Genomic DNA, 144,179 nt, shown 5'->3' on the forward strand with positions numbered 1-144,179 from the left:
AAATAGAAAAACAGATGAATATCTCTCATGAAAACAGATACAAAAATCCTCCAAAAACATTAGCAAACTGAATCCAACACAGTATAAAGCTAAGGCAGACCCTGAAGGGATTGCCAACTGAGAGCTCTCAGCTATCTGACATACCCCTTACAGGTAACCATCAAGTTCTCTCTTGACAGGAAAGCTGAGCAGTACATCTCTGTGTCTACCGCAAAGGATTCAGAAAAGATTGAGTGTAGCTTCATCTCAAAGCCATCTGGGATCCAGTGATCACTGGTGAGAAGCCACCAAATGGTTTGTCGAAGGGACAGGGGTGGGATCCATGTCTGACAGGAGGAACACATCCTCCAAGGTGCTGGAGACTCGACTGACAGAAGGCAGCTTCTTCCTTCCCTCTCTGTCTTGGCCTCCTGCTTCCATCACCCACAGCAGCCTTAACACTAAAGCCAGAAGGATCTGCTCATGTTACACGCTTACTTAAAACCTGCCAAAAACTCCCCATTGTCCAAGGGGTAAGACTCAGTCCCCCACTGTCTTAGTCTGTTCTGGCTGCTGTAAGAGAATACCAGAGATGGGAGAGGCTAATAAACAGCAGAATTTCATTGCTTACCATTCTGGAGGCTAGAAATCTGAGAGCAAGTCATTTGCAGATTCGGTGTTTGATGAAAACCCACTTCCTGATTCGTAGATGGCTGCTTTCTTCTTGTGTCCTCACCTGGTGGAGGGGACAAGCTTACTCTCTGGAGTCTCTTTATAAGGAAGCTACTCCCATCCATGAGAGCTCTACCCTCACGACCTAATCACCTTCCAAAGGCCCCACCTCCAAACACCATCACATTGGGGATTTGGTCTCAACCCATGAATTCTGGGGGGGCATACAAACATTCAATCTATAATCCCCGCTGTGGCTTCACACTGTTTTCTCTGCTTTGTTTCTCGTTACTCTCCACAAGATCATTTTTGCAAAAATCATCCACATGACATCAAACAGGCCATGGACCCTTTCACCACGGTGCTTTTCACACATGCTGTTCCTTCTCACTGGGAAACCCTTCCCCCCATCTCTGTCTGGAGAAGCCCTGCCTGGTCTTCAGGGATCTGAACCAGCCCCTATCTGTCCACCCTCCATGCTCCCTTAGCCTTTTGTCAGCTCATCTGTCAACCAGGTACTTGCTGCATGATGCATGAAATTGGGGGGTACTTGGAGGCTTGTGCACTGGTGATGAATTGTTTGAACATAGTTACTTTGATTTTTCTCCATGGCACAAAATCGGGGTTTGGTAAACGCTTGGTAAGTGTTTCATTGGGACAACAGAGAGGAAAGATGCAGACAGGACCAGCGAAGTAACATAACTCAGCAGTCCAATAACCGTTCACTGACATTTGTCGAAACATGTTTCCAGTTCACAAAGACTGGCTCCTGTGCCTTTTGCCCAGCTCTGGACACCAGAGCCTGAACTGCGAGGAGAACCCAAGACGTTCTCAGGGAGGTCCACTCCCCAGAAAGGGCTGGGAAACTGGGATTGGAGGCGATACTGGAATGAGAACCCTGGGGATGGTTGAGGACCTAGTTCATGTGGGTCTTCAAGGAAGATGGTGGCCTTATTACCAAGACCAGCAGCCCACACTCATTTATGAGGCTCTAAAGGAGAACACGCGCTTACCCCACAGATCAGAACTCGAACACATGACTTGAACTTGACAAGGGAAGAACGACCACCTTATCTGTGACTGCCTGTGGCAGGCAATGGTCAGGACCCTCTGGCCATGGATAGCTTTATGAAACTGCCTTTCTTCTACCTAATTGCGGTTCCTGCCCCAGACTTCCCCTCCAGGACCCTGTTTGAAGGAGCTTCTATAACCTAAGCTTTGGGTGCCTCTGTATAGCAGCACGCAAACTCAGCGAATGGTGTCTGCTGGTCCTACCTCCAGCCATGCAAACAGAGCAAGCCAGCCCACTGACAACCAGTCAGCGTCCATCCATAGGTCCGAGGATGGTCTGGAGGCCTCCTGACATCTCTGGGCTCCAGGAGGGCCCCACCCGCCATACCCACTCAGAGCATGAAGATGCACGCCAGCATTGGGCTCCAGGAAGAAGGCAGCCAGTTGGATTTGCTCGCCGTTTCATCACCATGCTTACAGGACACCTGCATTTAGGATAAATGATCAATACATTTTTGAAGTGAACATCCATCTGTCATTTCAAGACTGAATTCATAGATCACTGGATTTATTTACATGGCTGTTAAGTTACAACATCTTTAAGTCATTTCCCTCTTTTGCTCAACTAACTACAAAAGCACAGGCCCAGGAGTAAGTGGCTCTGCCCCCCGTGGGAAATGTCTGTTTACAGGAAGACAGAAACTGCCACCAGCTGGGAGTGCTTGCGCGGTTTGCCACCAGGAAACCATCAGGGCTCCCGATCGATCAGAGGAGTGCCCTTCTTTGGCAGGAGCCCACCGCCCTTGGCCTGCACTGAGATTGCTTTGTTTCCATCAGGAAGGACGGCTGACTGCTTCTCTGACACAAGGAATCAGCCATCACCTCACCCCAGCTGTGCGGGGACAGAGACAGTGGTGCCCTGCTCCAGGGTGGCAGGGACGACCGTGGAGAAGCCTGCGGTAGGAAGGCACGCGAGCAGCCACCACAGTGGATGGCCAGGAACAATTGGGCTGCCTGATGAATGAAGTGCAGGTGTTGGGGGTGAGGGCCCCTGGTGGCTCCCACATAGAAAAAGCAGGGTGATGGGGAGGGGGATTGGGGGATGGGGAGGAGATGTTTATTTAAGACAAAATCACTGCAGGATTACAAAGTACACCCTGAATACTTGGCTGATGTATTTACATGTGTGTGAACACCAAGGGGATAAGAAAATTAACATTTTATTATACTGTAAACAATTAAATGTGGACAAGATGCCCGAGGCATTTGGAGGCTATCCCCTCCCCTGCCCATATATTTCATGATGGCTCCGCCCTCAGGAACTGCAGCAAGCGGTGAGCACTGTGAACCCCTTGGCATCCATTTCTTTAGCATCAGACCTCCTTCCCCACCTCCCAGGAGAAACACAGTGAAGAGAACATGTTAACCTGGTTGCAGGAGGAAATGTATTCTGTCAGTCAAAGCTTCACTTGACGTTTTTAAAGCTCAGGAAGACTGTTAAGAGTCCGTTTGAGAAGACAATGGCATCTTTCTGGAAAGATGGCCTCTTAGCTGCTGGCCCCCTGTTTGAAAGCTGTCTCGCGCCGTCGGGAGCCATTCATGTATGATTGAAGCCTCGTTTCTTTCTGTAAACATTGGTTTGACTTGGGGAAGCCTCACAGCTAGCTGGAGACCCCTCCTCACTGGGCTCTGGCCAGCCCCCAGACCTCTGACCCTGTCCGCCAACATGAGGCTGGGCACAAAGCCTCCGTCAGCCCCCTGGCTCCTGTCCCAGCTCTGCCACCTCCTGCTGCCTTCGGCAAAGTGCTGATCCTCCCTGTCGCCGTTTCCTCAGCCGTGAGCTGGGGATAATCGTCACAGCCCCCATGCAAGGTTCCTGTGGGGACTGAATGACTGAACATGAATGCAGGGAGCAGGATAGCTCCTGGCACATAGTACCTGCTCCGTGAATGTCAGCTGTCATCACCCCACACCACCGGTGTCCTCGGCGTTACGAGGATGCGACTGAAGTGCCATGTGTTGTGCTATGGGTTGAATCCAGAGGTCACTGGCCCCTCCTGAAATCACAGCCATCACTAATGCCAGCCTCTAAAAGAAGACATCCTGTTTCCAACACTTGGCCACCTGCCTCTTCTAGAATCTTCCAGAGACCAGGAGCTCATTGCTCTGTGAAACAGCTATCCCATTACTGGACACCTCTGTTAAAAGATCCTCCCTATATATGACCGCCGTATACTCAAACAGTTGAGTCAGTCCACCCAATGGTCCACAATCATAGCTGTAATAGGTCCAAGGTAACCACAGGGCAGGCAGCCTGAGCCACCAGTACAAAACCCAGCTCATCTGGGGCTTCTGGGAGCTGGCTCGAACAGCTGTCAGCTACCTAGGTAAAGAAGGAGAGCCCAAAGAGAAGGAAAGAAAAGGGAAATCTCCCATTCAAGAGAGCCTGCAAATCAGCATCCGAAACTACATGAACTAAAGCAATAGTTAGAAAAGTTATACAATCTGCATACTGTCTGGTGACCCCACCCCAAGTCCTCATCCCATATAATGTCCTGAACCTGGCCTTCCTAACTTATATGCTCCAAGCATTTCTTCTCTGAGGAAACTGACCAACCCAAGAAAAATGACCCATCGGTACAATCTACAGGCAGCATTGCAGTGACAGGACCAGAACCCAATTGGACCACCTCTAGGAATCCCTCGCCACAGACACACACACACACACACACACACACACACACAGTTTGCGAGTGCATCTTGCTTTTAAAAACATCTCCAGATTCTTTGGTACTCCTCCCTTCCTAAGGTGGAGCCTGGTTCCCATCGCCTGAAGTGGGAGCTGTACTCAGTGACTCTCCTCGAACAAACAGAACATGACAGAAATCACAGTGTGTGATGTTCAAGATTAAAACTCTTCCTCCTATAAACAGGTAATGGGGTGCACTGGGACCAGGAAGCTCCTACAGAAAGGGGGGACAAGGGGATACCCAGGAGGATGGTAATAGGACAAATTTGCAGAACAGCTGCCCAGCAAGGAGGATGGACCCAGCCTTGGAAGGAGGCATGTCATAGGAAAACATAAAATGAGACCAAGGACTCAGTTACCCGATACAGGTGACTTCACGTGGCTATTTTAATGACACTGAGGAGTTTGCAGGACTATTTGGTGAAAGCTGTGTTGAAACAAAGTAAATGCTAATTTCATGAAGAAAGAGGATACCCTAAATATCATATTAATCCCAGTATACTAAATGCAGTATTTGCAGGGTGTTAACAACATAAATGTGAAATACTGATGGTGCATTAGATGGCGCGTTCAGACACCTCATGCCATTCCATCTCCAGCCCCCTTTCCTGTCTCCCAGTTTTAAGGAGGAGGTAGCAAATTCTTCCTTTCTCTCGGTAATGTTTAGTAGAGTTTTGTGGAGTCTTGCATATCTTTTATTCGGTACATTTCTAGGTATTGACAGGTGTATTTTCATGATGTGCTCATGGTACCAATTTTTTAAAGTTCAATTTCTAATTGTTTCTAGCACATAGACATATACATAGGAGTATACTACGTGAAATCATGCTGTGTGTTCTTTGTGGACATGTACAAATCCAAAAATATAGTTGTGAGGTGTTAGCACCATCACCAGGATAGCATTTGCTTCTGGAAACAGAAGAAAGGCATGGAATTAGACCAAAACAAAGACATTTTCAGTAATCCTTTATTCTATGTAAGTTTCAAAGAATATACGTTGAAATGTTGGCGTTTGTTAAATTCCAGGGGAAAGAAACCATTCATGTCACTATTTTTTTAAAAAACGGTGGTGTGCCTGGGGGGCACAGTCAGCTGAGCGTCCAACTCTTGGTTTCAGCTCAGGTCGTGATCTCAGGGTCGTGAGATGGAGCCCCGCATTGGGCTCTGCGCTCAGTGCAGTCTGCTTGAGATTCTCTCTCTCCCTCCTGCTCATGTTCTCTCTCTCAAATTAAAAAATAAATCTTTAAAAAAAAAAAAAATCTTTGCCTAACTCAGGGTCTCAAAGATTTTCTCCTGTTTTCTTCTAGAAGTTTTATGGTTTTAACTCTTAACAGAAGTTGCTGTTGCAAAATGAGCCCCATTCTCCAAGGAGGACGGAAGGAACACATGGTGGTTGACCAAGCTCTGTGGCATCAGTTTCCCCTGGAGCCCCACCAACAAGGAAGATGACCCTTCCTCCTACTGTGCTTTCTCTACTCCCTTTCCAAGGGGCCTTGCCTGTGGTAGGGACCCTGCCTCTCCAGTCATCCTTATCACCCTAACACTGGTATGGGCAGAGGTTGCAAACTTTTCTGTTTAGCATGCAGTATTTAAAAAAAAAAAAAAAAAGAAAGAAAGAAAGAAAAAGCATTTATCAGTGCCAACATTTAAAAATCAAGAAAGTCACATCAAAATCTGTCCAACTTTTCTCAAGAAGCCTGTGATCATCACAGGGGATTGAGTTGCAGCACTCCCTTTGGACAAGCTGGCTGTCCAGGTCACTCCACACCCGCCCCTCTGACTGTCCCCCAGACCCTGAGGCCAGGGTCAGCTGCCAGAGTGCCTGCTTTCCTACAGCTGCCCTCTTTGATGCTACCTGTAAGGCCTCACCTCCAGCTTTTCCATCCCCTCCTTTTCAGTAGCTCACCTGGCCTCCTGACAGCCCCACTGATCCAGGATCAGAGTCCACACTCTGCAGAGGAGGAAACTGCCCAAGGGCGTACAGCTGCTAAGTGGCCCTCTGGCTTTGAGGCCCTCCCCCTCTGTTCTCAGAGTCCCTCCACAGGGCCCCATAGCCCTGGGCATTAGTGGGGGCTGTCTTGAAGCACTGGTGATGCAAATTGCTAAGGGCTCAAGTGTGTTACTAGGCTGCCTTGTGCACCTGTCAGAGGTTCTAGGAGCAGGAAGGGAGCTCGGGTCCGTGTCACCTACGCTGGCATCTGCAGGGAGTAGCCGGAGCTCGGGCCTCTAAGATGAGGGATTTGCTTGATTAAATGTTTGATGAATGAACTAATAAATGGATGAGCTGTCATCAGAGTAGCCCACATATGTTTAACCATTAATCAAAATAGATTTCAACTGCAGAAATATTTGAGCTGAGGCAAATAAAGAGGAGGAAGGGCGGGCCTACGACGTGCCAGAACCCATGCCAGGCCCCGCCACGAGGTCTCATCTCATAGCGGAACATTTCACAGAGGACTTCACATGAGCAGTGATATTTGTACAACCCTCTGGGGTAAAAGGAGAGGATTTAAAGGTGTCTATATGGGACAAAATTCATTACATTTTCTCTGCAATATGTAACTATAATGATAAAACAAATGCTAGTATCAGAAGAGACATTGACTTTATATAAAACTTCCAATATGATCTTTAAAAAAAAAAGTAATGAAAACCTGAGCTTTCTTTTGTGACTTGAACTTTTTATATAAGGATTTATACTTAAAACTGCTACACACAACTCCTGATCAAGGTGTTTTTAATTAACAGTGTCTTTAAATTCTTCATAGTCCACCTTGATGAGAAACTTTGCAAAGTAGTGATAATGTTCTTTACAACATTAATTTGGAAATTATAATCCAGATCGTATTTAAAGACTAATTGTAATTTCTCTTCTTTCATTGACAAATCTATTGTTGAGGTTTCTAGTAATATTATGGATAGACTTTTAATCCAATCAAACACTTTTAGATCTAGTATTAATGTGAAACACTAATTTGAAAAACTTCTGAATCTTGGAGTGGTCAACCTGTAGCTAGCTTGTAGTAAGGGGTGGCAGGGTACATCAGCAGACAGCTATGACTATCTGACCTCAGAAGGACAATAATTTTTGCCTTGTTTACAGTATTTAAACATTTATGTCATGAGATTCCAGAAATATTGAGACTGTTGGAGTGTTTTTGCGAAGACAGATTTGAGTCTGCCGTCTAGAGTTACATCCAGAAGAATATCACCTGGTCACCCCCTACATCAACCACCCTCAACCTGTCCCTTGCCCCACAGCCTCCAGACAGCTGCACTTGGGCTGCAAATTCTCCTTGGGTGCACAGAGCACCAGCTCCTCCAGTGGGCCATGGGGCCCTTGTCTGCTGTGGACAGCAGCACCTTCTGCAGCTGTCGAAGATGTCCGAGTGGTCCAGCTTCTCCCTGGTCACACACCCATCCCTGGCTTGATCTGGCTGTCCCAAATGCTGAGAGCTTCTAGGACCCCAAGGACCCCAATGACCCAGGTGGGATGCTCTGGCCCACTAATGCACAACACTAGTTCTCCAAGATGCTCAAAGGTATGCCATGAATAAAAAAATTAAAAAAAAAAAAGTTCCGTTGTGTAAGTTGATGACACTAGGCACAAATACTATCCCCTTGGGGCACCTGGGTGGCTCAGTCCGTTAAGTGTCTGCCTTCAGGTCAAGATCCAGGGTCCTGGGATCAAGCTCCCTGCTGAGCAGGGAGCCTGCTTCTCCCTCTCCAACTTGTGCGCTCTCTCTCTCTCTCTCTCTCTCGCACGCGCGCTAGCTCTCCCTCTCTCTCAAAATAAAACAAAAAAGAAATACTACCCCCTCTATAATAATGAATGTTCGCAGAGAACCAGACTGACCAGGTATAAATAAACCATAAGAAAGCTCTAAAAAAGACTCCAGATTTCTTTTATTTAAAAAATTTTTTTAAAGATTTTATTCATTTATTTGACAGACAAAGATCACAAGTAGGTAGAGAGGCAGGCAGAGAGAGAGAGGGAAGCAGGCTTCCCGCTGAGCAGAGAGCCAGATGCAATGCGGGGCTCGATCCCAGGACCCCAAGACCTTGACACAAACCGAAGGCAGAGGCTTAACCCACTGAGCCACCCAGGTGCCCCAAGGTTCTGGATTTCTTAAACTGGAGTTCACAGACCTCCTACAAATGGGGCCAAGGAGAGAATGCAGGGCTCCATGAACTTGGATGGAGAAAACCAACACCCTAATTCCCAACAAGCTCTAACTGAAATTTGGTTTTTATTTCATTAGGAATATAAGCCATAAACCACAGCAACTACCAGTACCTGGGGCTTTATTCAAAAAGAAATCACAGATGTTTTCATATCTCATTACACCTGTTGTAGACATCTCAAAATATTATTTTCATGCACTCCTGCTTTGAAAGCATCGTCTGCAACAGACCTGCCACTTGGTCTTGTTATTTAATGTTAATAAAGAAACATATATAATACCATATCACAAGTTTGTTTCCTCTTAGGTTTTGATAACAGAACATTAAAATAACTGGTTTTCCTTTTAGCACTATGTATTTTATGCAAGTAGTCATGATTTTGAGGGGTCCATAGGCTTCCCCACTCTGCACAGAAGTCCCTGGCACACAAAAGGTTAAGAAGGCTAAGGGTCTAAGGCCATCACTTCCAGTGATTTGGAAAACAATATGGGAGGCTGGGGGAGGGTGCAGGAGTGGAGGGATCTTGGCCAGGGAAAGGAAGAGATGCAGTTCTGCCACTTCTGTTCTGGCCCTAGGAGATAAGATATGCAGCATTTCCCATTCTGCTTTGGCATATTTCTAAGGAATACATATTAACACTGAAAAATTTCAGATCTCTGGAAAGTGGTTTTTGAAAAATATGGATTTAGGGAATGACTTCACCTGAGAAGATTGGAATTGCCTGGTGTTGTTTAAAAATGTTTTCATATTAAGACTTTTTGGAGCAAAATAAAAAGATCAGGTGATGCCTTCTTAGTCTACAAATGAGGGCTCACTCAGGAGGTCACAGGCTGAATGTACAAGCCACCTAGAAACTTTCCCATCCTTTGCTCATGGTCCAGGACTTGTTAATATGAATAGGTTAGGATTCCATGCTGGGCTGAGGGCTTGTCAGCCAGGAGGGAGATCACTGGGGAAACCACTGGGCTCCTGCACAGCCACAGCTCTGTTGGGTTATAGAGGGAACTGTGCACAGAGTATACGCTCCTGCTGGGATCAGGCTTATATTCCACCATGGTTGAAGAAACTAACTGGGCTGCGCCTGGGTGGCTCAGTTGGTTAAGCATCGGACTCTTGATTTCCACTCAGGTGATGAAATGAGTCATGGTATCAAGCCCTGTGTCAGGTTCTATGCTCAGTGGGGAGAATGTTTGTGTTTCTCTCTGCCCCCCCTCTCATTCTCTCTCTCACGCTCTCAAATATTTTTTTAAAAAATAAATTCATTAATTAAAAAAAAGAAAAGAAACTAACTGGTAGAAAACACTTCTTATCTTGTTTATGGGATTGAATTTGGAGCTGAGGACCTAAAACATGCATTCTAGTTTCCAGAAAGATTCAGGGACTGATGAGTTGTTTTAGTTCATGCTATCCATCAGGGGCAAGGCAAATCCAAGAGGTGGTCTACCGAGAGGCCCTCATTGCTTCCCGAAGCCAATGTTGTGGGAATTAGAACAGCTTTGGGAACCAACAACTAGCTCAGCCACACTAGATGCCTCCCAAAGGAGTGGCTGTTCCATGAAAGCATTGGGCAAACTAGTGTCAAATGGTCTTAGCTCATCTGGGTTCCATAGCGGAAGAAATGAGCTGGTTTATGTAATGGATCTGGCTTTTCTTTCTCTGTTTTTCCCAGTCATGCTTGGAGAGATATTGGAGGATTTGCCAAGCAGTGTTAGGGCACAAGTCCCATATTCACACACTCCCCCATCATTGGTCTGTAACGCTCTCCGAAACGTTCTGTACGCAGCCCTCCTCACCACTGAGGTTAGTGCCAAGCATTCCTGAAGCCCCTCCATACGAGATACTGAGCCAAGAAACTCTGCCTGGCTGGTTATTACGGACTTCGACTTCGCTGCCAGGACCCTCAGGAATGCTGGAAACTGCTCCCCTCGCAGGCAGCACAGGAGCACACTCTGCAGGAGGAAGGGCGGGAGCCTCGCAGTGCACCCAGCTCCCAGCAAAGCCCTTGCCCACATTATCTTGCAGCGAGGAACTGCTCCTCTCACAGGCAATTCCGCTCATGGAGCTTGGCCACCCCTTCTCTACAGAGGGCCACCACGGTTACTCCTGAGTGTGAGCACGGAGTGGAAACGACGAAACTTTGGCATGCGTGTGCTGAACGTGCGGTGATGTAGTTTGAATATAAACTTGAATTTTTCTAGGCATTGCTACACATCAGGGAGGCTTTTTTGGGTAACAGCTTTAGAAAGATACAATTCAGAAACCATGTAATTCACCCATTTAAAGTGTGTAATTCAATAGATTCGGGTGGTGTTATATTCGGGGTTGGGTAACTGTCATAAACCTATTGTAGAACATTTCAGAATCCCCCCAAAAGAAACCCCTTACCCTTTAGTCTTCAGCACCCCCCAAACCCTCCCTCTCCCTGCCCCTAGCAACCACCAATGTACTATCTGTCTCTGCAGATTTGCCCATCATAGCCGCTTCATATAAATGGAATCATACATATGTGGTCTTTCGTGACTGGCTTCTGTCACATAGTAGAAAGTTCTCAAAGTGGTTCGGTGTTGGGACAGCAGTACTTCATCCCTGTTTATTCCCAAAACATATTCCACTGTCTGGATACGCCACGTTTTGTTTATGGGCTCACAGATTGATGGACATTTACACTGTTTCTACTTGTGACTACCAGGAGTAACGCTATGAACATTCATGTGCTCCACTTTGAGTGGACATGTGTTTTTGGAGCCTGGACATACACCTAGGGTTGGTACAGCTGCGTAATGGTAACTCTAACTTTTGGAGGAACTGTCCAGTTGTTTTCCAGAGTGGCTGCACCATTTTACTTTGCCATCAGCAATGTTTAAGGGTTCCCATTTCTCTGAGTAAGGAAAGGGTTCTGGGAGAGATGGGGGCCCTTGACTAGGCTCTGAAACAGTGAACAAGCAATCAGGGAATAGACTAGACCACCAGGCCTCGGATGTTAGGGAGCATTTTTCTTTGGAGGCGTCAGTGTAATCACAGAAAATGACCAAACCTCAAAGAAGCAGCCATTAAGGGTGTTATCAATTGTCCTTGCTCAGACCAAGAGGGAGCAAGGATCTCAAGGCCACAAGCTTGCTGGTCTAGTCTTCAATAAAAGACTGGCCTAAAACCCCTCAGTGGCAACCCATTCAGAACCACTCTCGCTCTAGAGAGCTTGCTCTCTCCTTTCTGTTCTCACCTTCACTTCATAAACTTCCACTTCACCCTTTTGTGTCTGCGAGATTCACTCTTCAACTCGGTGAGACGAGAACCCCACAAGCCTGTGACATTTCCACATCCTCATCAACACTTGTTATTGTCCATCGTACTATTACGGTGGCTGCAAAGTAATAGCGCACGTGGTTTTGAGCTGCATTTTCCTGAAGACTAGTGAGGCAAGAGCATCTTGTCATGTGATTTGGGGCCATTTATAGATCTTCTTTAGAGAAATGTCTATTCAGATCCTTAACCAACTTTAAAATTGGGTTATTTGCCTTTTTATTATTGAACAGCTTGAGGTTCCAGTGACTATTCAACTACACTTTAAAACTTAGCCCTAATACGAATTAGTTGGACTCCTACAATTTTGCATCTCTCCCCAGAAAACAGAACACAGTTCTGGGAAAATTCCCGTCCCTAAAGTGGTGGTTCTTCTAAACTGGTGGATACTCTCCAACAAAAAAAATGGACATATGCAAATTTATCTGTTACATTTAATATCAGGGAGTCCCTGGGCCTTCCACCATTCAAGCACGGCCTTGATAAGGCTCTTTCTTTTTGTAAGAAGAGTATCTACTTACTTCTGATTGTACTGTCCAGTCATTTGAACCTAGCCTTAATGGGCAACATAAAATGCCCAAACTCTCGGTTCCCACAGAAGAAAGAAGAGTGAACTTGTTGTTAGATTATGGAAATCACACTGTGGAGAAATAGCTTTTATAGAAGATTGCTTTGACGGCCCACAGCCCCTCATTTCTCTAAATTTTCTCCTGGGTCAGGCCGGACTGAGAGAGCTTTACACCATCCCATCTGGGACCGCCGTAGAACTGGTCTGATTGCTCTCCAGCCTCTGCCATCAGCCCTTACTGAGGCCTGCTGCAAGGAAGCTGTACAGATGCTCTCATTCTTATCAGTTGTAGGAGCTCTCCTAACGCTCAGACAAGTAACCAAATGCTCATATACACTCTCAGAGAAGTTGTGCTTCTCCTGAACCCATGGTCTGTTTTGATCTTGTGGGCACCATCAAGCTTTTAAGTAATGTCTCCTTTTCTGCTTTTGTCCTTAAGCAGCTCAGAGTTGAATCTGCTGTCTGCCCTAGCAGCTGAACTAGAGGTTAGTTTGCGAATGGACATTTACGGCTCTCGTTTTCCCTCTGCCCTGATTCCACTCTTCATCTCTTTTTAGTACATTTTGTATCCTATCTCAAACGGTTCCTAGAACAAGTCAAACGAATCTCTTCCTAACCTTGCCTTTCTGTACTTGACTGCCATTCATGACAACTGATTGCTGATGTGTGTTCTTAATGACAGAACTTATTTCACAGTTATTTTTCTCACATGTTACTTTTAGTTTCCAGACTCAGGGGTGTTTTGCAAACAGATTACCATCACCCATAGTTACTAGGTGTCATGTGTCTATGTATGAGAGGGAAGGTAGAATTTTTTTAAGTTGAATAGACATAATAGAAACTGTATTTTGGCTCAGTCAACTAAGTGTCTGCCTTCGGCTCAGGTCATGATCCTGGAGTCCTAGGATCCAGCCCCGCACTGGGGTCCTTGCTCAGTGGGACGCCCGCTTCTCCCTCTCCCTGTGCCAGCCCCAACTCGTGCTTGCTCTCAAAATCTTAAAAGGAACAGTGTATTTCTTTGTCTATTCAACAAAATATTTTCATAGTGCTTACTGGGCCAAATACTGTGCCATGTACTTTACAAATACTCATCTTCACAAAAACCCTAAAAGGGAGGTATGATTTTCATTTCCCCTGTTTTACAGGTGAGAAAGTTGAGGTATGGGGAGGTTAATTAACTTGCCCAAGATCACACAACTAGTAAGCAGTAGAGCTAGGATTAGGAATGGGGTCGCCTGCTTGCAGAGTCCACACTCTCTACCTCTACCTACCTCTACCGGGGATCTCAGGTCCTGGCCAAGCCACTTAAATCCTCACCATTGTTTTGGAACAGTGACACCCACTGCCTCCTAGACTTACTGAGATCAAAGGATGCTTCATGCAAACGCAGCATCCCACTCATAGTAAGAACTCAACTTTGTCCTCTTGAGCTAAAACCTGCATAGAAATCCAGACCAAACTTCACAGAGAATGCTGACCAAGAGGAACAAGGCAACTGACCCTACACAACATCATCTGTAAACACCAGAAGTAGATGAGAGCCCCCTTACCGTTCCATCACATGGGAGTATCCTGATTACAGAGATTCTGTAAAATGTAAAATGTGTATTAAGAAACTAACTCAAATTTAGTCTGACGCATTTTAGTATTTGGCATATCTTTATGAAAATCGAAGTTGGGAGATTAAATTACAGTCAAACATTCTGACAAATCTAGGTTGTTTCCCTCAACTTTAACAACATGGTGTAAGTTTCAGAAGTACATAGTACCTCAGGATTCCTTAAGTATCTCCAGCGACTCGAGTCTGTCCTTGTTCCTCCTAGTCAGCATGAGCCATGGAAATTTGGGGCTGTACCCTACATATTTTAGGTGGAAGCTTGGGACAGTCTGAAACTCAGAAATCCCTGCATACCGATCCAATCCAATCCCTCAATCTCAGGGCTGTGAGTTTAAGGTCAGTGCTGGTGCTGGGTTCCACGGTGGTCATGGAGCCTACTAAAAACAAAACAAAATGAACAGAAAACCTAAATCAAATAACAGAATGATTTCAGAGAGGGGAGCACCATAGATATATCAGATGGGTACAATCCTTTTAGAGTCTGCAAAGCCCTTTCACAAATGTATTTTCAATAAATCCTCTCCACCCTGTGAGGTATCATCCCCATTTTGCAGGTAAGTGCAATGAAGCCAAGAACAGTAGCGACTGTTATCTACTGAGAAGTCACTCAGTACCTGCTATGTGCGAGGCAGCACCCTGGATGTGGGCAGGACCTTGCCCCTGCTTTTAAGGAGTCTTTGGGAGAGACAGAAATTAGCATGGTGTGGTCAGTGCTTTGAGAGGGGCACATACAGGACATGCCAAGAAATGAGAAGCTCTCTTAAAGGTCAGGCGCTGTCTCTGGTCAGGAGCTGGGGGAAGGCCTTGCCGACAAGATAGCAGGGCCATGTGAAAGTATGGGAAGAGGAGGCTGACCCCGGGGGCAGCACATACATAGGCAAGAAGGGACAGCGTGGTGCATCTGGGGAAGAACATTTATCCATCAGAGCACTTGCACAGGGCCAGGCTTGTGCTGGGTCATGAGGTCCCCACCACAACCAGACAGGCAACGCCCTTGCCCTCAAGGAGCTTACGGGTAAAAACAGATGATAAAATCATAAATCAAAGGGCCCCTGTATGCTCAGTGAAGCATCTAACTCTTGATTTCAGTTTAGGTCTCAGTCTCAGGGCTGTGAGTTGAAGGTCCGTGCTGGGTTCCATGGTGGTCATGGAGCCTACTTAAAACAAAACAAAACGAACAGAAAACCTAAATCAAGTAACAGAATGATTTCAGAGTTGGGGAGTACCACAGAGGGAATAACTCAAGGCGGTGAGCTAGAGAAACTGGGAGAAGCTGGTCAGAGGTCTCCTCAAGGTGAGACCTTAAGAGTGCACACCTGATGGCAAGAAACCCCAACCATGGGTGAGGTGAGAGAGGGATTCCAGGCACACGGCAAGGACAAGGCCCCTAACAGGCTGAAGCTGGCTGCACTGGAAACATAAAGGAGGGAGCATGGCTGGAGCACTGTGGACGAAAGACGATGCACTGCACGAGGCAGGCAGGCCCCATAACCGAAGGCTCTGTAGGCTCTGGGAGGTAATTCAGAGTCCTTCTGAGTGCAACAAGAAGCCTCTGAAGAATCTCAAGGGAGGCAGCGGTGACACCGTTCCGCTTACTGGGGTCAGGAGAGGAAGGGATGCCAGGTAGGAGGCTCCTGCCGGCATCTAAGCGAGAGACTGGGTTAGTCTGGACAGGGTGGAGGCACTGGAGAGAAATGGCTGCATCTGAGAGAGGTTCTGGAAGCAGAACTGAAAGGACCTCCTGATAGCTTGCACACAGATGCACTGCCTGTGTCCCTCAGATGTTGGTGTCCTTCAGCACCCCTGGCCCTGCCTTCTGCTCTTCTCTCCCTACACACTCTCCCTGGGGACCTCATCAGGTGGACTTCATCAACTCTCCCTGGTTTCGAACACCTTCTGCACACTGAGACCTTCGTCTCCCCTTTAAAGATCTCAGAAAGGCAGAGGCTGAGCATTTCCATCTGACGTTCCACAGGCATCCCACACCTAAAACCAGCCCGTCCCCTCCCCCCGCCTCTCTCTTATACTTATGTTCGGAGCAAAAGGGAACTTCCTGGAAAAATTCTTTTGCCTCTGTACATGCTAGCAGCCTGGCTGGCTAGTAAGCAGCAAGGTCAGGCCATTGCCCTGGATTTGGATCAGTCTGCCTCTGAAATCCAGGCTTCTACTACATACTTCTTATTTTATCTTCAACTTGTATCATAAAATCTTTATTTTAATTAGTCTATAGCTAGTCACATTTAAGTCATCAAGAGAAAATATCACTTTAAAAGAAATGTTAATGTGAGAAAAAAAAAGGCTAGCAAAGTGGTTTATTCTTACAAGTTATTGCTGGAAAAAGTTCTTCCAACAAACCAGTACAGTGAAAATGCCTCAGAAAAGTGTCGGTTTTTCAGGTTTCTTCACAACAGTGTTAGGATGTCTCGTCTTCAGATTTTCTGTATGTTCGTGCTGTGAAGAGCTGCTACTTCCGGGTGACAGTAACTCTTCAGGGTCTATTTTTATTTCCAAGTTTGTGATTTTTTTTTAGAGGCTACTTTAGGGTCGTGAATTGTTTCACTGTCTTTTCACTCTCTCTTTTAAGTTCTTCAATATGGGCATCTAGACGCTCTAGAATATGATGTGACCTCAGCTCCTCCTCTTCCAAAAATCTGGTAGCTATTGAGCCAAGAGGCGATACAGGCAAGGGACACTGCAGGAGAAACCAATTTTGACATACATAAGTTGAACAGTATACGTCTCACATATATTTTCATGCTATTTTCTAACCAGAAATGTTAAGAGGTGACTTTCCGAAAACTATTTTCTTCTGAAGAGATATTTGTTTTTATCCGAATGGTAAAACTAGTAAAGAGGAAGGAAGGGAGGGAGAGAGAGGAGGAGGGAGGGAGGGAGGGAGATGTCCTGGAAAAATTACTATAGACCTCTTCCTTTCTGACCCAAATTGTATAAATGTAAAGTGTTAAATAAATAAACTAGTCGTGGATCTGAAGAATATCTGCTTAGGCTTTGTAAAAAGTACACATATAGCCTTTAATAGCCTTTAATACCCCAGAAGAGAGCATACTTACTGTCTGTTACTGCAAATTCACTTTTAAAATCTGAATATGTTACTTCGATTTTAAAGTACAACAAACTACTGATAACATATTAGATACCAAGTGAAATCAGTACTTTCCCACCTCCAAAACCTCAGTCCATAATCCCTCATCTGAAACTCCTGGGCCATGGTGTTTCAGAATCCAGAGCTCATAAAGGGAATAGAGGACATGCACCGCACACAGTCCTTCCTCGCACACCGTCATTATTTCTAGAGTCACCTCAAACAATGAGTTACTGAAAAAAGCATCACACACACACACACAATCATCCTAAAACAATTCATCCTGGTAGAGTCAATTTTCTTTATTTTACAAAAAGAAAACGAGGTTCAGAAGTGTGAAGTGACTTGCCTGAGGCCATTCCACTAGTGGGTGCCAGAGCTGGGATTCCAACCCTGTTCACCAGGCCCCAGAGCCCACGCCCCTGATGCTACACTGTGCTGTCCCCACTTCCTCCCCAGTCTGGTCACCTCTGTGTGACAGCTGGACAGAAGGGCAGAGTGCCACCTCGGCCAATCTCACCTGGGAATGCACAGGTCTGGGGATTCAGATTTCTCACAGCTCTGCGCACAACCACAAATGACCGTAGGAGTCCCTCAAGTATTGACAGGGGGTTACAAATAGTTTAGTAAGTAGGCAATTCACAAACACAGAATCCATGATTAACAAGGATCTACTATATTACCTTCTCGGAGTCTGAGGTAACGTCCCATAATCAAACATATTGATATTTCTGAAGTAAAATGCTAAGTAGAAATGCTAGTAGAAATGTTAAGTAGAAAAATAAATTCTACACATATTGCCACATCTGTTCAGGTAAGGTCAGGTTTTAGTGCCAATTAAGTTTTGTGCCAAATGGAGGACGTTTTTGGATTTCAGAATACATGTAAGTGAAGCGGAGACTTACTTTAAAAAGGAAAACAGAACCTCTCCATGGACTTGTTGGTACACTGAAAAGTCACAAATACTGAACCTCCACAGGTGTGGGACCACTAACTGGGGAGGGCAATGAATGGCCGGAGGCAAGAGTTTCCAGTCTGCACGGCAGCTGCAGGAACATGAGGTCAGCGCAGCGTCGCCTTGTGTGGTACTGAATCCGTGGTCTGGACGCATCAGACCACTTCCTTCCTCCGCCTCCACCCACCCTTCTCCCTTTCCCACAGCTCCTCCCTTCCTTCTTCACTGTCCAGACCTCACGACTATCCTGGCATCCAGAGACACTCCTTGAACCAATCACTCCAATTACAAAATTGATCTTCTCTTTTTGAAAAAGGCAGGAAAAGAATTTACAATTAGGGTTAAAAACAAAGGCATGGCTATCAACTTTCAGAACTAAGATGTACTTCAAAAAGTAATCACAGCTGAATGTGTCTTCGCAAGCAAAATCCTAAGACAGAAATACATGAGAAAAATACAGAGTACCTGAGATAGAAAACTAGTAAGAAAGGAACCAACACACCCCCTCACCCTCCTTTATCCTTCAAATAAAAACTAAAACCAAACTAAACAGACTTAATAAATAATAAGATGAGAAAGTTTCCATACCGAAGACATAAACTCCTCTTGGTCATTTATACTCTCAGAGACAGTGTCAGAATAATTGGCTTCGTTTGTATCTAGCACTGAAGGCAGAGAGTTAGTTTTGTAGAGAAAGTGAGAAGGCAGAGAGACAGAACTGCACGGGGTGATCTGAGAACTCAGGGGGCTGAGGACCCCAGACTTGGGCTCTATACTATCCAACGCTTGTCGTCTCGGAGAATGAAGACCTGTTTTGTAGTGCTCAGTCTTCATTCCATCATGTCTGTACGGGCCATGGGTTGGCCTGGATAGCAGATTAGAAAACAGAACAAATATAAATTGTAGTGACTTCTCCCTTTTAATACAGAAAGTATTAAAAGTATTAACTGTTACAGGAAGTTAAAATAAAGGAACTTAAAAATAAAGGAACAAGCTAACCAGTTTAAGGCTGTAACTTCTAAAATGAGCAGCCCACTCAGACCCCCTGTTCTTCCCATCCATTCAGGCCCACATCCAATCCCCGTTGCCAGGCCCCGGCCCTCACACATGGACAATACAGTGAGAAAGACAAGCTGCCGGAGTCATCTAGTGTGTTTGGTGCTAAAGCAGAGGGAAGTACTGTGCACAGGGGACCTGGTGTCAAGCTGGCAGTGGAGGTGAGGCATCTGCACAGGCTTTGGTAGGTTGGTAGGAAAACACTTGAGCCATATAGTAAGAGCTGAAGCCAGGTGGGTTTTCCTGGAATGCTCACTTCTTATGGTAACAGCTTATAATTAATTGACCAAAAATACAAAGGAAGCTTTCTTAATATAAAAAAGCCAATTCTGACTTCTTATGGTACCAGTGGGGGTTCAAGCGGTGGGAGGCAGCATGGAAAGGCTCGGGGCAGGGAGGACACTGTTTATATATATGTCCAGAGTGCGTGAGACTCAAATCTGAATAAAAGTGCTTTATAACCCTCCTCCGCCACTTTGTGACCTCATAGTAGCTTTGCTTGTATACACTGTACTTAAGAGTCAAACATAGAGCTGTTTGAGGAAGATTTAATTTCTGTGAGTCTAAAATTACTCTCAAAGAAAGGAGAATTATAATGGTACACATCTTAAGTAAACTGTGAAGAAATTTTACTTGAACTCTGTGTTCTTGAACTCAGGTGCTCTGCCGTGTATCGGTTTAAAGATCCTGTCATGGTTTTTTTTGCACATCTGAGTAGAAATTTCCAGCTTAGACTTAGTATCCATCAAATCTTTCTGTAGTTGTTGATTTTCAGACACTAATTTATTTAATGCCTCAATATAATTCTCCTGGAGGTCTGCTAGTGAAATCTCTTTTGCCTAATGAAAAAGAATACTAGAGTTACTTAATTTGTATAAGAATACTTGTGATCTGTGATACAGCTGGTAGGAAATTACTTTTTTTTAAATTTTTTTTAGTTGTATCTAGTTCATCTATGGCTTTGCTTTAGTTAAAGTGACTATTTGTGGTTGGGCCCCTCCCTTATGAGAAAACAAGTGTTGTTTCTTATAGTGAGTGGGGGTGGAAAATGAGGAGCATGATGGGCTTCCCTGATGTGCCAAGGAAGATCTAAGGAGCTAGAGGAAGGCTGGAACTCAGAGGGCGGAGAGCTACAAGAGAGAATCAGAAACAGAAAAAAGAAAGAAAATAGCAGTATGGGTTCTTCCAGAGCATCTATGGAAGAAAACTGAGAGACCTATTTCAAAGAAAGACATCTGAACAGAAGCTTCAGAAAAGGAATTCCAACTGGCAGGGACAACTTTTAAATAAGTACTCTCTGGTCTTAAGGACTTTTACTTAACATCAGCACCTGTTTGTGGTACCAGAAATCAATTTGAAGTACACAGCGAGACAGCATTCAGGTGTAAGGTAGGTGATCCTATTCTGATCTGGTCTGGGTTCTGTGATCCTGAATTTTACTTTTCTAGGTGTTTCCTGGTAATACTACCTGAAAACACAGTAGTCTAGACCATTTGTTTTTTCTCTAATGACAAAATATTTTGTTAGCATTCTGAAAAATTATGATAATTTTCTCTGGAATTTAATATGATATTTAACTTGATCTTTTCTATAAAGAATTTTCTGATAATAAGTTGGTCGAAGTAGTTTAACAGAATTACAACATAAACTTTAAAATGTAGCCTTTGACTATCTGTATACCAATAGTGAGAGTAAGTCACAGAATTTTTTAGTAAGTTGTCAATGCCAGTTAAAATCTCAAAAAAAAAAAAAAAAGGCAGGACATAAGAGTAAATGAAAAACTACTGTCAACTTTTTAAAGGTGGCAAATAATTTTATCAGAGCTACTATTTTCATTATTAAAATAATTAGATTATTTCATTAAAAAAAATAGTTATTTAATCCAAACATCCATTTGTAAAAGTAATTCTACCTTCCTACGTGGTAAAATGAAAAAAGGAACTTTCTAAAAATTATTCTTCATACATACAACATGTTCACACTGTGTGTAATTTCAAAACCAGAGGAAGTTTAAACTGCTTGATGGGATTTTGACCAGTTAGAGTCTGATGTTTGATGCCACTGAATATACATTTTTTATAAAAAAAACAGTGCTTTGCTTTTGGCAGTCATCTTTTAAAGTTTTCTCAAATTAATTATTTTATTAACAATTTTAAAAAATTAATGTGAGAGGTAATATAAAAATTGTGTGCCAAGCACATGCTGGGCTGTGTGAACAAAGGACAGGACTATCACTGTTAGATGGGAATTTCAGGAGAAATTAAGCTCAACAGAATCTCTGGTCATAGTCTGGTTTCAGCACCCCTAAGGGTTCCCAACTCTTAAATATGAACAGGTAATCACTGTATAAGATAAGATTCTCTCAATCAGGTATTGCCAGCCAAATCCTGAGCCTTTTGAAGTTTCTGTGATATAAATCAGGTTGGTCCTTGGCTTTCTCCATACTAGCTTCATATAGGCTTTATAGGGGTAAATAAAATCTCCTCCCTTCCTTCCTTCCTTCCTCTCTCCCTCCAACGACCCCTTAAAAAGGGTTTAGCTGCTCTTTCCTCTCCTCTTTTTCCCTTCCCTTGCTGGTTTGCACTTAAAAAAAAATCCTTTCATTACAGTGTTAGAGGGATTTGGGAAGGAGCAAGATCAGATGCGTATTTTCATCTGCCACCTTAAATGACATAATATTTCATAGTATAGACAGCCACAAATCAATCATCCTTCTACAGATTAACATTTAGTTTACTTCAAAATTTTGTACATTGCAAATAACACCAAAATGGCTATTTCAGCACATTTGCTCCTGTAGGATGGATTCTTTGGGAATGCAAACTGATATGACCTTTCTGGAAAACTACTCTGCAATAATTATCAAAATCAGAAATGCACATGACCCAGAAGTTTATAGGCTATATATATTTACAAGTTTAATGGATATTGCTAAATTGTCCCCTAGAATGGCTATACCAATTCACTTTCCCATTAACAGAGCACAAGAGCCTGTTGCCTTGTATCCTCTCCAATACTGGCTATATTCATTTTTAAAAATCATTGTCAAGCCAGTTGGCAAAAAAAGTATTTACCTATTTAGTTTTGATTATTAGGGATGCTGAACAGCTTTTCTTGTTTACTGGATTTTTGCATTACTTTTATGAATTATCTCTGTTCTTTGTCCATTTTTCTACTGAATTCTAATCTTTTTATTATCTTTCCAGGAAATCCTTATATTAATATATTAACTTTTGTCTATTTATAGACTGTTTCCCCCAGTCTATTAGTCTTTTTTTATGGAGTCTTTTGCCATCCACAAATTTTACATTTTAATGTTGCAAAATTATTTATGTTGTAAAATTCTTTACGGTTTATAATGCTAAGATAATCTTATTGTCCCAAAAGATTATAAAAACAGTCCCCGATATTTTCTTTTACTTGAAATAAAGTGTTCATTTAACGTTTTGCACTTTCTTCCACTGCAGCCTCCAGAATCCATGATTGTGAAATTAAAACTACTTAGTAGTGAATAGGGATGTTGTATAGCCATACGGCTCTGGGGCACAGAGTCTCTGAAATGCAGAGAGAAAAAATTTCTACAATCTCTGAGCATTTGACCTACATTAAGAAGAAATGGGTCAGAATAGATGGGTCATTTTGCAAATTATAAGGATTTTATAACAAAATAGCTGAAAGGACATCCATACCGCTTATGAACTCACTGTAACTAAGCACAGTCTCCCCGTTTCACAGGAGCTGGTACACACTACTCGTGCTCCCCTACTACTTCACTCTCAATCTCTTACAGCCAAGAATTCTATCTGACTCATCACTGCATCCGTCTCATTACCTATGAAAATACTTTGAACACAAAAGATTTCAGAATATTTGACTAAATGAATTATATCTTATAGAAATATAATAAAAGGCAAATTATATAAAAGATGATATACTTTATAAGAAAAAGATATTATGAACATCATTGTAACAATAATAATAATAGCACCTAACATTAATTGTGCACTTACTAAATGCCAGGCACAATGCTAAGCACTTTATGTACATGCTCCCTACTAAGATCACAGACTGTACATGTATTTTGTCGTATATATAATATATAAAGATCTGCCAGTTGCTGAAGTGGGGAGTGGTATTTTGCCCACTGCCATCAACTGTCTTGACTTCTTTTTATTTGAGCAAGTTTCTGCAGAAGGATCATTCTACAGTTTGATCCTTACTCTCTCTTTAAAATATCAGTATTTACAAAGTGATTTTTTTAAAAGACTTGGATAACAGATAAACTTAAGTTTCTATTATGTACCTCGTGTAAACCCAATTCCAATTTCATCACCATTTCAGAGAGATGACGATTTTCTAACTTGAGTGACTCCATCTGTCCTAAAATCTCCTGAGAAGGGAAAAGCAGAAAAACAAACAAATACATCAAATGCATCTACAAAATGTTTCCATATATCATTTTCCTTAGGCAAAGATGCATTATTCATTCATAGAAATATATTAATATGTTAATAAACATATAACATATCTATATATATAAATATCTTTCTAAAAAGATTTTTTAATGGCACCTGAGTGGCTCAGTTGGTTAAGGTCCTGGGATAGAGCTCTGAATCAAGCTCCCTGCCCAGCAGGGAGTCTGCTTCTCCCTCTCTCCCTCCCTGCCACTCATGCATGCATGGTCTCTCTCTCAAAGAAATAAAATCATCAAAAAAATTAAAAAATAAAAAGATTTTTTAAAAAGATGTGTCAAGATGTATTAACACACATGTATTTAAAATATAAGATGAATGAGTTCGGGGCACTCGGGTGGCTCAGCCGGTTAAGCGGCTGACTCTTGATTTGGCTAAGGTCACAAACTCAGGGTCCTGAGATCAAGCCCCACATCTGGGCTCTGTGTCCAGCGGGCTGTCTGCTTGAGATTATCTCCCTCTCCCTTTCCTTTGCCCCTCTCCCTGCTCGTGCTCGCTCTTTCAAACCAATCAATCAACCAATCAATCTTTAAAAAAAAAAAAAAAGATGACCATGTTCCCTGGTCAATCCCTCCCACTCTCCAGTATTAGCCTCCTCTCATGCAGCTTCCACCTCCGACATCATAGGGACTGCACTCCTTTCACAAGAGACTACAGACAACCTTGGAGATGTTGCAGGTTCAATCCCAGAGCGCCGCAATATAGCAAGTATCACAATAAAATGAGTCAAATAAATACTTTGGTTTCCCCGTGGTTATAAAAGTTATGTTTACACTATACTGTAGTCTATTAAGTGTCCAATAGCATTATGTCTAAAAAAAAATGTATGCACTTTAATTTTAAAATACTTTTTGGCTAAAAAATGCTAACCCCCCCGCCGAGCTTTCAGCAGGTTATAATTACTGATCATGGACTGCCATACAAATATAGTAATAATGAAAATGTTTGAAATCTGTGAGAATTACCAAAATGTGATAGAGAGACATGAAGTGAGCAAATGCTGTTGGAAAAATGGTGCTGACTGACTTGCTCATCATAGGGTTGCCACAAACCTTCAGTCTGTGAAAAATGTAACATCCGCAATGTGTAATAAAGCAAAGTACAGTAAGAGCAGGTGTGCCTGTGACTTACTCTCCCTCCTCACTCTCCTCAGCTGGTCTGCTCCACCATTGCCACTTGAAACAGGCTCTGGCCTCCCCACCAATCCTCACAGAATGCTTGTGAACCAGCACACCTCAGCCCACTGCAGGAGTCTAATAAAAATTTGCTGAATGAAATACTGTGGAAATTATATTTATACTGAATTCAATCTTCAAAAATACTTGAAATGAAGAGTTTTTATTCAAGCTTCACCTTGTGTTCTACGGCTTTTGCTTCTGCCTTTTGTATCTCTGCTTTGAGTCGCTTTTCCATGTCAGAGGATGAGCTTTTGGTGGAAGCAATAGTGATGTCTCGCTGGTGTAACTCTCGAGTTAGCTGTGAGATTTCCATCTTCATTCCTTCTAAAGCCGAACTGTAACTTTGTTCAGCCTGTAAAATCTGTTCTTTCAACTACAAAGAAACAGAAAGGAAAGCATAAAGAATAAAAAGAAAGCACACAGACAAATATGTCAATAGTTAAAATAGTAGGGCAATTTTTACCTTACCCCGAGACATGAATTCTTTTCCTTAATTCAGTCTGCAGAAAATTAGTAATTTACCAAGCTGTATGTCTACACTGAAGGTCAGATGGCTACACCCACAATAACTTATTAATCTCAAAACGGGGAGAGATGGTTTATTCAAATGCTGAGAACCTGTGTCTAAGTCCATGCGCGCATTATTTAGAAGACAGCTCCTGTGCACTTCATTATTTTTTTTCCAGCGGCAAAGGTAAAAATTTTGTTTATATGGCTTCCTTGTCCACAAAAGACAACAGAAAGGCAAGAGGAAGAAGGAAGCTAGAAGTAATCTCAAATAAGTGATAAAAATTACGAGTCAACAAACACACTAGCCGGGGCCCATGAATGCAGACAGACAACTCGGCACACCTCAGCAGCCAACGAGGATACTGAGTACACCACGGCGCAGAATACATACCCTTAACAACCATCTTCAGTCTGTGAAAATATTAAGTGCTCGTTCATATGAAACCGTTTTGAAAGCAAAAGAGTGTAAATCTTTTAGAAAGTTTTTCATCAAAACATGTTTAAAATAAAGCTTAGAGTTCAGAGAGGAGAGGCTTCAACTACCTCAAGAATGCTTCTATGTCATCCCTGAGGATGACAAAAACTTTCCCTAAGCACGCTGAAGGTGTGTGTCTACTTCCGAATACCAAGTGGCTCCTTGAACCCCATTTTTCTATCATTAAACATAACTCCTGTGACCTTCCAACCCACAGCTCAGTCCACTAATACATACAACTTGGCGACTGCAGACAGGCAGATTTTTACCTTCTTAATCTCTGCCCTGTACTCATTGTTATGTACTTCCATCTTCTTCAATTCTTCATATTTTTCCATCAGTTCTTGGCTCAGTTGTTTACATGTTGCACTCACAGACTCTAAGCTGTGTATGAGACAAAAATATGATCACATACTTCAAAAACCCTGAAGCCCACAGATTCAATTATCTAACTTACCTTTTGTTGTCCAAGAATTATCTTAAATAGCACCTCCCACCCCCAATTTAAAACTCATTTCCAATTTCCTCATCAACAGAGGCAACTAAATCCAATTCAAACTTTTGGGGATATTTTTGATTTCTGTGTTTATCTACACCCTTTGCCTCTGCTTAAAATTTAACTGGTTATAAAATTCTGAAGATTACAGCAACTTTACCACTTTTCTCTCCTAAACTGGATAGGAGTTACCATTGTAATTCTAATCTCTACCGTACTTGATTACAATTCCAGCCTACACAAAGCTTCCACTTGTCACCCTTACTTAGCAATCAATCCCTCACCAGATATGAGAACCAGGGGCAGCATAACTCTCAGATCTCACCACTCACTTTTGCTAATAAAATCCTTTTGCTCCTTTCTCAGGGAATATTTTGTTTAAACTAAACAATACAAATAAACTATTTAATTTGGGTTCCTTTTTCTTTTGATAAAAAAAACTTTTAAAGTCATTTTTATTACTGAACACTGATTATTACTGAACACTGGTGTTTATTTCCATTTATCTCAATTTTACCTATTTCTCAATATCCTAGAATGCTCGCTTATTTGGTACTAAGTACATCAGTACAGTGTGTCAAACACTGAGGTAGAGAGAGAAAAAAATCACAAGATACTCTTGTCCTAGCTACTGATGGGAAAACTGAGGCTTAAAGAGGCTAAGGGTGTAAGGTCACACTGCAAGTCAGAAATAAGAAGTAGGTCCTTAGAGTCTGATGGGAGCACAGTAAAATATACTCACATGTAAGATACTAAAAAGTCAATCAATGGAAAATCTATGCTAGAAAATATAAATTTTGCAAAATGCAAAATTAAAATTGGTATAGTCAGTATAGAAAGCTCTTTTGAAGAATCTGATTTTGAAGGAGAGCAGAGAAATGTGGGAAGAACTTGCCAGGGATATAGGATTCAAGGAGGGTTTTAATCTTTTCCCAATATGGGAAATATTAAAGCCTACTTTATACCAGCGAGAATGATTCAGCAGAAAGGAAGAACTTGATGATGTAAAAAGAAAATTAAAAACTGTGCAAACAGGACGATAGTGAAATCTTAGGGGAACAGACATGTCATCTATCAGCTCATGTGTTCTAACAGACTACAGGCACAAATGCAGGCAGACTGGTAGATTTGGTGGTAGAAAAATTAGGAAACTCTCCTTTCACTGCTTCTGTTTTTGCAATGAAATAAAAAGTTAGGCTATCTGTGGATGCTAAAGAAAAAAACACTAATTTTTTTCACTAAGACTACTTATTTAAAGATTTTATTTATTTCTTTAAGACAGAGCGAGCACAAGCAGGGAGAGGAGCAGAGGGACAGGAAACTGCCACCAAGCATAGAGCCTGGCATGGGACTCCATCTCACAACCCTGCTATCAAGACCTGCACCAAAATCAGGAGTCAGTTGCTTAAGTGACTGAACCATGCAGGTGCCCCTTCACTAAGACTATGACATTAGTTTACTTTATCAATATGATGATCAAGAATCATTTTTAGCTACTTGAACATTCTTGAAATGTGTACGTAATTATCTACCTGCCTTCCAAACGAGTCACCTCTGCCTGCAGAAGTTCTTCACTACTGTGGGTGAAATCCAGATGGGACAGCATGTTGCCTAAGTCCCCCTGCTCTTGCAAGGTGTACCTCCTTTCGGCCTGTGACTCCTCCAGTGACCTAAAGACAGAGGAGGGCTGTTAAAGATCTCTGATCTTCGCAGATAAAACAATGCACAATCAGTTCATGTTTCCCACTTGTTTTTGGTAATAAAACTCTTCGGAACTCTTCAGCTTGTCTCCTGCTTCAGGAAAAGAACACTTGGGAGAATAAAGAGGCATCAGATGATGCTTCCCAAAAAAGTCAGGAGCAGTTAACTCCTTTTTCAACTGAGATTTGACCTGTTTTTCAAGGATAAAGGCAAAATGACAAAACTTTTTGTTTCCACTTGATACCTTGAGCCAAAAAAGCTGAAAAAGTTACAGGAAAGTTCTGGCAAGTACAGAAATGTATACCAGACTTAAATCAAGCGAAAGGAGCATAGTTCCTTCTATTACTCTCCACTACAAGCCTCACGGAAATAATTCCTACATAGAAATACAATGAGGTGAAGGATTTTTTTTTAATGAGCTATCTCGATAGTTGCCTTATTGATGATGTTGATGACAAGCAGCCACTTGTCATGACCTAGTCTACCAAGAAAGGGAGGCATTCCAGGAGACATGGACCACAATTCCTTCCACATTTGGAGTTTTACCAAGAGTATAGATTGACCAAGTGGTTTCTACTTTCTAACATTACAGTCTTTTCATTAGGGACCCAAACTGGAGGCAGAAAAAAATTATAACGCTATAAAAATCTAACTCAGAAATTAAAGGTGAATAAGAAAACGCATAATGTGATCAAACACAAAATTATGAATATATAATAATATTAAAACTGGTTCTCAATTTCAAAACTCCAAGTGGATGTAATTAATATTAAAGATTAATTATACCTTACGGTCTCTAGTGTGTGTTGAGTGTCAGTTGGCTTTAACTTTGCCTGTAGCTTCTCCTTTTGCATTCTTTCCTCATGCATGGAATTTTCTTGAGACTGAAGTGTTGCTTTCAATTCTCTCTTTTCTTCCTGGAGAATCTGAAAAATAGAAAAAAGTCAGATGTTATTACAATTTTTCTATTTCATGAGAAAAGAAAGCCAGAGAGTCAGACTATAACAGGTACAATATTAATAAGGCTATCAATGTCTGATCCATTAGCTAGGGAATATGGAAGAATCCACAGATTCTCGAACCAAGTTCAAGGTTAATTTTCTTTAAGTTCTTATTAAAATTCCAATTAGTCAACAAATGATGTTGGGAAAATTGGACAGCCAAATGCAGAAGCATGAACTGGACTACTTTTTTACACCATATACAAAAATAAACAAGAAATGAATGAAAGTCCTAAATGTGAGACAGGAATCCACCAAAATCCTAGAGAACACAGGCAGCAACCTCTTTGACCTTGGCTGCAGCAACTTCTCACTAGACATATTGCCAAAAGCAAGGGGAAAAAGGGCAAAAATGAACTACTGGGACTTCATCAAGATAAAAAGCTCTTGCCCAGCAAAGGAAACAAGTCAGCAAAACTAAAAGGCAACCCACAGAATGGGAGAAGATATTTGCCCCAATGCCTTACCAAATAAGGGGCTACTGACCAAAATCCATAAAGAACTCATCAAACTTAACACCCAAAAAATAAAAAATCCAGCCAAGAAATGGGCAGAAGACATGAAGAGACATTTTCTCCAAAGAAGACATACAAAAGGCCAACAGACACATGAAAAAATGTTCAACATCACTCAGCATCAGAGAAATACAAATCAAAACCACAACCAGATACTACCACACACTGGTAAGAATAACTAAAATGAACAACTCAGGAAAGAACAGATGTTGGCGAGGATGCAGAGAAAGGGGAACCCTCCTACACTGCTGGTGGGAATGCAAGCTGGTGCAGCCACTCTGGAAAACAGTATGGATGTTCCTCAAAAAGTTGAAAATAGAGCCAACCTATGACCCAGTAATTAGAGTACTAGGTATTTATCAAAAGGATACAAACATAGTGATTTAAAGGGGCACATGAACCCCAATGTTTATAGCAGCAATGTCCACAATAGCCAAAATATGAAAGCTCAGATGTCCATCAACAGATAAACAGATAAAGAAGATGTGGTGCGTGAGCACATACACACACACACACCCTGGAATATTACTCAGCCATCAAAAAAAAATGAAATCTTGCAATTTGCAATGATGTGGATGGAGTTAGAGGGTATTATGCTAAGCAAAATAAATCAGTCAGAGAAAGACAAATACCATATGATTTCAGCCATATGTGCAATTTAAGAAACAAAACAGATGAACATAGGGGAAAGGAAGGAAAAATAAATAAGATGAAAATTGAGAGGGAGGCAAACCATAGAGACTGTGAACTCTAGGAAGCAAACTCAGGGTTAGCTGGAGGGGAGAAGGGTTGGAGGGGAAGGGATAGTTGGGTGATGGGCATTAAGAAAAGCACGTGATGTAATGACCACTGGGTGTTATATGTAACTGATGAATCACTAAATTCTACCTCTGAAACTAATAAAAAGATAAATATAAAAAATGCTAGTTAGTTAACATATAATGTAATATTGGTTTCAGGAGGAGAATTCAGTGATTCATCACTTACATGTAACACCCAGGGCTCATCACAAGTGCCCGTCACCCAATTATCCCCTTCCCCCAACCCACCTCCATTCCAGCAACCCTTAGTTGTTCTCTATCTATAAGAGTTTCTTATGGTTTGCCTCCCTCTTTTTTCCCCTTTGCCTATGCTCATCTGTTTTGTTTCTTAAATTCCACATATGAGTGAAATCATGGTATTTGTCTTTCTCAAACTTATTTCACTTCGCATAATACACTCTAGTTCCATCTGTGTCATTGCAAATGGCAGGATTTCATTCTTTTTGATGGCTGAGTAATATTCCTCTCTCTCTCTCTCTCTCTCTCTCTCTCTGTGTGTGTGTGTGTGTGTACACACTCCACATCTTCTTTATTCATTCAGTTAATGGACTTGTGGGTTATTTTCTCTTAAAAACATGCATACACACATTTCACTAACTATAGTAATTTAAAAACAAACCTCTAATAGTTTTTCAGATTCCCTCAATTTTTCTTCTTTTTGCCGCTGCTCTTGCATAACAGTCATATTGGTTCCAACCAAGTCATTGACCCTCATGGTGAGGCGCTCTATTTCCAACTCATTGGCACAGATAGTATCATTGGCCCGCTCCAGCTTACTGCTCAGGTGTTGAATTTCCGACTGGCTGGACAGCTCCACAGACTCTAATTTCTGTTTCCGATTGACAAGCTGAGCCTAGAAACACAGATTACCAATAGACAGAAGTGAAATAATAAAAGAAGAATTGATGAATAAGGAAGACTAAAATAAAGTGAGTTTTACTGCCAAAAAATGTAAAGCATTAGCTTATTTATAATAACCTACTCATGACCCAAAAAACCCATTCATGATAAAAACTGGGACTAGAAGGGAACTTTCTCAACTTGCTAAAGATGATCTAAGAAAAAAAAAACTGTACAGCTAACATCATACTTAATAATGAGAAACTCAAAGCTTTCCCACTAAGATCAGGTACAAGTCAAGGATACACTTCTCACTACTCCTTTTTAATATCAACTGGATGACCTTGCTAACGCAATAAGGCAAGAAAAGGAAATAAAAGGTATACAGATTGGAAAGGAAGACACAAAAGCTGCCTTTGCTCAAGGATAACATGATAGTCCATGTAGAAAATCTGAATCAACAACAACAAATAACTCTCCTAGAAGAATCCTCAAAAATTAAAAATAGAACCCTACCATCTAGCAATCCCACTATTGGGTATTTACCCAACAAATAAAAAACACTAATTCAAAGAGACATATGCACCCCTATGTTTATAGCAGCATTATTTACAATAGCCATGCTATGGAAGCAGTCCAAGTGTCCATCAACTGATGAATGGATAAAGAAGAGGTAGTATATATACACAATGGACTATTACCTATGAAAAGGAATGAAATCATGTCATTTACAATGACAAGGATGGAGCTAAAGAATGTAATGCTAAGAGAAGTAAGTCAGAGAAAGATTAATACCATATGATTTCACTCATGAGTAGAATTTAAGAAACACAATAAAGAAGCAAAGGGAAAAAGAGAAAGAAACAGACTCTTAATGACAGAGAACAAACTGATAGTTACCAGAGGGAGAGGTGGGTAGGGAGATGGGTTAAATAGATGATGGGGATTAAGGAGTATACATATTGTGATGAGCACTGGCTGATATATGGAATTGCTGAATCACTATGTTGTACACCTGAAACTAGTATTACACTGTATATTAACTAACTGGAATTAAAATAAAAACTTAAAAAGAAAAAAAAACCCTCCTGGAATTAATAAGAAATTATAGCAAAGTTGCAGGATATAAGGTTAATATACAAAACTCAATCACTTTTCTATATACCAATAATGAAAATGTGGAATTTAAATTAAAAACATGGTATCATCTATATTAACATCTAAGTATGAATATAACTAAATAAATACAAGATCTATTTAAAGGAAACTATAAAACTGATGAATTAGATCAAAGAACTAAGAAAATGAGGAGAAATTCCATGTTCATGGATAGGAGAACTCAACACTGTCAAAATGTCAGTTCCTACCCCTGTGATCTATGGATTCAACACAATCCCCATCAAAATCCCAGCAAATTATTTTATGGATATTGGCCAACTGATTGTAAAGTTTACACAGAAAGGCAAAAGACTCAGATTAGCCAACACAATATTGAAGAAGAAGAAAGAGTTGGAGGAGGAGTGCCTGGGTGACTTAGTGGGTTAAGCCTCTGCCTTCGGCTCCGGTCATGATCCCAGAGTCCTGGAATTGAGCCCCACATCAGGCTCTCTGTTCAGCAGGGTCTGTTCAGCAGGGAGCTTGCTTCCTCCACCCCTCTCTGCCTGCCTCTCTGCCTACTTGGGATCGATCTCTCTCTCTCTCTGTCAAATAAATAAATAAAATCTTAAAAAAAAAAAAGAAGAAGAAGTTGGAAGACTCATGCTACCTGACTTCATGATTTACTATAAAGCAATGATTATTAAGACATCAAAATACCAGTAAAAGAAAAGAGAAACGGTTTAATAGAACAGAATAGTGAGCCCAGCAATGGACCCCTATAAACAGAGTCAACTAATCTTTGACAAAGGAGCAAAGGCAATACAATAGAACAAAGACAGTCTCTTCAACAAATGGTCCTGTAACAACTGGACAACCTTAAGCAAAAAAATAAATTTAGACAGAGACCTTCTAACCTTCATAAAAATTAACTCAAAATGGATCATAGACCTAAATGTAAAATGCAAAACTATAAACTTCTAGGAGATAGCATAGAAGAAAACCTAGATAACTTTGGGTATAGGAATGCTTTTTTAGATACGACACAAAAGACATAAGCCCTGAAATAAATAACTGAGCTTGATTAAAATTAAAAACTTCCACTCCCTGAAAGACAGTATCGAGAACAGCAAGACAAGCCAGGGGCTGGGAGAAAATATTTGCAAAAGACATACCTGATAAAGGACCATTATACAAAATATATCAAGATTAAAACCCAAGAATAAGGAAACAAACGACTCCATTAAAAAATGGGCCAAAGACCTGAAAAGACATCTCACCAAAAAAGATATACAGATGGCAAATAGACATATGAAAAGATGATCTACATCATATGTCACCAGGGAAATGCAAATTAATGCAATAATTACACATCTATCGGAATGACCAAAATCTGGAACAGTGATGATACCAAATGCTGGTGAGGATGTGGAGCAGCAAGAACTCTCATACATGGCTGGTATGAATACAAAATGTTGTAGGCATTTTGGAAGACAATGTGGTGTTCTCTTATAAAATTTAATATATTCTTACCATATGATCCAGCAATTGTGTTCTTTGCCATTTACCCTAAGGAGTTGAAAATATGTTCTCACAAAAACCTGCACATGTATGTTCACAGCAGTTTTATTCATAATTGCCCAAACTTGGAAGCAACCAAGATGTCCTTCGATAAGTGAGTGGATAAATAAATTGTGGTACATCCAAACAATGGAATATCATTCAGTGCTAAAAACATGAGCTATCAAGACATGAAAAGACACGGAGGAACTTTAAATGCACATTAATAAGGGAAAGAAGCCCATCTGTAAAGACTATATAGTGTATGATTCCAACTATATGACATTCTAGAAGAGGCAAAACTAGAGAGACAATAAAAATATCAGTGATTATGGGGATGCAGGGCAGGAGAAAGATGAACAGGGAAAGCACAGAGGAATTTTATGGCCGTGAAAATACTCGGTATGCTATTACAATGATGGGTATTGTCATTACACATTTGTACAAACTCATACAGAGCAAAAAATACCAAGAGGAAGCCCTAAAGTAAACTATCATGTGTCAGTGTAGGGTCATCCCTAGTAACAAAGGTAGCATTCTGGTGAGTGATGTTGAGAATGGAGGAGGCCATGCATGTATGGGAGCACACAGGAAATCTCTGTACCTCCCTCTCCATGTTGTCACAAACAGAAAACTGCTCTCAAATAATGAAACCTTAAGAAATCATATAATAACTACCTTGAGAAGCGGTAAAAAAGAACTGAGAAGGGAAAGGGATTCCTCAGGAGAAGAGATGCTACCCACCTACTACAGGAACAGCTGCATTATTCTCCCACTAGTGCAGAAGTCTAACTGCATCTGAGTCATCACATAAGAAAACTGGATTCCTCTCCTCTTTATATCACAGAAAATACAGGAACTATAATATATTATTTTATTTCTTATGGAAGCTCATAAATTGGGTTTTTTTCTTAAACACTAAACTTCTTAACTTTCCAGGTCAAATTTTCCTTTCCCAGAACATGTTACATGTAGTTAATTATTCTGTATTTTCAGATACATTACAAACATGCATATTCAGACGATTCAAAATGACCACAAAATGTTTAAATCTGGGGTGGAGGGAACTGAGGAATTTTGTTCCTTGAGAAAAAAGGTGCATGGAGGAGAGGAAAGATTGGTTCTATCATCAATATTTAGACAATTCCTGAGCTAAAAGACTTAACCAAATACGGTGTATCTCAAATTAGTTTCTTTAAAAAAAATTAAAATTAAAAAAATTAGTTTCTTTCAATGATTTATCTACTGAGGTACATTGATTAAAACTGGTTAGTGACTATCTCACAGACCTATAGTATAAAGTTCCAGCAGACTTCGATAATTCCTAGGTTGTGTATCCCAGCTATCCTAGTTTTTAGTTTCCAACTTTCTAGTGTTCACAAGTTTTTTTTTTAATTAATTTTTTATTTTTATAAACATATATTTTTATCCCCAGGGGTACAGGTGTGTGAATCACCAGGTTTACACACTTCACAGCACTCACCAAAGCACATACCCTCCCCAATGTCCATAATCCCACCCCTGTCTCCCAAATCCCCTCCCCCCACCAACCCTCAGTTTGTTTTGTGAGATTAAGAGTCACTTATGGTTTGTCTCCCTCCCAATCCCATCTTGTTTCATTTATTCTTCTCCTACCCACTTAAGCCTCCATGTTGCATCACCACTTCCTCATATCAGGGAGATCATATGATAGTTGTCTTTCTCTGCTTGACTTATTTCGCTAAGCATGATACGCTCTAGTTCCATCCATGTTGTTAGCGTTCACAAGTTTTAATCCTGCATCCAGATAGGTACTTCATCTAAATACTGAAGACAGACATGAACTGTCTGTGTAAGTAAAACTGTCTTATCGTATATATTTTTAAAAGGTAAAGGTATCCAGTTTTATTTTTAGCAATTTAAATGGAAATGTCTTTAGGAAATCAATCTGCCATGGATTAAAGATTTTACTGTATACTGTACAGGACCCAAATCTTATACTATGATCACATAAAGTAGATGCTCAATAGTGCCCATAAGGCAGAGGAGGAATACTGGAAGGAGAAAGGTGAAGAAACAGACAAATAGTGTTTGTAGAAATTACAGATCAAGATTCCGGTGTAAAGAACCAAAAACTTCTTACCAGATTCCTATAACAGTCTGAAAAAAAGAAATCAAATAGGTTTAGGTCCACAAGAATAACTGCCGAGCATGCAACTGTGTCCAAACTTTTAAAATGCAATATATACATTTTCTGCCTCAAGGGAAACTCTTATAAAGAACCCTGTACAGAAAAAAATAACTGAAGAGACTGGGTGAGGGTGCGGAGGAGAGACTGGAGTCCAACTTGCTGAACCTTCCCGACCCCATCTTAAACTGCACAGCCGCCCTGGGCCTTGGCAGAACAAAGCTAGAAAGCCTCTGCCCAAATGGACACTTGAGATGAAAGACAACACGTAATTACAAAACACTAGCATTATGTGTTTAACACCGCAGTAGCAGGCGCCTGGGTGGCTTAGTCGGTTAGGCATCTGCCTTCAGCTCAAGTCATGGTCCTAGGATTCTGGGTTTGAGCCCCACTGGGAAATCTGCTTTCCTCTCTTCCTCTGCACCTAACTCTGCTCTTGCTATCTCTCTCTTTCTCTCTCAAATAAACAAAATCTTTACCTCTTTCTTTTTTACTTTTTAAATGTGACTTCTAGAAAGTTTTAAGTTACATATTATTCTCATTTTATTTCTATTGAACAGAACCACACTAGAATATCTCCAAAATACCTCTTCTAAGACTAACAGAAACAACCATATAAACTACTTACAAAGTAACAATTATTTCTCTTAAATATCTGGCATTAGAGGAATCTTAAGGCTAATCTATTTTTGAGCTTTTTTGGCAATAACCACTGCCAATAATTTTTTGAACTCAAAACCAGAACAACTTCTTATTTTTTCTTGGGTTTTAAAAAATGTATTTTTTAAAAGTTAACACATGCATAAGAGGAAACTGAAAAACACAAGAAGCAAAGAACAAAGTCATCCATAATCACAAGCAGTTTACAGTTTGACTTCTGGGTCCCATGTGTGTATCTACGCAAGTAAGTATTTTAATGTAATTAAGATCATACAGCTATGTATCATGCTTTTTTACACACTGTGAATATTTATCATTTAAAAATCCTCAAACTATGAGAATTTGGATAACCAAGAATATATTACACCAACTCCATCTGAAAGAAAAAAAATGTAATCCTCCCTTTCTTGGACAAAAAAATTTCATAAAAGACAAAAATGGCAACAGGCCTCTAGATAAAGATATTGCCAAAGTTACAATTATAATACTGCATTCCTTTAATGTTCAATTAAAACTGAGACATAAAGTAACAGAGTACACAACGTATAATGCTTCTAAAAGAATTCATTATCCAATTTATAATTGGATAATGCTAATTCAAATATTAGCAGGGAGGTATGCTTCCATTGAAACGCTTCAAGTATTCCTATAGTACAGCCAAAGAGATGCACACACAGTAACAGTTATCATTAAAATGTAAATATGAACCCATCCCCATACATCTCTCCCTCTATACTTTCTTCCGCCCCTCTGCAGAACTTCCTCTTATTAATCTAACATGTTGCATTCTAACTACTCTGTTGGAATGGGTGGAATTATCTCAACAATACAACTCACAGAAGAGGTATGAAAAGTAAAGAAATAATTAAAGAGGCAATTTATGTCAAGGAGATGGGAATAAAATACAAGGTGGGCAATGGAAGTGTGAGAGTAGGGGAAGTGGGGGGGGTGGCTGCAACTGAGGTCAAATCCTTCTCTGGCTTTACTGTAATCCTGATGCTTCAATGGAATGGCTTTCCCAGATAGTGAGATTCCTGAGAACAATGTGATATGAAAAAACAAGGGCTTTTTATTTTCCAATGGATCCCAGAATGAAGCTATGACTGTGGCAGGATCCATCTTTATCAATCTCCCCATCAGTGTCAACTCCAAATATGTCAGTGCAGGCTACAGCCTTGCAGCATTTCCAACAGGGAGCAGCTTGAAGAGCCCATTAAGAGACTGGCTCCCAGTAACACCCTCTTATCACTGTTGTGTCTATGTCACTATAAACTTTCAACAGTAGGTCTGACCCAATTCAATTAACTCTGATATTTCTACCAAGACAACAGATTAACATTTGAGTTAGGATCATCTTTTCTTCATAGGTTGTAACATGAAAAGGATGCTTTAAAAATTATATATATATATATATATATATACACACATATGTATATATATACATATAAAATTGAGAAGTAGATTTAAAGCTAACTTGAATGATATACAGTCATCTAAATATTTCAAAAGGAAAACATGTATATTTAATGGAACCTCTATTTTTCTCACATAACATTTATCAGCTAAATATTTTATACTCTCTGCTGGCTTAATACTTTAATTTTTTAAATGTTTTAATGTTCTCAAAGATTTCCCTTAATATCTCCTTTCAACATTTCTATATGGACAAGAGGGAAAGTAGCACGTGATTTCTTGCCTTCTAAACAGAAATAACCTTGTGTTTTAGTGACTAAATGGATCCTTTTCTATGCATATATAACCATCATTCTATCATTGCAACTAATAATGTCACGTTGTTTAAGAACTGTTCTTTTTAATATAATACATTTTAATATTTGATAGAACATCACCCTCGCTCTTTTAGAAAATGCTGCTTAGTACCATTCATTTATTCTTCCATAAAAATTTTAGAATCACTCTGTCAAGTTCTCAAAATCTAACAGTCAATAAAATATGTGGATAACCATTTAGAAAAAAAAATTTAGCTTATCAAATACCATATAATAATAATGATCAGATCAAATATATAAAAAAGAAATTATAAAGCAGAAGAAATCTTGGCTTAGATAAAGCTTTACACTATGACATCAAGATAGAAACCCTACAGAAAAAATTAGAAGAGAATTAAGCAATTCTAAATAATTGTTTATAAAACAACCATATTTCCATTGAAACTAACAGGCAAAAATTAAGGTAAACTAGGAAACACCCAGAACTGCAACAAAACAACAAAGTGTTAATAATATAGTCAATGTAGGAAGAGCTATTTCAAAATAGTAAAATATAAATCTCCTAAAAGAAAAATGAGCAAAGGACACAAACAATTTACAAAAAATGGAGATGTCTGCAAGTAGATGAAAAAATGCACAAACTTATTCATAATTAAAGAAATGCACATTAAAAGAAATAATCATGTATCATATTCTTCACCTGTCAGACTGGCAAGGACAAGCTTAAAAGTAGGTGAAATTTTAAAAAATATTAGTGTCCAATATTGGTAAAGTGAGAGAAAATGGACAATCCCAAATACTGCTGGTGAAGTCTGGATCAATGTAATTTTGGAATGTACTTTGCCAATATATATTAAAATCTTTAAGAATGTACAAGTACACTGATACAGCAATTTCACTTCTAGGGCCATTTCCTAAGAATATAAATGGACATATACTCCCAGATGTTTAGACAAAGACATTCACCCAAGCACTATTTACAAGAGTAAAAAAGTAAAAAACTAAATGTTCTACCACAATAAGGGATTCAATATGTTAATTATGGCATATTTAATGGTAGACTGGACTTCTATGCAATCATTATGACTACACATTTGTTGATCTGTCATATTTAAAAAGGAAAAATTTAAGCATGATAATTGAATAAAATACTGTATTATAAAGTGTTTAGTGTAGCTAAATAATAATTTAAAAAAACCTAAGTGGGATAAAACGAGAAACTGACAGTAATATATTAAAGAGTAGGGGACTTTAACATGCTATTTACATCAATGATAGATCATCCAGACAGAAAATCAATAAGGAAACACTGGCCTTAAATGACACATTAGACCAGATGGATTTAACAGATAGAAACAAAACATGTCATCCAAAAACTGCAAAACACACACTCTTCTCAAGTATAAATGGAATTCTCCAGGACAGATCACATGTTAGACCACAAAACCAACCACAATAAATTCAGTAACACTGAAATCATATCAAGCATCTTTTCTGACCACAACAATATGAAAGAGAAATTGATTATAAGTATCAAACTGGAAAAAACACAAACATATGGAGACTACTCAACATGCTATAAACAACTAAGTGGTCAACAAAAAAATCGAAAAGAAAAAATACCTTTAGATAAATGAAAATGGAAACACTATGCAGCAAAAGTAGTTCTAAGAGGGAAGTTCATAAAGATAGAGGCCTATATCAAGAAACAAGAAAAATCTCAAATGAACAGTCTAAATTTACACATAAAGGAAACAGGAAAAGAGAAACAAAGCCTGAAGTTAGTAGAAGGAAGAAATAATAAAGGTTAGAGGAAATAAATGAAATAGAGGCTTAAAGAATAAAAAAGATCAATGAAACTAAAAACTAGTCCTTGGAAAAGATAAGCAAAACTGATAAATCTCTAGCCAGATAGATAAGATCAAAAGAGAGAAGAAACAAATAAATAAAAAAAGAGAAGTTAAAACTGACACCACAGAAATACAAAGGACCATAAAAGGCTACCACAAACAATTACATGCCAACAAACTGGAAAACCTTCAGAATAGAAAAATTCTTAGAAACACACAACCTTCCAAGATTAAATCACACAGAAATAGAAAATATGAATCAACCAATTACAAGTAATGAACTGAAACAGTAATTTTCAAACTCCCAAAATACAAAAGTCCAGAACCAGACAGCTTTACAGGTGAATTCTACAAAACATTTAAAGAAGAGTTAGTACCAGAGCACCTGGGTAATTGTCAGTTAAGCTTCTGCCTTCAGCTCAGGTCATGATCCCAGGGTCCTGGGATTGAGCCCCACGTCAGGCTCCCTGTTCAGCAGAGAGCCTGCTTCTCCCTTTTCCTCTGCCTGCTGCTCTGCCTACCTGTGCTCTCCATCTTTCTGTCAAATAAATAAATAAAATCTTTTTTTTTTTAAAGTTAGTACCTATCCTTCTCAAATTATTTTAAAATACTAAGAGTAAGGAAAGCTTCCAAACTTATGAGGCGGCCAGCATTATCCAAGTATCAAAACCAAAGACACCACAAAAAGAGAAAATTATAAGCTAATATCCCCGAACACAGGTGTAAAAAATCCTCAACAGAATATGAGCAAACTGAATTCAACAATACATTAAAAGGGTCATTATCAAGTAGGATTTATTCCAGTAGTATAAGGATGGTTCAACATCTGCAAATCAATGTGATACACCACAAAATGAAAGATAAAAATCATATGATCACCTCCACACTAGCAGAAAAAGCACCTGACAATTCATCATCCATTATGATTAAAAACTCTTAACAAAGTGGATATAGAGGCCATAAATGACAAATCCACAGCTAACTTCATACTCAAAAAGCTGAAAGCTTTTCCTCAAGATCAGAAATAAAAGGATGCCCACGCTCACCACTTTTAAACAACATAGTACTGGAAGTCCTGGCCACAGCAATTAGGCTAGGAAAAGAAATAAAATGGCATCAATATTGGCAAAGAAAAAATAAAACTATCAAAATTTGCAGATGGCATAACACTATATATAGAAAGCCTTGAAGACTACAGAAAAAGCTGTTAGAATAAATGAATTCTGTAAAGCTGTACAATACAAAATTAACATACTAACATATTAGTGTATTTTTCTACACTAATAATGAGCTATCAGAAAAATGCAATTATAAAATAATTGCCATTATATTTCAATCAAAAAGAATAAAACACCTAGGAATAAATTTAATCAAGGAGGTGAAATATCTGTACACTGAAAACCGTAAGACACTGACAAAAGAAACTGAAGACAACACAAATAAATAGAAAGATATTCCATGCTCATGAACTGGAAGAATAGTTAAAATGCCTATGCTACCCAAAGCAATCTACAAATTCAGTGCAATCCCCATCAAAATATCAATGGTATTTTCCACAGAACTGTAACAAAGAATCCTAATGTTTGTGCGGAACTACAAAAGATCCTAAGTAGCCAAAGCAGTACTGAGAAAGAACAAAGCTGGAGATATCATGCCCCCTAATTTCAAACTATCCCACAAAGCTATAGTAATTAACACAGTATGGTACTGGTATGAAAACAGACATATATATTAATAGACTAGAATAGAGACCAGAAGTAAGTCCACACTTGTATCGTCAATTAGCCCATAACAAAGGAGGAAAGAACAAACAAAGGGGAGAGTCTCTTCAATAAATGATGGGAAAACTAGACAGCTACATGCAAAAGAATGATATGAGGTCACTATCTTATACTACATACAAAATTCAAAATGGATTAAAGAATTGAACATAAGAACTGTAACCCTGGGGCGCCTGGGTGGCTCAGTGGGTGGGGTCCTGGGATTGAGCCCTGCGGGCTCTCTGCTTGGTGGGGAGCCTGCTTCCTCCTGCCTCTCTGCCTACTTGTGATCTCTGTCAAATAAATTTTTTAAAAAAGGGGGGGGCGCCTTGGTGGCTCAGTGGGTTGAGCGGCTCAGGTCATGATCTCAGGGTCCTGACATCGAGTCCCGCATCGGGCTCTCTGCTCAGCAGGGAGCCTGTTTCCTCCTCTCTCTCTCTGCCTGCCTCTCTGCCTACTTGTGATCTCTCTCTGTCAAATATATAAATAAAATCTTTAAAAAAAAAAAAAAAAAGGAACTGAAACCCTAAGACTCCTAGAAGAAAACACAGGCAGTAAGCTCTCTGACAACAGTCACAGCAATATTTTTTTGGACCAGTATCCTGTGGCAAGGGCAACAAAAGCTAAAATAAACAAACGGAATTACATCAAACTAAAAAGGTTTTGCATGATAAAAGAAACTGTAAACAAAACAAAAAGGCAATCTACACAGAATGGGAAAAGATACTTTCAAGTCATACATCTGATAAGGGGTTAAAATTCAAGATATATAAAGAACTTACACAACTTAATATCAAAAAACCAAACCTTATGTAAAATTGGGAAGAAGACATAAAGAGACATTTTTCCAGAGACATCCTGATGACCAACAGACACATGAAAAGATGCTCAGCATCACTCATCATCAGGGAAATGAAAATCAGAACCACAGTGACATATCACCTCACACCTGTCAAAATGGCCAGTTATCAAAAAGACAAAATAGCCAGTATTGGTGAGGATGTGGAGAAAAGGCAGATCTTATACAGTGTTGGTGGGATTGTGAATTGGTGCAGCCACTATAGAAAACAGTCTGGCACCTCCTCAAAAAAATCAAAATTAGAAATACCATATGATGCAGTAACCCCACTTCTGGGTATTTATCTGAAGAACACAAAAATACCAACTCAAAGAGATAACCACATCGCTATGTTCACTACCTCACTGCTTAAACTAGCCAAGTTATGGAAACAACCCAAGTGTCCATTAATAGACAAATGGCTAAAGAAGATATGGGGAATGGGTGTTAGTGTGTATTTGTATTCTATTAGAATGGAATATCACTGGCATTAAGAAAAAATGAAATCTTGCCACTTGTGACAACACTGATGGACCAGAAGGCATTACACTCAGTGAAACGGGTCAGACAGAGAAAGACAAACACTGTATGATTTCATCTATCATGGAATCTAAAAACCAAACATACATATTACCTCCCTAACACACAACTGTGTTTTTTTGGTAAATGTACATGACTGGAATGTGCACTGCACAGAAACATTAAAAAAAAGTTGGACAAGATTTACACCAAAATGTTCATCATGAGAGATCTCTAAATTATGGAATTATGGGTGATTTTATTTAATTCTTGTCTCACTGACATTTTCTCATTTTTTCCAAAATGAATATGTATTTAATAACTTTAATAGCTGATGAAAAGAACTTGAGCAAACATAGGACTCAAAGATTGAGAAGTTATTGGGAACTCCACTTCCAGATGTTAAAAAATATGTAAGAAGAAAGTTTATATCAAATTTTTAAAAACTGGGGGAAGTGTGGATACTGATCTCCACTTATCCATCCTCCCAGATTTTCTCGCTTGACTGTTCAACGGTGACTCACATATCACTAAAATGTAACATGTCAACCTTGACTGGATTCCAATTTGAATATCAAACTGTACAAAGATATAATTTCAGACAACTGGGGAAGTCTGAACAGACTGAATATTAAATTATGTTAATAAAGTACTCTGTTAATGTAATACAGGTATATTATAATTTTTAAGGTCTTTATCTGTTGGGAAACATGACAATTTCTGTGATTTGCTTTGTAATATTCCATCCAAAGGTAAAAAGTGGGGAAGCATGAAACAAGACTGGCAAAATGAGCTGTTGTCAATCGGTACAGTCTTACTTACTTTTATAAGTAAAACAAGTCCTGGAGATCTGTTACACAACAACATGCACAGAGTTAACATTACTATACTAAATGGTTAAGATAGGGGTGCATGGGTGGCTCAGTGGGTTAAGCCTCTGCCTTCAGCTCAGGTCATAATCTCAGGGTCCCAGGATCGAGTCCCACATAGGGCTCTCTGCTCAGCAGAGAACCTGTTTGCCCCTCTCTCTCTGACTGCTTCTCTGCCTACTTGTGATCTCTGTCAAATAAATAAATTAAATCATTAAAAAAAATTTTTTTTAATAAAATGGTTAAGATGGTAAATTTTTTTTAAAAGATTTTATTTATTTATTTGACAGACAGAGATCACAAGTAGGCAGAGAAGCAGGCAGAGAGAGGAGGAAGCAGGCTCCCTGCTTCCCCCCAATGTGGGGCTCGATCCCAAGACTCTGGGATCATGACCTGAGCCGAAGGCAGAGGCTATAACCCACTGAGCCACCCAGGCACCCCAAGATGGTAAATTTTAATGTTTTCTACCACAATTAAAAAAAAAAAAACTAGCAAAATGATAGTAACTATTAATGCTGGGTAACAACTATCCAGAAATTTAAAAGTTCTGTTTTTTTTTTTTTTAATCATTTTTAAATGATGGTCATACAGCATTGCCACATACTGAATCACAAAAAGATTTAATTTTGTTCAGTTTGCTGAGGGGGGAAGAGAAATATATTACAGTAATATTTTTCCAGTTAAGCAGGGAAAGTAGTTTTAAACAAACTACCAGGAGAATGATTCAAATACCCTTAGCAGGGAAAACAAATGTTGGCTTTTTAAAGGCTTCTTATTCTGGCCTCCCTGAATTATGGTAAATAAAAATCTCACTTTTACTAACAATGAAGTTTAATTATGCAGAGGAATCACAATAGTAATTTGAAAAAAGGATTTGCAATCAATAATAAGCATACTCCACAGATGAGTAATTGAGAACTAAAAAGCAGGACTTGATTTTCTTTTTTTTCCAAACTGAAAGCTACAATTAGAATATAACAGTGCCTTATAGCTATTTATGTTTGCATAGTGCTTTAGCATTCAGGTCAAAAAAAACTGTGGTCTAGACAGCCAGGATTTTATTGGCCCACTCTGACTGCTTAGCTTGCAGCAGCCTAGTGAATAATTTTCTTCCTTGAGGTTGCTGTGGGCCCCTCCTCCCATCCTGAGTGGAGTCACAGAGCCATTCACGGGAATTAATTGGCCAGCTGATATTTCAGGGGAATGATTACAAGCCAAAACATTACTGAGAGTTAAAGCAGCAAATAATGCAGATTGTTTTTAAAAAAAAATTTTTTTAAGCTTCTCTTCAGTTCTTTTAACTTATCCAGTAATTCCCTCATTCTATAAAACTGAGATAAACTTAACAGATTATCATATTAAACAGACAACACAGAACCACATATTCTAGGTAACTGCAATCTAAAAGAGGCATTAAGACTGTGTCTAGCACACAACAGATGGTCACAAATATTTATTCCCCTCTATATTCACTTCCTTTTGTGTTCTTGGTTTTTAATTGAAAAAAACAGTGTATGTTCTAAGAAGAAATATCCCTAAATTAGATAGCTATTCTTTGGTTCTGCTTAAGTCACTAGTTCTTTATTTAAAAAAAGAGTCTTACTAGAGTTCTAGAACATGTTTCCGTTGTCACAAAGATACTGCTTTTGGTTAGGACGCAGATCAATGCGGTGTCAGTCTCCTGGTACCTGTAGGCCCAAGCAACCGGGCTGAAGCTCCTCAACTGAGGCATTTCGGCCAAGGCCCCCCAGTTAGCAGAGATGGAGCACAACGTGGAAATGGAGCTAAGGCAAAAGCCAGAAACACCCAGACTAGTAAGCCAGAGACCCAAAGAAGTAGAAAGAGAGAGAAAGAACGGAGGTAGAAAGAGAGAGAAAGAACCGAGGTAGAAAGAGAGAGATGGGGAGGGACAGAAAGGGAGAAAAAGGGAAGACCAAGATCAGGAGAAAATGACATGAGTGCGAGCGTGGAGTGAGCAGGAAAATGCAAGACGGAGAGGGCAAGAGGGAGCATGAGGGAGGAGCGAGAAAACAAAAGAGTGTGTGGCATGAAGACATGCGTGGACACAAGTGTGGACACGAGTGAGCAAACACGGACCACATTAAGCTAGTGCCAACGCCATCAAGACTTCTCGGCCTCTCATTATTTTAAAATGGCTTAAACCTACCTGAATTATCTCTGATTGTTCAGCCAAAGCCTTCCTCTGTGCCTCCAGAGAAGACACCTGTTGCTGATAAATTAAGCGTTGCTTCTCCCAGTCCAGTGATTTCTGACGAAATTCCTGAAGAGGCGATTAAGGTACTTAACTTGTAAGTGCTTCCCCTTGCTGTCCTTGCTTCCCTGATTCACTTTTACTTTAATTTTCCCCTTCCTCCCTGGGCACACATGTACCTTTCTCCCCAGCAGGAGCCCCATTACTCACTTAACTGATAGAACTGTGGAGCAATACTGAATTCTGACATTCTGTGCCTCTAGATTATCTGTCTTTCTAAATTTAACACCCTAATCGTGAAGAGTATGAAACACAGATGCTAAATCCTAGGTTGTGATGATTTTCATAGATTTGCTGCCACCTAAAGGTTGTTATCATTTTTAGTGATTTTACAGAAAACTCATCTTAGGAGAACTAAAATCTCAAAATATGATTATGGGGAGATCCCACTACCCAAATTCTTGATATCCAAACCCAGAAACTGAACAGATCAAATAAATTTTCACATGGGTAGCCCAATTCTTGCTTCTAGTATCTGAAATTCAGGAACAAAATAGACTCAGATAATGTAATACCCTTTGATTCCAAATTTTTACTAACTCAACAGAAGAACTGCAAAAACTTCAATAACAAGGGGGATATCTGTACTGAATTTTAAGAGATATACAGATATTTGTAACCCAAAGCCAAATAGTCAAAATTAATCATGGATCACTTCCTGCTGATAAGAAAATGAGTCCAATATTTATGAAAATGGGACAAATCAAAGGGATTTCTATATCACTGTCCTCCAGGATTCTCAACTCCAGCAGTCGGAAGTGAGTTTGGGATAATCGCTGTTAACCAGCTTTCTGAGAGTCACTCACTCATCCATTCTCCTGTATATGCCAGGAACTATTCTAAGTGGTAGGGCTACAATAGTTAACAAAACAAACAAAAAGTCAAGCCCAACTCAACTGACAATAGACAACAAATTTCAGTGTATAAGACATTAGATGATCATACCTGTTTTGCAGAAAATGGAGCAGAGAGTGCTCAGAGTTGGAGGTTGCAATTTTAAAAAGGGATGGCATTTAAGTAAACTTCCAGGGAGATGGGGATGAGATTACACTATTCTGGGAAGGGAAAGGCAAGTACAAAGTGAAGTGGAAGCATCCTGGTATGTTTAAGGGTAAGCAAGGAGGCTGGTGTGGTTCAAATGGAGTAAGGGAAAAGCAGGTAAAGAAAGGTCAGTTAACAAGGAGCGAGACTATATAGGTCATTAGGATAAATTTGGCTTTTAAGAGATAGTACTGGAAGGTTTTTGTAAAGGAGAGGACATGCTTTGACTTACAACAGAATCATGGTGGCTGCTGTGTGGAGAAAAGAGAAGTCAAGGGTCACTCTAAGGCTTTCGGCTTGAGAAATTGAGGAATGGAGTTGCCCTTAAACAGGAATGGTGTTGGGGGATGGGGAAGAGGAAACCAGGATTTTTATTTTGGATGTGTCAAGTCTGACATGGCTTTAGACATCAAGATGGAGCTGTGGAACAGCTGAACCAGGCAGTTGGAAATTACTCTGTAGCAAAAAGGACAAGTTAAGACTGGATACATAAATGTGCGGATTATCAATATACATACAGTGCTAAAAATATGAGAGTGAATGATATCACTACAGGAGTGAGCACAGATACAGAAAAGAAAAAATCCAATGATATAACCCCTAGGGTATTCCAATGTTAAAAGGGTGGGTAGCAAAAGAGATTGAGAAGTAGCTAACGAGGTAGGAGAAAAAGCCCAGGAAAACGTGATTGTTCTCTAAGTCAAATCAAGAAAGTGTTTTAGGTGGAACTCATTGGTGACCTCCGTATAAATAGCTTCCAGAGAGTGACAGGGCAAAACCCTTACTGAGTGGATGCAAAAAAATGGGCAAAAACGAACTGGAGACAGGTATACGTGCATAAAGTAGTTTAGTTATAAAACGAAAGGGAAAAATGGGGCAGCATCCAGAGGAAGAGAGAGGTAAAGAGAGGATATTTAACAGGGGAGAAAGCTGGATGGTGGCGGAAAACATTCAGTAGAAAGGAAGGGAGGAGATACAAAAGAAAAGAATGTCTGGAGCCATGTCTCGGGTAGGGGCCGAGGAAGAGTGTGGACAGTTCCACTAGCAGGAAGGCAGAGCATATGGACACAGATGCAAACAGGGGGGCAGATGTTGGAAGTTTGTGAAAATTCTCTTCTTATTGCTTCCATTTTCTCAAGTAAATGAAAAGCAAGATCATCACCCAATGGTGAGAATGTGGGAACAAGTACTAAAAGTTTGAGAAAAGAGAAAGTATAAAATAGTCATTATGGAAAGCAGCAGAGTGAGGGGAAATGGAATATGATTCTGGGAAGCATTAGGAACTCCTTTGAGGTAGATGAACATGAATTTAAAATGAGGCCAGTCAGCATGATTATGTTTTTCTCCAGCCATGTTCTGTCAAACACAGCAAGTAGAGAGCAGGCACAAAGCTGGACTTAAGTAGATTAATGGTTTTGCCAAGCAAATATCATGAAGGAAGAAATGGACACAAGAGCTGAAGGGGAATGTAAGGAATGCAGCCACGGAATTTAAGCTGTGTGAGGACTGACACGTGAGGACATGGGGTAGCTACCGAGCAGTGAAAGGCAGCAGAATTCAATCACTTGGGGGTCAAGTGATTATTGACAGCCAAGAGGTTATTGAGAATAGAGGGCATGAACTGCAATGAGAAGGACGGCATTTAAAGAATGAGATGATTAAAAATGTGATTCCAGGAAGTTTGTACGTTTGATAATGACTGACACCCATGGAATGGCAGTGGGAATGGATGGATGAGACAAGAAGGAGATCAAGATGTGGATGGAGGAAAGAACACCAAGAAATTCAAAGAGCCAAGTATTATAAGCATCATCCCTATACATACTGAAATCCTCAAGAATTATGATAAGTGTAACACTGAAGAGAGTGACAATGCCCTGGGCACTGAAACCTCTGGGCCAGGAAGTAACTCAGGGATCAGAAGATGCCTACTTTGGTTGTATGTATACTGGTTGGGGGTACTGGCCTGTGACATGAAAATCAAAGATGTGGTTTTGAGGTAGAAATAAAGGAGAATGGTAATGAGCGGCAAGAGGAAGATAAGGTGTTTGGGAGAAAAAAAAACCCGGTGTCACTGAAGATGGCTGGAGAGGAAGCAGTGTCTGCACAGCCCTCTGAGTCTAAGCTCTTCAAATGTATAAAAATATTAAGATGTAGGGGCACCTGGGTGGCTCAGTGGGTTAAGCCTCTCCCTTCAGCTCAGGTCATGATCCCAAAATCCTGGGATCGAGCCCCACATCAGGCTCTCTGCTCAGCAGGGAGCCTGCTTCCCCCTCTCTCTCTGCCTGCCTCTCTGCCTACTCGTGATCTCTGTCAAATAAATAAATAAAATCTTTTAAAAAAGATTAAAAAAAAATTAAGATGTAAAAGAATATTAAACAAAGAAATTACAATTCTAAGTAGCATTTTTGTGGGTGAAAGGTCACTCTGACAAATTGTAAGCAATCACAGAGAGATGCTGAGCAATGGTTCTCAAATTACAATCAGCCAGGGGAGGTGGATAAAATGCAGATTCCTAGGTCTCACGTAATAACACTGGAGCAGAATCCCTGAGAGCCTAAAGAGGACCTCGGGGATTCTTAAGGACACTGGAGAACCAATGGCACGGATAGAGGAGGAGAGTGACAGATGAAAGGGTAAAGTGTGACAGTCCTGCGCTGTTGCTTCATCTACCTCTGGCAGTGTTAACTCACCACCTCCCTTACGTTGTTAATAAAAAAGTCAGCAAAGAGGGGGTAAAGGGCGTACTACATCTAAATGGGAACTGAGGATAAACAATCTGATAGGCACAGTACTCTGTACAAAAAGCCATGTACTTTCAACATTTACTCAGCCCCAACTCTGTTGGGCGATAAATAAGACAAGGACACTGCCCACGGAAGACTGCTAGGAAATGGTGGTCAGTACTTCTCAATATTGGTATTCTGGGTACGATAATTCTTCCTGTATGCAATGGTCCTCAGCATTCCCTGGTTTAGTGCCCCTAGTTCCTGTCCCCTCAACACCAGTTTCACTCTCAGTCATCTGAACAACCAAAGCAATGTCTCCATACATTTCCAAATGCTCTCAAAGGGTGGTACTGCCCTAGTGAGAACTACTGATAGCAAGTAACCCCATCAGCCCCAAGTGACCAGATGATGACAGGATGTACCTCTGAAATAGCTCCACGGCAGTCCTGGAGATGGTAGAAAATCGGTTTCAGAACTAGGACTATTAGAAACAGCACCTTCCTAGAGGAAGGCTGACAACCACTACGAAGAAATTATTACTATGAACATACCTCTATTTTTCCAGTTAACCTCTCAATTTCGGAACGATCTTCCCTGTGATTTTTGGCATTTCCTCTGAAGTCCCTTATATGCTTTTTCTGTAGTTTTTCATAGCTTCTCTTCAGTCTGCCTAACTGTAGACACAGTTATTTCTAGACTTAAAATTTAAGAATTTGTAAACAGTGGTGGTGGAACAAATTGGTATCATGAAAGCAAGAGCAGTGCTAAACATTACTATTGAAAATAGACTGAGCGTGTTAGATTTGCAAATTAAATACAAAACAATTCAAATCTGCATATAAAAAATAAACACTAGAAGAGAAAGATACTGCATCGAAGAAAAAAACTGAGGGAAAAATACTCTTTAAACAAAACTTTGGCTTTTATTACAATTTGCACTTAAGGACCCCATAAACCACACCCAGGATAAAGGCAGCAAATAAAAATTCCTCCCCTGTGGTTCTTGAGCCATTCTCCTGTGGAGCACTGATATTCAATAAGCAGGACAGGAGTATTGTGAAATTAAATAAAAATAAAAGCAGTGTTTTTTTCCCAATCTGAGGAATAATATTAAATTGCTAGAATTTTCTTACTTTCCTTATTTATCCCAAAATGCTTCTGAATATATTGGATTCTCCATTACTTAAAATCTAGTAACTGATTTAACTCAAAAATTAAAATATCGGGGCTCCTGGGTGGCTCAGTGGGTTAAAGCCTCTGCCTCCAGCGCATGTCATGGTCCCAGGGTCCTGGGATCAAGCCCCGCATCAGGCTCTCTGCTCGGGAGGGAGCTTCTTTTCACTGCCCGCCCCCGCACCCCCTGCCTGCATCTCTGCCTACTTGTGATCTCTGTCAAGTAAATTTTAAAAATCTTAAAAAAAAACTAAAATATCATTATTTCAATATTGATATCAATAATGGTAACAGTATTTCATAGTATTATATAAAAACAGCTTTATTTCCCAGGTACTCAACTGAGAAACACATTTTAGAATCCCTGTACCAAACATATAATTTGACAAGACTCTTTTGCCTGGATTCACAGAACAGAGAAATAGATTTCTACCCCTGTGTCTCCCATGGATTATATACTTCCTACTTTATCAAGTAGAAACGGGCACATTGACAAAATTCTAGTGGTTAAAGAGAAAGAATTATACAATACATAATAGAATTAAAATCTCACTTCTTCATGTAGTTTCTTTAACTCCTGCTTATAGTCCATGGCCATCTCTTGTTTGACTTTTTCATGTTCTTCTAACTGTTGACGCAACATTCCAACCTAGAAGCAAAAAGGTAGTAGCATTTTTTATTACTGGCATTGAAACAATACCCTTGAAACATAAAAAATGGAAATAACCTTTGTACTTATCCATAAAAACAAGTTCTCAGTGGTATATGGTAATACCCCACTCCTTAGGAAGTCAAACATCTAATTATGTAATAATCTTTCTAAAATCTCAAAATCAAAAGACAACTGACAGAATGGGAGAAGATATTTGCAAACGACATATCAGATAAAAGACTAGTGTCCAGAACCTATAAAGAACTTAGCAAACTCAACACCCAAAGAACAAATAATCCAATCAAGAAATGGGCAGAGGACATGAACAGACATTTCTGCAAAGAAGACATCCAGATGGCCAACAGACACATGAAAAAGTGCTCCATATCACTCGGCATCAGGGAAATACAAATCAAAACCACAATGAGATATCACCTCACACCAGTCAGAATGGCTAAAATCAACAAGTCAGGAAATGACAGATGCTGGCGAGGATGCGGAGAAAGGGGAACCCTCCTCCACTGTTGGTGGGAATGCAAGCTGGTGCAGCCACTCTGGAAAACAGCATGGAGGTTCCTCAAAATGTTGAAAATAGAACTGCCCTATGACCCAGCAATTGCACTATTGGGTATTTACCCTAAAGATACAAACGTAGTGATCCAAAGGGGCACGTGCACCCGAATGTTTATAGCAGCAATGTCCACAATAGCCAAACTATGAAAAGAACCTAGATGTCCATCAACAGATGAATGGATCAAGAAGATGTGGTATATATACACAATGGAATACTATGCAGCCATCAAAAGCAATGAAATCTTGCCATTTGCGACAACATGGATGGAACTAGAGCATATCATGCTTAGCGAAATAAGTCAAGCAGAGAAAGACAACTATCATATGATCTCCCTGATATGAGGAAGTGGCGATGCAACATGGGCGCTTAAGTGGGTAGGAGAAGAATAAATGAAACAAGATGGGATTGGGAGGGAGACAAACTATAAGTGACTCTTAATCTCACAAAACAAACTGAGGGTTGCTCGGGGGAGGGGGTTTGGGAGAAGGGGGTGGGATTATGGACATTGGGGAGGGTATGTGTTTTGGTGAGTGCTGTGAAGTGTGTAAACCTGGTGATTCACAGACCTGTACCCCTGGGGATAAAAATATATGTTTATAAAAAATAAAAAATTAATAAAAAAAATATCACAAGTAAAAAATAAATAAATAAATAAATAAATAAAATCTCTAGATTTAAATGGAAACTTGCTATTTGATTTATTCTCCCTAACAATTTTTATTTTTAAAAAACTCATTAAAAATTAGATACACAAAGTTATAACAACATTGGAAACTAAGAATACTGAACAAAGATCAGTGAGTCTTCAAGAAAAAAAATATATAAATTAAAGAACAGAATAATAATGTCAGGTGGAAAGATACCAGGAGCCTAGAAACTTTATCATTTACCTCACTTCAGAGAAATCAGTTCCACCAACCAGAGTAAGGACACTATCCTAAACCATTCTTCAATAGTTTAATACCAGCCACAGCTGGTTCATGACCAGCCCTCACCTCCATCAATACCCATCAGTCTCTCTCTAAGTCTCTCCATAACTGGTTAGAATTTCATCTATTAGTAAGTGAGGAGGGAGAGGGAAAATGGGGAATACTAGGTAATAATCACAATATAGAATGGCAATTTCAAAAACAAAACAAACAAGAAACAGATCTTAAAACTTCTCATCATTCCCCTATATGTGTAATCTAAAAAACAAAACAAGTGAACAAAACAAAACAGGAATAGATTCATAAATACAGAGAGCTGGTAGTTGCCAGAAGCAAGGAAGGCAGGGGGATGGGCAAAACAGATGAAGGGAATTAAGAGCTACTAACTTTCAATTATAAAATAAATAACTCTCAAGGATAAAAAGTACTACATAGAGAATAGTCAATAATACTATAATAACTTTAATATTATATTTTATATAATATATTATATAATACTATAATAACTTTTTTTTGGTGACAGATGATAACTATAGTTTTGGTGAGCATTTCATCAAGTATATAAATATCAAATCACTATGTTGTACACCTGAAACTAATATAATATTGTATGTATTAATTTAAAATAAAATAAAATAAAAATATCAATCACCAAATGCCTTAGCACTCATATTCTAATAAATAATATCAATAAAGGAGAAAATAGAGGCATCTAAATCTTTGGAGCAATAAAAGTTCTCACCACACCCACAAAAATTTTGTAAGTACATAGGGTGACAGAGGGTAACTAGACTTACTGTGGTGATCACTTCACAATATATACAAATGCTGAATCATTACATTGTACACCTGAAACTAATATGTTTTATCTCAGTTTAAAAAACCAGAAACAAAATTCTTACAAGAACAATTTTGCTGTATCTTTATAAACACCAAATGGTTGACTTTATTTTTACCCAGTTGGACAATTTTCATCTTTAATTAGGCCACTGTATGCAATTACATTTAAAGGACCTACAAGGTTTCCCCCATTATCTGAAAATAGAGTGTTCCTGTGAAACCTTCTGCAAGTCAAAATGGCTACAGCAAAGAACAGTGATCATTTCATGAAAGTAGAAATTCTCTTCAGGTTTCTGTCAGCTAGCGAAAACAGGTAATGATACAAGTCTTTCCTAAGAGCAAAGTGGTATCAGGCGCACTTTCAGAGCGCAGGGAACCTCCCATCTGGATTTAAATCTCTCATCTTATTAGGTGCAATGTGTACCTACTGAGCTCTATGATCGTTTTCTGGCCTTTCTGGCCTCTTTGGAAATTTTAACTTATCATTTCATTTTTCTCCCTTTATTAGATTATAAAATATGTACTCTACTAATGTATCAATATATACTCTAAACAGTTCTCTTGAGATTAAAACATGGGTTTGCAACTTATTATATCTAACATTAGTCGTTTTTACCAATTCCCAAGCAACCCAAGGACTAAAGAAATACTTCTATTCTATTTATACCCCAACCAGACTTAAATGCCATTATAATTCTACATATATGTTAAACTGAAAATGCTACTATTGTTATATCCAGTCAATATTCACTCAGATTTACCCAAATATTTACTGTTGCCTTTCATTTCTTCCTTTATCTCTTGAGCTTCGATCTGAGATCACTTTCCTTCTGCCTGAAGAATATTTAGTATTTCCTTGGTGTGGGTCTGTCAATGACAGATTCTCAATTTTTATTAATCTGAAAATGTCATTGTTTTATCTTTACTCTGGGTATAGATTTTTGGTTTGGCAAGGGGGAAAAGTCATTTCTTTGTAAGGATCATTCTATTGTCTTCTGGCTTTCACTGTTTTAGTAGACAAGTCAGCTGTTCGGAGCTGTTTGTAGATAATCTTTTTTTCTTCTTAAATAATGTTGTTTTTTTTCCTTGATTGTTTTTCAGATTTCCTCTTTGTTTTTTAGTTTTCAACCTAGGTAAATATTTCTTTTTATTTATCTTGCTTGAGATTCTCAGACTTCTTAAATACATGACCTTCTTCACTTTTGGCAAAATCTTAATTTATCTTCAAATATTGCTTCTGTCCAGAAGAGAAATAAACAAAGATGACAGAGTCCATTTTTTTTTTCTCCTTCAGGGATTCCAAAAATACTCATATTATACCTTCTCACTGAATTTTCTTTCTCTTATCTTTCTTCTATATTTTCCATCATTTGTCCATGCTTTATACTAAACATTTTCTTCTGACCTATCTTCAAGTTCATTAATTATCTTTTAATCTTTAAAGGCCTTAATTTCAGTTACTTTATTTTTCAATATTATAATTTCCATTCATTTCACTTTTTTTTTAAATTTTCCACTCTTTAAGTGCTCAATCTTATCTTTTATCTCCTAGACCACAGTGAACATAGCTATTGCAAAGTCAGAGCATGGTAATGCCAGTATCCAGATTTGCCATGGGCCTGTTTCTATCTTCTGTTGCTTCTGCCTTTTTGCATTTTTGTCGCTTGTCTTTCTGTGTCAGGGGTTACTTTCTGAGTGGGTACCAAGTGTTGTATTTGCAAAATTATTTGAGGAAACAATTTAAGCCCCAGAATGGTGTTTTCCCCCCTTTGGAGAAAATTTAAGCTTACTTTTTCCAGGTTCCCAGAAGCCTTAGCACTTAGGACATGCTTAGAGACAGTGGCACTCTAAGATCCCCTTAAACTAATTTGAGAAATTTAAATGTCTATGGCTGAGTGGTGATTTCAAGAGGGCTTGTTCTATATCTAGCCCATCCTCCCTCCTAGGGTGCTGCCTTTTGGGGTCCCAATCCAAAGTAAGAAGGGGTCAGAGTTGCCTTGGACACCAAATCATTTATTCTCTTAGCACCTTGAAGTTATCAAAAACTCATTTAGTCTCTATCCTCTGAGCTACCTTCTCTAGTTTCAACTGTCCCAAGCCCTAGGCTCCTCCCTCAACCTCTAGCCAGCAGAGATCTTGGCCTGGTTCTTCACTAGCTTGTTTAGTACTCTACTTCAAGCAGACTTTTTTCTTTAATTTAGTTTATGTAGTTGGCCTCAGCGGATGGGCTGGCCCAAAATAACTAGCCTGTCCTTACCAGATATTAAAGTCTGAAAGATTCATATTTAACTGAAAACATCCTGAATAAATTTACTTTGAAAGCAGAATTCTATATCCAATCAAACTTTCAATCAGATGTAAAAAGAGAAAAATGATATTTTATACATGTAAGATCTCAAAAGTATGCTCTACCAAAAATGGAGAAATAAACAAAGATGACAGAGTCCAAAGAGACAAAAAGGAGAAAAGCAGGAAAAACTTCAGAATAATGGTGAAGGGAGTTGCCAAAATAACAGCTATCCAGCTAACCTAGATAATAGTTTATCCTTATTTGAGAATGGCAAGCTCCAAAAAAGAGAAAGAAGAAGAAATCATAGATAGGTTACCTGATATATTTGAAGATACATAGAAGACTTACACTTGTGTCAGAGAGTTTGGGAAGAATCAGTGGTAGGTACATTTTTAAAAGCAAATGAAAATTCCCAGGAAGACAAAAAATTATTTAAGAAATAAGTTTATCATTACACTCTCTGACTCAGATGTGAATAATATTTGCCATTTTAATGATGTAAATACTAAATGCTAATTTAACCAAAAATTAAGATCTATAATCCTGGCAGGATAAGGGGATGTGAATTTTATATAAAAGAGCAAAACTCATCTCTTATAGCAGCAAGTCATTAGATAAATAGCTAAAACTGAAAATTCAGAAAAATCAGTATTGAATGCCACTTAGAAACATGGGGAAAATACCAAAAGAAAGAATTAAAGGCATCGAAATGACTGCTTCAGAGAAGCCAGAATCCCACTTTCTGAGGGGCGGGCAGGTGATTACTGGTTTTTCTTACGCGCCTTCCAGAACCATTTATCTTTTTATTTACTACAAGTGGCAAGCATAAATATTAAATGAGAAGATAAGATTGCTTAATTTTATTTCTGTACCAAGATCCAGTCAATAATGGGCACTCACCAATACTGAAATTTCTTTAAAAAAAAAAAGGAGAAAAAGAGGATGAATGCTGAGAGTGAGGAATGGCATTGGGCAGAAAAATAGGAGCTAAGGTTTGAAACTGCCAGTATGGATGATAGAAGAAAGAGTTGAAATAACAGATTGTTTGAGATACAACTGAGTTTTCAGAAAGCTTTCTTAAATAGTAACTCACTCTTCATAACCACCCTGGGACAAAAACATTATATCCCAATTTTACACATGATGAAACAGGCTCAGATATATTAAGATTATTTGTCCAAGGCCAATCAGCAGAAAAGAGACAGAGTTAGGACTCCAAGTTCCTCACTCATTTCATCAGGTCAGCCTGCTCTGCATGGCATTAGGAGTTATCTATCACCAGCAGAAACAGCCAAGCCCAACAATGTAATCAGAAAACAGCTAAAGCATTCACTTACAAAATGAACTGTTTATGCTAGTGCTCCCACAAGCATGATCTGCACATAGGCTGGAGCTGATCACTACAGCAATCCAGCGCAAGATAAGGAGCTTGAGGCAGAATGTGAAGCAATGACATCACCAAACACACTGTTTAGTGCAGCTGGCATTTTTTTACGCAGCAAAACTTTCCATGAAGTGGAGGATGCAATATACTGATTCACAATCTCGTGAAAGCTTTCCATCTCAGTGTCGTTTGAGTAGCACTGGTTCATACCGTAGCACTGGTTCATACCATAGCACAGCTTCTAGGCCTAGAACTTTCAAACAAATAAGAATGACAAAAACTTAAAGCTCTATTTTCTAACTCCTATATCAAAGTAGATTATGAACGTGTTAAAAACCACACAATTTCACAGAAGAACTCTATGGGATAGAGTCCCATTACTAGCATTTGGTAAAAGCATTTTACTTCTAGAAACTTAATCAACTTTCAGCAACCCAATCAATGAAGCAGTAAATTGACCAGACAGCTACAATTCTAAATTTCTTTTATGTCCCCAGGCCAAAACTGTAATCTTCACATCCTTACCATGGAACCTATCCATTCAATCCCTTTAATTTCTTTTTAAGGTATTAAGTAATGGTAGTAATGCCCCTGAGATTAAAACCAAGCTACAGGAATAAGTTTAAACAGTCTCAGAGTGACTAAATATTCTCATAATCACAGCACGTGGGAATTTCTTTAATGGGTTTCTAACAAAATAAACAACTTAGATAGATATATATAGATATATATATAGATATATAGATAGATAGATATAGTGTTTTTCTTAGCTAGGAAACCGAATCACTTTGACTTACTAAACAAAACTACTTTTTTTCACCCCAGGAAAAATAAAGAAGTGGTAGCTAAAGTAGCTTACCAGACAAGGAGCATTGACCCTACCTAAATTACAATGTTTAAAAAATCAAGTATGATTATCATTCCATGTATTTTTTTTGCCATCTTCTACATCTTTACATGAGGTATAATTTTAAAATACATTCTTTAAGGTCTACTCAAGTTTTAAAATAAATTCCAGTTTAGCAAATGGCATTCACAGAAAACTGAATTTGATGTGGCCAATTGTATTCTGTACTGCTTTGATCCAAAGTGCAAATGGCCAGCCACTGAGAGATTCCCCTGACAAGCATAAAACACTTTTTATGATGACTAATCCTCTCCTTGTTACATGAAACGTTTTTAAAATGACACTCTTGCTATGTGTCATCAAAAGAATCATAATGTCAGTGTGTAGACTCACAGAAGTGTCCCCGAGTAAGCTGAGTCAACAGTACTCATGTGTGGTGATTCTACTTGTAGGAGCCCAGCAAAGTGGGGCGTGGGACCAGGGCCTCCCTACAACTTTTCCAACCCTCACATAGACATTGATGCCAGGCATTTAGAAGCAATTCTTGGGCTTAGAAGTGTTTTCTACTTTCCTTCCAATATTCTATGTTCTTCTTTTTACTGTATCAGCTAAACTGTGAGAAATCGATCAGCATATTAGTAAATTTTTCCCCCAAATCACCAATAACTAGTGGTGGTGGGATTGCAAGTAAGTTTTATTTTTCTCTTTTCTTTCTTTTCTCCCAATTTTCAACAAGGGCAAATAAAAAAATTTTTAAGGGTTTTATGAATTTCGTTTTAAATCGAACCCAAAGAGGCAAGTTACTAAATTTTGGGCTTAACTTTTTTACCCTAGCCATAAAATGAAGCCAAAAGCAATGTTCACTAAACTCAAGTCAATGTTAATAAAGGCATGTAATAGGATAACGGCTATACACCCTCTACATTTTCTTAAAGAAGTTAGGTATTATATGTGAGCAAGGTAATATGAAATAAATATTGATATACAAATATAACTTGAAATAAATATTAATATTCTTATGTGTTTTCACAACAAATTCTTCTCCTAAAAGAAACCATGAGAATTAAAATATAATATAGAAACTAAGTCGACATACAAATGCTTTTTTCAGCAAATATTTAAGAAACATACTTAGGAATGCAAACTGGTATAGCCACTCTGGAAAACAGTATGAAGGTGCCTCAAAAAGTTCAAAATAGAGCTACCCTATGACCCAGTAATTGCACTACTAGGTATTTATCCAAAGGATACAAAAAGTGATTCAAAGGGGCACATGTACCCCATTTAGAGCAACAATGTCCACAACAGCCAAACTATGGAAAGAGCCCAGATGTCCATTGACAGATGAATGGATAAAGAAGAGGCGGGGTGTGTGTGTGTGTGTATAGACACACATATACAATGGAATATTATGCAGCCATCGAAAAGAACAAAATCCTGCCATTTGCAACAATGTGGATGGAGCTAGAGGGTATTATGCTGAGCAAAATAAGTCAGTCAGAGAAAGACAAATACCGTATGATTTCACTCCTATGTGGAATTTAAGAAACAAAACATAAACATAGGGGTAAGGAAGGGAAAAAAATAAGATGAAAATTGAGAGGGAGGCAAGCCATAAGCAACTCTTAACTCTAGGAAACAAACTGAGGGCTGCTGGAGGGAGGGGGGTGAGGGATAACGTAACTGGGTGATGGGCTTGAAGGCAGGCACGTGACGTAACGAGCACTGGGTATTACATGCAACTTATGAATCACTAAATTCTATTCCTGAAATTAGTAATACAGTACACGTTAACTAAGTTGAACTTAAACAAAGAATTTTTTTAAAAAGAAACATATTTAATATAAAAGCCAAGGTCAAATACCAAAAAGAGGAGTGAATCAACAGCTTTACCTCTTTGTGTTTCATATCCAACTGACCCCTAAGGGCCTTAAGTTCTCGTTCACGGATGTCCAGGCAAGTTTCAAGAGCATGTGTCTGCCCTTCCCATTCAGATTTTTTATGAGCCACCATTATGTCAATCTGTTTCATGAGCTCTTGTAGTTCTGCTTCACAGGATGTCAAAAATCCCCTGTAAATAAGAACACATGCCCATGATTTTTTTCCTCTTTCCTGTATAAAAATATAGCAGATGTAAACCCTGCTGAGGTAGAATGATGTCAATAAAGAACTTATTAGAGACAAAGAAAAGGATTTCTGAGCTTTTCCCTTCCATGTTCATATTAAGGTGATTTCTTATTCCCCTATGTACCTTGCTTTCTTCTAATACCCAACTCTGAAGCCTAAGTCATTCCATCAAACACAAGACTGATGTCTAAGTCAGGCTTGTGAGCAATGCTTCCATAACCAACAACTAGCCCTTTTGTAATGTTTTAGAAACACTGTCAGGAAGAATCCAGGCAAGCTTGTCACATTTTTAGCTAACCAAAATAAAAAGCCGTTGAAGTGAGGAAGCTATTGGGAAAATGACAATACAATTTTAAGAACTGTTTCAAGAAACGCATCCTTGAGGCAGATGTATTTCAACTATTTCTTCCCACCTTATTACTAGAAACTTACTGCAACCGACCTTATGGTAAACTGACCTTTGTCCTTCACAGTTACAGGAGATGCCAGATATCTCAGAGGCAGAAAAAGAAGTAGACAAAGAAGTACTGGATTCAAACAGGTTTCCAGAAATAGCCACAGAAAGCTGTAGCTTAGAAAGCTTAAATACTTCTTTATAAAAGCATTTGTTCTTAATGTACAAAACTTCTGAACTTCAACTTTTCACTTTTGAAGAGAAAATTGAGAGTGGGTTGAAAGCAAGCAGCTAGCTCCACATTGCTGAGATAAGGCAAACACCCCAGAGAGAGATGCTGTCCACAGACAGGACATGGATCGGCTGAGCTTCCACTCAGCATTTTTGCTTCTATACCCAAGGCACAAAATGATCAGAGGCATAACTTGGAAATGCTTTTTAAACTTAGCGAGAGGGGCGCCTGGGTGTCTCAGTTGCTTAAGTGACTGCCTTTGGCTCAGGTCATCATCCTGGAATCCTGGGATCCAGCCCAGCATCGGGGCTCCCTGCTCAGTGGGAGGTCTGCTTCTCCCTCTGATCCTCCCCTGTCTCATGCTGTCTCTCTCATTCTCTCTCTTTCAAATAAATAAATAAAATATTTAATAAATAAATAAAATATTTAATAAATAAATAAACTAACTAAATAATTTAGTGAGAAGTTTAAGGTCAATAACAAACTTACCCTTCCTGTCCCCGATTCTGTATTCCTTCCAACAAAGCCTCCATCGCCAAATCCCCTTTGGTTTGGCAACTGGGAAAGAAAAAAAAAAATTATTCAGGAGAAAATACCTTTTTTAAGTTCTAACAGTCCTACTTAAAATGTGAAAGCACACAATAACAAGTAACTGAGAAAACACAGCACTTCTTAGGATGACTATTGAAGCAGTCAAGGAACACCACTTCAAGAAATATTCAAACCAAATACACTTCAGGCTGAAAGAAAGTAACTTACAATGATCTGAATTGTGCTGATACTCTCCCCACATGATAGTAATTGTACCTCATTCTTGTACCCCTATGAACCAGGGGGGCTAGAAGCAGAGGGACAGTGATACAAAGCCTCTCACAAAATGAGTGGAATTAGGGATTACACACGTCAGAGGAAAAGTAGATTTTTTTATTTTAAGAGACATTATAAAAAGATTGAATGCCCTGAGCTTGAACTCCTTGGTCCATCATGGGAGATCTTACCCACACCCTTCAGATGACAGGCCGGTGAAGCTTCCTAGAACATTCTCCCTCCCTTCAAAGGCAACTCTATAGGCCGTCCCTCCTCTCTACTTCCCCACTGCTAGTCCTTAACAGGTGCCTTCACAGGAGTTACATCGATCCAGAATGAGGTTTTTGCACACACGTATTCCTTACTATTCAGCCCTCAAGGGCAAAAATTTAATTGTATTCCAGCTCGAGAGCCTAGTGTTTCAGTATGGCACGCACATGTTCGATGTTTTGGCTGAACTTATCACAATTCCCCTCCCTCTTCCCAACCCCCTTGTACAAGCTGGTCATAGAGAAGGGCATAGTACAGAAAGAAAGAAAGGAGAGAGAACAGGCTGCCATAGAAAGGTAAAGTCACACCATTAAGAAAGGAAGGTGAGGAAGAGAGGTGAAAGATCACCCTTCAATTGAGAAATGACAATAGAAGTACCCTTTGCTTAAAAAAAAAAGAGAAGAAGTACCCTTTGCTGGTTTCTCAATTCTACAAAACATCAACCAATGTCAAACTACTTCTCACTCCTGAGACACTGCTCTTTTCCTTAAGCCTTCAAAGGTTCAGCCCTGAATTAGTCTTTAGGTAATTCTCAAAAGCTGTGGTGGAAGGTTCCACCCATTCGTCCTAATGCCTCATCCAAAAATTACAATGCTCTGGAAGGGGATTTCTTCATTTAACAGAGAATTCAGTGTCATACTAACCTCCAGATACACAAGGATGAAAGACATGCTCCTTTTCAAGGAATTAATAGTCAAGTATGTGAAAGAAAAAATTAACCAAGAATGTTCCCTCAGTATGATAAATGTAGTGACAAAGGTGAGGACAGTGTGTCCTGGAGACAGAGAAGAGAATGGAAGATTGGAAAATACAACTACTGCATGCTATTTGCATCCATTTCTAAAGTTACTAATGGAAGTACTTAACTATTTGTGCACAAATATGGCAGAGAGGCTTTTTCTCCAGCTGGCTGATCCTTCACCTTACACCAATGTTAAATAAAATAAACACTTAAAGATAGAGGTTTTCATGTTCTAATCCACCTTCTTTCAAACCCTGATATAGTCAATTACAGCACAATCCTGATTCCATGTCTTATTCTACTCTGGGGAGCTGCGAGGCAGTGCCCAGTCTACACAGTACATGTGGATAAAAAACCCAGGAGAGAGTCCTATTGTGCAACTAAGTAGTTTTGTGTCCTTGGACTGCAGTTTTTGCATCTGTAAAATGAGCAGTATGAACTATAGTCCCCAAGGTACCATGACATTCTAGTAGCCAATGTCCACTGTAAGTAGCATGCTCTTGTCTACTGTATATGGATATTTATTAAATCCATTAAAAAGTGCTATTCCTAAGGACAGCGCTACTACAGACATTAAAAACTATCATCAGTAAAATTATACTTCTTTAGGTCATTTCATTCTTAAACATTAATATATTTAGCAATATAAATTAGTAACACACAGTAATATATAGTAATAATTTTCTAGATGATATTATTTATAATTAGCAATGTTTACGACAGAAGGTAATAGTCACTGAGTGCACAACTGTTCTGCCTCCTACACACTGTTTAATTCATTCTTCACAACACTCATAAAAGACAGACACAATTACTTTGAGGAAACTGAGGCTTAGAGGGTTAAATAGGTTGACTACAGTAAACTATACATTAGAGTCATAGGATCAAACTTAAGCAGTAACTTCTAAGTCCCAACCAATATGCAATCTTCATAAATTTTACAGGATTCCAGATCTTAAAATACCTTAATCTTTCCTTTTGGCTTAATAGTGTCTTCTTGGCAATAAATGAAACCAAACGAAAAAGTCTGGGTACAGGAAAAAATGCAAACTCACCACCGTGGACACCAGATGGCAGTAACACAATAGTGAAAATAACCCACACCTTTGGAAATTGCCATTTCAGAAGTAAAACTAATGGTCCAAGACTAAAACAGAGATCTCTGTTTTTAAAAATTGGGGATGGAGGACCAGCAACATTCTCTCTAGAAAATGATTTAATGTGTAATGTGTTTCTTTACCAATTCCTTCACCATCTATTTGAACAGCTGCCAAACACCATCAGTTCTCATTGTTTAGGATCAGGTAAATAGCAAGGGCTCAGATTTTCTGTGGACTCTTCTCATCTGAGTTTCTCACCGCTTCCTTCCTAACCACACCGAGCCTCACTCACCTCTATATACTATGTCACTCTGCTTTCTTCTTTTGCCTGTGCCATGTAATAGCGATGTAAAGTTAGATACTCTTTGTTCATAAAAATAAATGCAAATTACTCACCATTTGTAATCTACTACTCCTTGCCACTAACGTAAAATGCTAACGTGGTTACATAAAAACTGTATAGCTCTACAACTGTCACTTCTGCAGTTAAACCAAGACCTCAACAAATATAACTTATTAATTATAACTCTTTTAAGTTATTTATTGTAACTCTCCTTTGGAATGAAGGCTATTTTAAATCAGTGAAATCTAGAATAGAAGAATTAAAGGGAACACAGGGTAGGAAGCAGGAAAAACACACTTTAAATCTTAGGGGAAAAAGAATCCAGATAGGATATCTAATAAAAGGCAAAGCTTTGAAATTCATTAGCATACTGGAATTTAAGAGCTAGAAAGGATCTGAAGGACTCCTCTTTAAACTCTTCATTTACAGATCAGGAAAAATATTCCAAGTATAAACCCATGATCAAATTACTCACAAAATGGGACACAGGAAGAAAATAAAATCTCTGGATAGAATTGTGAATTAGTGTGTACTAACAGAAGGGATATGCTACTTAACAAGTCTCATTTAAAGGAGGCTAACAATGCTCTGTCCCTTTCCTGTCTTGGCATTACCATGATTACAAAGATCTATGGCTCTGTCAGAATTACTATGGTTGATAAACTGGCTGCTCCAATAAATAATAATTTACCATTGCCCAGAAAGGTTCCTACTTAAACTTAAGGTGGAAAAAAAAAATCACAGATACAGTAACAAAGAAATTTTCCAAAATAAAAGTGGAATTTTTAAAACACTGATCAAACTATGGCTCAAAATCCAGAAAGAATAAGGAGGAAGCTAAGAAATCAGAGTAGGTAAAAATACACTTTTACGTAGGAAAATTGCATAAGTGAAGTCTAAAGACCACAATATTTGAAAGTTTCATCAGAGAGTATTATTTATCCAAATATATAAAAAGCATCTAAAAATTGAGGAGAAGGGATGCCTGGGTCGCACAGTCAGTTAAGCATCCAGCTCTGGTTTCGGCTTAAGTCATGATCTCATGGGTATTGAGGTCAAGGTCCTGTCTGGCTCTGTGTTCAATGTGGAATTTGCTTGAGTTTTTCTCTCCCTTTCCCTCTGCTCCTCCCCCAAGCTCGCTCACTCTCTCTCTCTAAAATAAATAAATCTTGAAAAATAATAATAAAATAAAAATAAAAATTGAGGGGGGAAAAGGGAATCTATAAAAAATGCACACAAGTTATGAACAAGTAGTTCACAAAAAAAGAAATGCAAATGACCTTAAACATATAAGATCAGCATTACTTACAATAGTCAAGATATGGAAGCAGCCCAAGTGTCCAAAAATTGACGAATGGATAAAGAAGAGGTGAGACAAATATACAGATAAATATACATAGACATAATGGATTGATATACATATCTCCATGGATATATACATATGACAGAATATAACTCAGCCATAAAAAATTAAATCTTTCTATTTGCAATGACATGGATGAAGATAGAGAGTATAATGAGTATAATGCTAAGTAAAATAAGTCAGAAAAAGATAAATACCATATGATTTTACACATATATTTAAAAAACAAAACAAATGAGCAAAGGGAAGAAAGAGACAGAGAGAGAGCCACAAACCAAGAAACATACTCTTAACTATAGAGAATAAACTGATAGTTCCCAGAGGGGAGGTAGGTGGAGAGATGGGTGAAATAGGTTTGGGGATTAGGGAGTGTACTTGTCCTGATGAACACTTGGTGAGGTATGGAATTGTTGAATCACTATTTTGTACACCTGAAATTAATAAAACACTGTATGTTAATTAATGGAAATTAAAATAAACACTTAAAATTAATTAACTAAAACACATGAAAAGATGCTCTATCTTGTTCACAAGAAGAGAAATACAAATTTAAAATACAAGTTACCTTTTCTTCTGTATTTAGATTAGCCAAAACTCAAAATATGGACAATGCACTCTTATGACAAATTATATTTATGGGAAAAAGGGCCCTCACATACATTATAGACAGGAATGGAAAATGATACAATTTCTATTGAGATTTTGGCAATACTTCGCACCTAAAAAATATGCCTTTACCCTTTGATCCAACAACGCCACTTCTAGGAAGCTTTCCCAAAGCCACAATGGCAAAAATACAAAATCACATATGTACAAGGCCACACAGTACAGCACTATATGCAATAGTTGCACACAACACAAATGCCTATCAACAGGGACTAACTGAATATTCATCTACCAGTGGAATATTATGAAGCTGTAAAAACAGATAACATACTTCTTAGGAGGATCTACAAGGCATATATTACTAGGGGGGAAAAGCAAGCAGATAATGCATTTGTTTTTATGGAGGGATAAACCCAAGCTACTAAATATGATACCTATAAGAAAGGGAACTAGGGAGTACCTAAGTGGCTCAGTCAGTTAAGTATCTGCCTTCTGCTCAGGTCATGATCCCGGGGTCCTGGGATCAAGTCCTACACTGGGCTCCTTGATCAGTTGGGAGTTGACTTCTCCCTCTGCTCCGCTCTTCTGCTTGTCCTTTCTCTTCTCTCAAAATAAATATTTTCTTTTAAAAAAGTAAAAGAAAGAAAGAAAGGAAGGAAGAAAGAAAAAGAAAGAGAACTAGGGTAGAGAAAAGAGGAATGAACACTAAACTTTTCCGGATATCTGTGTTTTATAGTACTAGTTTTATATTAACGTTTTAATATAATAAATCAAATCCAAATGGGGGGAAAAAAGCAGTTTGGAAAAATTGGGAAACAAAATTAAACAAATCAACTATCAATTAGATATCAAGGTGGAAAAATAACCATATAATAAAATGTTTCACATACCTTTAAAATGCAAAAATTCTATTGTACTTGTAATCCCAAGTGGAATATAACTAAAGATAAAAAATAACTGCAAAGAAATCCTAAAAACTATTCAGGAATCATATTGTTAATAATAAAATTGGTATAATCTGAAATCAATATATGTAATATAGGATAGGAAAAAAAGTAATTATATTAATGATATTAGGTTCCAAGATTTTCAGCAAACTAAAAGACCCAAACATAAAAACAAATATAAAAAATTAAATTATAATTATATAAATATAATTTAATATAAAAATTAAATTAAAATATGAAAATTAAATTAAAATATATATTTATATACTATAAATTAAATTAAAATATATGAATTCTGTATATTTAAAAATATATGTATTTCCTAACTCTGGCCACTGTAAATCCTAGAACCACTGACCAACCTGGCACCATGAGCACCTCTAGCACCCAGACTAGGGTCTCTAAATACCATCTCCCACCCAAAGGAACCAGGGCTTTTTGGTAGCCATTAATGTATAAATGATGAAAGAACATGTTTTACCAGAAAACATGGAAATGAATTATCAAAGACTACTGATCATATGAAGATGGACAGGAGCCAACATAAAGAGGTGCCACTGACCAAAGGCAGAGCAATTTGAGTATTAAAAAAAAAAAAAAAAAAAGACTGCAACAAATTGAAACAGTTTAAATACAGTCAAGTCCATGAAGATTAAAAAAAAAAAAAAAAAAGGCAAAACCCCTCATGGTTACCTTTGGAGATTGGTAGGCCACCACCTCATTACTGTAGTCTAAAAACAGGGAAAGAATTAAGCATTCTTCTTGCTTTTCCTGTACAAACTATATTTCATATAGCTGATGGCAGTCAAATAGCTGGTGGGGTAGAGTTCTTCTTCATAGAAGATTTTTAGGTAATACTGAAGGAATGATAGGATTAGAAAATCACCATTCTGCAATCCCTAATGCAATAATGGATATAGGCTATCTAAATCCATAAAAAGATTTCACCATTAGGTGAAAAGCTCATGGGGAATTTCAGGATGGATGGATTGGGCTAACAATACCTGAACGCATTACACTCCTCAATCTTAACACAAGAGAGCTCAGACACCTCATGCCTCTCTGACAATTAATGCAACAGATTATCTACTGCATCACCTAGGAATCATCTTTACCCCCACAAAAAAATAAATAAATTTGAGGTTAAGTCTGATCTTCCAGAGCAGAGCTATTCAACAGAACTTTCTGCAATTATTGAAATATTTTATGTCTGCACCATTTAGAGGGTAGCCATGAGGCACCTTTGACTATTGGGCACTTGAAATATGGCTAACAAAACTAGGAAACTGAATTTTTAATTTTATTTAATTTTAGTTAATTTAAATAGCCAGAGCTGGCTGGTGGTTACCATAGTGGACAGTGCAATTCTAGATCTAACTACTGGTTTAAAGGGAAAGATGTACTTGTTAAAAGGATGCCATGCGGTTGCATTAAGCTAAATCTAGAATACTGCGGGGGCGGGGGGGGGGGACACAAGCGAACTGCCCTATTAAAAAAGATTTAAACAATGTATCAACCAAATACAACATGTGGACCTCTATGGGATTTTTGATCTAAAGGAGCTAACTGTAAAAGGTCAGTTCAAAGGGACAGATGGGGAAATCTGAACCCAGACTGAATACTAACATGGAATTCTTACAAATTTTCACAGGTGTGATGACAGTAATCCACTTTTATAAAATCAAAAAAGCAAATTTAGCTTTCAGAAGAAAAAAAAGAAACAACCTAAAAATAAATTAAATCCCTGCAACCTCTGTTCATGTTAGCTTCAGATGAATTTCAAATCAAGCTGACTTTTTTTTCAAGTAGGTAACTCTAGAGGCACCTGGGTGGCTTAAACTGTTAAGGAGGCAACTCTGATATATCAGAGTGGATTACAGATGCTGTCCCAGCGGGCTACCACTAGTACATAAATGAGAAAGGGAAGGACAAAGCAAAGGTCTTCTACCTTCTAATGGGAGGAAAATGGCACAGTACCACTAACATGCAATTATTAGAAATAGTTTTTAAAGACCTGAATCTACATACATTTTTAAGGGCAGTGTGAATGTCTAATAGATGTTTATGAATCTCTAACCCATTTTAATTTCATTTTTACTATACTGATCACGGATAGTGACATAGTCAAAGGGCAAGAAGCTGCACAAATCTAAAGGCGGCACTGCATTTCAAGTAAGAAAATACATGTATTTTGTTATACCATTAAGCTACAGCATTAAGTATATGTAAATATGTGAAAGTAATATGTAGTATGATCCTTATTATGACTTCCTCTTCACATCTACAAAATGGAACGCAAGCACGAGGGGAACTCTGTAACAGCAGTGTACCTACCCTGCAATACTGTTTTATTAAAGGAATGAAATTGAAGGAATTGCATGTAAGGCTCAATGAAAACTATCTCGTGCACATAAGGGTACCCTAGATGTAAATGAAGACCAGTCATTGACAGCAGACTCATTTTTACTCTGATGTTGTAAGGAATGTAAGAAAAACACTGAGCCTAGATTTACTGCCCTCAAATATCTTCGCGATTACAGTGCCCCTAAGGAACTGTCCCTTTTAAACTCTCAGCCTGTCATTGATCTCCCACCCCTGATTTTTATGGACCAATCCGCAAACTCAGGGCTTCTCAACTTCTTCAATCCTTCAAGACTTCTGCCACTTTTCCATGCCTCTTGTACTAACATCAACTCACTTTTTAAGACTTGCTAAAATTCCCCCCTCAATGAACCGGCATCACGTGCGGTCAATGGCCTAAGTCACAACAATGCTGGGAAGCTAACCAGATAAGGCAGCCTAGGCGGGAGGACTGTGCCGGGGGTCCCTCCTCTGCAAAGGAAGAGCGGCCCGCAGCTGGCTCCGCCGCGGTAGACGTGGACTCGGCGGCAGCTGCTTGCACCCCCCGCCGCCCTCCCGCCGGCCCGGCCTCTGGGGAGGGGCTGACCACCTGGCTGGCCGGGACGGCGCGCCGGGCAAGGCCATATCCGCCTTCGCGGGTCCGCAGGGCGTACGCGGGAAGGCCGACGGGCCCGGCGCCGCAGCGGACCCGGGCCGGCGAGGGCGGGCCTGGTGGCCAGCGGGCTGCTGCGGAGGCCGGCCCCGGGCCATACGGCCGCGCAGCCCGCGGCGCCACCGCAGCCAGAGCTGCCTCCGGACCAGGACACGCCCGCCCCTCGTCAGTCCACCGGGCGCCCATGCGGTTACTGGGACCGCGCGAGCGCGCCCCCGAGGCTTCCCGCCGTTACCTCCGGCAGGGGGCGCGCACGCGCGTCACCGCCGACCCGACGTCCAGCCTCCGGCGTCGCCACGTTCGTTCCGCCCACCGCCCCCTCACTTTGAATTTGAAGTGTCCTCCCAGGCCTCCCCTCCGTGCAAGCATATGGGCTCACCCACATCCGGGGATCGGTGAGAGTGGCGCGTGGGTCACGTGAGGCTGAGGGGGTGGGGCTGTGTGGAAGCGGGTGCAGCGCTGGGTCCGGCGGGGGTAAGATTTTCCCGCGCCCAGAGTCTTGGTTTTGGAGGGACGGGGACCCGTAGGTTCCTTAGCGTCGCCCTTTCCAACCTTCCGTCAGTTGAGGTCGATGTCTCACTTCATCTTCACAATTGCTTTCCTTTCCGCACGCCATGGAAGGTGGAAGGGCTCTGGCGGGGCAGTTCTGGACCTCCCCCGCTTCCACATTTGGTAGATCCAACCGGAAGCCGGGACGGGGGCGGGCCCACACTTGTGCACGGATGGTGGTGGCCTGCGAGGGTCAATTCTAGCTACGTAGAAGGTCGTCTCGTTTAATTCATGTGACTATACGTTTGTAGAATTGCAGAGCACAGGAGTGGGGTCACACGTGCCGCGGGTTTGGGAAAACCTTGTAATGGACAGTGTGACAAGCTCCCAGTTGGGACCATTCGCTGCGCCCAGGGAGCTAAGGGACTCCGGGAAGGACGGGTACCATGCTCCCCCTGGGTCTAGGAGCAGACCTCCTGCAGGAGACGACCTGGGAGCCAAATTTTTTAGACTGGAGTTTAGCTGGAAACAAAGGAATTGTAACGAGCGTTCTAGGCATCGGAACTGTTACATGTGTAAGGCAAGTTTGCTCAGGAAGGTGGTAGTGTTTCATTCTGTCGAGTGTGGCAGGTGCTTTGGACAGTGGCGGTGTCCTGGACTTTGGCTGTCTTGATGCTTTCCACGCTGCCAGCCCCTGAAGAGTGAAGGCACCATGGGCCCTGACTCTGGAAATGAGATGTTGACCAGATGAGCTGACACCAGTGTTGAGTTTGAAAGGAAAATAAGCGTTACGGAGGAGGAAAGGGGCTTTTAAGTGCAAAGGCTGGAAAATATGGCAGGGTTAGTGGTGTTTGGAAAAGGGACGGTGAGAAAAGATTGAGGCCAAATTTGGGAAAGATGTGCTGCAAAAGCACATCTTTGGGAAAGAGTCTGCAATATTTACACGTAATAATTGTAGACACTGATACCTGAGAAATCTGTTACAAAGACTACCAGACTTGTTAGGTGGATCATAAAGACAAGAAGGAGACATTCAAGGGCCAAATGCTCAGTGAGGCTTGAAAAAACTTGACAGAAAGGTGGAATCTGTGTATGACTTGGAGAATTAGCTAGTTCTGATCAACTGGAAAAATGAAGGTATCGCAGGGGACCGGGCAACAGGGACACAGGACTGGCAGCAGGAAAAAGGGCTCTTGTGGGACAGGAATTCCAAAAATATAACTGGAACTGTGTGTACATTTTCTAAAGACAATATCCTTATACTTGTTTTGCGTTATCCATGGGGTAGTGCTGGATTAATTCTTGAGTGAAACATCAAGGCTTCAACTGTTTCACTGGTAGCCAAAATTGCTGGGCACCTTCCGCTTCAGTTTTGCCTGACTCTTTACCATGGGGTTAAAAACTCTTATCCAACCCCAACCTGTAATAATTATTACCCAGGCATTAGGGCTATTATGCAATCATGCTACTGGGGCCAAGCATAGGTCTGTATGAAGGAGTTGGGAGTCCATCCCTAAAGAATGTTCCTTTTATGAATGTTCCTAGCCTCAGAAACTAGGAGTGACTGGGAGTGCCTTTGGTGCCACTGGCTTCCAGGCCATCAGGATGACTGCTTTGTGGCAGGGAACACAGTAAATTGAACCTATGATGGAGCAGCAGAGCCCACACTAGGAAACAGGGAATCCAGAGGTAGGCTGCAGATGTTTAGGAGAAAAAATAGTCAGTCATGGCCAAGGAGCTAAGTAACATCTTGATCACTTGGTCCAGGCATTGAAGGGAGTACAGCATTAAAAGAGGAAAGAACCCCAAAGGGAAGCAGAAATGAGCAGCAGGGGGTCCTGCTGCTGTTGTTCACCTGCAGGTGCTCCTTTCAGAACTTGGATTGGGCACTATTTTAAGAAAGACAGTTTCCTTTAAAAGTTCAGCTGAGGATTTCTGTCAGCTCTGTAGTTGGTCACTTCACATAGCTCAGTTCAGTATCTCAATACGTTCATTTAGCTCCTGTGCCTAGGAATGCTAATATTAAAGCTGAGGCAGGTGGAGACTTTCTTGTAAAACATAGTGCAGAAAAAGCCTAACGGGGACAGAGAGGAGACTTGGTTATTAATTAGGGATTCATTGAAGGCATTCTGAACAGGGAAAGGTGAATATGCAAATTAGGAGAGAAAACCTATGTTCTAGATATGCTGTGGTCTTGTACACAAGGCTTCTGTCACACTGTGACATTGGTCTGTCAACTAGGCTATGTCTGCTGTCTGTCCTGTATGTGCTATAAAGCATCCATGGGTTGGGGGAAGGGAATGGGCAGTAGGGAGAGACTGGGATCTTAGAACTAGATTGTCACCTGACTCAGATGAGAAGATGAGTCTTTCCCATTTCCCAGGGTGATGTTATATCAAAAGATACATGCAGGCTAAAAAGCCCGGGGAAGCCTAATGCTCGATTACATCACCTCCTCAGTCTTCATGCTTAAGAAATAATCTCTCTGACTTACAGATCTGACAAGATCAAAGCTGCAGAAGAATGGACAGTGAGGTACAGAGAGATGGAAGGATCTTGGATTTGATTGACGATGCTTGGCGAGAAGACAAGCTGCCATATGAGGATGTTGCAATACCACTGGTAGGCTATAGTTTGTGCCAAGGATGGTGGGTTAAAGATATGATCTGGTGAACCCTACTAGAAGTAGGATGTCAATGGACAAACTAGTAGGGCAAAGAAATCCACAAAGATGTGGATTCCTTTAACTCTAGGAGACACTGGATAGTTTGACTTTTTATTTGAAGAGAACTGTAGTTCAGAGAGTTGATTTGAGGAGCTCAGTTAGGGGTCATGCCAGGAGTGGACTCAAGACTTCTGAGCCATGTTCTGTCTGCCACACCAAAGTTAGTAAAACAGAAGATGAGAGTTCAGTGTACAAAAGAAAGAGAGGAACAAGAAGCAACGGCATTTATACTATATTTCTTATTTGTCTACCTGTGATTGATCATTTGCTATTTTTAGAGACATTCTCGAAACACACACCTATCCTAGTTTCCCTGGAATATCTTTGGAAGACAGCTGGGTTTTCTCTTGGATTTAGACCAAACAGGTCTTGGGACACACTCTTCTTTCCCAATCTCTAGAGAACGCTTCTGCAGGGAGTTTCTTTACACTCCCATAATAAATCATCTAAAAATTGTGCATTAATTTTTATTTTCAATCCTATTTATGTCATAGAGGCCTAACAAAAAACACAGAGAACAGACTCCAGGGATTGTTTATCTTCAGATCATGCCAAGCGCCCTGAGAAGAGCTATTAATAAAATGCACCTTCCAAGTAGACTGCTGCTGCCTACTGAGAAGTAAAATTCCACTCACCCACATTTTCATTTAAGACTAAGAGATGATACTATGCTCAGTGAATAATACACATATCAGATAATAGGTCACAGCTTAGTTCAAGTTCAGAAAAACAGTGAAAAGGGAGTGCACAATGAGAATTCTAGCTGCCACTTAACTCAATACCAGTTTGATGCCACATACTAAGGTTGAAATTTGACATACGTTATTTCTAACTTTAAATACTCTTACAGGGGCACCTGGGTGGCAGGTGGGTTAAAGCCTCTGCCTTCGGCTCCAGTCATGATCCCAGGGTCCTAGGATCAAGCCCCACCTAGGGCTCTCTGCTCAGCGGGGAGCCTGCTTCCTCCTTTCTCTCTCTCTCTGCCTGCCTCTCTGCCTACTTGTGATCTCTATCTGTCAAATAAATAAATAAAATCTTAAAATCAAAATAAATAAATAAATAAATAGTTACTCTTACAAAGGTAGTGGTGTTATCTCCATTTTACAGCAAGGGAGTAGAATCAGAGAGGGAACTTGTGCAAAGCTGGGTAGCTGGTAAATTAGACTTCACACTTAGGTCTGTGTGAAGGCTCCAGATCCTGTCTTGCAAACTTTTGTTTTTTCACTTGGCAGGCACAATTCCTGCCCTTGGGATCTAGAGAGACAACACACAGAAATAAGTAATTGCAGTAATAAATGTTATAAGCCAGGTTGTGAATAGTGATGTAGGATAGGAAGTGAGTGATGCTTGTTGAGCATCAGGAAAGGCTTCGGAGAGAATGTAATATTTAAGCTGGCCATAAGGGAGGGCCAGAAATGTAGTGGGGGTAGACAAGGGCACTCTCAACAGAGGGGACAGATGTGCACAGGCTCAGAGTTTTGAAAGGCTTTGGGAGATGGTGAGACATTCATTGTGGACAGAGACTATATTTATCATCTAAGGTAGGCAGAAAAGATGGGCTTGGACCAGATTTTGAGACGCGTATATGACGCCATGCTTAGACTTCATTCTGAGGATAACCAGGAATGAGTGGTTTTCAAAATAGAAATCTGCCACACTCAAATTTGAGTTTTAGAATGTTAGTTCAGAAGGGAATTGTTAGGGAATGTGTGCCATGGAGAAAGGGGCGAGTGATAGGGCAGAGGGACCAGTGAGGAAGCGATCGCAGTAGTATGAGGAGGAGAACCTGACCAAAGGCACGTAGGTGGAGGGGAACTGCTGAATTTTGCAGGCATATGGCAGGATTTGGGGACCACTTCTGTGGAAGGGGTTGAGAGAGAAGGACGTTTCCAGGGTGTAGCCTGGCCTTCTTGTTATTCTGTGTCTTTTCCTGTCTCATGACTCTCAGGGAATGTGGACTGGTTAGCTTTTGTTGCTGCCTAACAGATCTCCCCCAGAGTGACTTCAAACAATAGCTGTTTATCTCGTGATTTGTGTCTCAGCTGAGAGGGTCTTCCAGTCTCCAGCTCTGCTGATCCCGGCTAGACTTGCTGGTGTTCTGCAGTCAGTCAGCAGGCCGGCTGGAGGCTGGGGAATGAGGAGACTTTTCACACATCTGGTAGGTAGCAGGTCAGCTGGGATGATGAGGTCAAAGCCTCATTATCCAGCGGACTAGCCTAGACTGCACCTGGCCATCTCAGGGTTCCAAGAATAGCAAGAGAAGGACTGTGAGGCTTCATGGAGCTTAGCCAAGAATGGGCCCAAGGACACTGTGGCTGCTCTCTGCTAGCCAAGGCAAGTCACTCAGTCAGTCCCAATCTGAAATTGGGGAAATAAGACTCTGCCTTTTCATGGGAGTAGCTGCCAAGAATTGAGGCCAGTTTGCAATAAGCCATAATTGATAGTTGTGTTTATGATAGTTTATGATACTTTGTGTTGGTTTCAAAGCACGTTCACGTTTTTTCATCTTGGCATTCAGTGTAAGAGACAGTAGTGTCCAAATGAAAAATACTGTTTTAGAAGTTATACCACAGAGGAGCGCCTGGGTGGTTCAGTTGGTTGAGTATCTAACCCTTGGTTTTAGCTTAGGTCATTATCTTTTGGTCCTGGGATCGAGTCCAGAATTGGGCTCTGGGCTTAGTGCACTCAGAGTCTGCTTGGGCGCACACACACACACATATGCTCTCTCTCTCTCTCTTTCTCTCTCTAACCTTAACCCTAGCCTTAACTCTCTCTCAAAATAAATAAAATCTTAAATATATATATATATATATACCACAGATGAGATGAAATTAAGTTACTTGTCTGTCAGTTAAATAATTCACTAACCAAGGACTTGTTTGTGCTTTGTGAGCTATAAATAATTATTAGAACCAAATTTACTCTTTAGGTTTGAATGTATGATTGCTCTACAGTAAATGATAGTTCTTTGTAATTCATACAACTATGTTAGAGTCTCAATATTGTGTTTATAAAACAACATGTGTGCTCAGAACAACATGTGTTCAGATACATTTGTACATATTGTAAGTCAATTTATATATATTGAGCGTATTTTTGAAAGAAAAACATTCATATGCTGCAAATTGGAATCAGTGGGAAATTGAAAGTCTCAATATTGAATAACAGTTTTTGCCCCCCAAAAAAGTATAAATTGAAATAATTGAAAAGAAATATATTGGTGTCAGTAAACTCCAGTACAAAGCAGACTCCTGGTAATAAGAAATTTAAATTTAAAATATTAGGAAACTACCAAAAGTTCTTAACCACACACATAAAAACATAGTTAACTATATGAGGTGACGGGTGTGTTAACTAGCCCTATTGTGATAATCACTTCATAGTATGTATGTATCAGATCATCATTTGGTACACCTTAAACTCACACAGTGTTCTATGTAAATTAAAGCTCAAGCTGAAAAAATATGTCACATTCCCTAGTAAGTGTGGTCCATGGCTTAAGATTCTAAGACAGATGCTAGCAGGGGAGGAACCGGTCATTTGCCAAGGTTTGTGTTGCTGTGCTCCAGCACTAGGGTGACACCTCACCTAGTATGTTACATTTTCAGCCCTCACCACTCACCTCCGTAAGAACATTGGCAGGATGGGCACGGGATAGTTTGTTAAAATACATTTCTTATACTTAAGGAATATTCCAGCAAATGTGGTATTCAATGAAAGCAGCCTCCCAAAAAAGGACTGAGTATTGGGTTCTTGTCAGTGAGCCCAGCCACTAGTAATAAGAGCAGCCGTTCCTTGAGCATCAGATGGCTGCCCGCAGGAGTGAGCACTCCATCTCAGTTACCCCATTTAGTTTCACAGATGTCCTCTGAGGTGATGGCTACTCTTTCCTCTGATTACCCAAGAGGAGATAAAAAGTCCATCTTTTCATCCTAGTTCTTTCTTTAGGATAGATTTCTGTCAGTTATGCTGCCTGTTTCTAAGAACTCAGAGGTTTGATTTCTAAGTGCTCTTGAGGTTTTTTTGTTTTTGTTTTTGTTTTTTTTAGATTATTTATTTATTTATTTGACAGAGAGAGAGATCACAAGTAGATAGAGAGGCAGGCAGAGAGAGAGAGAGAGAGGGAAGCAGGCTCCCTGCTGAGCAGAGAGCCCGATGTGGGACTTGATCCCAGGACCCTGAGATCATGACCTGAGCTGAAGGCAGCGGCTTAACCTACTGAGCCACCCAGGCACCCAAAGTGCTCTTGAGTTTTAAGGGGTTTCTTAATGCAGAGTGTACCAGCATTCTGAATGTCTGTTGTACCTTTGCAGAATGAGCTTCCTGAACCTGAACAGGACAACGGTGGCACCACGGAATCTGTTAAGGAACAAGAAATGAAGTGGACCGACTTGGCCTTACAGTATCTCCATGAGAATGTTCCCCCTGTAGGAAACTAACACCTGGCTCCTTTCTCATGGACAGATTTTTGAAAAATACATAGATACAAAATGTTTTCTTTCTGTCTCCTCATTCAGATCTTGACATGATAAATCTACACTAAAAAATATACACCCAACTAGTTTTTGTGACGACAAAATGCAGTGTGAAAACACCAGAATGAAAAACCGGTTGAGATTTCTCAGGAATGCAGAATATTTGGCCCTTTGAACCAAAAGTTCTTCATTCACTAGCTTGTGTTTGAACATGACTGGTTCAACATTTGCCTTTCACTCTGATTTAGCTTTACTGTCAGAGTTGTGTCCCGTGACATGGGTGACTGAAGAGATGAGAGGGCCGGGCAAAGACAGAGGAGCCAGGTGTGAGGGGACTGTTAACTTCCCACATGCCTCCCTCTGAACAGCGGTGTAGAGCCCCTGACTGCAGGATGGTTATCTGGGATTGTTGCGATTCCTCAGATCCCCTGTGGCATTTTCAAAATTTGGATAAATTCATAGATTAAAGGTTATCTGACAGGTACTTCTGCTCTGTACAAGTTAATTAGGTGCCATTGGAAAGGACCTTTGGCTACCTGGACCACTAGTTTTATTCAGTAACAAGATTTTGTGTTTTCACAGCCCTTTCAGATATGACGGAAACACCATGAAGCCCATGTTCAGTTATACATGTATATAAAAACTTGTATTTTGAGGGGCACCTGGGTGGCTCAGTTGGTTCAGCATCCGACTCTTGATTTCAGCTCAGGTTATGATCTCAGTGTCCTGGGATGGAGCCCCAGGTTGGGCTCCATGCTCAGCAGGGAACCTGCTTGAGATTTCTCTTGCCCTCTGCCCTTCCCCCCACTCGCTCGCTCTTCCTCTCTCTCTCAAAAATAAATCTTTAAAAAAAAAAAAAAAACTCCTATTTTGAAAACATGGACATTTATCTCCTGAAATCATTTGCCTCTGTTAAGTGACATCTCAACGTTTTCTTGCCTAGGTTGTGAACTGTGGGAAGAGGCCCTGTCTTCTATTTCTGTATCCCTCATTCAAAAACTAGAAAGACTGAATCACTGAAGTGTGTCTTCTGCATTTTGTTTTGTTTTGTTTTTTAGGATTTTATTTGAGAGAGCATGTGCACATGAAGGGGATTGGGCAGAGGAAGAGGGAGAAGTGGGCTCCCTGCTGAGCAGGAAGTCTAACACAGGTCTCCATCCCAGGACCCTGGCATCGTGACAGGAGTAGAAGGCAGATGCCCAACTGACTGAACCCAGGCACCCCTCTTCTTTTTTAGGGGTCTTTTTATTTGCCTAGCTTTTAGGAAGAAGTATATCACAAATGGGCTGATTTTAGGTTTTCAATCGGAAATGGAGTTGTAGCAACTCCTGTAATCCAGACACATGCAGGCTGATCTCCCTGTGCATCATGTCTTGGCTACAAGTCAGTCATCTCAGAATAAAGACCCCAAGTCACCAGTCCCTCAATAACAAAAGACAGACAACCCAGTAGAAAAGAGGGGTCTAATGTTCAGGAAAAATATATATTACGAGAAAAGTTTTTCAAAAACTGAAAGTACCTAGAATGCCATGGTTCCTACACATTCTAATTAAATAAGGGTTTTACTATAACTAGTCTATAACTATGTAACAGCTAAGACGCTGACATCAAGGAATCTAGGGCATGTTCATATGAATCCAGCCTTTCCTAGGGATATAGGTAGACCAGTAAAATGTGAAAGCTGTCTTGATTTTCACTGAATCACAGTATGATGCTTGTAAAGATAGAGAACTGTTGATGTATCTGCTTGGCTTACACCCTCATCAAAGAATGGTCCCCCCACGCCAAGTTTGACCTGTGATGTGGTGCCCAAACCACAGCTCACTGTGTTAGGAATGAGGTGACCAAACCTGGGCCACACTGTCCACTGCGGCTTGGGAATGAATCTAGGGCTGGCTTGACGATGATGGCCCCAAGAGATGCTAGGCAGCTTTTCAAGCAAATGTCGCACAGCACCCAAGAGGGAAGTCTGCAGAGCGAGGTTTGAGAGGCTGTGTTCGTGCAGTGTCCAGTTCAATGCATCGCCTTTCATAAAAGCCATCTCCCTTGGTGTTGGGAGTACAGCAGTGAACAGAAGTACATCTGCCTTTGTTTAGTGGGGGAAACAAACATCAAGCCAATAATTGTTCACATCTATGATTTTAAGTTGTGACGTGTGGGGAAGGGAAATAATAGGCTGTCATTTAGGTTGGGTACCTGAAAGCAAAGCCTGAGGCAGTCTCGTGTGTAAGGAATTTATTGAGGTGCTCTCAGGAGGAGCCTGTGAAGGAAACAGACTAGAGCAGAGGAGAAGGCTGAGCAAAGAGCGCCAAGCTGATGTCAAGAGCCAGTTCCATGGGTGCTAGGAATGTGAGGTCACCCCATTTCCCCAGCTGCAGGCAAGTGGCTAGGCCTTTATATCCAGTGTGCAATGCCCAGCCATTGGTTCTGCCCATCCTGCTGTTCCTGGGAAGACATACTGCAGGCATTCCCAGGGTTCAAGGCTACCTGGAGAACAGTGTGACCATACTCTTGGTAGCCAACACAGAGCCAGGAGTCAGAGGATGGGTGTGTGGTCAGACACACTGAGCCCCAGCAGTGCGGCCCTATAGCACAGGGTATAGAGAGTCGGTCTGGGAGACCTGACTTAGACTGGATGATCATAGTGAGATGTTATAACAAGACTTCTAGCACGTAACTTCAAATAGTAATTTTGTTTATGAAATTTTTCCTCCTCCAAGTAAGTGGTTAATAGGGAACAGATGAATTAAAAAACAACCCTAGCCCTTGCTTGGGAAGCAGGGGAGAAAAGGAGAGAGGAGCTTCAAAGGTAGTGGAAAACTGTGCCTCAGTTGCTGGTGGTACCCAGTGAGATGAGCTTCAGAGACTCGTGTTTTGGGGGTGTTTTCCAGCCTAGGCAAGGACTCCCAAGCATTGGAGCTCCCTCCTTCCAGAGCCCCTCAGAGCTGGCCTTGAGGATAGCAGCCGTGACTCAGATGAGCTGAAGAATAGAAGTCCTCACCCACTTTTGAGGTCACTCATGAACAACCCAAACAACTGTGACACCCTAAAAGGAAGAAACACCCCAGTGGCCACCACAGATTTAATTGCTGCAGCACAACAGAATGAGGCCAAAAAAATTCAATTTGCTTTGAAGAAAATAAGAAAGTGTGCTATTTCTCATACCCACCTTGATGTCTGAGCCAAAACCTGGAGGATGGGAAGGAGTAGCCAGGGGAGGAATCTGTGGGCTGAGGATCGATGGCAGGGAGAGCAAATTGCATAAAGCCCAAGGGTGAGACTGGAATTACAAGCAAGGCAGGCAGGTAAGCTGGGGGATCTAGGGGAGTGGCCCCAACTGGATCTCATTTTATCAAACAGAAGTTACTCTGGGTTTGAGCAGCTAAGAGCAGAGGTGGAACGACAGAAGAGCTTTTGCACTGGCTCAAGAGAGAGATGAAGTTGGCTTGAGCTGACAAGACAGATGAGGAATTAGAGGGACGGGAGGGATCTCTTACAGGGAGAATTGTCCAGATGGGCCCAGTGAGAGGTATGTATCACAAAGCCAGCACCCAGAGTGTGGTTGTGGGGTTCAAAAGAAAGTGGCGTGCCCAGTGTGAGCACTCCCCTTGTGACCCAGGGGCAAATTCTCTGAGCCAGATGGAGCCCCTGCCCCCTGGGAAGGTAGGCTCTGTGTCTGGAAGCGGCAGATCCTTTGAAACCCAATTAGACCCACTTCATAATAATAGAGTAACAGTAACAATGACCCACAGTTAACTGAGCGCTTCTGAGCACTTCAGGCACAGGATCTCTAGCCCTCACAACCACTTTTGAAGGTGGATATTATTGTCCTTGTGATCACAAGATGGTAACTCAAAATCGAACAATTTGTTCCAAGCTGAAACCACTCTAGCAACCTAGTCTGGCTGATCTCCAAACCCATGTCCTCTCCTTGGACCATGCAGCCTCCTCCCCTGTGAGATCTTCTGAGACCACTCTTCTCTGAAATGAGTGGGAAATCCTACTGGAACATTGAGTACTTCAAAATGTTTTCCTCGTTTCCATAATTGAGATAAAGATCTAAAAAAAAAAAAAATTGTTAGGAACTCAGGAGTCATAAAACATGTAAAAAATCAACTTGTCACCAAATCCATATATAATTCCTATAACTGACAACTTTATCACTATGAGTCATACTGTTGATTCTGGGTCTTCTACGATGTTAATTCAGTAACAGTGTATTTTCAGATTTTGGTGCATTGGTAATGGACAGCTTAACGGCGATGCCATTTACCCAGCAGGGGGCGCTCTATTCCTTTGAGAAAGTCTGAATCACACGCAGCCCTTTTGATAAACTAAACTGAGGATGCTGAATAAATGTGGTGTTTGGCTTGGAAGTGATTCTGCAGATCTGCGTTGCCCAAAGTGCTGGGTAGAGGTTCGTGTGAATCCCTGGGATTCTGGCTGGCTGCCTTTCGTGGGCTCACTTAGTGGGCTCCTTGCTTGTGCTTTGTGAGGGGCCCAAGTGAGGGCACATGTAAGGTGAGGGCAGTTCAGAACTTTGATTACAGAGAAAGAGAGCCAGAAACAGCAATTGTGACAGACTCTGGCCCTAACCTATATTCATGATCACGCCTAGGGACTTTCTCATTAAGCTATTTCCCAGCGGTCTGTGTTAAGTTATTTGGAGAATTTAGGCATTATCCTGGAACGATCTATTAGGCTCTACAAAGACTGTTTCTCCTGTCCTGATCTGGCCCTGTTTTACCCACAGTTATATTTGTTCCCCACTTCCTTGCCATGCTGCACCCCGTCTGTGACCTCGTATGGAAAGTAGTGGTCAAGGGGAAGCGGCTGCCATAGAAAGATATCTGGATGGTCTCTCTCTTTTTTAAAAGATTTTATTTATTTATTTGATAGAGATTACAAGTAGGCAGAGAGGCAAGCTGGGGAGGGTGGGGCAGACTCCCTACTGAACAGAGAACCTGATGTAGGGCTCAGTCTCAGGACCCTGAGATCATGACCCGAGCCGAAGGCAGAAGCTTTAACCCACTGAGCCACCCAGGCCCACCTGGATGGTCTCTTGAGTAGACTTCACATCTTGTGACCTTCCGGGCCTTTGTCCTTGAGCCACCTGGGACCCATTCCATGGACATGCAGCCTGTGTAGCCACATAGGACTTCGACTCAGAAGAACCTGCTGAGGCTGTCTTGAAATTCTTAACAATCTTTGAACAAGGGACCCCATAAATTATATAGCTGGTCCTTAGAACTATGGCAACCATCTGTAGGAGTTCCATGTCGGACGGTGACCACATGGATCCAGCAAACGCCTTCAACTGGGAATGAGAATTCAAGCCACCAAGTGTATAGCTTTGGGATATCCAAAAAGCAGGCACATCCAGGAGAAGGGGCAGGAAAAAAGCTGGGCAGACCAGCAGGCATCCTGAAAGCTCTTCCTGTTCCTCATGAAATCCTACAGACCCATTAGTGAAATTGTTTCCTGAGCTTGACCCAGTCCTCTGTCATCGTCACCACCTGAAAGCTAGCCCATCCTACCCACAGAGTGAGAGGGGAGATAGAGAAACACTAGAAGTGCAACAAGACAGGATTTGTGGACAGTTGAGAGAACTGAAACAAGGTTATCACCCAATCCCAGGGCAGGCCTGCGCCTAAATTTCATCTGTCTTTTAGGCAAGTGCTATATGAACTCACTCTCTTGCGCTAACACTACAGCAACGTGACTGTCTCAGAATAGAGCCTCTGATTGAAATAAGATACGAGAGCACAATTACAGAGCTGAGAACCATGGTCAACACATTAGCTCATGAAGAGTTTCAGCCTGGATTTTTATTTCCATTTACTCAATGTTCTGAACCATATGAAAAGCTGTTTTTATAGGTCAAAAATGGCACAATTTCCTGTTTTTAGCTAATTTTCTTCTTACCTAGAGCCAGCTGCTCATGTCCACGAATACACACACACTCAACACACACACTGGATGTGATGAGGGGAGGCGGGGGCCAGCAAAGGGTGGAGAATTTGAAAATAACCAAGTGACTCCAAAGGAAGTGAGGGAGGTTGATGTATAAACCCATCCTAGTTACTGCCTGCCTTCCCTGGTGACTCAGATCCCGTTTATCGTGGGGCCACCACCCAAGGGCAGAGGGGGTTTTCCTCCACCCACACCATGATCATGCCTCCACTCTCCCGGCATCATTGCCCATGCTTCCTCCCATGTGTCGTCTGCATCTCAGTGTCCCTGCACCCACCGCCCTGGGCAGAGACCAGTGCTCACTCTGGCACATGGTCTAACTGCGGGACTTCTTGAGGAAGAGAAAACACTTGTGCCAAGGGCAATAATCTAAGAAGAAAGTGCTCAGGGTGCCTGGTGCACTGTAAGTGCTCACTAAGTACTTACTGGATAGATGGACAAATGGATGGATGGACAGGTAGATGGATGGCTAAACAGATGGAGAGAGAAATAATGCCATGGAAGAGGGGAATCAGAAGAGGAATCATCTGGGTGCCTGGCTGGCTCAGTTGGTAGAACCTGTGACTCTTGATCTCAGGGTCATGAGTTTGAGCCCCACATTGGGAGCAGACAGTACATCGAAAAAAGTAAACAGTAAATAAATAAATAAAAAGAAGAGGAATAATCTACAGCCGAGGGGATTTAGGAAAGCTTTATGGAAAAAGACAACCTTTGAAAGGCTAGATTTATACATCTAGAGATGAGAAGCAGCATTGGCAAAGGGACTTTTGGTGATGATATCCTGTCATTTCCCATTTAATCCTAATGTTTCCCTCCCTCTCTCCCTTACTTCCAACTAAGAGTAGAACTGGTATATTTGGAAACAGGTGGGAATTTTTTTGGTGGTCACAGTGACTAGGCTGATGGAAAATAGGGCATCAGAGAACACTGCAGCTTTTAGTGGTCTGTTGTATAAGTCAAAAATTTTTGAAGAACATTTTGAAGAACATTTTGACAGAATCTACCCAAATATTAACTATATTGCAAAAAAGAATTGTTCTGTCCAAATTACCCATAGTGACCACATTGAGAAATACCAGTAGGTGAGAGAAGAATAGTGAATAGATTATTACAATGTTACAAAGAAAGTGCTGACAAAGATATTTACACATCTTTTCTGCTTTTGTCCCCCAATTCAAATCATGTGATCTCCTTTCTAGGGAAGAAGCAGGGAAGTCATATTAGAACGGCCCATGGGGGTTGCTGAACAGAGAACTACTCAACAGAGATTAGATCTTGGTCTCAAGGAAAAGGGAACACAGTCAGGGTCTTTGACTAGAGGAATGATCTTGTCATATCTGTGCTTTAGGAGATGCCAAATCCCTATTTTAAAAAGAACCAAAATGTGAAGTGATAAGTTAATTTTGTTTAAAGCTTTACCCTTGTCCTGCACCACAGAAAGCTGTCATTCTATATTTTTAAAAGCATCCAAATGTAAGGGATTCAAAAAAATAAATTCATTCAACAAATTATGCAGGACAATTGGCTTTCTTTCTGGATAAACAAACAAACAAAAATTACATTCGATCCATCTACCTACCTCAAACCACATAGTCAAGATGGTTTAAAGAATTAAACCTAAAAAAATTTTAAAGATGTTAGGAGGAAAACATAGTTGAATACTTTAGGAACCTTAAGGTAGGGGAGGCCTTCCTAAGTAAGCTGCAAAACTGAAGAACCATGAAGTACAAAAATAGATAAGATTTTTTATATAACAAAATAAGTTAAAAGAATAGAAGCTGGGGGCACTTGGGTGGCTCAGTGGGTTAAGAGTCTGCCTTCAGCTCAGATAGCGATCCCAGGGTCCTGGGATCAAGTCTGTGGAGCAGGAGCCTGCTCTTCCCCTTCTCTCTCTGCCTGCTGTTCCCCTGTTGTGCATGCTCTCTCTTCCTCTCTCTGTCAAATAAGTCAATTAAAAAAAAAATAGATGCTGTTTGTAACATATATAAGAGACAAAAGATTGTTTTCCAGATAAACTACAAAGCTTCTATAAATTAATAAGAAAAAAGAGCCACCCCAAATGAAAAATGGGCAATAGTTCTAATCAGGCAATTCATAGAAAGAAGGATATAAAACATGAAAATTGGATTATGGCAGATATTTCAGATTGATTCACTCAACTCCATGCCTACGACATTGTAGCTTGTCTTGTGGCATGTTGGAGCCTAAAAAGCTAATGCCTAACAATTCCCAGCCTTCCTTAGAGCTGAGCTTTGGCATGTATCCTGGCTTCCCCTGGGAGATGTACCCTCAAGAGATCTACTGACTCTGGTAGCAGAAGGTGGGGGGGTGGGGGTAGGGGAATCCTTATTTTTTTGTTGTTTTTTTCCCTGCATCAACATTAACAGCAATCTCACTGTCTAGATTCAGTCTCTCCAGCTTTGCAGGTGCTGTAGACAAGATGTAGGATATCTAGAATGCAGTTGAGGTGGTGTGCTAGGCGGATGCTAGGTGTGTCGGAGGTTTCCTGGTTCCCCAATTCCTAAGTCAGCAGTTGGGCACAGGCTCCCAAATCTCCAGTTTCATTGTCATGGAAGGAGTTGCAGTTCCTTTGGCAGGCTGGTTCTGAGCTGGAGTTCTGGGAGTCAGTCCTACTTTTTTCACCTGACCTAACAAAATTTTCAGCACCCAATTCCCTATTTTAAACAAGCCATTCCCCTACTCTCTTTCTACCTATCTTTCTACACAAACTAAGCAGAGTGGCTTCTGTCATCTGTAGCTGAACTCTGACACAATGGTCAGCCTTATTAAAAATTTTTAAAAAGGCAAATTAAACCAACAAGGAAATGATTTCTTTCATCAGAATGTGAACACAAAAGATGGCTCAGTGTTGCTGAGAGTAAGGGAAAATGGGCCCCCTTTTGGAGCGTGTATAAGTCAATGCAACCATTTTGAAGAACATTTTGACAGAATCTACCCAAATATAAAATGTGTATCATATCAAACCCAACATTCTGCCTCCAAGCATCAGTCAAAGAGAAAAACTGCTCCGGGTCCTGAAAAAAACATTTTCCACAGATACTAACTGCATCATTGTGAGTAATGGAAAAATAACAATACATAGCTGAATTGTCCATCAAGAGGGAATAGTTAAGAAAATTATGGTACAACCATTCTTTGGAATACTCAGCAGTCGTTAAGGAATGAGGCAGAGCTCCCAGCACTAATATGGAAAGATCTCAGACGTATTTCCAAGTGAAAAATAAATGACAAAACAGCATGTATAATGTGATCTCCTTTATGCTTAAAAACATGTGTAACAAAACACATTTCTATTGACATGCTCATGTATCTGGGTAAACAAAGACAAAGGTCAGGAGGGACATAAGCCAAACTACCCTTTGTGGAGTTGGGGGTGGGGGGGTGGTGGGCAGAGGAGTGCCTTGGGCAGGACTGTTGCTTTTACCCTCTCATCTGTATTCTCTGAAGGTTTGAACATTTTACAATAAGAATGTATTATATTAGGGGCGCCTGGGGGGCTCAGTCTGTTAAAGCCTCTGCCTTCTGCTCAGATCATGATCCCGGGATCCTGGGATCGAGCCCCGCATCAGGCTTTCTGCTCGGTGGGGAGCCTGCTTCCCCCTCTCTCTCTGCCTGCCTTTCTGCCTGCTTGTGATCTCTTCTGTCAAATAAATAAAAAAAATTTAAAAAAGAATATATTATATTAGAATGTTGTATATTATGTAATTATATTAATGCATAAATTAAAAGTTATAAAATACTGTAGGGGCAAGATTCTAATTTTCAAATGCCTCAGCAAAAGAGATATAGAGACTGATTGATCTGTCTGTCATCTGTCTATCTATTTGTCTAGAAAGGGGGAAAGCAAATATGACAAAATTAACGCATATTGAATCTAGGTGGAAAGATATATAGGAGTATTCATTGCACTGTGCTTTCAACTTTTCCGTAAAACTCTTTTCATAGTAAAAAGTTGGGAATAAAAACACACCAAATACACATCCTCGGAGACACACGCTTTCCCTGTGCATGCAGATTTTTTCAGAGGTGGGGGCAAAACCTGTGGCTTGCAAAGCTGCTAAAAAAGCAAAACAGCATCAGCAGTCCTTCCCACTGACTTCTTAGGGCAAGTGCGCCCCTCTCTGGAAGCCAGAGTCCTGAGGAATTTTGGAGGCCTCTGTGCACTAACTGGGATTCACAGCACGCTCCTGCCCCATCCCTCTGCAGGCACGGTCAGGGCCAGGGACCCAGCTGGCCCTCTGCCCCTCTTCCTATAGAGAGTTCATGGCCAAGGGCACCTTGACTATCAAATATGCCCCCCCCACAAGTGCATATCTCTGAAACCCCAAGAACGTGTGGTGGCCATTGGTAAGAAGGAGACCTAGGGGCTCCTTCACAGGGACGCCAGGGGGCTCTGTAAGGATTCCATTCACTTGAGCTGCTATCCCCAAGACCCTTCATTCAGTCCTCATCCTGATGTTTATTTTTGACATAACAGTGTAAGGAGAATGGAGAAAAAAAAGAATTGCAAAAAAAGGAACTGGAATTTTAATGAGAACCATCTGGAGTGTTTGTCAAGGGTATTATGTTTGGTACAAGAAAGTAATTCCTCAGCTTAAATGAGGTAAAGAGAAATGGAGGAAATCATTATGTTGTACTTGCCCCCCCAAACTGACGCTGAGCAGAACCACGTAGAACATGCCCATTGCACAGGAATGGGGCTGGGACAGGCCGTGGAGAGATGGAGTGCGCCTTTCTCAGCTCCGGAGTTCACAGTGTGGAGGAATGTTTCTACTCTGCCAAGGAAAGTTTGAGAGATGGGTTGTGGTGGGCCCTGGGCCAGGGCCTGGAATCTGGGTAACCATGACAACAGGCCCGCGGGTGACAACAAACACGGGATGGAATTTCAGCATTCGCAGCCAGGCCACGGAGGAATGGGAAAGTTCGGGGAAGTTTTTTTGTTTTTAACCCAAGGATGGGGAAGGCACAGGAGGGAGTCACAGTGTTCCGAATAAATCCTCCCAGCAGGACCCCAGTGGAGTCAAAGAGAGCCAGCCTCTCTCTGGGGCTCTAGTTCCACTTTCTTCTTTTCATTTATTACCTCCCCTTCCACTGAAGATTCCGTGGGGTAACAGCCTCTCTGAGGGGTCTCAGTGCCCAGACAGATCCCTGTCCTCATACCAGCGTGATCACATACCTTGAGGACAGCTACTCTCTGCGGGCATTTCAGTGCATCCTCTCAACACAGCCTCTAAAACAGCCCTGCAGCCAGGGTGGCCAGACCCCTACCTTCCAGATGGGGAAACGAAATTCAGAGAGCCAAGATCACCCAGAAACAGAAGGTTTTTTTTGCCCCAGCCCAAGCCCATCATCCTTGCACCATGCCACTGTACCTGTAATCTTCATTCTGGAAACATATGAATAACTGCGGTAGTCAGAGTTTAAGAAGAAGAGAAGGAACGAGCCCTAAGACCTCTCTGTGGGCAGATAAGAGCCACTCATCCGTGTAGCTGCAGAGGTGGGCCTTGACTGAGTGGGAAAAGATTTATAGGATGGTAGGAAGAAGTTTTTACAGTTACTGGGCTGAAGAATTAAAGAACCACAACCTCTAGAATTTTCTTCTCTGAGGTCTTTAGAAATAGAGGGGCTGGCATCATGCCTGGACAGATCAGGGCCTGAGAGTAAGGGAACTATAAAACATCCCATGCAGACTTCTTGCTTTGCAGATGGGGAAACCAAGGCAGATTTGGGGACTGAGCCCCATGTCCAGTACAAGGTTCTCTTCCTGACAGCACATCCCAGGAGCTCCCAGACAAGCCAGCAGTGGTTAGGTGAAACATTGGGGAGATTAGGTGAAACAGTGTCAATCAGGAGGATTGAAACAGGAAGTAATAACAATTGGTACAGGACAGAGGATTGTTACTTCTGGGATCAGCCTGGGGTGGGTGGGGAGGAGGAATATACATATAATGGATTGGCATTCCGCAAAACTGAGAGCCCACTTTAGCGTTGCTGTTAAGACCGTCATTAGGTAAGAAGGAGCCTCTGCTCTGAAGGAGAAAGAGACCCAACAGTTAAGAACTTAGCAAAGATAGTTTTAAATCAGCAAAGTTATATAACTTTTTAACGATTTCAAGAAACCATCCTGAAACTTCATGAGCAAAAAATGCCTCTGAATAAGCCAACAGGAAATAAACAGTGCAAGGAATTTCTGGAAATAGGAGAGTGTTTTTTTGTTTGTTTTTAAAGTGAAAAAAAAAAAAAGTTTTAAGGAAAAAGGAAGCCCTGACCCACATAAAGATAGGGTTTCAGTAAAAGGAATTTGAGAGCAAGAGAGAAAGTGTAAGCCCCAGCACTGGATCTGGGCTGCTGAGCACAACTGCAGTCCCCGAAAAATGAGCTCAAGAAACAGAGCCAGTTTCACACTTTTTAAAAAAAGAAGTGTCATTCCCTGGAAAATAACAAATCCGCTCCAGGCTGTCCACAGCCCTGTTGAAGTTTACCTAGTAATTTACAAACGGTTTCAGTACTTAATCCAGGAATATCTGCTGTGAGTCCGGAAGTCGCCGATTCTCCCTAAAGCTCTGCTTTGTAACTTTTTACTGGGAAAAGCCTCTATTTCTCTTATTCGGTCATTAAAAATGGGGGAGAAGCTGTCCTTTTTTCTCAGCAAATGTTTTTGACAACTGGTCTATGCTAGCCCCTGAGCGCAGTGCTGCCATCATATCGGATTCTTCCTGCCTCTTGCTTGGACTTCCTGCCATTTCTGAGTTTTTACTATTCAAATGCAAGGTCCATTGTGAATCTGTGAGCCTTCTAGAAAATGTTGAGCGTCGTCCACCTTCGAATGCTATAAGCACTAGGCAAGCTTCAAGAGGCCACTGCTCATTCCTAATGAGAATCTTCTGTTTATGATTCATGGATTAAACCCTTATAAATGGCTTTATGTACATGCCCAAAGTATGCGGATCCACAGGACGTCTGAGCGTACTCATGCTAAGTATGTATCTGCTCGTGAGAAAGTGTGTGTGGGAGGGAAGGAAGGAGTAGAAATTGTTTTCATTTTAAAAAGCTAGAGGGATAAGCAACAACTATTCATACGCATCTTTAAAGAAATGAGTGTAGTTCTTTCCTCCAGCCATCCACCATGCAGAAAGGCAAGAAGGCAAAGGGGAAGAAGGTGGCGCGGGGTGCCCTGTCGTGAAGAAGCGGGAAGCCAAGAAGGCAATCGATCCCCCCATTTGAGAAAAGTCCAAGAATTTTGGCAGCGGACAGGACATCCAACCAAAAGGGACCTCACCTGCTTTGTCAAATGGCCCCGTCACATGGGGCTGTGGCAGCAAAGGGCTATTCTCTATAAACCTTTCAAAATGTCTCCTTCCATTAACCAGTTCACCCAGGCCTTGGGCCACCAGCCACTCAGCTGCTTACATGGCCCACAAATACAGATCAGAGACACAGCAAGAGAAGAAGCAGAGATTGTTGCAGCAGGCAGAGAAGAAAGCTGCTGGCAAAGGGGATGTGCTCACTAAGGCCTCCTGTCCTTCAAGCAGGGTTAACACTGTCATCACCTTGGCAGAAAACAAGAAGCCTCAGCTGGTGGTGACTACACACAACGTGGATCCCACTGAGCTGGTTGTCCTCCCGACTGTTCTGCTTTGTAAGATGGGGGTTCCCTACGGCATCATCACAGGGAAGGCCAGGCTGGAGCATCTGGTCGCTGGGAAGACCTGCACCACTGTCGCCTTCACACAGGTTAACTCGGAAAACAAAGGAGTTCTGGTTAAGCAGGAACTGTCAACACTTCCTGGAAGGAAGTTTTCTTCCTTGACTACAGGAGGATGTCTGGACCAATGACAGTGACAGATATGAGATCCCCCATCACCGGGGGAGGCAATATCTGGGTCTAAAGTGGGTGGTTCACTTCGCCAAGCTGAAAAAGGCAGACTAAAGAATTGGCCACAAAACCGGGCTAAGTGTACACTGTTGAGTTTTCTGTACATAAAAGTGATTGAAATTTGTTTTTCAAAAAAGAAGAAGAAGAGAAGGAGGAGAAGGAGAAGAGGAAGAGGAAGAGGAAGAAGAAGGAGAAGAAGAAGAAGAAGAAGAAGAAGAAGAAGAAGAAGAAGAAGAAGAAGAAGAAGGGAGTGTGTATAGGGCATAATGATGGGCGGAGCCAATGCATTTCCAAATTGCCATTCCTTTAGCTCTTTAAAACATTACTCTTTAATGGGAAACGATGGGCTGCTGTTTGTTCTCTCAATAATTACATCATTTTTTTTTTAATTTCAGTGACTTAGAAAAACTATTTTAAACCTTTTTAAAAATCACTTTTATCCTTTTATTTAAAAAAAACCCTTTATACTTTAATAAAAATCTTTATTTAAAAACCTTTTTTATTGAAGTGTTCATTCCTTCAGGGATTTGTACACTGAGAGAAAGGACCCTTTGCTGTTGGCATGGGAGTCTCCACACTACTACATCACACACTGCTAGCCTGAGTTGAAAGGCCTTTGAGGAGATCATCTCAGCCCGGGTGCCCAAATATTTGTCATGAGAAAGTGTTCTCCAGGCAAAGGGTCCCTTTCTGACCAACAGCAGACTATGCCCTCTTGATGAGTATAAGCCCATGTACTACCTTTGTTAAGTGAGGAGTACCCTGGTCCCTTCCTGCCCCCTCCCTGGCCTGTCCCATGGCTTGCTTCTTGCCTTCATGGGAAGAAGTTAAACCAGAAACATGGGAGCTATTACTCGAATACTTTACAGTGTGTAAAATTGACAAGGATCACTTCTGTTTTTGCCAAAATGCCTCAGTGAAGCTGGATTTTCCAACAGTAATTCTAATGAAAACTATCAGCCAAAAAGCACTGAAGTCCAATTTGTATTGTGCTGTCAAATAGCGAAGCCCAACAAGCAAACTTATATCCAGGTAATATCCTATATCTAACAAGGAAATCTGCAATTTCATTGTATCATTTAGCATGCTTTGGGTGGCAAGAAAAGTGGAACTCAACTAGCAGAACCTTAAGCAACCAGGAAATTGATTGCCCCATCAACCAACCCAAATCCAGGGCTGATTAATTCCACAAGTAAATTATATCATCCAGAACCCAGGTTCTAATTCCATCTTTAAGGCTCTCATGTCTTCAGCTGTCAGCTTGCTCCCTTCATGGTGACAAGATGGTGGCCACAATTCTGGGCAACACGTCCTCACATCAGAAGCAGAAAGTGATTATCTTTTCCCACCGGTTCTGGGATGGGCAGATGGTAGAACCAGAGATGGTAGAATCAGCTTCGGAGAGCTTAGTTGTGAACGTGGAGGAGAGGTGAGTATCACAGACACAGACACAGACACACACGCACACTGGGTGAAATAACCATGTGGGCTGCTGCTGAAACCCATCTTGTAATTAAGTCTGTGGTGAGTGCATATCTGAAAACGACCTGAATATTCAGAGGAGAGAAGAACCAAGCCAAGAGACAGGTGGAATTGGATACAAAATGGCATTCTGAAGCTACAAATCCCTTGGCCTTTTTAGTTATATGAGCCAATAAATTTCCTGTTTGACAGGACAATTCAGGGTGAGTTTTCTGTCATTCACAACACACAGACCCCATTCATACACCTTACTTGTGTAATTTTTCTAATCCTAATCTTCTAATCTTGTTCTACTTTTTAAAAACATTACTAGTTGAGACAGTCTACAATATACGTGGCCAGTATTGTTTAAAGGTGACAAGGTCATCAGGGCACCTGGGTGGCTCAGTGGGTTAAAGCCTCTGGCTTCCGCTCAGGTCATGATCCCAGAGTCCTGGGATCAAGCCCCGAATCGGACTCTCTGCTCAGCAGGGAGCCTCTTCCCCACCTCTCTCTGCCTACTTGTGATCTCTATCTGTCAAATAAATAAATAAAATCTTTAAAAAAATAAAAAGAAATTAAAGTGACAAGGTCATGATCAGCAAAGACTGAGAAATGATCACAAACTGGAGGAGTCTAAGGAGACATGAAAACTAAATGCAATGTCGTGTCCTGGATTGGATATCTGGAAAAGAAAGAAGAGATCAGTGGAAAAACTAGGGAAAACCAAAGGAAGTCTGTAGCTTAGTGCAGGGTATTACACTAATGTCCATTTCTTAGTTTGGACAATGTGCTGTGGTTATGTAAGGGGTTAACATCAGAGCCGGGTAAAAGGTATATGGCAACTCTCTACTCTCTTTGCAACTTCTGCGTGGATCTAAAATCACTCCAAAATAAAAACTTCAAATAAATATAGAAGTGGTCACTAACATTCCAAGGCCTAGTAAACACTGAACTAGGTTGACTTTTTCAAGTCACCAATGAGAAGGTTAAGTAACAAAGAGATTGGAACTTGCCCTTGGCACCTGGAGATTCATGTCAGGGCTGAGCCTGAGATTCCAGTTGCATCATCTGGACACACAACCACCCTGCAGCCTGGGACCCTGGATATCACTCAAAGGAATTAGTTTCCATGGAAACAGCTCTTCCCTAAGCACACTAAATTCCCTTGCAGCTCTCCGTATTAGCTCTGGACTATTACATTTCAAAGTCCACTTTTTCACATTAATAAATTACACAATTATAGCAGTCCAGGAATGAGCTATAACACAATACAAAAGGAATTTGTACCAGAAATTTAAACTACCATATGGTCAATGGATTAACATTAACCATAAATAGAAACCATCACATCCTGTGGGGCCTGCTAATCGCATTTGTATGAATTGAGTATTTTCTGAAAAGCAATACATGAAAAATGTTAACCCACGCCACAACATTTCCAAAGACAGATTTTGAAGGGGCTGTATCTCAAATAACTTAGGTTAGAATGAACATGGCATTCTGGAAGAATCCATATTACATGAGCCAAAAGCGATTCTTTGGAAGGCCGGCCCCGATATCAAAGATGCATTTGTAAAGACTGGATAGAATGGGTCTCATAAAACGTAAAGGAAAAAGTCGAGTAAGCCCCAGCCCTCCAAGAGTGACCTCCTCTACCACAGTGAATTCCTCCATGTAGAATTTAATGACACATCCTCAGGATAAGATACTGAGTAAAAAGGGAAATACTCTAGTCCACCTGCTTTCATCCAAAACTGTAGCATCTCATCCTCCAGGCTCCCCCTCCCACAATGTTTCTGTCATCCACACCCCAGGACTCAGAGCTGGGTCCAGAGTTGGTCATCAATGTTAGTTCTCTTCTCTCCTTGCTTTCCCCACCCAATAATTATCCCTATTCCATCCTGTGAGCACTGGCGCTTGGGCAGAGCCCAGGCATCTGCTGGAATGCTGATCCCAGAATGTCAGAACCCAAGGGATCCCTGAGAAACATGGACCAGAGTATGCTAATTAGCACCCTTCCCTATAATTGCTGGTGACTATTGGAATTATCTGATAAAAGCTATGACATTATTTCCCCTTTATGGGCACCAACATGACTTAGGAGGCCCATCATGATAGAGGAAAGCCACAATTTCTGATGTTGGCTACAGGGTCCCCCATTAGCTAATGGTTATATGACAGAAGATAAAAAATGATCTCGACAGGCAGGAATAATGGGCCCCAAATTGCAAAATGTAATTTAGAAAGAATGTAGGCAGTGCCCTACAGTTAGTTTCCAAAAAATGCCTTACAGAAGCCCAGGAGGCAGTGTGACGCCAGCAAGAGTGGAGGTCAGGGTCTGGGAGTGCCCTGTCCCAGCCGAGGCTTTGACCAGCTGGCCACACTAGAACAAATTCCTAGCTTCAGGGAATGTGGCTTTCTCAGCTGGAAAACGAGAAACTCAAACTAAACGATCTTTCGTGGACTTCCCAAATTTGAAGCAAGATGACTCAGTGAATTGTGGTGCATCCCCATGATAGAGTGTCACGCAGCTGTTAGAGGTCCGTGGATCCCGAGAATATTTGGGAACATGAGAAAGTGCTTGTGACAGGAGGAAAAACAAATAAATGTGGGTTGTGGTTCTTATTTTGTAAAAAGAGACAGAGGTGCCTTGGAGTGGGGAGACTCAAAGGGAGTAGAAAAAATATTAAAAGTGCTAGCCATGTGTGATTGAGTTTTTGTTACTCAGAGCTCTTAAAACTGTATATTTCACCACAAAGGTCCTAGATGCTTGATAACAAAATACTCCAACAATATACAAGTGTATATAGGAAAAATTTAAGTTTCTGCTTTTTTTCCCCTCCTGCTGCCACTCCCGTGTGCAACCTATATTAACATTGTGAAATAAATCAGACTTCACTGTGTTTAAGCTAAATTTGCTAGAAGCATCCTTTGTTTCAAGCAGTCTACAAAGAGAAAGCTAGGAACATTGGTGGCTTTTATGTTCTTAGGAAGAGAGCTTCCATGAAATATTAGAATAAAAGTAAGAATGAGGATAAGAATAGAAATAATAAATAAATCCAGATACTAGCACTTTATAAATGGTTTTAATAAAAGTTTAATAACCAGTTATAAAATGACTACATTCCATTTTTATTTCTTCAAGTATTGGAAGCATTTAAGAAAGTCTGATATATGGATTTGTTTTAGAATATGACAAATGTTTAGAAACTTAAGTCATCAAGGGCAAAATAACTGGATAAATTTAATTTGTGAGTCAATTAGTTTTGATGTATAATTGTGTAAGTCTTGTCTGGCTATGCAGAGAAATACAAAACATTTAAAGTTGATGGAATGTTAGTCATTTTAGAAATTTGGAACTTTGATAAATGAACCATTAAATGAAACATAGGAGTACTGATTCTTCTCCATCTTCAAAAGTCCTCAAACATTAAAAATTGTTTATGTACATGCTTGGAACCCAGGCCATACTTTGTTGAGGACACTGTTGGCTGAGCCTATGGCCCAGAGCATAGGAAGGGAGTGGCGTAGGAAGTCGGCCTCCTTCTCAACCTGAGAGCACCCTGCCCTTTGCCAGAGCAACACTTGAATGGGAGACTCAGTCCCAGCGGTCCCAGATTCCACCTGAGACCAGTAGGGTGACACCCTGTGCAGTAAGGGGGACAGCAGCAGCAGAGCAGAAGTCTCTAGGATCCTCAGAGGCATCAGCTGTGATATCTGATTTCTGATGGTCTGAGTTCCACTCCCACCATGAGGCAGGATAACAAGTAAACACAAATTAATAACTGGGACCCTTCTCTGTTTATCCTGGAAGGGAAGACCTCGGTAGGAGGGAAAAGATGAGTTGAGATTGGAGGCTTAAGGTCTTTAACTTGAATACTGCATAAAGAGATGTGACCTTAATTGAATCCCAAGCGGATAAAGTGGGACATACTGGTTACTTTCAAATCCGTGGTTCAGGGGGAGGAGACAAGATGGCAGAGAAGTAGGAGGTGTTGTTTCAACCAGTCCCCTAAAGTGAGCTGATTACCTACCAAAGAACTCTGATCACCCATGAAATCAGCCTGAGATTAGAATTCTACACTTCTGGATCTCTCTGGGGGCAGAAGACGCCAGTGGACAAATCCGTGGTTCAATGGGAATACTATTGTTCTGCCCCCAGGCATCTATTCTCTTTTCTTCTCTAGGGAGTTACACTGCACTTCCCTTCTAGGGGAACACATCTCCTCATTCTCAGCACATTTGTTCTGTGCCTCTGACTCACATCCCCTGTCTTACCAGTGGGAATGCAACCAGAACCAGCCAACCAGGGCATCACTTGTGAACTGCTGTGAACCTGGAGTTCCGAGGGCTACTCCATGGAGTGCTAGAATGACCCCAGCACAAAGGGAAGCTAAGCCTGTGGTCTAGACAGGGGTAAAACAGATGCTGGACCAAGACAGTCCTGGAGCTTTTCTTGGATTTTTCAGTTACATGAGCCAACGAATTATCTTTTTGGCTTAAATCAATTTGATGTGAATTTGCAGCCATTTGTTACGAAAGAAGTCCTAATGATATGAGTAGATCTGAGGGCTTAGAACAATCTAGAGACTTCATCAGAAAGAAAGATGAGGAATTGGTTATGTAATTCTGAGACAAGAAGACTCTAAGACTACAAGGTAACTCTTCCAATATCCCTACATAAATGCTACCAGAAGGTAAATTTCCACTCAATAGGTAGAGGGACTTTCAAATAACTAAAGTTGCCCAACAAAGGAACCAACTGCTAGAGATGGAGGTGAACCCTCCGTTAGAGGAACAATCCAGTTAAGGAAGGATGACTGCCCAACAAGAATGTTGGTGTTGAGATTCCTTCACTGGGAGGAAAGTGTGAATCTCAAGGACTCTTGTGACTCTAAAAGTCAACAAAAATTAGGAGAACAATCACTAGGGAACATGAAAGGAGGTGCTGTAAAACTCTGCAGAGCCCTGGCTTGATCAGTGAGAAGCTCTGGTGCTAATACTCCGAATTGGATTTGGTCTGTAGCCCAATGCTGCAAAGCAACAGAATTAATGCAGAAGTCATAGAAAGCACTGAGAACTGAACACTTCCCTCTCATAAAACACAAATTGTCTAAATAGGAATTCTGCCATTGGTTGGGAATGCTGAGTTTGCAAAGCCACTTCTGTTGATTTTGCTAAGATAAGAGCAAAACATGGAAGAGGTCATCTAGAAGTTTGGTGAGAATGAGGGACTCTGGATACACCTGGGTGTATGTGTGTGATGGTGGAAGTGACTGAAGTCAGCTCAGGGCCCACATCCTATGACCAGTCCATGATCCCTATACCAACACATACCTAGTGTCAGGTGCCCAGAGACTGAAATGGGCACAGACTGCTAAAGTTTGCATTAGTAGGGCAGGTTGGTTATTTTCACCACATAGCCTACCCCTCTGACCTCTACCTCTTCCTCCAGTATATTACACTTCAGCCACGTGGACTTTCTTTTGATTCCTCCAACACACCTAGTTCATCCCATCTTAGAACCTTGGCTCTTGTTCTTCCATCTACCCAGAAAGCTCTACCTTTAGGGCTAACTTCAAGGGGGTTGGTCAAGTATTAGCAAAAATGGCAAATCCTTGGAGAGTTCTTTCATGACCACTAATCCAAATGAGCAAACCTATCCCCAGCACATAGCCCTACCCAAAGAGAACCCATCCTCTATATCTCATCATCCCTTTCATTATCCTCCTGGAACTCAATACTATTGGAAATTGTATTTCTTATTGATTTGCTTGTTTATAGTCTTTCCTCTCCATTAAAGCATAAGCTCTATGAGAACAGGGACCTTCTTGGTTTTGTTCATTGACACCTCCTCAGCTCTTAAAACAATTGCGAACACATAGTTCATATGTCATGAAAGTTTGATGAATGAATAAATGGTTGAGTAAACCTACTCTTTGCCAACTTGATCTTGGAGAGATTTCCTTCTATATAATATGTTTTCTGAAAGACAGAGCAAGTGAGTGACTGAGGTAGAAGGAGACTCTTTTGTTGAAAGGACTTGTCTCTGGTATGGCAACTTGCTCTTTAATTGGCTTAGTGTCCTGAGGTGACCAAGGAGGAAGGGAACACAGGACTTTATTCAGAGCATGGCCTCCTCAGTGAGCACATCTAATATACTCTATAAGAGTTAGCTGACCTTATTTTTTAAAGGAACCACTGTTCAGCAGCAATCAGCCATTGAGACTTGCTGTCTTTTCAACCCACTGTCTCTCTTTTGGTCCTTGGTGAAGATGAGCATAGAGCCCTCCCTGCTCTACTCTGTGAAAGCCAGTAAATCTTGAGTCAAACTCAACTCTTGAGCGTTGCTATTGTTTTTCCACTTGGTAGAGACAAATAATTACTTGCTAGTGTGTCCAGTGCCTGAGATACTTGATAGAGGATGGCTCTTAAAGTCTGAGTGCACCTTAGCAGAGCCAGGCTTGGATTATCTTCCGAAGGACTTTGCCCCATGGGGAACTTCTTTCAGGAGGAAGAGACCTGTAATTATTTAAATGAAAGAAGATGGGAGGAGTACCCTTTGGAATGTCATCTCACAGGCTTTCCTGAGTTGTGAGCAATTGCAGGGCACCCTAAACGTACTGGCCAACACAGATAGAGGCTTTAGAATACTGGGCAACTCTGGGTACAGGGGGTGGGGAAATAGGCCTCCCAAAAGGAATTTTTTAAAAAGCATCTGGAATATAGAAGTGGCATCTCCAGCACTGGGGCCACTATCTGGGAAAGAGGGATTGCTCAGTGATGGAGTGAGGGAGTGTGTAGATACATCCCAGGGACACTGTATCCATTAGAATGGTGGCCATGGGCGGTCTAATTTTTGGCTAGAATACTAAATGTTGAGCAACCTTTTATTTCTTGCTTTGTTCTTTTAGCTGCTAGAAGCACAACAATATGGTCTACCTCTACTCTTCACTCATGTATTCATCAACCAGTATTATTGAATAGTTATTATGTTTCAGATACTATTTTTGGTTTTAGGAAATCAATACTGAAAATGACAGGGTCCCTTTGCTCCTAAGACTTATATTCTAAAGAGGAAGACAGGCATTTAAGAGATATTTGCACAAGTAATTAAGAACAGATATAAATTTATATGTAAGGAAGTTGGCCAAAAGAAAAGAGGGCCTCAGTAACAGTTTCTTTCCTGTTCCAGCCTACCTGTTGACAGCCCCTGCAAGTGGTGGGGAGGATGGCAAAGGAAGGAGGTGAGTACCAGACCTGGATTCCAAACTTCCTATACTCTGCACAGAAAAGAGGCTAGATCCAAGGAAGTGCAGAAACCAAGAGGTCCATACCTTTCTTCCCTTTCATTTTTGGTTCAAACCACGCTCTTTTAGGCAAGTGGCTCTAGAAGGCCACCGTTGGCTCACTCTAACCCAAACCATTTTTTACCCTCTCTGCCAACAGCTGAAAAGCCACACATAATTTTTATTAACACAGACTTTCTTTTTTTAATATTTTATTTATTTATTTGACAGAGAGAGAGATCACAAGCAGGCAGAGAGGCAGGCAGAGAGAGAGGGGAGGAAGCAGTTTCCCCGCTGAGCAGAGAGCCTGACACGGGGCTCGATCCCAGGACCCTGGGATCATGACCTGAGCCAAAGGCAGAGGCTTAACACCTTAACACACATAGCCACCCAGGTGCCCCAACACAGACTTTCTTACAGGTTGCATCAGTTCAGGTCCTCCAAGAAGCAGACAACAAGATGGAGTTAGCAGTGCAAGAGATTACATGGGGAGATGATTACAAAGGAGGACAGGGAGGAATGAGTGGGAGTTGGTAGGGAGACCCTTCAGACCATGGTGCACTTCTGAAAGAAAAGTAGAAGGAGAATTAAACAGGAAGATCCTCGGAACTGTTCAGCACCAAGAAAATCTTGGCCAACCCAACTGGGAGCTCTAGAACAAAGATTGGCTATTAAAGGAGTCCTGCACTGGGCAGAAATTGTCAGACCCTATGGCCCCTATTGAACACAGTCATTGGTTGTTGCTGCCTGGGACAGAGTGGGCAGGGCTCAAACACAGACACTGATTCTGAAGTCACTGCTCCTGGAAGCTCCTATCTACTGGCTTCCTCCTGAAGGGATGGTGAGCGGCACACCCCCATAGCTGTCACCCCAGTCCAGTTTGTGGAAGTGCTCTCACTCACAGGGACATTCTCCACTACTGCAATTGACAGCCACAGGAGAGTTTCTGCAAACAGAGCCTTGGCATGTAGGAAAGAGAGTAGGGGTGAGACTGGGGAGATGGGCACACAGGGCACAGGCAGGGTCCTAGGGAAATTGAGGAGACATCAGAGGCCTTGTCAAGGCTCAAATGGTGCCAGCTACAATGGCCGAATGGATAGCTGGGGCCAGGAAATACAGAGCTTGGAAGGCCTGCACTTGCTGGCCGGGGAGACAAGAAGAGGCTGACTGCCAGGAGAGCCACAGTGGATAAGCTAGTGATGGGGAAGCAGGACAGGACGCACCACATGCTTCTCACATAGAGGCAGCCCAACCCATGGGTCCAGCACCTTTTCCTTGGTTCCCTATATTCTCACCTGGGGACTTAGACACCTGCCTCTATACAAACACTTATCTACATTCAACGGCATTGAGCCTTTTGATCCTCAATCACATCCTGTCTGATATTAAAGACAAAAACCCTAAAACTTGTTTTGATTAAAAAAAAAAATCCAAGAGTTAAACTGAATCTATCTTAAACTAATTTAAAGTTGGATTTCTCTAAATAGATGCAAACCATCATATAGTTTACTTTGATAGTTCTCTGAAAAACTAACCCTGAAGTTCACATTCAATGTTAAGAGGTCCTTGGATACACCAAAGTTTAGGCTGTATTGTGAAATGGGCAGTTTGCTGAACAAAATCTCTGTATCAAAAGTCCAAAATCAAATTAAACTAAATAATGCTGACCCAACAAAGGGACCCCATGCTTGCAAGCACCCCACACATTATAAACACAAAACCTAAATATCCACTTTCTTGATGATCACCCTTAAAACCAGAGCCCAATAAAACCAATTCCAAACCTTTTGTTTGGTAGCCTGAAACAAAGGTGATTGCTGATGGCTATAAATGTGAGGCACAGTAGGCAGTGTGCTTAGATCAAGACTACGGATTTACCCAATCCTTCCTTTCAGAGAGCACGAATACAATAGATTCTTGCATAACAGAATATAATTCCCTGGTAGTGCTGAGCAGCCACTTTCTTGCTTCTCTTTGTGTTCCAGTATGTTCTTCCAGGTGCTGTCACTAATTAGCATTGCATTACAACTCACAGTAGTTGTAGATGTATGGTGGCTAAGGAGCATTTTGCAATACTAAACAATTCACACGGTTATGACATTTGGTTTTTAGCTGAATTTATAATGGTTAAGTAGGTAGGCCTCCTTTTGCACTCTTGGCCTGGGTCCCATAAACGTAAAGGAACAGGCCTGGGCAATGGTACCCTAGATACCAAGCAGAAGTCAACAAAAGGATCCATGTAAGCTGGGCCACAGCTCTTGAAAACATTCCCATGACTGATCAGTAGCAATGATGATAATCACAGCAGCAGTTCTGTGAATACACCAGAGGCACTGGTCCTGTACGTAATCAGCACTTTGTCCTGTTCTGTGAATTATCTCTGTGTGCCCCAGAGCACATGCTGTGAGGAGCAGCCCTCTAGTTGCAAAGGGCCACTTCTTGTTCTCCCCCAGCCCTTGCCCTCTCAATGCAGAGAATCTGTTCTCTCTGAAGGTCTGCTCCCTAGAAACATCCAGGTGCCATCTTTCATGGGCTCTGGAACCAGGCCTGAGACAAGCTTCCAGACAGGCTCCTCACTCATCCTCGGCCACAGCAGTGCTGCCCCTTCTGCCCAGTGCACTTGTGAGGACATCTCTGCTAGTGGCTGTGCTGAGCCCTGCCAGAGCCCTACTGCAGAGCCCCCCGCCCGAAGACCTGGCTCTCCCACTGGCCTCTTACTCCATGAGCAGAAGGTCTCCTCCACTCCCGCTCCATGCTTCTCCTTGGAGGTCTCCCAGGTTCAGCCTTCCTAAAGAGTCCATAGTGATACTGGCTTCTCCAGGTTCCCAGGTATCCTCCAAGGACAGGGTCCTCTTGTGGCATCCTCCATCTGGCTGTCGACCCTCACCTGACCCAATCCCCAGGTTTCTCCATGGCACACAACACCCTCAGCCTAGAGAGAGCAGGCCTTTCTCTTCCCACAACACCAGTGGGAGTGCCAAGTGGTCTCTTTCAAAACAGACATTTAGGCTGCCCCTAATATAACTCTTTCAAAATAGCCATTTTTTTCTCAGTTTAAAAGGAAAAAAAAAGAAAAGACCATGCTAATGTCTAATTCCACTGCATACTTTGTTACACATCTAACAAGCTACCTGACATCTTTTTAGCACCAAAGTTCTCCATTTCCAACTCTGTCCCTCAAAGTTGGGCACACTCAATAGGGGAGGTCAGAAGCAACATCTACCAGACATCACCTATCTCTGAGGGAAAGCCTTAGAGCCTGGTTCTAGAACCTTCTCAAAGGAATGCAAGGCTGCCTTCACTTGTCCAGACTGTCAGAAATAGAGGACTATTCAGCCTAGAGAGAGCAGGCGAAGAAATTGGGTGCATACAAGAGAAGTAACTAACCCAAGTCACTTTGAGAGTTGGTGGCAAGGCAAGAACTCTGGCCCATGGCACTTTTCATCACAGATAGTCTGTGGATTCTATTCCCAGGAGACAAGCCCATGCTTCCTCCATAAAGAGGAAGGGACTTCCACAATCTTTTTCATCACCTAGAAGGAGGATTGTGGACAGGAAGTTTAAGCAGAAGACCTTGAATAGTCACCAGCTGAGATTCTGAGCAGAACAAGGATAAGGTGAGAAGATGCTCTGAAAAATAAAAGAAGGCTTTGATAAGCAGGTGAGATACACATCTGATACAGTGATAGGGTGAAAACACTTGATACAGCTCCCCAAGGAGAAAGATCTTCAGGCCCAGGTTGGCTGTGTGGCACATTGGAGCACTGGTTTTCAACCTTGGCAACACACTGGAATTACCTAAGGAGCTTTAAAAAATATAGATGCCTGTCCCACTCCAGAGACTGGCTGATTTTTTCAGTACAGCCTAAGCATCAGGATTTGTAAAATCTCTCTTGATATTCTAATAGCTAACCAAGACCGAGATCCAGTACTTAGAAGAAAAGGTCCTGGTTCAATTCATATCGGGTTCCATGCTTTGAAAAGAAACAAACAACGTTAAATAGAAAATACTCAAATTCTTTTCCCATCCTATTCTCAGCCTATATAGAGAAAGACAAATGAATCTGAAGATATAAGAATTTAAATTCTCGGGCGCCTGGGTGGCTCAGTGGGTTAAGCCGCTGCCTTCGGCTCAGGTCATGATCTCAGGGTCCTGGGATCGAGTCCCACGTGGGGCTCTCTGCTCAGCAGGGAGCCTGCTTCCTCCTCTCTCTCTCTCTGCCTGCCTCTCCGACTACTTGTGATTTCCCTCTGTCAAATAAATAAATAAAATCTTTAAAAAAAAATAATTTAAATTCTCTAAATTGACACATACTGTTCTAGCCTGAACAGTCAGATTTTCTGCTGAGATCTCTTTCCTGGTGTCCTGTTTTAACTTCTACAACCACTGCCAGATCGCCATACCTCAGATTCTACAAAGTCCTTTCCAGTTCCCAAAGTCCCTCAGATTGTGGCTGTATGAAAAATATTTAGAGTCACTACTGTTGAGAATGTAATCTTTAAAGGAAGGAAACTCTTTCTCTTCTAGTCATGATAGAGTAACCAGCACCAGACTTATCTTCCCACTATAAAAAAAAAAAGAGAGAAAATTGGACAAAATATATGAAACAGCTGTTTCCAAATACTGGACAACAACCAAGTCAGGACTATGATCAAAATATACAGTTGTCCTGGCTTTCTGCCAGGAGCCACTTTTCCAGACAGTGGTGTGGAAGAAAAAAAAACACAAGCATAGCATGAAAATTTTGCCAAGTGAAGCCAAGATCAGACTTCAGAGAGGCAGATGAAGCTGGAATCTGTGGGATGAAATATTGGATAGGAAAGAATGATGCAGAGAGCTCCAGAAATCCACATAGAGGTCTCCTTGAATCTATTGCTGTCAACTTCTGTGGATGCTCAGGGTAAAACTCCAAGAGGCTATGCAAGGAACCACTGGGAATCTGTGCAGAACAACCTCCAAAGCCTACACATGGATGTGAGATAGCAGATCCAGTGATCCAGCCAGAGAGGAGGGGTTTCATTGGGCAACTGAGGCACTTAGTAATCTGAAAGGGTTACATCTTAGTAGTAGGGCTAAAATATACAGGAGGGCTGCCTTAACAAGATGTGCCTTAACAAAATTTAAAAACAAACCTTCCAAAAAACTGAGTTGATCCTAAGTTCCTTAAGTGATCCTAAGTTCCAAAACAAAGTACAATATTCTTTGAAGAGAAAAACAAAAATCATCCACTCAAAAAGGTAACTGTGACAATGCCTAGAATCCAATTAAAAAATCACTAGACATACAAAGATGCAGGAAAACATAATCTATAACCAGGTGGGGGAAAAAAACATACCCAGGAATGACAGGGATTTTGAAATAAGCAAATAAGTGTCTTAAAGCAGTATTATAAATATGTTAATAGAAATACAGAGAAAAGAAATAGAAGACAGAAAAAGAAAACAGAAACTCTAGGGATAAAAAACACAATATCTGAAAGGAAAAGTTTAGTGGATGGAATTACCAGCAGCATAAACATGGGAGAAAGGCAAATGAATCTGAAGGTAATAAATTCTCCAAATTGACACATAGAGGAAAAAAAAAACTGAAAAAAAAATTAATAGAACCTGGAATCATGGAAACCAGGAATGAACCATGGAAACGTGTCAAATAGCTGAGCATATGCATAAGGGCATGGGGAGCAAAAAAAATACTTGGAGAAACAATGTCTGAAATGTTTCCAAATTTGGTAATATTTTCAAACCACATATCTAATAAACTCAACTAATCCCAAGAAGGCTATACATAAATAAAACTACATGAGGGCACATTGCTGAAAACAAAGGATAAGGAGAATAACTTAAAGGCAAATAGAAAAAAAGAGACACACAATATAAAGGAAAGAAAATTAGAATTACCATAGATTAATCATCAAGAAAAATGCAAGCAAGAACACAGTGCAGTGGCATCTTTCAAATGCTGAAAGAAGGTACTCCTGTGTGGCTCAGCTGGTTAAGCCTCTGACTCTTGATTTTGGCTTAAGTCATGATCTCAGGGTCATGAGACTGAACTCCATGTAGGGCTCCACACTCCGCAGGGAGTCTGCTTCTCTCTTTCTTTCTCTCCACACTCAGCAGGGAGTCTCTCTCTCTTTCAAATAAAAAAAAAAAAATCTTTAAAAATAAAATAAAATGCTGATAGGAAATACATATCAATCTAGAATTCTATAAGAAGGGAATATGCTTCAAAACTGGAAATGAAGTAAAGATATTTTCAGACAACAAAAACTGAAAGAATTCATTATAAACAGACATATTCTACAAAATAATATCTCTTACAAATACAAATGGAAAATTTTTATAAATATAAATAGAAGTTTTTCAGGCTGAAGAAAAAAGACTCTGATGAAATCTTGCACTTACATAAGGGAATTTACTATATAAGTGGATAAAAATGTAAGATTTTTTTCCTTTAAAAACGTATTTAAAAGGGCACCTGGGTGGCTCAGTGGGTAAGCCTCTGCCCTCAGCTCAGGTCTTGATCCCAGGGTCCTGGGATGGAGCCCTGCATAGGGCTCTTGGCTCAGCAGGGAGTCTGCTTTCTCCTCTCCCTCTACCTGCCTCTCTGCCTACTTATGATCTTGTCTGTCAAATAAATAAATAAAATATTCAAAAAAATGTATTTAAAAGATAACGGTTGAAAGAAAAAAATAATATATTAGGGGATTTATAACAGAAGTAAAATGTATGATAATAATAGAATGAAGGATTGGTTGTTGTTGTAAAGTTCTATATTATATTTGAAGTGATATTATTTAAGTGCTTACATACATTTTAAACCTATTTTTACTTTATTAAAAGAAATAAAACAAAAGCATATAGCTGAAAACTAAAAGTAGATATAAATCAGAGTACAGCTCAATTAAAACCACAAACAGACCCAACTATATGCTGTTTTAAAAGACCCCACTTTAATCATAAAGACACAGAAAAGTAGGGGTACCTGAGTGGCTCAGTCAGTTAAGAATCTGCCTTCTGCTCAAATCATAATCTCAGGGTTCTGGGATCAAGCCTCACATCAGGTTCTCTGCTCTGTGAGAAGCCTGTTTCTCCCTCTCCCTTTGCCTGCCCCTCCCACTGCTCATACTTGCTCTCTCTCTCTCCCTCTTTCTCTCTCTCTCTCTGTCAAATAAATAAATAAAATTTAAAAAAAAAGATACAGAAAAGTTAAAAGTAAAAATATCTTTTATAGAAAATTATATACTACATGAACACTAATTATAAGAAGGTTAACACAGTTATACTAATATTAGATGAAGTAGACTTTCATTAAGAGTATTACTAAAGATCAAGAAGAATATTTCATAGTGATAAAAGAATCAATTCATCAATTGTTATGACAATCCTAGACATTTATATACCTAACAACAAAACTTCAAAATGCATGAAACATAAAACAACAAAAGTAGAAAGAGAAATAGACCTTATCCACAATTATAGTTGGATATATCAATACTCCTCTCATTAATTTATAGTAGACAGAAAACCAGCTAGTATATAGATTTGAACAATAATCAACCAACATGATCTTATGAACATTTATAGAACATTCCACCAAAAACTACAGAACACATATTCTTTTCAAATTCATATGGAACAGTGATCAAGATAGACCATATTCTGAGCCATAAAACAAGTATCAGTATATAAAAATATTGAATTATATATTCTCTGCCCACTCAAAATTAAATTAGAAGGCAACAACAAAAAGATAGCTAGGGAAAAAAATCCCCAAATATTTGAAAATTCAAGAAAAAACTTCTTAATAATCTATGGATCAAAGAAGAAATCGTGGGGCGCCTGGGTGGCTCAGTGGGTTAAGCCGCTGCCTTCGGCTCAGGTCATGATCTCAGGGTCCTGGGATCGAGTCCCACATCGGGCTCTCTGCTCAGCAGGGAGCCTGCTTCCTCCTCTCTCTCTCTGCCTGCTTCTCTGCCTACTTGTAATCTCTCTCTGTCAAATAAATAAATTAAATCTTAAAAAAAAAAGAAGAAATCGTGACAATATTTTGAAGTAGATGAAAATGAGTACAGAACATATCAAAATTTGTACAATGCACCTAGAGCAGTACTTAATACCTTAACATGTTTATATTAAAGATTTTATTTGTTTATTTGACAGACAGAGATCACAAGTAGGCAGAGAGGCAGGCAGAGAGAGAGGAGGAAGCAGGCTCCCTGCTGAGTAGAGAGCCCGATGCAGGGCTAGATCCCAGTACCCCGCGATCATGACCTGAGCTGAAGGCAGAGGCTTTAATCTCTAATATGTTTATATTAGAAATAAAAAAGGTCTAGAGGCATCTGGGAGGCCCAGTCAGCTAAGTCCGTTAAGTGTCTGAATCTTGATTTCAGCTCAGGTCTTGATCTCAGGGTCATGAGTTCAAGCCCCACATTGGTCTCCATGGCATAGAGCCTACTTAAAAAAAGAAAGAAAGAAAGAAACACCTAAAATCAATTATCCAAGCTTCTCCTTTAAAAAACTAAAAATAAAGATCAAATTAAACCCAAAATAAAAAGAGTAAAAATCAGTAAAAATGGACAACAATAAGAGCATAAATTAAAAAAAAAAAAACCTCTAGGTTTTTAAGAGATTAATAAAATTGATGAACTGTTAGCTAGACTGATCAGCTCGAATGATCAAGAAGAAAAGAAAGAAGACACAAATTGCCAGTATCAGGAGTACAAGAGGGCACATGATTACAGACACTATAGATAATCAAAGGATAAAAGGGAATACCATGAACAACTCTATACCAATACATTTGAGAACTTAAATGAAATGGACAAATTATTTGAAAAACGCAGTTTACCAAAACCAAAAAAGAAGAAATAAAACATCTGAATAACCATATGCTTACTAAAGAGATTGGATTTGTAAATGAACTTCTCCCATAAGGAAAAATCCAGTCGTCAATGGCATCACTGATGAATTCTTTTAAACATCTTAGAGATAATACTAGTACTACATATATTCTTTCATAAAAGAGGCAAAAGAACGTTTCCCAACTTGCTTTATGAGGACAGTGTAACCTTGTTACCAAAACCCGGCAAAGGTACAAGATTATAAGAGAAGAAAACTACAGACCAATATCTGTCATAAAGAGAGACACAAAACATCTCCAACAAAATGGTAGCAAAGAGTTCAGCAATATTTAAAAGGGATAATGAACTATGAGTAAGTAGTGTTTCTCCCAAGAATGGAAAGTTGGTGTTTGAAAATCAACCAGGGATCTTGGGTGGCTCAGTCGGTTAGGCGCCTGCCTTTGGCTCAGGGCATGATCTTGGGGTCCTGGGCCCACACCCGGGAGCAGGGAGCCCACTTCTTCCTCTCCCTCTATCTGCCTCTCCCCCTGCTTGTGCCCTCTCTCTGTCAGGTAAATAAATAAAATATTTTAAAAAATTTTTTTAAATAGGGCACCTGGGTGGCTCAGTGGGTTGAACCTCTGCCTTTGGCTCAGGTTGTGATCTCAGGGTCCTGGGATTGAGACCCATGTCTGGCTCTCTGCTCCGTGGGGAGCCTGCTTCCTCTCTCTCTCTGCCTGCCTCTCTGCCTATTTGTGATCTGTCTGTCAAATAAATGAATTAAAAAACATTTTTTTTTAATAAAAAGAAAAAAGAAAAAAAAGAAAATCAACAGGGGCACCTGGGTGGCACCATTAGTTGAACATCTGACTAGGTTTCAGCTCAGGTCATGGTCATAGGGTCCTGAGACTGAGCCCTTTGTTGGGCTCTATGCTCACCAGGGAGTCTGCTTGAGATTCTTTCTCCCTACCCCTGCTCCCTCTTCCTCCACCCCTCCCCGCAAAATCAACCAATACAATTAGCCATTCCAACAGCATAAAAGAGAAAAACTATATGATCATCTCAGGAAATGAGGAAATGGACAAAAAAGCAAACAAAAACATATGACAAAATTCCACATATATTTGTGGTAGAAACACTCAATGAACTAGGAACAGAGAGGAACCCCACCCCCCATGTAAATGACATTGATGAAAAACCTACAGCTAACTCCATATCTAGTGGTAAAAGATGGACTGCTTTCTACCTTAGAATAGGGACAAGGCAAAAATGTCAGCTCTTACCATTTCTGTCCAGCATTGTATAGGAGGACCTAGCCAGTGACAACACAAATAAAAGGCAGACAGATTGAAAAGTAAGTAAAGCTATATTGTTTAATGCATATATAGTTTCAGTTGAGTTATATAGAAAAGTTCTGGAGATGGATGGTGGTTACATTGCACAACAATGTGAATGTACTTAATGCCACAGAAATGCACACTTAAAAATAAATAAAATGGTAAATTTTATGTTATATGTTATATATGTTTTACCACAATACAAAATTCATAAAAAAATTTTTTAAGTAAAACTGAATTTATTCTCTGATGACACGATTGTGAGTCTACAAAATGCTCCTAGAAGTAATAAGTTCTACATCATACAATTCAAAGTCAATATACAAAAATCAAATGTATTTCTGTATAGCAGCAATAAATAATTAGAAAAAAATGTATCATACCATTTACAATAGCATCAAAAAAGCATTATCTATTTAAAGATAAATTTAGTCCCCAAAATGTACAAGACTTGTGCACTGAGAACTACATAACATTACTGACAAAAATTAAAGAAGATAAATAAATGGAAAGGGAGCACATGAGTTGGAAGACCTGAGTCTTCTTAAGAAATCAATTCTCCCCAGATTGATCTATAGAGTCAATGTGATTCTATAATTTATATGGGACTGCAAAGGACCTGAAATAGTTAAGATAATTTTTATAAACAACAAATTTTGCTACCTGATTTCCAAAACTTACTAAATACTATAATTTATCAAGGCAAGGTAATAGTAGCATAAGGACAGAACATATAATCTGTGGGACAAAGCAGAATCCAGAAATGAATGCATGCACATGTGGCCATTGTTTTTTGACAGAAGTGAAAAGGTATTCAATGGTGGAAGAGAAATTTTTTTGGGAAAATGGTGCTGGAACAACTGGGTTTGATAAGGAAAGAGAGAGAGTGGAAGGAAGAAAGGAAGGAAGGGAGGAAAGGAGTGTGGGAGGGCGGGCAAAAGACTCTCTCCTCTTATCTCATTGGATACACAAAAACTAATGCATCACTGACCTCAAGATAAAGAATAACTACAAAACTTCTAAAAGAAAACTTAAGAGTAAATTTTTGTAAACTTGGGGCAGGTGAAATTTCTGAGACGGGATACCGAAAGCACAAACTATAAAAGATAAAGATATTAAATTAGACTTCATCAAAGTTAAAAATACTTCTATATTTTAAAGACACTATCAAGAAAATGGCAAGCCAATCCACAGAATGGGAGAAAATGGGTCTGATTAATGTACACATCTGACCAAGGACCTATATCCAGAATCTATTTTAGCACTCAATAATAAGGAAACAAACAAATATGGGCAAACGTTTGGACAGAAACCACAAAAGAAGGTATATAAATGGTTAAAAGCCATGAAATGAGGCTCAGCATCATTATGCCCAGGAAATGCAGAGTAAAATCATAATAAGCCTACTCTATAGCCTACCCCTTTGAATGGCTCAAATTATGAAGATGGACTATACAAGGCACTAACAAAATTGTGGCGCGTCTGGGATCATACATTGCTGGTAGGCATGTTTAGTAGCACAAGCAGTCTAGGAAACAATTTGAGAGTTTCTGAAAGTTAGTCATGCACTTATCCTACAACCCAGCCGTCCCATCCCCAGGTATTCCCCCAAGAGAAATGAAAATCTATATCCACACAATGAACTTGCACACACAAGTTTATAACATCTTTGTTCACAGTAGACAAATAGTGTAAACAACCTGTCCATCAACAAATGAATAGATAAATTTGTGTGGTATAGCCACACAAATTGAATATTACTCAATAATAAAAAAGGGGCAAACTACTACTAACCACACACACACACACACATACAATCTCAAGAGCATCATTCTAAAAGAAATCACACTTGAAGGGGTACCTACTTTACAAGTCCATTTTGTAGGAAACTCTGAGAAAAACGAATCTGGCCTACCTCAACAAAACAGATCAGTGGTTGCCTGGGGTTGGGATGGTCAAAGGGTGTACTGGCAGAACAGGCTACAGGATTTTCAGGGCCCAGTGCAAAATGGAAACAGGGAGCCCCTTGTTCAAAAAGTTAAGAATTTTAAGGCAGGGGCGCCTGGGTGGCTCAGTGGGTTAGGCTGCTGCCTTCGGCTCGGGTCATGATCTCAGGGTCCTGGGATCGAGCCCCGCATCGGGCTCCCTGCTCCGCAGGGAGCCTGCTTCCCTCTCTCTCTCTCTTCTGCCTGCCTCTCTGCCTACTTGTGATCTCTGTCTGTCAAATAAATAAATAAAATCTTTAAAAAAAAAAAAGAATTTTAAGGCAGTGGCCCCAGAGCCATCAAGCAAGTGCGGGGCCCCACTGAGCACGAGCCCCCATGTGAGCACACTGCTTGCACATCCATGAAACCAACCCCAGGTACAGAGGGGCTTTCTGTGGTGATGAAAATCTTCTGTATCTTGAATTTGGTGGTGGTTACACATTTGTGCACATTCGTCAAAAGGCATTGAACTGGGGTTAAAATGGCAGGAATTCCCAAGGCCACTGAGGAGAACAAAACTGCAGACTGAACCAGCCAACCATCCCCTGTGATTTTCTGTCTTCATCAAGCTACTAAAAAGAATCCTTTCACATTCAGATTTCAGCCACACCCTCTCTAGAAACTTCCTTGAACTTCTGTACCTTCCCCCGTTGCTTATTCATGGAATCTCTGCTTGTGGGCATTACACAAGGAGCTGGAGATACAAAGATTTTTTTTAAATACAGTTAGAGCTCTCAAAGAATAGTCTAGTACCTGCTGGACAATATAGTGGACTTTAGCTACATGTGGCTATATAACATCAGCAAAAATTAAATAAAATAAAGAATTCATTTCCTTATTCACACTGGTCACACGGCAAATGGCTCATGGCTCATGGCTCATGGCTATTGTACGGGACCACGGAGAACATTTCCATCATGGCAGAAAGTTCTGCTGGGTTGTATTGGGCCTGGCCACAGGTGGGCAGAGATAGACATAAATGAGATAGTTCCACATTTCTCCTCGTTTTGAATACTTGCTGACACCATGGTCTTTTGTATTCTATCACCTACAGATCAGAAGTAGCCCCATAACCAGGTAAGGTGGTCTCAGGAGGTTTGGGGGTCCACCTTGGAAAGTCCTCTTTTTGTGAACGTGAGCTCAGCTTGCGTTTCCAGGTTGAAACCCTTGTAGAAAGCTCTGGCTCAGTATTTCTCTAGTCCATGACAGTTACCCCAGGATTTGTTGCTCCCAGTACCCCATGTGGCAGCATCAATCCTCAACCTGGAGGTTGAGGGGAGGCAAAGCTGGAGGCACAGGCTTGCCCACTGGCTTCAGCTACACTGGGTCTGAGATTTGGATGAGGGACAAGGCACAATTTTCTGCCCCCTCCACCCTCTGATTTGGAATCTCCCCCCTCCTTTCCTGAGGAGAATCACTTGTCTGTTTTGCCCCCCCCCCCATCTGTTGCATGAGCCCCCTTTCAGCATGCCTGTCAAGGCATGGCCAGCCTCAGCTGAAGCCTCTCCAGGGATGAGAGAAACCACCCCCTCCCCTGCCTCTTCCCCCATAGCCCATTCTAGAATTGGGTGGCATTATTTCTTCAATGGAGTCAGACAAAAGGTGACTATGGGGACTCCATCCATTGCTCCCAGTTCTGATTCCTTCTCCTTTTGGACGTTCTTTGCATCAGTGAAGAGGACTCCCAGTCCCCCACCTGGTCTTAGCCTCGCCTCCCTAACAGGCGCTGCCCAATGTGGTGTGGCCAGCTCCTGCATTTTTTGTTAGAGGGAGTGCTTGTAAATGAATGTTCACGGTGGCCCCCACAGAATTCCCGATCAGAGCCTCACTGAAAGTCTTCTATTGTCCATAACATCAACAAAAATCACTAAAAATCCACCTCTGTATCCGTGGCAAAGCCATTATTAAAGACACAAGTCACATAGGGTTCTCTGCATTTCTTTTTTTTTTTTTTTTAAGATTTTATTTATTCATTTGACAGAGAGAAATCACAAGTAGATGGAGAGGCAGGCAGAGAGAGAGAGAGAGGGAAGCAGGCTCCCTGCCGAGCAGAGAGCCCGATGCGGGACTCGATCCCAGGACCCTGAGATCATGACCCGAGCCGAAGGCAGCAGCCTAACCCACTGAGCCACCCAGGTGCCCCTCTCTGCATTTCTTTTTAAATACACTTGTAGAATTGTATTCCCTTCTGTGCCATCTTTTTCTTCCCCTTTTTTAAAATATATATATACCATGATAAGCTTCAGAGTAGTGGCTTCGGGAGCAGGGTAACTTACAGTGAAGAGACATTTACGTGGAGAAGTTTGCATGTATGAGATAGGAAGTTTTTTTTTATTATTATTATTTAAGGTATGTTACAGGCTTACTTTAAATAATGCTCCAGTTTTTTTTAAAATTGCCCTAGAAATGTTTGCTCCTTTATTACTCGGTGGGCGTGTGTCTGTGTATTGGCTCACTTAGCCTAGCCCATCAGCTGCTCTGAGGCTCTGAGCCAGCAGGGCTCCTGACTTTGCCCCTCCTTGGCAACCATCCCTTCTCTTACCTGATACTGCGTCCAACACTTCCAGGTGCCACAGCTGCAGCCTGTCTAGGGAAGCTCCCAGTGCCTCAGGGAGAATGGGCACCGAAGAACCTCCTTCCTCCTTCCTCTGTCCTCCAACCTCCCGACTCCGTTTCCTCCCACCTCAGCCCTCCTCTTCATTGGTCCCCTTCAAGAAACCCTGCAAGAGCTACAGGACAGGGACCTGCCTGATGGGGACCAGAAAAGTGAGTCAACTGACAGCAAAATCACACCCCAGGTTTCTGAAATGTTTTGAAAAGAGGGGGTGTGGCTTTGCAGGTGGGCCTAATTGAATGGGTCCTTTACAAAGCTTGCCATCAAAAATGTTTTCATTATTGGCTCTATTTTAAAGTATCATTTCATCCAGGAGAATGGTTTTCCTAAGGGTTTCTCTTCCTCTTCATTCAGTTCACATCCTAAGTCTAGTGCAACCAACCTGGACATACACTCCCTGCACTCCCTCCCCAGGCATAGCCCAGCTTCTTCCTCCCCAGGTGTACCCCAGTCTCCTCCTGCCCAGCATACCCTTCCCCCACCAGGCTTACCGAAGTTCCCCCCTTCCCAGGCATACCCCAGCTCCTCCCCTGCCCAGGCATACCCTTTAGTTCCCCCCCTCCCCAGACGTACCCCGGTTCCCTCCACCCTAGTTGTATCCATAAAAAGAGCTGGAGCTTTCCTTTGGAGCCTCTCAGGCTCTCTCACTTACAACCATGCAGCCCAGGCAGAGACACCCCCCGGGGCAGCCTTCCGAACAGAACGTTCGTTCTCAGTTGTCCCTGGAGGTGGGCAGGACCCATCTATAAACCCTGGTGACCCAGTGGGTTCCAGAATCCAAAATTTTTTGGATTTTAGATCATCTAAATTTAGGTAATCTAGTGCACATTATCCACATTGTGTAAAACCCAGTGGAATCTGGAGGTAATACTCAAGAGTCAATTACCTCAATATTTCTCCATCAAAAATTTCCACTCCATGGGATAAAGATGACAAAGAGCTTCAGGTCAACTCAAGCCAGGTTGTGCTGCCACGTGAGTTTTTTTAAAAAACGTAAAGCTTCCAGGGCTGACTGGTTGGATCAATTGGTAGAACATGCAACTATCAATCTCAGGGTTTTAAGTTCAAGCCCCACACTTGGTGTAGAGATTACTTAAAAAATAAGATCATAAAAAAAATTAGAAAAAAATAATTAGAATTATCAGAGCTCTTTTACTTTTTGGAATTGCAGGTAAGGGATGACAGATCTGCCTGGCCTCTCTTTTCTCTTCTTTTTTGCTTGAGATATATTCCAAGCTAATCTGCCACAAAGAGATTCCAACTGTGTTTGTGGGCAAAGTTTGAAAGGCAGTTAATAAATAGCGATGAAATCCTTCTGCTTGGGTCAAATTTAAATAGAACAAAAAATCTGTTTCACCTGGGCAAAACCCTTTCACAATGACTCAGCATCTGCCCATCTGTCATCATGTGGGTTCCCTAATTTGTCTTCAGAGGACCAAACCATCTGCCACCTTGCAGCCTGGCTTCCTTGCACCTGCACACATCCAGATGGCCACCTTTTCTTCAAAAGCAATCGATCTCCTCCTTAAATTCCACTGCCATCCAGAGTCCTTGTGTGTCAATCACGGAGTGAAGGGGTAGCTTTCTCCTTGAAAGAAAGATGATAGGGACTAATACTGAGGGCTGCTCAGAGACTCCTCTTAAATATAATCACTGTGCAGGGGTGCCTGGGTGGTGCAGTGGGTTAAGCCTCTGCCTTTGGCCCGGGTCGCGATCTCAAGGTTCTGGGATCAAGCCCTGCATTGGGCTCTCTGCTCAGCAGGGAGACTGCTTCCTCTCTCTCTGCCTGCCTCTCTGCCTACTTGTGATCTCTCTCTCTCTGTGTCAAATAAATAAATAAAATTTTAAAAATAGATAATCAGTGTGCAGTCATAGGAAATGTCTTGGTGAATTGCAGAGAAAGTTCCTAGAGGACTTCCCTCAAGATATATCCCATAGTGGGGCGCCTGGGTGGCTCGGTGGGTTGGGCCGCTGCCTTCGGCTCGGGTCGTGATCTCAGGTCCTGGGATCGAGTCCCATGTCAGGCTCTCTGCTCGGCGGGGAGCCTGCTTCCTCCTCTCTCTCTGCCTGCCTCTCTGCCTACTTGTGATCTCTGTCTGTCAAATAAAAAAAAAAAAAAGAAAAAAGATATATCCCATAGTGCCTTCAAGCTGACCACAACGCAGCTTTTCCTCTGCCCCGCACCCACTTTTCACCCAGCCTTCCCTCACTAAATCCACACAAGTCCCACACCCCTCCCTCCAGCCTCCCTTAGCAGGTAGGGACATTGTTTTAAAGAGAGCTGGACATAAGTGCTCAGATTTCTGCAGCTTATCTTCCAGAAGTTGACCACCTGGACAGTTCTGCACCCCCAATCATCCTAACGGCGCCAACACCCATCTTTTGATGGTATCTTCCAGTGGCCTGGGGTCTCTTCCCTCTCTCCTGGTCTGCTGGCTCTAATTCCTGCTCCCACTGAATACCACCTCTCTTCTCTCTTGCCTCTGAGTGTGGCCAGTGGCACTTTAACTCAGATATGTACGCAGCCCCCTTTCTTTGATCATCTCCAAATACCTGTCATGCCTGGTGTTTTGCTGTTGGCAAAACACCTTATACTGAAGAGTCAGAGATGCGTGGGGTCTACACTGCAGGCGCAACCATCAGACAGCTTAAAAGACACTATCTGCCCTCTTTTGAAGAGGCTTTGACCTCTTGGGCCCAGCTTCCTGCCTCTCCACACACCCTCCCTCCATGCTCCATCTCAAAACCCTGCTCATTTGAATCTACAGAGTAATTTCATTCCCTTGGGTGCAGTGAAGCTGAAATCGATCTGGCCTAACCCAGCCGAGGCCAAACCCTGTGAGCCTACCGGTGGGCTCCCCTTGGTTAGGCCCCTACACGTTCTATCTGTGGACAGACGTGGCATCTGATTCTGCAGGGTCTGAGCCTACTTGTGGTCCCATATCTGTCTGTGTCCCATGAGGATTTCCAGCTGTAATCATAGCTAGCAAAAGCTAAGTGCTCACTCTGGTCCAGGCAGTGTTTCACATTCCTTACGTGTAATTGTGACAATCTGACAACATTACCCTTTTATCATCATCCTTGTTTTCAGATAAGAGACCCAATGGAAAAGTTAAATGACAGTATCATGTGCTCAAATATCTAGGTGTCTCTGGGTTTGAGGTCACTCTATGCATCTGTGTATGTGTGTTACATAATTATGCTGTGTGTGTGTGTGTGTGTGTGTGTGTGTGTTACATAATTATGCTGTGTGTGTGTGTGTGTGTGTGTGTAGCCCAAGAAACCCGGTTGGTCCCTCCTTCCCTGGTCCTGAGAAGGGTTCATGCCTGGTCTGATAGGCCTTGGTGTGTAGCCCAAGAATGGTGCTGGGAAAAGGGAAACCTGTGCATGTGTGGGACATGATTTAGCCCAGGCAGCTGACCTGCTGTTTCAGCAGGACCAGTGTTACGTGCCCCCTGTGAGCTCTCTCATGGGAACAAGGGGAGAGGGCCTACAAGTGGTGAGGGGTCTGGGTACTTCTCTCTCTGCCCTGATACTGCCAGGCTCAGTTTCAGGCAAATCATGGGAGACAGGGTCCAGCTGCCATGCAGAAAAACAAAAGGCAGGACGTCCTAGCAGTGACAGCTTGGCTCACAAAGGACTAGTAAGAATATTGATGGCAGAGGAGGCTTCTCCTTATTCAGAATACAAGTGAAAAGCCACCTGTCTAAGAAGGTTTAAACTCTTCCTACCCCGGCCAGATACTGAAGGGCAACTTGGACTGTGCTGAACATCGTACAACTACCATAGTAATCCTCATACAACAGGATAAAGGTAGCTTGTTACAATTGTCTCCTAGTTACAGGTGAGCACATGAGGCTCAGAGAGGCTAAGTGATTTGTCCAAGGCCACACAGCTAGTGGCAGATCCAGAATGTACATCCAAGTCTTTCTGTCCCCAAAGCCTGACTCCTTCCACTATATCAAGGTCTCTGTGAACTTCTTCATTCTTCATTGGGATTTTCCCATTCCTAGCACAAGGTGCCATGTCACAATGAACAGGCTGCTATGTTACTGTGATCCCAGGGTTTTCTGGCTTGGAAGGGGGCAGTCAGCAGCCTCCCTCTGGGCCTGGACTATCCATTTAAAAGAGTAAAAGATTCCCCAGCAGCCACTACTACTGTTCATCCTACTGTTAAAAATAGAAGGGGGAACCGAAAGCACCTGCTCCATGGTGCTTTCGAAAGCACAGTCCCCCATGGTGGCTCTGGGTGGGATGATCCCTAGAAACCAGCCTCCTAGAGTAGGGTACATGGTCCTTATATGGTGTGACTGATGGTGGGGCATCAGACACTCCATGAGCAGACTCTCACAGGTCCCCTGCAAGGCCCATGGGGACCAGTCCTCCACCCATCTCTGCCTAAGGAGGGCCCCAGATCCTTAACACAGCCTCCCATGTTTTTGCTGAGCTGAATCCTGGCTCAGCCCTTCAATCCCTTCCATGTCCCACTCCGGCCACACTTAATACCCTGTTCCTCAAAGTCATTGAGCTCTCCACTTCCTCCATTCCGTCTGCTTCGATGCTCTTCCCTGGTGAACTTCCCATCCTCCCGGTCTCATCCTAACTGCAGTGTCTCAAGGAAGGCCTCCCTGGCCCTCCAGGTCCAGCCAAGACCCCTGTGAGGTGCATTCAGATTCCCTGGACTAGGCTCAAATTGCAGGGAGTCATTTGTGATCGTTTGGTGTCCTTCTGCTACCCGAGACCACATCATGTATGACAGCACAGACCATCTGTGTCTCATTCACCGCTGTGTCCCCAGTCCCCACTACTTGGCACATAGTAGTTGTCTAGTAAATATTTGCGAGATGAATATAGACATTCTGGGAGGAAGGCAGGAGGGGAAGAGGGAAGGAAGGGAGGGAGGAGAAAAGGATGGACAGGAAGAAGGATGGCCAGGAGGGACGGAGGGACGGAGGGGCGGAGGGAGGAGCAAGGAAGGGGGCCCAGAAAGGGAAGGAGGGAAAAAGAGAAGGGCTGTCAGCCTCTGAAACCCCATGGTTTCCACCCTTCGGAGCTCTGAGACACACTAACTCATTTTGCCACAGAAACGTCAATTGCAAAGCTATCATTCCTTTGAGGTCGCTCGGGGGAGAAAACCTATCAGAACTAGGCAGTAAAAGGAAGCCGCCCCCGGGAATGCAGAGACCTCTATTCTGCGGCTCCCTGATTCACCTTCCAGACACGTCTGTGACGTTGTCTTTCCTCAAGGTGCTCATCACTCACAGGCGTGACTACCCGGGACTCTGCCGTGCTGAGATGACTCAGTCTACACCCCAGCCAGACTTCCCGCCGTCTCCTGCGGGCCGTGCCAGATGGGCTCCCAGGCCCCCCGACATTGCACATGCTCAGGCTGAGGTCACGGTCCCTCCCTGACTGACCTTCACCACCACTGTCTCAGTCTCAGGGAGCTTGGTGCGCTGTCCTTACTTCACCGAGGCTGGTTCCTTTGTCACCTCTTTCTGGAAGGAGAAAACCATAGATTCAAGGGGAACCAGAAGGAGAAGGAAGGGAACCAAAGATGAATTCTAACTGTTCCGACAGTCCTGCCCCTCTTCCAGTTCTGGAAGCCAGGAGATGTCCTTGCCAGTGACCCTGACAGGGGGCCCCACGGGGAGAGGCAGACCCGCCCCTCCATAGTAGTGTCTGAGCTTCATAGTGAGTCTCACTTACCCCCAGGGAGTTCTGGAAAAACTGGGAGAGGGTGTGAGAAAGGCCAGGATGAGGCACCCTGTGTGAGACAGCAGGCAACGGAACGCCCGCTTGCTCACGGCCGCGGCCGGACTGGCAGTGGCTCTACACCCAGACGTGTCTGCCCACTTAACCACCAGCCCACAGAGAAGTCAGCTAGAGCCTCTCGATGGGGGCAGGATGCGACCACAGGCCGTAGGTCAGAGAGGGTGCTCAGTCCCTCACAGCCGTGGAATGGGGCTCACAGCCAGGCCTCTCTGATGTGACAGACCTCTAGAAGACCACAGCTGGCTCTTCCCAGAAAGCTGCCTGAGGGAACCCAGCAGTGAAGGGCCCCATGTCCCAGCCAGGGCAGGTGGCCCAGGCCAGAAGTGATGCAGCGCCGCTCACCTGCCCCCCCCACCTGCCCCCCCACAGGCCTTCCCAGATTGCTCCTAGAGGCGTCAGCAGCTGGCAAGCTTACTCTGCTTACCATTGCTCCCAGAGCATCTCATGGGACTGCTGTATGTGGATAACATTTGGGGGAAATGCTGATCTGTGCCAGCCCCCTCCATTTACAAATGCAGAAACTGAGGTCTGGGTCATAGTAGTGGGAAAAGGCTGAGCTGGACCTGACAATAGAGCTTCTGGCTGCAAGATCTCCCTGAGAACTCCCTGTCTCCCAACTCTATGTGACCTCCAGGACCAGCTCCCAGTCTCGCTCAGAGATGGATCCGAGGTGCCCACCCCAAAGAGGGGGCTTGAGATCCGAGTTCTAGAAGGAAAAAAAAAAGGAAACTTTGCCACAGAAGAGAGGCTGGTTTAGACTCTCCTCCTCCAGAAAAGGTAAGCTGTCTGTTCCTCTGAAACCCAAAGCAGAACTCATCAAAGACATTCCCAACCTTGAACTCTAAACAGAAAAGCAACTCACACCTGGAACTATTCATAATTAAGTGACTGAGTACAATGAAACAGAGTACATATTTACAAATGGAAAAAAAAAACATTATTTTCTCTCCTTGTAATTTTTTAAAATATTTTATTTATTTATTTGATAGAGAGAGAGCACAAGCATGGGGAGCGGCAGAGAGGGAGAGGGAGAAACAGCCTCCCAGAAGAGCAGGGACCCTGCTGCAGGGCTCGATCCCAGGACCCTGGGATCATAACCTGAGTTGAAGGCAGACACTCAACCAACTGAGCCACCCAAGTGTCCCTCATTGTTATTTATTTTCTCATTGTTATTTTTTAATAAAATATTCTTTTCCTTGTCTTTGCTCTATGTTTTGGAACTGCTTTTTATACTCGTTGGTGGATAAGAGAAATTAAATTTGTTAAGTTTCATTATTCAAATAAATTTGGGAAAGAGACTTGATCCTTGATAATCAGTGTGATACTTTCAGAAAATCTTTTCTATTCTAAATAGAAAACTCTGTCCAGGAGGAGCTCCCCACCCAGCAAAGCCAAGGCTCCAGCAAGGAAGCAAGTGCCCCGACGCCCAGGGGAGCGCCTCATGGCTGTATCGCTTGCATCTCTTTCCTTGCCTTCTCTCTGCCAGACTTATTACTGCTCTCAATCCCCTACTACTGTTAAGTGACACAGGGTCTGCAAGAGGCAAGATATGAAAACGACACCGGATGGCTGGGCAGACGGCTGAAGGACAAGGCAAGAAACCCCCAAAGAGGGCTTATGGGCAACCTGAGAAGAACAGGGAGCATGGAATTGCCTGAGAAGGTGGAAGTGAGAAATGTAGACAAGAAGAGAAGGCAATCAGCATTTGATGAGCAACATCTAAGTCCCAGGCAGTTTTTTGGTGATGTGTAATTTAACAAATGCTTTCCTTCAGTCAGTCTCTCCCCAACCCTTACCTTTTATTGCCCTATCCATTCTGAATATTAGTTTGTATATGTACCTACTGATTTACGTATTAACTGTCTCCCCCAGTAGAACATAAGTCCCATGACGACAGAATCTGGATTTCTTATTTATTCATTGCTTGTTTTCCTAGCATCTAGAACAGAGCTTGGCATATAGTAATTCATAACTTAATAAGTGCTTGTTCAATGAATCAATAAGTAGAATTATCAGGGTAACAACTATTTCTGATGGGGATTACTACCCCCATGTTTATGGCTCAGCATGCTGAGGTCATGGAAGCTAACAGCTTTGCCCAAGGTCAGACATCCACGGGTGCTATGAGTGCCCCAGACAGGGCCCCATGCTAGCAGCCTGGCCAGCCCAGATGGGGCTGGGAGAAGTTCTGCAGTGTTGGGCAAGCACACGCTGCTGGAATGTAAAGATCTGGGGGAGGCCCGAAGCCCTGAGCCTCAACCTTCTTGTCTGTAAAATGAAGATTCCAATGGACCCCTGGGTGGCTCAGTTGGTTAAGCATCCAACTCTTGGTTTCAGCTCAGGTCATGATCTCAGGGTCATGAGATCGAGCCCCGAGTCAGGCTCTGTGCTCAGCAAGGAGTCTGTCTGAGATCCTCTCTCTCTCTCTCTCTCTCTCCCTCTGCCCCTTCCCCTACTCACGCTCTAAATAAATAAATAATTTTTTTTTTTTTAAAAAAGGAAGTTTTCAAGTAGATGATGACTCAAATCTCTTCTACTTACGTACTAAAACAGTGTCTCCTTCACAACAGTTGGACCTTACCCAGAGGATATGGGCACCAAATTCTATCTTCCCCGATTGCCCACATGTAGTGGCAGGGGTATTCTGGTCCAAGGTCCAGCTCATCAGGACCTTTGTCACGTGGGGCATTGTGGGCTAAATAAGGGGTTGAGATTCATAATAGTTAAGCGATGGAAACAACCTAAGTAACACCTAACTGATGAGTAGATAAAGAAACTGCGACATATATATACAATGGAATATTACTTGGCCTTAAAAGGAAAAAAAAGGAAGGAAATCCTGCCATTTGGGACAACATGTATGGATGTGATGGTTATTTTGTGTCCACATGACTGGGTTAAGGGATGCCAAGATGGCTGGTAAAATATTATTTCTGGATGTGCCCGAGAGAGTCCTTCCGGAAGAGATTAGCGTTTGCTTCAGTAGGCTGAAGTAGATGATGACTCAAATCTCTTCTACTTACGTACTAAAACAGTGTCTCCTGTTTTAGGCTGGGTAAAGAGATCAGCCCTCACCCATGCAGGCAGGCATCATTCAATCCATCGAGCACCCAGTTGGAACAAAAAAGGTGAAAGAAGGGCCAATATGCTCTCTTCTCGAGCTGCGACATCCCCCTTCTCCTGCCCTCAGACATGGGAGCTCCTGGTTCTCCAAACTTACACCAGTGTTCCCCTGGTTCCCAGCCCTTTGGACTTGAACCGAATTATGCCACCAGCTTTCCCAGTTTCTGCCTTGCAGATGGCAGACTCTGGGACTTCTCAGCCTCCCTAACAATATGAGTCAGTTCCTATAATAAATGTCCTCTTATCTCTCATATATATATATATATATATATATATATATATATATATATATGATCTGGGGGAGGCCCGAAGCCCTGAGCCTCAACCTTCTTGTCTGTAAAATGAAGATTCCAATGGACCCCTGGGTGTATATATATACACACACACACATATATATATATATATATAATGTTAGGAGATATATATATAGATATATATATGGATATAGTGGGGAGATATGTATATATATCATGTTGGTTCTGCTTCTCTGAAGAACCTTGACTAATACAATGAATTTAGAGGTTATTATAACTGAGATAAGCCAAACACAGGCGGACAAATCCTGCATGATCTCACTTCTATGTAGAATCTAAAATAGTTAAACTCATGGAAGCAGAAAATAAAATGGTGGTTGCCAGGGACTGGGGGGTGGGCCAGAGGAAATGGAGAGGAGATGGTCAAAGGGTACAAAGGGTCAGGTGTGCAAGATAAGTAAGTTTTGGAGATGTACTGTACAGCAAAGTACCTATAGCTAACGATATTGTATTGCTTAAAATTTTTAAGAAACAGATATTATTACATTAAGTGTTCTGACCACATGCATAACAACAACAGTAGTAGTAATAATAAAGGGGCAAGAGGGAACTTTAGAAGGTGATGGACACGTCTATGGTCTTGGTGGTGATGGTTTCACAGGTGTAAACTTACCCCCAGACTCACTGAGTTGTATATGTTAAATATGTCTAGTTTATATGTCAGTTACACCTCACTGAAGAGTTTCAAGGAAAACCCGGGACTGAGGGCTGGGGCCACACTGGGGGCAAGGGTGAGCGCGGAGGCAAGAGCACCTAGGGGGTATCGTGTGTGTGTGTGTGTGTGTGTGTGTGCGTGTGTCTAAGTATATCTTAGACTGGGTTGTGATATAAAATGCCTTTTTTTTTTTTTTAAGATTTTATTTATTTATTTGACAGAGAGAGAGATCACAAGTAGGCAGAGCAGCAGGTGGTGGGGTAGGGGGAAAGCAGGCTCCCTGCTGAGCAGAGAGCCTATTGCGGGGCTTGATCCCAGGACCCTGAGATCATGGCCTGAGCTGAAGGCAGAGGCTTAATCCACTCAGCCACACACGCACCCCTAAAATGCCTTTTTTCATTATAGATTGAGGTCAACGAGTTTGAAGAAACCAAACCGCTGGTCTAGAGATCTTTTCTTTGTTCATTATCTTTGCTTTTCAGCAATGTGGGAAAGTCCCAGCTGAACGTAAGCACATTTTCTTCTATTAGTCAAGTGAGCGCACACCGAGCAGCTGTTACTGTTGGAGACTCAGAAGAAGGGGTGCCTGCCCCAAGGAGGTCATGCTGGGCCAAGCACCAACATAGAAGGTAATGTGATAAGAGGGCTGCCACACTGGGGGGCAAGAGTGGGGCTAGATGAGAAGCTGGCTATTTTAAGGTGGTCGCTCTGACACCAAATTCTTGACACTTTATAAAATCATCAATTGGCAAAACAGAATCTTATCACGCCTACTCCATTCCCCATCCTCACCCCAGCCAAGGAGGCTCAGAAATAGGATAGGAATGTCTGGGGACTTGGCCATTTTTTTTTTTTAAGCCTAAAGTTTAATGGCTGGGTTTTAGACTGAGTCAAAATGTCCCTTCATCAAGACAACTGTGTGCAACAGCTGCTGTTGTTGCAGTCAAGATGCTGCAGGAAAATTCCACGGACCTTCCCTGTGGGCCCTCCTCACAAAAACTCTCATTTCTCCTCTCTGCCAATTTGAGGTCAGTATGCCTTAAAAAAGGGTGGCATTTGTGTCAGCCAGTCCTGGCCTCCCAGGCAAGAGCTAAAGTAAACAGGAGTCCTGGGGAAGACCATTTCTTCACGAGGGCCCATGGTGGATTTTTCCAGGGGAATGAAAGGTTGCCTTTGTACAGAGGAGAGGGGAAACAGAATCTGCCCGTTTCACGGCTGCCCGTTCTCCATGACCTCATCCGTGTTGACTTTCTCGCCATTTCATCTCTCTTGGAGCCGCAGAGGAGGCAGGGAAGAGCCTAGCGAACAGTGCCGCCTTCACTGTAGAGAGCGGTCGAGGAGGCAGACAAGGCACTGACCACTGCCCCTCACGCCAGGTGACACGGGCCAAAGGAAGGAGGGGGCAGCCACGAGTCCCTGAAACAAAACCGCCTTGCCTTGGACAAGGTGGGTACAGTTTCCAAATGCCTACCAGCCAGACACTGATTTGGGGGCTTGCATTACTTTTCTCAGGAGGAAGCAATGGGGAAATGACACCTGTCCTGTAATTTAGGCACTTCCTGGAAAACCATAATGACCATCACATTATAATTACCAGCCACCGCTCTCTTCCATTTGAAAACCTTGCTTCCGTGAGTTCTATTCTTAAATACGTTCCCTGCCCTGAGAAACAAGACAAAGCATTTGAAATGGCTTCTTGGATGAGGATTTTTCTCCTCCTAGGACCTTTATATATTCCATACTACCCCTTGAACATCTATTTTGATTTCCATGTACATGAAATTATTTTTCTAAGTAACTGAAAGGAAAAGAGCAAGGGGTTATTTTCTACGACCAGCAAAGAATAGAACTGAACGTCATCTCCTGATTTTGTTTTTTCTGCAAGGCGTCTAGAGAGAATCCTGCTTCTTCGGGTAAAGCCAGCCCAGTATGACAGTAAAGACACACTACCGCCCGGCAGTATGACCTTGCACGAGGCACCCATTTTTCCAGGGGCTGGCTTTCCAATGGGAGAAACAAGGTTTAGATGAAATCCGCATTTCTCAAGGGCTGGAGTTCCATCGCCAGGGATTTTAGGTGACACAAGAGCAGAGCATCAAAGGAGATGAAAGCAGGCACTTCCTGAGAAGTGCTTTCCTTTACAGTGACCTTTTGGTTCATTAATCCTGTGGAAGAGAAGGTCTCCATTTGGTGCCAGGGGGTGTTTAATGCTTCTCTAATGACTTTGATCTTCCTTTACCACAGAGTGAGCGAGCAGGTCTCAGGTCCAAGCCCTCTGCTGGCGATAGAAGCTGGAATTTAAGAACTTAATTTTGATTTTATTATTCTTTTTTTTTTTGCTATCTTCTACTTATTTTAACTATATCTATTTTTTTATTTATGGTGAATATAGCTTCCTTTTAGTTTTTATTTTCTTGTGGAAAAAGGGCTTCCCGTTTTAACATGGGTGGGGGAAGTAGGGCTTGAGGTAGGGAGGTGCTTTGAGTAAACCTGTCAGCATTAACCTCTCCAAATATTAGAAAAGACCAAGGAAAAATATTCAAAGAGGTTTGTTTTTTTTTTTTTTAAGATTTTCTTTACTTTAGAGAGAGAGAGAGACAAGAGAGCATGAGTGTGGGGAAAGGTAGAGGGAGAGAATCTCAAGCAGACTCCTCAGTGAGCACGGAGCCCACGCAGGGCTCAATCCCATGACCCATGAGATCAGAACCTGAGCTGAAACCAAGAGTCAGACACTCAACTGATTAAGCCACACAGGCACTCCAGAAAGAGTTTTTATATACCCCTTGTGTCCCTACACACACACAGCCTCCCCCATTATCAACATCCGGCATGAGGGCGCCATGTTTGCTACCAGAGATGTGTGTAAATTGACACATCATTGTCACCCAAGATCCATAGTTCACAATGGGGTTCAGTCGTGGTGCTGTACATTCTGTGGGTTTGGACAAACACGTAATAACATGTATCCACCATTACAGGATCATACAGCGTAGTTCCACTGCCCTGAAAATACTCTGTGCTCCACCTATTCACCCCTCCCTCCCAATTCCCAACCCTTAGAATCTACTGATCTTTTACTATTTCCATAGTTTTCCTTTTCCAGAATGTCATATAGTTGGAATCATACAGTATGTAGCCTTTTCCCATTGACTTCTTTCACTTAATAATATACTTTAAGGTTCCTCCATATCTTCTCATGGCTTGATGATTCCTTTTAGCACGGATTAGTATTTATTGTCTTCATGTACTTCAGTTTATTTTATCCATTCACCTACTAAGGGACATTGTGGGTGCTTCTAAGTTTTGGTAATTACAAATAAAACTACTACAAATATTCACATTCAGCTTTTATGTAGACACAAATTTTCAGCTTGTTTGGATAAATACTGAGGAGTTCAATTAAAATCATATGGTAAGAGTGTGTTTAGTTTGTAAGAAACTGCCAAACCGTCTTCTAAAATGTACACCTTGTATGCCCTATACGTATGGCATTTAGCGGTATTGATTTAAGGTTACAAAAAAAAAAAAAATTGAGGAAGTAGGTGCATTTGCAAATATAGAGTCCTAGAATAATGAGAAAATTATTTTCTTCTCTCCTTTGTCTTTTCTTATTTTTGCTGGTTTCCATTTTTCCCTTTGTTAATTTGGAAATTCTATCTACTTTTCCATTCCATTCTTTCCTGGGTGATTTGCGTTTGGGGAACATCCTCTCTAGAATATTTTCAGCAGGTGGGGTTAACCTTAAATATATTTCTTTGTCCTCACCAGGTGAATCACTTCAACAGGAACAGTCCTATGGAGTCTATTTCATCAGCTTGTAGCTTCTAGTACTAGATGGGAAGTGTAATGCCAACCCTGTTCGTTTTTCTTTTCAGATAAGTTGAGGTAATTGTCTGAACCTTATAACATTTTCCTCTTTTATCCTTATGGTTCAGAAAGAGGCAGGTACTTTCTTGTCTGTTCAGCCTGAAATTCAGAAAATCCTTTCAGTCTTGCAGATTCAAATCTTCCTTCTGCTCAGGGCAATCTTTTTCTATGACATTATTTCTTTCATCTATTCCTTTTTCTCCTTCTGGAAGTCCTGTTATTCATATGTTAGGTCATCAGATCTGCCCTCCTAGACCAATTTTTCCCAATTTCCATCTCTATAATTGTGCTCTGTACTTGAAGCTACTTGCTGACCTTGATTTTCCAGGCTGCTTTTCTGAATCTCAGTGGTGATCATTTTCTCCTTCAACTCATCAATTGAACTATTTCGTTGGGAAATCACATTTTTAGCTCCACAGACTCTTTTTACTGTATTTAAATATCTGTAGGGCTTTTTTTTTTTTTTTTTTTTTTTTTTAATTCGTGTTACCATCTGTCTCTCTCAGCAGTTCTAGCTCATTGGATGTACACTCTGTTTGTCCTTCATCTCTCTGCCAGCTCACTGAGGCTCAGGTCCAAGTGCTGGAGCAACCTAAGGGATGGGCATTCTGCCGGTGGAAAAAGGAGGAAAGGACACTATTCTCAATGAGGCAGCTTAGATGTGGACATGCTACCCATCTCCTGCAGAAGCATCTAGAAAATCCTTCCCTGAACTGCATTCCAAGGAGTCTCCAACCTCAGGAACAAGGGAACTTAACCCCTACTGGTTTAATAACTTCTTAGTTGCTGAGACAAGGCACAGGGGACCAGGTGTCTCTATCTGGCCCAGTGTGAACCTTTCTAAGGGGCCACGGATCAGGGGCCAAGTTCCTCAGGCTCCATTTCTTCTTGAACTGTGTTTCATGTACGAACTGATGGAGTTGAACAACTATCACTCATTCTTTCCATTGGTCCCTACAACTGTTTATTAAAGGGAAAGGGAGAGAGAGAAAAAGAGAGAGAAATTAACTATGAAGTGGATGAAAAGGAGACCACAGTCATGTCACCACGTCCTCAGAATCACCTCCAAAATATCCCTTAAAAATAAAAAGTTTTAACAGATTTATTTTAGAGGTGGGGGTTGGGGAGATGGGGACGGGGGAGAGGGAGACGGAGAGAGAGAATCCTCCAGCAGACTCCTTGCTGAGCACAGAGGCCTACACTGCTCTATGTCAAGATTCTGAAATCATGACCTGAGCTGGAACCAAGAGTCTGCAGCCCAACCCGACTGCACTACCCAGGTGCCCCTCCCTTAAAAATAAATTTAAGGTAAAAAAACAAGAGGATTTACAAAAACATATTAAGTAAATATAGGTGGTACATGATATGCCACAAAGTCACAAAGGTGGTGAGCCTGAGAAACATCGCACCAGAAAAATGTTGAATTTCCCTTCCAACTCTGGTGTGTTATTACTCTGTATAGCAGAATTATCAAGTGCTCTGCCAACAGCATTATGTACCCCTTTAAAGGAAAAAGGGGTATTTCACAATCAAGATTGACTAGTAAAATGACTTCTGCGTGGTCAGGTGGGCCATATCTACAAATACACACCACACACACACACACACACATACACATACATATTTTTATAAGTACAACATTAATGCATGATACATATGTATCATACATATAACATACATAGATCTCAGAATGAAGATTGATAATTAAAGAAAGCAAGCAGGCAGGGATTATAATGCTTTATATACAACCCAGTTGAGAGCAGCAAGCACGCAGAACCTGGGCCCTATTAGGGAAAGGCAGGATCAGAGCTGTGGCCATCCTAAGGGACATTCTCTCACAGGGCATCGTCTCCATTTACCGCAGGGAAGAATTTCTTTCAAACTCAGAGCCTACTGTGTTGCCTTGGTTGTACAGTGTTCACTGTTACTCCTCCAGGCAGTGTGGGGAAATGGGGGAGGGAGGTTCACTGCAGCACCTCTAGAACCCCTGAGGGCACACATACCCACCTCAAAGCCACACACACACACACACACACACACACACACACATACACACATGCCTTAAACATTCAGTCATCCAGGTCCCCCCCCCCCCCCCCCCGCCGCGCCCCCGCCTGCTGCCTTTAGCTCCTCAACAACAAAAGGGGGCCTGCCACACGGTGTGCTGGGTCTTGCCTCCATTTGCCTTTGACTCGCCCAATTTGTTCGACTGCCCTAAGGGCTAAACACTCCCCTAAGCTCACCAGAGTGCCTCCCTGACTTCAGGAAAACTTGAGGCCGGAGGGGATGGGCAGAAAGGGCTGCGGTCCTGTCGCCTGCCTTGCCCGATTCCGGTTCGCCTTGTTTAAGGGGCACGAAGCCCAGGGAGGGGACCTGGCCTGCAATAGCGGTTGCGAAAGCCTGCGGGCTTCCGGGGCGAAATGAGCTTTCTGGAAAAGGCGCTCTGCGGCGGGCGCACCAACTTGGCCCCAGCAAGTGGCAGAGCCAGGGCCAGGCTGCAGCCCTCCCAGCTCTGACCCAGGGCTTTCTGTGTCGCTGCCCTGGCTGAGACCCCCTTAGCCCCTTGGCTTGTGATAATGGGGCCTGTCGCTCCACAGCAAACACCTCTGTGCCAGCAGAGAAAGCCCCAGCGCCTACTGCGCGGGGCTCGCCACACCTGTGACCGTTTCAAGGCCTCCCTGGCCCCGAGCCCCGCGTGAGCGGAAGCACGTGAGTGTGCGTGCGTGTGTGCGTGCCCGAGCGCACTCGCGGCTCCGGCTGGGCACCCTGGCCCAGCCCGGAGGCTCCGGCGCACGGGCATGGGCGAGCCCCGCCCGCGCCGCACAAGGGTTCGCCCGCCCGGCTGGCGCGTGGCCCAGCCCCGCGGGGGTTGTGAGGGGTTCGGAGAATTCGGTCATTGTTCGCAGGGCCCGGCGGCCGCCACTGCAGCCGGCGGGCCGCAAGCCATTGAGCCGACAGACGGCGTCTCGCGCTGCGGCGGCGCGTCTCCCCCGCGCACCTGCCCGCGCCCCTCCCCTCCCCGCCCGCCATCTGTCGTCTGAGCGCCATTGTAAGCAGCCGTGCCGGCGTCCTGGACGACACCCAAGGGGACCCGGGGCTTAGGCCGGGCGAGAGGCAAACAAGGAGAGTTTATTCCCATTCGCATTTGGGGGTGACTTTGAGCAAAATAACCAAGCCGGGTTGGGGATGGGGGGCGGTGGGCAACACATGACCTCCGCCCACTCTCCCACCCTCCAGCTCCAGCTTTTGGCGCAGGGTTTCTTTAGGGGCCCCTCCTGGACCCGGACACCCAGGAGCCGTGATCAGAGCGGGAGCCTCCTGCTTGAGCTTCCTGGGATGTTCTCTGGACTGGCGGAACCTGTCAGCTGGCTGATTCCGTTTCTAGCTTCCCAGAAGAGCCCCTGGGAGCCCGTTTCAAATGCAGATGCTGGTTTTGTCTGCACGTCTGATCCTCCAAGTCTACCCTGATTGTCCAGGCCTCTTGGGACGCTGGACTGAAAGGAGAGTTTCTCATTTCTGCAACTGCAAATGCAACCTTTTCAAGTCCCACTAGCCAGCCTGCTGTCCTGGCAGTCCTTTCTTCACCCACATTTGTTTAATATCTCGCATCTATCTTCCTTTAATGTCACTGGAAGTTTCAAATGCTTTGATGTATCCCGACCAAAAAGAAAACAAACATACCAAAACAGAACAGAGCTATACTCACTGTGGTCATTGTGAGCTTCTCTTTTCAGAGTAGGACTTTTGTCCCCCAATGATTCTAATCCTCCCTCCCTCCTAGATACCTCTCCAGCCCCAGCCTGAGGAGCACACCCCAATCCCACCCCACCGTCGTTGCCCCACCCCCCCCATCACATCTTTTCATAGATGGGAATCCAAAGGCAGGCAGACAGAGAGGCTGTGGATTGATGTGGATTTTACCTCCCTGAATTTACAACAAAAAGCAACCATATGCAATTGGGACTACTATTTCTAGCAGGCGCTTCCATGCAAAGAGGGGTGTCAGAGCTCTAGGGTGTTAGAGGTAGGGCTTCTCCCAGCTGACATGTAAATAGCTGTCTGTGTTTCCAGCCTGCTGCCAGGAAAAGGAAGCACTGGCACCCCAGAGGTTTCTGAACCCCAGGAAGCATGCTTACCACACAAGGCAGGGCAGGATCCCATGCAGAGGCTCTCCTCCTCTAGAAATTTCAGGGCTTCCAACTCATAGTTCCCCATCCAAACAAGGGCGTGATAGGGAGAAATCAGAATTAGGCATGGAGAAGTCTTGCTTGGATAATGTACTTCAGGCCTCCTCCCTTGGACAGATCTAGAAACAGAAAAAATCTACTTCTAGGAATCCCTTTTCCAATCCCCTTCAACTCAAAGATGGGTTCTTTAAATAATATTACACATGATTCCTGGGCTGTGTGTGTGTGTGTGTGTGTGTGTGTGTACGTAATAAATGCACGTGGTACAGAATTCAAAAGGAACAAATGGTTATTCTGTGAAAAACAAGTTTCCCTTCCACCCTGTACCCATAAGGCCAGTGTTTGGTTTTCTGTTTCTGCTTGTCCCCAAGAAAACTAGACTTCCCTCTGGGCCTCTGGGCTCCTGACTTTCCTCCAGCTGTGGGGTCTGGTACAAGACTCTCCTTCTCCCTGACCCTCCATTGCCAAGGACCAATGGGAACATGTAAAATGTGTTCTAGGATTACTGAAGCATTGTGAGTTACCACTACTAGAAACAAAGCACTTTTCTCACACCCCTCCCCTGGTCTAGCAAGATCCAAGGAAATAGGATTTGAAAGTCTTGGATAAGAAGAGGAAAGCTTTGGGGACACCTGGGCGGTTCAGTCAGTTAAGCATCTGCCTTTGGCTCAGGTCAGGATCCCAGGGTCTTGGGATTGAGTTCCACATCCAAGGAGCCTGCTTCTCCCTCTGCCTGGTGTTCCTCCTGCTTGTGCACAATCTATCTCTGTCAAATAAAAAAAAAAAAAATTTTTTTAAAGGAGAGGAAATCTTTGGCAACTGGGAGACTCTAAACTGTTACAATGCAGAGGACAAGTGGAGTTAAGAAAAAATGGGAACCAGAGGCTGAAGGGAGGTATGTGGGTCAGTCAGGTTATGCCACATAACAAACAACCACAAACTGTACATGACAATAAGGATTTTATTCTTCCTTAGTATTTGTGGGTCAGCTGCAATTCTGCTTGAGGTGGTGAATTTGTGGGGTAGTAGGAGTGGTTCCATTCCATGTGTCTTACTCAGGGGCTAGACTGAGGGGGCCCTACTCCCTAGGGGGTATTCTTCCAGCAATGACAGAAGTATGAGGCATGAAGCCAAACTGTACATGCACAATATCTACTAACATCTTATTGGGCAAACTAAGTCACATGGCTAATCCAAAGTCAAGGGAATAAGGTTCACTCTACCCAGTTTGAAACAGTGGCAAAGGTATGTATTGCCACAGAGCCAAGAATTAGGAGCAGTCTTTCAATTCCTTCTCTCTACATTCCCTGCCTAGATAATACCCATCCCTATGGCCTTAATACCATGCATTTGCTAAGGATTCTCTAACTTACATTCCAGTGCCACAGCTGTCCCCTAAGTTCCAAACAACCTTCCCACCCCCACCTCTACTTGCAGATATCATGCACTTCTCTAAGTGAAACTCCTGGCTCCCTGTCCCTACCCCAAATCTGACTCCAGCAGTGGTCCCTCCTTCTACCCTCCTGCTCAAATAAGACACAAAGGATCACCTCTCAGCCATTTTCTCCCTTACCCCCAGCACCATACTTGATTCGTCAACCTGAGGCTGTCTCCACAGTGTGCCTCACCCTGGTCCAAAGCACCTGAATTACTATCGTATCTCCCTGCTCTGCCTTTGCTCCTTCAGTCTTTCCTTAACACAGCGACCAAAGTGATACTCAGAAGCTCTAGACCTTCTGTTCCTTACCCGAATGGTTCCCATCTCAGAGAAAAGCAAAGTTCTTATAATGTTCTACAAAGCCCCATATAATCTGCCCTCTCTCCTCCACCTCTCTAGTACTCTGGTCTTCACATTTTCTTCTCCAGCCACACTGCCCTCCTTACTGCTCTGCAAACACCATTGGGCGTACACTGGCCTCAGAACTTTTGCATCTGCTGTTCACACTACCTGGAAAACTCCTCCCCCAAACTTCAACACTGTTAGTCTCCTTGATTCACCTCCCCACAAAAACTTCCACTAGCCATCTTATCCAAAACTTCACCCTTCACCCAAACTTTCAGATTCCCTTCCTTACCATTATTGAACTAATTAAACAATTTACTTGTTTGTTTTGCTTATTTTCTAACTCTAGTGGGGGCCAATGTATGCTCCATGGAAGGTGACCATCCCAGTTTGGCCAGTATGTTCCCTATTCTAGCACTGAAATTACTGTGTCCCAGGAAATCCTTGGAAAACTGGGCTGTAGGTTACCTACAGGGCAGGATTTTTTCTCTATTTTGTTCATGACTTCTTTTTCTGGTGCCTTTCACATTGCCTGGCACTCAACAAATAGTGGTTGAATGAATGAATGAACAGCCACAGGAATCATCTGAGAACTTTGGTCAGATCACATCTCTCCCAAGCTAAAAATTTTTCAACACCTCCACGTTGCACTTAAAACAAAATCTCAACTGCTTACCATGGTTACAAAACCTGCTTATGCTGACGCTCACCCACAGCATCTCATACCTTCTCTTCCAACACTCTCCCTGAGCTCAGGATAGTCTAACCCCCTTCCTACCTCCTTAGGTACACCAGCTCTTTCACACCTCTAGATCTTTGCTTGTTTTCTTGGCCTGGAATACTCTTCCCTTGGAGACTCCTGGTCATTCTTCAGTTCAGATGGGGTCTTCAGAGGAGCCTTCCTAGGGTGCCCTATCTAAGAGCACCCTCCCAACCCTCCAGCTCTCCACCCTGTTTATTTCCCGCACACCACTCATCACTAATTGTAATCACTCCTGTTTATTTATTTGTCTGTTTATGACCTGCTGCCCATGAGGACAGGAGCTGGGTTTGCCTCATCCTCTGCCACAATGCCACTGTCTAGAATGTACTGAATGCCCCTGAATGTTTTCTGCAGCCATGCTCTGTGGTCAGGAAAGGAATTGGCAAGACATCATGTCCAGAGAAAGGAGTAAATTTCACTGGGGACCAAATGGGCTTTTTGAGCAATGAAGGCCATCTTTGGACTCTGTCAAGGAAGATACTAACTATAATAAAAATAATATATACCATTTATTCAGCACTTAACATGGGCCAGGCACAGAAGTAAGCACCTTCTATGCACCACCTCATTTAACCCCACAATGACCTCATTATTATCTCCATTCTCAGGTAAGAGAACCAAGTGTAAAAGACACCATCCATTGCCTGCCTAATACCCATTCTCTACGTCTTCTTTGCTCCTTTGTGTGGGGTGAGAATGTGTCTAAGCCTGGGTGACAGCTCACAGAAATTCTATTCCCAGACTCTCTAGCAGCTAGGGCTGGCCATGCAAGCCTCTTCTAGACAACGTGAAATAAGCAGAAGTCTAGTGGGGAAAGAAGTATTCTGAGAAAGCTTCTATTCCACATCCTTCTTTCTGCCTTAAAGTGATATGTTGTCTGGAGCCATGGCAGCTATCTTGTGGCTATGAGAAAACGAGCCCAAGAGTGAAAGCTAATAAGACTAAGCATGGCAGATCAGAAAAGGAAGGCCTTTGGTATTCTGGTAAATAACCTGAGCCAACACAAGCAACTGCCTACCTCCACTGCTTGTGTTATGTGAGCTAAATAAACCCCTATTTCTTCAAGGTACCATTAGCCAAATTCACTGTGACTTGCAACTGAATGCATTTTTAACCAATAAACTGGAGGTCAGACAACTTCAAAGAGAATCAAACCTAGAGAGGAAGAGTCAAGACAGTAGGATGACTGTGGAAATCCAGCAGGTAATGACTGGAACTTGAGTTGAGATTTTGTTGTGGTGATTGAGAGTAAGCAGACCTTGAAGACATTGATTTTGAGGCCACTTAAAAGACAGAAGGCCAGGACACCTGAGTGGCACAGTCAGTTGGGCATCCAACTCTTGGTTTTGGCTCAGGTTGCGATCCTAAAGTCATGAGATAGAGCCCTGTGATGGGCTCTGTGCTTAGCGCTAAGTGTGCTTAAGACTCTCCTCTCTTGGGCCCTGCTCCCCACACTCTCTGTCTCTGTAATAAATAAATAAGTTAAAAAAAAAAAAAAAAAAAGAAGGTCAAAAAAGGGAGGCAGGGGGTATCACATATATTCCTGACCAGGATATAATGGTGAAATTTCCAAAAATAACAGAGGGAAATCTACAGGGAATGTTAGGGATAAAAGATGCAAGGTTTTGTCATAGAACAAGGTATTAAAAGAAAAACTAACAAATTTCAGTATCTATTATGCCCCAGGCACTGTCAGAAATTTTATAGTATGAGCCCATATGGACCTCCCAATTGCCTTGCAATGCAGGAATCATCTCCACATTAAAGAAGAGGAGATTGAAGCCCAGGGAAGATTAAGTACAATATACAAGAGTTATAAATTCAAAGCAATCCCAATCAAAATCTTGACAAACATTTTTAAATATATAAATTGTATAAATATATAAATTATATATAAATATATAAATATATACAATATATATTTAAATATATACATTTTAAATATATAAATATATAAATTATAAATTGGCAAGCTCTCCTAAAAATTCATATGGGAATACAAATGACTTAGGATACTTAAAACAACTCTGAGGAAAAAGGTAAAAGTGGAGAGCTAACATGTGATTTTAGTAGTTATTATAAAGCTATAGTAATAAAAACAACTTAGTGTTAAATAAAAAGCATCTGCACAATTAAGGGAACAATCAACAAAACAAAATCAATGTATTGAATGGGAGAAGATATTTGCAAATGACATATCTGATAAAGGGCTAGTGTCCAAAATATATAAAGAATTTATATAACTCACCACCCAAAAAACAAATAATCCAATGAAAACATGGGCAGAAGACATGAACAGACAGACATTTCTCCAGAGAAGACGCCCAGATAGCCAATAAAACATGAAAAGATGCTCAACATCACTCATCATCAGGGAAATGTAAATCAAAACGACAATGAGATATCACACCTGTCCGAATGGCTAAAACCAACAGCCCCAGAAACAAGTGTTGGCGAGGATGTGGAAAAAAAGGAACTTTGCATAAGCAAAGTGGTGCAACCACTTTGGAGAACAGTGTGGAGGTTCCTCAAAAAGTTAAAAATAGAACTAACCTATGATCCAGTTATTGTACCACTGAGTATTTACCAAAAAATACAAAAACACTAATTCAAAGGAATAAGTGCACATCTCTGTTTATAGGAGCATTATTTACAATAACCAAATTAGGGAAACAGGTCAAGTGTTCATTGACTAATGAATAAAGAATATCCTATATATACATATATATGATATACATGTGTATAGATATCTATATACATAGGATATATATATCCTGTGTGTGTATATATCTCACATATATATGGAATATTATTCAACCATCAAAAAGAATGTAACCTTGCCATTTGCAACAACATGGTTGGAGCTAGAAAGCATAATACAAAGTGAAATAAATCAGTCAGAGAAAGATACTATATGATTTCCCACATATGTGAGATTTGTTTTAAAGATTTCATTTATTTATTTGAGAAAAAGAAGGGTGGGAGTGGGGGGAGAAGCAGAGAAAGAAGGAGAGAGAACCTCAAACAGACTCAACGCCAAGCATGACACAGAACTTGATCCCATGATCCTGAGATAATGACCTGAGCCAAAATCAAGAGTTGGACGCTCAACTGACTGAGTTACCCAGGTCCCCCTCATGCACGGAATTTAAGAAATAAAACAAACCAGCAAAAGGAAAAAGGGAGAGAGAGACAAATGAAGACACTGACTCTTAATTATAGGGAACAAACTGATGGTTACCAGAGGAGACATGGGTAGGGAGATGGGTTAAATAGGTGATGGGGATTAAGGAGGGCACTTGTGATGAGCACAGTTTGATGTATGGAATTGTTGAATCACTATATTGTACGCCTGAAACTAAAATAACACTATATGTTAACTAACTGGAATTAAAATAAAAACTTCAAAAAAAAAAAAGTCTATCTTGTCATAAGATAGGAAGGAAGGAAGGAGAGAAGGAAGGAAGGGGCAAAGATAAACAAAGAAATCAAAAGACTAGAATACTAGAAACCCACGCATATAAAAACAACTGGTCTCTGACAAAGGCACAAAAGTAATGTGTTGGAGAAAGGACAGAATTGGCAACAAATAGTGCTGGAGTAATTGGATATGTACATGCAAAATGAAGACAATGAAGAAAGAGGAGAAGGACTGGGGAGGAAGGAACTTGGAGTCACTTCATACACCACTAATAAAAATTAACTCAAAATGGATCACAATCCTTAATGTAAGAGCTGATACTATACAAGTCTTAGAAAACAAATGCGTAAATCTTCATGACATCGTGTTATTCATTATTCATAGCAGCTTTGTGTAGAATAGCCAAAAACTGGGCAGAAAAAGCAAATGTCCTTCAAAAGATGAATTGATCCACAAATTATGATACAACCATCCAGTGGAATCCTACCTAGAATCAAAGAAAGCGAAATACTGAGACGGACAATGGTATGGATGAATCCCAAGGGAACTATGCTGAGTGAGAAGAGCCAGATAAAAGGAGCACCAATTGGATGATTCTATTTCTGTGGAAGTTCAGAAAAGGCAAACATATATAGGAACAGAAAGCAGATCAGTGGTTACCTGGAGAGAGGAGGGGCAACCAAGGGGCACAGGAAACTTCAGGGGTGATGGGTATCTTCATTACCTTGATTGTGGTGTCAATCTCATGGGTGTATGTATTAAGCCAACACTTGACGCATGGTTCAGTGTAGTGTACTACATGCCAATGGTACCTTGGTAAGACTGTTTTTTTAAAATATCCAAAAGCTTGTAAGGGGCTCAGCAGAAAAGCCCTTGCCAGATCGCTGGAGCTCAAGAGCAGAGCTCACTCCACCACCACAGGCTGCCCCCAGATGGCCGAAGTCTGCTGGCAGGAGCTGTATGTGTGTGAAAACTACGGCTGGAATAGCTAGAATTCTTCAGATAAATTCCAGGAAATCCAGGGACTTCTGGGCACCAAATGAAAACACAAGAAGGAAAAAATGGCTCATTTTCTGAGAAAAATTGAAGCATATTTTATGGGGTCATGGAGCCTCTTGAAACACCACCAACAGCCCTTCTTACCGCTCATTGGGCTGGGAGAGGGTGAGGAGAAGGGAAGACCCAGTTCTGCCTGCCCTCTCCAGCCAGGATCTCACACAGAGGCAGGCCAGCATGGAAGCCAGGAAGGGGGCCGAGGAGACGGAATTCCCACAGGCATCCAGGGAGGTAGAGGCAGGCTGGTACAGGAGCCCCAAACTCAAGGGCTCTTGAGTGGCTCAGTCAGTTAAGTGTCTGCCTTTGGCTCAGGTCATGATCCCAGGATTCTGGGATCGACCCCCACCTCGGGCTCCCTGCTCAGACGAGAGCCAGCTTCTCCTTCTCCCACTCCCTCTGCTTGCGTTCCCTCTTTCACTGTCAAATAAATAAATAAAATCTTGAAAGAAAGAAAGAAAGAAAGAGAGAGAGAGAGAGAGAGAAAAGAAAAAAAGAAGCCCTGAACTCAGAGACAGGAAGTTGAGCCATTCAGGTGAGTCAAAACATTGGCGCCTGCAGGACCCCAGGGAGGCTGTGTGTGGCTTTCCCTGTGGTCCAGATGGAGGTGGAGGCTGTTCTCAGCCAGGGCCAGCTCCTCTCTGCAGGTAAAGTTGCACACACATAGACAGCTGTGGTGGCCAAGGCCGTGGCGCGGCAGCAAATTGAGGACCCCATCTTCCTAAGCAGCTCCAGCTCCTTCTTAGTACCATTAATCACCTTGTAACAAGCCCTGTTCCATTCAACCGATACTGAGTGTTTTCCTATGCTAGGAACTCGTCTGCAAGTCCCAGCCCTCACGAAGCTTATATCGCAGTAGGAAACACAGACAATATACAAGACAGACGTAAACACACAAAGTGTCAGGGAGCCGCGAATTCAGTGCCACAAGATAAAGCAGAGGCACGAGGTGAGGAGCAAGGGAGGGCTGCGGGTACAACCAGGAGAGGAAAGCAGGCCAGTCACAGGAAGCTCTAGTGGGACCCTGTCTTTTCTCTCTGTGGTGAGTTTTTCCCTCAGAGCAGACCACGAAGAGACCACGTGAATTTTCTTGTTCCCCTGGCAGCTTTTACCAAGACCCACTTGTGTTCCTCATTAGCTTCTGACAGGAAGAAATCATGGTGCCCTCTACCCGCCCACCCACCCACTGCCCCATCACAGGTTGTTCCTGGGGGCTATTCAGCCCTGGGCCCAGTAGCTAGGCTAGTCTTGGAAGTAGCCAGGCTGGTCTTAGAAGGGAAATGAAGAAAACACTAAATTTTGAAAGGTAGTTAGCCCTCCAAAATTCAGTATTTTTTTCATTTCCCTTCCAAGACTAGTTTCACTAATCCCACCTTCTAAACTTAGGAAGGTCCTGCCCCCTCAGAATCTCATGATTTTGAGTTGCGACCACGTACATACCTTCCATTTATTCAGGCCGATTTGCCTGCCCAAGTTCATACTGCACCAACTCCCATTTCTAGGCCTTTCTCCTATGCTGCTCCTTGCCTAGAATGCCCTCCAATTCAAACACTTTTCATACTCAAAGGAAAAACTCTAACCCACCTATTTCCAGAACCTCTCTCTGCCATGTCAGTGCTATAAATCCCCTCTTCTTGATCTCCAGCAGCGCAGTACATTGAGACAGTGTTATCCCCGTGCCTCTCTGTTGTCCCCCTAATGCTAGCCTGGTCCCTGCCGCCAACTTAGGTGTTCCTCCTGCGTCTTTATTTCTTCTGTATGCCTGAGGTACAAGTTCGTGCTTGAGCACACAGAAGGTACGCCACAGTTATAATCCATGTCTCCCTCAAAAATAAGACTTTGCTTTGTGCAGATTTCCTCCTCTCCATCTGAGAAATAGAAATGGTTTGGAAAATTCCAGAGGGGAGTGTTCAGCCTTACTTGAGTTGTGCAAGTGGGAAAAAATGTACTTTTCCCCAAATTAACAAATTCCCCAGCCTTTCCTCTGAAAGCAACTCACAAACCTCTGAGCCCAGTAGTAAGCTTGCCAGTGTCTTCGCCTCTCTGAAGAATGAACTGTCCTCTGTCTATATGTCTTATGTGCACGTGCGTCTGTGGGTGAAGGAGGAGGACGGAATCCGAGTCGAAGTTAACCGATCTTGAAAGTGACGCATGTGACAAGTGGGAAGAGGCAGGCCCTTGGAGGTCCATGTCTCCTGGCTTTTCCCACGTGCTAAGAAAACAATTTCTTAGCAGCAGTATGCCCCTACCTTTCTCTATTCTCCCTCCATATGTATCCAAATTCACTCATCCGTCCATTCAACAAACACTAATTGAAAGTCCAATGTGGTTGGCAGTTTCTAAAATGGCTCCCCGTGATCGCATTTCCTGGTACTTGTATTCTTGTGGAATCCCCTCCCCTTGGGTGTGCCCTGGGTCTCATAACTTGCCTTTAATGACTAGGATACAAAGTGATGGGAAATCAAATTCAACATTAGTTTACCGAAGGCAGCAGCTTCCATCTTGCCCACATTCTCTCCGAGGTCCTTCTTGTTTCCTTACTCCGATGACGTCAGCTGCCACATTGTGAGATGCTCTGAAGAGAAGCCCGAGTGCCGGGAAATGGAGGGTAGCTCCTGGCCAACAGCCTGGCAGGGATCTGAGGTCCTCGGTCAGCAGATTGCAAGACAGCAAATTCTGCCAACAGCCCTGGGAGCAGGAAGCCGGTCCTCTCCATTTGAGCCTTCAGAGGAGAATTCAACCACAGCAGCCCTGGCCAGAGAGGCTGAGTGGGAGACCCAGCCCCCTGCATCCATGCTCCTGAGCCACAGTCGCTGTAAGATAATAAGTGTTGTTGTCTCAGGCCTCTACATTTCAGAGTGACCTGTCATGAGGCAACACAGAATTCACACACTAACAATGTGCTAAGCACTCTTGTTGGCCCCGGGGACATAGCACAGGAGAAAACTTGCCCTCGTGTAGCAGAAGGGGAGGCAGATGATAAATAAGCACAGAAAAGAATCAAGCAGTGGAGGGGAATGAGAAATTGCCAGGGTTTTGGTGGCTGGTGAGGTGGGCAGGGGGTGGGGGGGGGTCAGCAAGGACGGTGGTTGTAGCTTTTTAAATGGGACATTAGGAGAAGCCCGAGGTGCTGCAATTTGAGTAGAACCCTGCAGGGAGAGCATGACCCCTGGGCATCCGGGGGAAAAGTGTTACAGACAGAGGAACAGTCTAGAATGAGTT

General features: G+C 41.9%; 2 protein-coding genes and 1 pseudogene across 19 annotated transcripts; 2 read left to right on the forward strand and 1 right to left on the reverse strand.

The window, feature by feature from the left end:
• Window positions 1-16,376: 16,376 nt before the first annotated feature.
• Window positions 16,377-71,437, reverse strand: CEP63 (centrosomal protein 63). 13 transcript variants are annotated; one of them, XM_045088882.1, is made up of 16 exons: window positions 71,308-71,437; window positions 62,227-62,295; window positions 60,878-61,055; window positions 52,022-52,117; window positions 50,847-50,969; window positions 50,718-50,741; window positions 46,421-46,534; window positions 30,985-31,218; window positions 28,815-28,954; window positions 27,860-27,997; window positions 26,101-26,215; window positions 25,022-25,219; window positions 23,500-23,586; window positions 19,830-20,035; window positions 18,729-19,005; window positions 16,377-16,774 (listed from the first exon to the last, which is right to left on the reverse strand). In XM_045088882.1, exons 2-16 carry the CDS (start codon window positions 62,268-62,270, stop codon window positions 16,616-16,618), a joined length of 2,133 nt encoding a protein of 710 aa, XP_044944817.1. In that variant the 5' UTR covers window positions 62,271-62,295; window positions 71,308-71,437; the 3' UTR covers window positions 16,377-16,615. The 13 variants fall into 13 exon arrangements, with proteins under 13 accessions (XP_044944817.1, XP_044944814.1, XP_044944812.1 ...); XM_045088879.1 differs by having other exon boundaries at window positions 71,164-71,409; XM_045088877.1 differs by lacking the exon at window positions 71,308-71,437 and adding an exon at window positions 70,866-71,026.
• Window positions 71,159-78,637, forward strand: ANAPC13 (anaphase promoting complex subunit 13). 6 transcript variants are annotated; one of them, XM_045088890.1, is made up of 3 exons: window positions 71,159-71,289; window positions 73,914-74,039; window positions 78,456-78,637. In XM_045088890.1, the coding sequence occupies exons 2-3, from the start codon at window positions 73,941-73,943 to the stop codon at window positions 78,579-78,581; spliced, it is 225 nt and encodes a 74-aa protein (XP_044944825.1). In that variant the 5' UTR covers window positions 71,159-71,289; window positions 73,914-73,940; the 3' UTR covers window positions 78,582-78,637. The 6 variants fall into 6 exon arrangements, with proteins under 6 accessions (XP_044944825.1, XP_004762525.1, XP_004762521.1 ...); XM_004762468.3 differs by having other exon boundaries at window positions 71,189-71,323; XM_004762464.3 differs by lacking the exon at window positions 71,159-71,289 and adding an exon at window positions 71,307-71,402.
• Window positions 78,638-91,600: 12,963 nt separating this feature from the next.
• Window positions 91,601-92,623, forward strand: LOC101688410 (annotated as a pseudogene).
• The last annotated feature ends 51,556 nt before the right edge of the window (window positions 92,624-144,179 follow it).

The sequence above is a fragment of the Mustela putorius genome, unplaced genomic scaffold (genome assembly GCF_011764305.1).
Source record: "Mustela putorius furo isolate JIRA1106 unplaced genomic scaffold, ASM1176430v1.1 tig00003834_pilon_pilon_pilon, whole genome shotgun sequence".
Taxonomy (NCBI): domain Eukaryota; kingdom Metazoa; phylum Chordata; class Mammalia; order Carnivora; family Mustelidae; genus Mustela; species Mustela putorius.

Bases quoted from the DNA above. Each gene is read 5' to 3' on its own strand.
- CEP63 (XM_045088877.1), bottom strand. From the start codon at position 71,026: ATGGCCCGGGGCCGGCCTCCGCAGCAGCCCGCTGGCCACCAGGCCCGC. The intron at 52,118-60,877 runs GTAAAGCTGTTG...TTTTGCTTCTAG, and splicing joins TGGATATGAAACACAAAGAG to GTTGGAATGTTGCGTCAACA. The intron at 19,006-19,829 runs GTAAAATTTCTT...TCTGCTATCCAG, and splicing joins TTCAAGAACACAGAGTTCAA to GCCAACCCATGGCCCGTACA.
- ANAPC13 (XM_045088890.1), top strand. From the start codon at position 73,941: ATGGACAGTGAGGTACAGAGAGATGGAAGGATCTTGGATTTGATTGAC. The intron at 74,040-78,455 runs GTAGGCTATAGT...GTACCTTTGCAG, and splicing joins AGGATGTTGCAATACCACTG to AATGAGCTTCCTGAACCTGA.